The sequence below is a fragment of the Taudactylus pleione genome, unplaced genomic scaffold, assembly GCF_031769625.1.
Source record: "Taudactylus pleione unplaced genomic scaffold, aTauple2 ptg000203l, whole genome shotgun sequence".
In the NCBI taxonomy this organism is placed as follows: domain Eukaryota; kingdom Metazoa; phylum Chordata; class Amphibia; order Anura; family Myobatrachidae; genus Taudactylus; species Taudactylus pleione.
The window spans coordinates 5,133,908-5,278,086 of NW_028284605.1; the positions used below are offsets into that span (position 1 = coordinate 5,133,908).

The 144,179-nt window shown below is 44.0% G+C and overlaps 1 protein-coding gene across 1 annotated transcript; it reads left to right on the forward strand.

Annotated features, from left to right (window-relative positions):
* Positions 1-10,452: 10,452 nt before the first annotated feature.
* CPD (carboxypeptidase D) lies at positions 10,453-107,719 on the forward strand. Its single transcript, XM_088477776.1, has 21 exons — positions 10,453-11,218; positions 17,558-17,805; positions 54,049-54,191; positions 65,863-66,032; positions 66,915-67,270; positions 67,757-67,948; positions 68,901-69,068; positions 70,250-70,359; positions 72,345-72,447; positions 74,892-75,034; positions 75,109-75,278; positions 76,280-76,600; positions 77,231-77,426; positions 85,465-85,600; positions 86,984-87,133; positions 87,529-87,624; positions 87,712-87,776; positions 89,104-89,235; positions 93,294-93,479; positions 103,664-103,763; positions 105,643-107,719. Exons 1-21 carry the CDS (start codon positions 10,599-10,601, stop codon positions 105,867-105,869), a joined length of 4,032 nt encoding a protein of 1,343 aa, XP_088333902.1. The 5' UTR covers positions 10,453-10,598; the 3' UTR covers positions 105,870-107,719.
* The last annotated feature ends 36,460 nt before the right edge of the window (positions 107,720-144,179 follow it).

The following is a 144,179-nucleotide window of genomic DNA, read 5'->3' on the forward strand; positions in this document are numbered from 1 at the left end:
GACATAGAAATTCGACAAAAATTATATGTACCACTAAGTCCTCTGAATTGACATATGATCTTTTGGTCCTTGCTCCCTCTGATATTTTGTCAAATTCCCTCCGTGGTAGGAAACATAAAAGAGAAAATAAACAAACAAAAAAATGTCTAATGGGTATATCTGTATATTAAAATTAAGTAGGTGAGATAAATCTACATATCCCCCACTATAAGTTCATGAAGAGATAACAAAGGTTCTTCAAATTGATGAACGGTCTTTATGTGTATAGATATATACTGTTTGAACCCTCTCTTCAAATCTCCCACCAACGGTATCAATAAGCTGTAGGGGACGTACCCCACTCACTTTGCAATGAAAGTGTAGAGGTATATCTAGGTATCTTTGATCTTCATGCGTACCGTACTCACATGTATTTCAAGCGTTGTACTCTTATCTGGATATCTTTAGTGGGAGCCAGCATATCCTCTGTACCTTGGTGGAGGAAGAATGGATGTCCACCCGGATAAAGACCTATAAGGTCGAAACGCGTCGGTGTGTGTTGTTTTTTAGATTGATTTTATGTTTTGGTGGGCATTTTAGTATCCAGCTTTAGCAGGTATATATTGTGTCACTCATCCGGAGAGTTGAATTTACACATGTATCATCTGTACATCTGCTTTTATCTGGACCCAGTAGCCTGCATTTTGGGTAATTAAAAGTTTTGAATCTTTAACCACTTATCCGGGTGGACATCCATTCTTCCTCCACCAAGGTACAGAGGATATGCTGGCTCCCACTAAAGATACCCAGATGAGAGTACAACGCTTGAAATATACGTGAGTACGGTACGCATGGTGATCAAAGATACCTAGATATATCTCTACACTTTCACTGCAAAGTGAGTGGGGTATGTCCCCTACAGCTTATTGATACCGTTGGTGGGAGATTTGAAGAGAGGGTTCAAACAGTATATATCTATACACATAAAGACCGTTCATCAATTTGAAGAACCTTTGTTATCTCTTCATGAACTTATAGTGGGGGATATGTAGATTTATCTCACCTACTTCATTTTAATATACAGATATACCCATTGGACATTTTTTTTGTTTGTTTATTTTCTCTTTTATGTTTCCTACCACGGAGGGAATTTGACAAAATATCAGAGGGAGCAAGGACCAAAAGATCATATGTCAATTCAGAGGACTTAGAGGTACATATAATTTTTGTCGAATTTCTATGTCTATTTGTTCCTTTTGACCAACTGCTTTTTATTTTGACTTCCTCCTAGTGCTGAAGCTGCTGCCACTAGTCATGACATAGACGATAACATGCCATCAACGTCGTCTGCCAAGGCCGATGCCCAATGTCATAGTAGAGGGCATATACAATCAAAGTTTAGGAAAATGACCTTAAAAAAACATTTAAATCATCTGAGGAGAAACGTAAACCTGCCAATATGCCATTTACGACACGGAGTGGCAAGGAACGGCTAAGGTCTTTCCCTATGTTCATGACTAGTGGTTCAGCTTCACATGACGATGGAAGCCCTCATCCCGCTAAAAAAATCAAACGAGTTAAGCTGGCAAAAGCACAGCATAAAACTGTGCGTTCTAAGAAGATATCACAAATCCCCAAGGAGAGTCCAAGTGTGGTGGCGGTTGCGATGCCTGACCTTCCCAGCACTGGACGGGAAGAGGTGGCTATTTCCACCATTTGCATGCCCTCTGCAAGAGCTCAAAGGAGCACCCACAGTCCACTTGCTGATATGCAAATTGAAGATGTCACTGTTGAAGTACAACAGGATGAGGATACTGGTGTAGCTGGCGCTGAGGAGGAAGTTGGCGTGGAGGATTCTGATGGTGATGTGGTTTGTTTAAATCAGGCTCTGGGGGAGATAGTTGTTGTCCGTGGGATGAAAAAGCCCATCACGGTCATGCCTGGGCAGAAAACCAAACATTCCACCTCTTTGGTCTGGCAATATTTCTATCCAAATCCGGACAACAACTGTCTTGCCATATGTACCATATGTAAAGGTGAAATAAGTAGGGGTAGGGACGATAACAACCTAGGAACATCCTCCCTTATATGTCACCTGCAGCGCGTTCATAAAAAGTTACTGTCAAGTTCAGAAACTTTGGCTAAGACCGTAAGCAGTCCAGGGACACCTAAATCCCTTTGTCCTGTTGTATCAAAACGCCTGCAAACCACACCGTCAACTCCCTCCTCGTCAATTTCCTCCTTAGTCAGGATCGGAAGTAGTCCTGCAGGCCATGTCACTGACATGACTGACTCTCCTATCCGGGATTCCTCCGGAGGATCCTGCATTGCTACGCCTACTGCTGCTGTTGCTGCTGGGAGTCGTTCATCATCCCAGAGAGGAAGTACGAACACCACTACTTTTACTAAACAATTGACCCTCCAACAGTCCTTAGCGAGGAGGATGAAGTACCACAGCAGTCATCCTGAAGCAAAACGTATAACTGAGGCCTTGACTGCTATGTTGGTGTTAGACGTGCGTCCGGTATCCGCCATTAGTGCAGTGGGATTTAGACAATTGATGGAGGTAGTGTGTCCCCGGTTCCAAAGCCCGTCTAGATTCCACTTCACTAGGCAGGCGATACCGAGACTGTACAGAAACGTCAGAAAAAGTGTCCTCAGTGTCCTGAAAAATGCGGTTGTACCCAATGTCCACTTAACCACGGACATGTGGACAAGTGGAACAGGGCAGACTAAGGACTATATGACTGTGACAGCCCACTGGGTAGATGTATCACCTTACGCAGCAACAACAGCAGTGTCACCAGTAGCAGCAGCTCAGAAACGCCAGCTCGTTCCAAGGCAGGCTATGCTGTGTATCACTGGTTTCAGTAAGAGGCACACAACCGACAACCTCTTAGAGAAACTGAGGAAAATCATCGCCCAGTGGCTTACCCCACTTAGACTCTCCTGGGGATTTGTGATATCTGACAACGCCACCAATATTGTGCGGGCATTACATCTGGGCAAATTCCAGCACATCCCATGTTTTGCTCACACAATAAACTTGGTGGTGAAGAATTTTCTGTAAAGCGACAGGGGCGTGCAGGAGACGCTTTGGGTGGCCCGAAAAGTTTCTAGCCACTTTCGCCATTCAGCGACTGCGTTCTGAAGACTAGAGCGCCAGCAAACACTCTTGAACCTGCCCCGCCATCACCTGAAGCAAGAGGTTGTGACGCGGTGGAACTCAACCCTCTATATGCTTCAGAGGATGGAGGAGCAGCAAAAGGCCATTCAAGCCTATACATCCACCTATGACATAGGCAAAGGAGGAGGTATGCACCTGACTCAAGCGCAGTGGAGAATGATTTCCGTGTTGTGCAAGGTTCTCCAGCCCTTCGAACTTGCCACACGGGAAGTCAGTTCAGAAACTGCCAGCTTGAGTCAGGTCATTCCCCTCACCAGGCTTTTGCAGAAGCAGCTGGAGAAAGTGAAGGAGGAGCTAAGACAGAGCAATTCCGCTCGGCATGTGGGACTTGTGGATGAAGCCCTTCATTCGCTTTACCAGGTTTCCAGGGTGGTCAATCTGTTGAAATCAGACCACTACATTTTGGCCGCCATGCTCGATCCTAGGTTTAAAGCCTATGTGGTGTCTATCTTTTCGGCCGACACAAGCCTGCAGAGGTGCAAAGACCTGCTGGTGAAAACACTGTCAGCTGAAGCGGAACGTGACACGTCAACAGCTCCTTCATTTTCTCCCGCAACTGGGGTTGCCAGGAAAAAACTTAGGTATCCTAAGCAACCCACTGGCGTTGATGCAGGGCAGACAGGACCAAGTTTGGACTTCTGGTCCGGACTGAAGGACCTGGCAACAATTTCTGACATGTCTACTGTCACTGCATATGATACTGTCACCATTGACAGAATGGTGTTGGATTACATCGGTGACAGCATCCAAGTAGGCATGTCAGACAGTCTGTATCTGTACTGGCAGTAAAAAGAGGCAATTTGGCGGCCCCTGTACAAACTGGCTCTATTTTACCTGAGTTGCCCCCCCTCCAGTGTGTACTCCGAAAGAGTGTTTACTGCAGCCGGGAACCTTGTCAGCGAAAGGCGTAGGAGGTTGCTTCCACAAAATGTGGAGAAGATGATGTTCATAAAAATTAATTATCAACTCTTCCAGGGAGACCAACCTCCAGAACATACAGAGGGACCTGTGGTGGTGGATTCCAGCGGGGACGAATTAATACTCTGAGGATGAGGATGTACACAACACTGAAGAGGGTGAGGAATCTGTGGATGAGGAGGATGAGGACGACATCTTGCCTCCGTAGAGCCAGTTTGTGCAGGGACAGATTAATTGCCAGCTTGTTTTGTGGGGGCCCAAACGAACCAATCATTTCAGCCACAGTCGTGTGGCAGACCCTGGCGCTGAAATGATTGGTTTGTTAAAGTGTGCATGTCCTGTTTATACAACATAAGGGTGGGTGGGATGGCCCAAGGACAATTTAATCTTGCACCTCTTTTTTTTTCTTTGAATTATGTACTGTTTGGGGCCTAGTTTTTCAAACTGCCATCCTGTCTGCCACTGCAGTGTCACTCCTAGATGGGCCACGTGTTTGTGCTGCCCACTTGTGTCGCTTAGCATAGTCATCCAGCTACCTCGGTGCAACCTTTTGGACATAAAAACACTATTGTGAGGTGAGAGGTGTACAGAATAGCCTGGAAATGAGTGGAAATTAAGGTTATTGAGGTTAATAATAGCATAGGAGCAGAAAAACCCACAAATTCTGTGATTTTAGCTGTTTTTATGCTTTTTTTTCAAAAAAATACTGTTCCAAAACACAAAACCCAAAACATAGAAGGGTGGTTTTGGCAAAACCAATCCAGATCCAAAACACGAAGAAAGATCTAGATCCAAAACCAAAACACAAAAAGTTACCGGTGCACACCCCTAATATAAATATATATATATATAGAAATCACAGGGGCTCTGCACTCACCATAATAACTAATAATAATAAACATAATAAACAGTGGGGTTTTGGTTCATGAATTGATCAATGCATTTAAGCTTGCAGCCCATCGTCACGGGACCCCACCATACTTGCCTACTTTTGAAAATGACTTTGAGGGAGATTGTAGATGGCTGCAGAATGCGACGCGCCTTTGTGGGGGTGTGGTCTGCTCCACCCAAAGGGCGTGTCTAACTCCACTTATGGGCGTATATATTCCTATAAGCTGACACCCTAGCTCCCCCATTGACATTAATACATCTCTACCCTGCCATATTGACATTAATAGATTCCCCCCAGACACACACACATTCATTTATATGAATAGATTCACACACACACACAGTCTCATACACATCCCATGAATAGATTCATACACAGTCACACACACACAGTCTCATACACAGTCACACACATCACATGAATAGATTCATACACACAGTCTCATACACAGTCACACACAGACAGTCTCAGCACATCCAATGAATAGCTTCACACACACAGTCTCTCACACACAGACACCCAGTCAGTCACACACATCATATGAAGATTTCACCTCCCCACACACATACATCACATTAGTACACACACACACATACATCACATTACTACACACACATCACATTGCTACACATACATCACATTACTACACCCACACATACTGTACTACACATACATCACATTACTACACACACATCACATTGCTACACATACATCACATTACTACACCCACACATACTGTACTACACATACATCACATTACTACACCCACACATACATCACATTACTACACACACACACACATACATCACTGTACTACACATACATCACATTACTACACCCACACATACTGTACTACACATACATCACATTACTACACATACATACATCACATTACTACACCCACACATACATCACATTACTACACACACACACACACACACATACATCACATTACTACACCCACACATACTGTACTACACATACATCACATTACTACACCCACACATACTGTACTACACATACATCACATTACTACACACACACACCCACACATACATCACATTACTACACCCACACATACATCACATTACTACACACACACACATACATCACATTACTACACCCACACATACTGTACTACACATACATCACATTACTACACCCACACATACATCACATTACTACACACACACACACACATACATCACATTACTACACCCACACATACTGTACTACACATACATCACATTACTACACCCACACATACTGTACTACACATACATCACATTACTACACACACACACACATACAATTACACAGTAATAGATCTCCCTCCCTCGGCACTGACATGAGTTATACATGTGGCAGGAGCTGCAGTGAGCTCTAACACTCACAGTCTCAGGCAGCTCATCTGTCTTCAGTGTCCTCCGGCGTCAGCTCCTCCCCCCTCTGTCATCACAGGCTGGCCAGGGAATGCTGGGAGCATCAGTCTGTGAGCAGGGGAAGGCGTGCCCAGGAGACCTCACAGCAGCCACACTCCTGCCTCCCTGCACCCGGTGAGTGCGCCCCTGCGTCTTAAGCTCGGGCCCCGCCCCCTTTACCTCCGGACTCGCGCATGCGCATTCCGGATTTTTAGACAGGGCAGAGGGAATGCGGGGGATTCAACCTACTTTACGGGGTAGCGGGAGCTCCCACCTGTATTCGGGAGACTCCCGCGAAAATCGGGAGGGTAGGCAACTCTGGACCCCACTTTACTGCAAGTCCTTACTCTATTGCTCAGAATTATAACATGGACATAGCCATCACAATAGTGTTAAACTCAGGGTATGCTATCAAGGTTTAAAGCTAACAGCAACTTTGCTTTTAAATGTGAGACAGTCACCAAGCATACCTGTTCCAAAGCACCTAGGAAAACAGCTGACACAAGTTAGATAACTAGTTAAAAGGTGTGCATGATAAAATGTGATCACAAAAATGATTAATTATAAAAATTAATCATAATAAATAAAAAGCACTAATCCACGGCACTCACCATTCCTAGTTTTGGGGTGAAACATGGTATGTGACCATATTGTTTAAATAGAAATCACAGGGGCTCTGCACTCACCATAATAACTAATAATAATAATAATAAACATAATAAACAGTGGGGTTTTGGTTCATGAATTGATCAATGCATTTAAGCTTGCAGCCCATCGTCACGGGACCCCACTTTACTGCAAGTCCCTACTCTATTAAACTCAGGGTATGCTATCAAGGTTTAAAGCTCACAGCAACTTTGCTTTTAAATTGTTAAACAATGTGGTCACATACCATGTTGCACCATCAATTCATGAACCAAAACCCCACTGTTTATTATGTTTATTATTAGTTATTATGGTGAGTGCAGAGCCCCTGTGATTTATATTTAAACAATGGGGTCACTTACCATGTTGCACCCCAAAACTAGGAATGGTGAGTGCCGTGGATTAGTGCTTTTTGTTTTTATATATATATATAAAGAACAGAATCCCGGCACTCATCAGCGTATCAGAAACGGTCGTCGGATTAAACTTTGCTTACATTACCAGTCGTGGAGTGCCACCATTTGTTATATATACATATATACACACACGTGTAGAAAGTCTCACATGACTTTTATCAAGAACACTTTTATCAGTGTTATTGATAAAAGTCATGTGAGACTGAAACGTTGAACAAGGCAGACACAGTTGTCAAGCTTGATTCTTTAATTTCATCAGACCTGTGAGTGCCGCCTTTACCTTTCTACATATGTAAGTGGGTGTTCAATTGAACTTACAGGAAGGCACCAAGGCAAGTAATTTATTTTGCATTTATGTGGAGTGCCAGCCATTTGACATATATATATATATATATATATATATAAGTCCAAGATAACCGGCACTCCTAAATAGCCTGCAACCACTCCGATGCCTTTCCAAAAAAATTATTTACATGCAGATATATACGGGGGGCACTCATGAGGTTAAACAACTTCAAATAAAGACCATGACACTGGTCGTAATGGAAATCGACGTTTCAGGGACAACTCCCTTTTATCAAGTCAAAAGGGAGTTGTCCCTGAAACGTCGATTTCCATTACGACCAGTGTCATGGTCTTTATTTGAAGTTGTTTAACCTCATGAGTGCCGCCCGTATATATCTGCATGTGTGTGTGTATATATATATATATATATATATATATATATATATATATATATATTTTCCTTGTTAGGTTACTGGGAAAGTTAGATGTGGTGTGGTATAAAGATTGACAATACAAAGGTTGACAGTCAATAGATCGACACCACATGGTCGACATGCAGTAGGTCGACAGTGACAAATGGACGACAGATACAAAGGGTTGACTGACAGAAGGTCGACAGTGCAAAAAGTTGACAGGGTTAAAAGGTCGACATGTTCAAATGGTCCACATTTAAAAATGTTCGACACAAAAAGCAGTCAACACATTTTTGTAATTTAACCCTAATCCCCACCCTATCCCTCCCCCTAGTGCCTAACCCTATCCCTCCTCCTAGTGCCTAAACCTAATCCTCTTCCTACTGCCTAACCCTCCTCCTAGTTCCTAAACTTAACCCTCCCCTTAGTGTCTAACCCTAACCTTCTCCTCAGGCAGCCTAACCCTCCCCTAGGTGCCTATCCCAGAGGTTCCCAAATGTTGTCCTCAAGGCACGCTAACAGTTCAGGTTTTAGAGATATCCGTGGTTGAGCACAAGTGGTTAAATCAAATTGACTGAGGTACTAATTGAGTCACCTGTGGTCAAGCATTGATAGCCTTAAAACTAGGACTGTTAGGGTGCCTTGAGGACCGAGTTTGGGAACCTCTGGCCTAACCATAACCTTAGATTTAAAAAAAAAACAACATAAAAATATGTATAATTTTTTTTTGTCAACCAGTCGAACCTGTCACTCTTTTGCATTGTCGAACTTTTGTCAGTCAACCTATTGTACCTGTCGACCTATTGCATGTCGACCATCTGGTGTCCACCTATTGACTGTTGACCTATTAATAATTCGATCTTCTATCCAGATACCAGTTAGATGATATGAGTATTGGGAATCAGGATATATAGATATGCTGCCCTGCTAAAGTGTATGGATAATGGTGTGAGACAAAATGTGTTTACCTGTAAGCTGCCACCTCAGCTGCCATCTGCAGAATCATCTGAATGACTAGATGTTAGATTCACAGAGTGGGTCATCACTCTGCGGCTTCCATCTCAGGGGCACTTTCCTTGGTCAAAGGCAAGTAAGCGTTAACATGTTACTGACTGTAGTTTCCATACTGAATCCTGAAGGTATCACTGATAGGGGGTAGAGAACTTTCAGAGGATGATTATGCTACTGGCATTTAGTTGCAGTTACTGTTTTCACTTGCTTACTCTGTATAATATATAAAATAATGGTATAATTGTACCTGCACTATTATATATTTCCTGTGCGATCTGGGGACTCACAAGGAACAGGGACACAGTGCTCACTATAAACAGCCACCTTTGTCAAGGTGGTAAAGCACACACATAAACCAGGTATTCTCACAACTTGTGTTGTTCTTCACAATGTAACACTAAAAAAGCATGAATTGTTTGATGCATTTTGACTAGATTTCAATCTGATTATAACAGTTTGTATCCATAAATAATATGGAGCAGTCAACATACTCTGCTGCAGTCAGTTTGTTGACATTTAGGTGTGTATTTACTAAAGTGCGTTTTTTTTTAGAAGTGGAGTTGTTGCCCATAGCAACCAGATTCTAGCTATTAACGTCTACAAGGTGCTAGATAAATGTTAAGTAGAATGTAATTGGTTACTATGGCATACCTCCCAACATTTCAATGTTGGAAGGACGGACAGGTCGCATGCGGCCGAAAAGGGGGCGTGGCCTAACTTAAAAGGGACGGGCCTATAAAATAGGGCTGAGCCTTGCGGCTTCCCCCTTTTTCGTCACTTTGGGGGCGTGCCCGCAGCCCCCACGCAGTCCGTTCACACGAGAACAGATGCCGTGTGCTCTCCAACTTCTCCAGCACCGTGGGACACTGCGGCCCGTAGGTGGGACAGTCCCAGAAACACAGGACTGTCCCGCTGAATGCAGGACAGTTGGTAGGTATGCTATGGGCAACATCTCCACTTCTAAAAACCCGCACTTTAGTAACTATACCCCTTGAGAGGACAAAACATTAGAATGCTGCAAACCAGAAAATACGGGAAAGAAAAAAAACACACAGCTGCTGAAGCAAAAAACAAAAGTGTCACAAAACCCTGCACCGGCCACTTTTCGTGGAAACACTGTCCCGGAAAGCCTATTGGTCCCCTACATAGCGTGGGCGTGTTTTCCAGCCTCAGCGTTATCCTGTGTTGTCTATGTGATACGTCAGAGGAGAGGCGGTTCTCAAATCCTGGTCAGTCACACGCACACAGCTCAGAGAGGACGGAAATGGGGCAAACAGATCCATAACTCACAGCATGGAAAGCAACTTGCGCCGGAAGTGGGGACAGTAACCGGAAGTGAGTGTTTCTAAGTTGGTAGGACGGTTGCTATGTGCCGCAGACAGGAAGTGGGCAGGTGGGGGTGACGGAGCCAGTCAGGCTGACTGAGACAGAATGGCGAGTCTCGGCCGGTGTCTCCCGTTTCTCGCGGCCATTCTTGTCTCATTTGTGTCGCTCCCGTCAGTCCTCGCAGCCCATGTGAAGAAGGAGATGGAGGAGAGCGTGGAGACGTACAGCCACTACTACAGCCACAAGGAGCTCAGCGATCGGCTCCACTCCCTCGCCCAGGCGCACCCGGAGCTCGCCCGGCTCTCCAGCATCGGCATGTCGGTGCAGGGGCGGGAGCTGTGGGTGATGAGGCTGACCGCTGACCCCGATGCTGCTCCCCCGGACCGGCCGCAGTTCAAGTACGTGGGCAACATGCACGGAGACGAGGCGGTGTCCCGCCAGGTGCTGGTCTATGTCACCCAGTATCTCCTGGAGAACTACGGCCGGGACCCTCGCGTCACCCGGCTCCTGAACACCACCGACATCTACGTTCTGCCCAGCCTCAACCCGGACGGTTTCGAGGCGGCTAAGGAGGGAGACTGCAGGGGAGACAAAGGCGGCAGGGAGAACGCCAAGCACAAGGATCTGAACCGCAACTTCCCGGACCAGTTCTCCAAGCAGCCGCCGCCCGATCCCCAGCAGCTGCCCGAGGTGGTGGCGATGATGGAATGGATCCAGGGCAACAGGTGAGCGGAGCCCGGGGCTGGTATGAATGTGTGTGTGAGAGCCGCGCAGGTTGTGGTCCCTGTCACAGCATGTGTGTGTGTGTGAGCAGCGCAGGTTGTGGTCCCTGTCACAGCATGTGTGTGTGTGTGAGCAGCGCAGGTTGTGGTCCCTGTCACAGCATGTGTGTGTGTGTGAGCAGCGCCGGTTGTGGTACCTGTCACAGCGTGTGTGTGTGAGCAGCGCAGGTTGTGGTCCCTGTCACAGCATGTGTGTGTGTGTGTGAGCAGCGCAGGTTGTGGACCCCTGTCACAGCATGTGTGTGTGTGTGTGAGCAGCGCAGGTTGTGGACCCCTGTCACAGCATGTGTGTGTGTGTGTGAGCAGCGCAGGTTGTGGACCCCTGTCACAGCATGTGTGTGTGTGTGTGAGCAGCGCAGGTTGTGGACCCCTGTCACAGCATGTGTGTGTGTGTGTGAGCAGCGCAGGTTGTGGACCCCTGTCACAGCATGTGTGTGTGAGCAGCGCAGGTTGTGGTCCCTGTCACAGCATGTGTGTGAGCAGCGCAGGTTGTGGTCCCCTGTCACAGCATGTGTGTGTGTGAGCAGCGCAGGTTGTGGTCCCTGTCACAGCATGTGTGAGCAGCGCAGGTTGTGGTCCCTGTCACAGCATGTGTGTGTGTGTGCAGCGCCGGTTGTGGTCCCTGTCACAGCGTGTGTGTGTGTGCAGCGCAGGTTGTGCTCCCCTGTCACAGCGTGTGTGTGTGTGTGTGAGCAGCGCAGGTTGTGCTCCCCTGTCACAGCATGTGTGTGTGTGTGTGAGCAGCGCAGGTTGTGGTCCCTGTCACAGCATGTGTGTGTGTGTGAGCAGCGCAGGTTGTGGTCCCTGTCACAGCATGTGTGTGTGTTTGAGCAGCGCAGGTTGTGGTCCCTGTCACAGCATGAGTGTGTGAGCAGCGCAGGTTGTGGTCCCTGTCACAGCATGTGTGTGTGTGAGCAGCGCAGGTTGTGGACCCCTGTCACAGCATGTGTGTTGTTTTGTGAGCAGCGCAGGTTGTGGTCCCTGTCACAGCATGTGTGTGTGTGTGAGCAGCGCAGGTTGTGGTCCCCTGTCACAGCATGTGTGTGTGTGAGCAGCGCAGGTTGTGGTCCCTGTCACAGCATGTGTGAGCAGCGCAGGTTGTGGTCCCTGTCACAGCATGTGTGTGTGTGTGTGAGCAGCGCAGGTTGTGGTCCCTGTCACAGCATGTGTGTGTGTGTGTGAGCAGCGCCGGTTGTGGTCCCTGTCACAGCATGTGTGTGTTTGTGAGCAGAGCAGGTTGTGGTCCCTGTCACAGCATGTGTGTGTGTGTGAGCAGCGCCGGTTGTGGTACCTGTCACAGCGTGTGTGTGTGAGCAGCGCAGGTTGTGGTCCCTGTCACAGCATGTGTGTGTGTGTGTGAGCAGCGCAGGTTGTGGACCCCTGTCACAGCATGTGTGTGTGTGTGTGAGCAGCGCAGGTTGTGGTCCCTGTCACAGCATGTGTGTGAGCAGCGCAGGTTGTGGTCCCCTGTCACAGCATGTGTGTGTGTGAGCAGCGCAGGTTGTGGTCCCTGTCACAGCATGTGTGAGCAGCGCAGGTTGTGGTCCCTGTCACAGCATGTGTGTGTGTGTGAGCAGCGCCGGTTGTGGTCCCTGTCACAGCGTGTGTGTGTGTGTGTGAGCAGCGCAGGTTGTGCTCCCCTGTCACAGCGTGTGTGTGTGTGAGCGAGCAGCGCAGGTTGTGGTCCCTGTCACAGCATGTGTGTGTGAGCAGCGCAGGTTGTGGTCCCTGTCACAGCATGTGTGTGTGTTTGAGCAGCGCAGGTTGTGGTCCCTGTCACAGCATGTGTGTGTGAGCAGCGCAGGTTGTGGTCCCTGTCACAGCATGTGTGTGTGTGAGCAGCGCAGGTTGTGGACCCCTGTCACAGCATGTGTGTTGTTTTGTGAGCAGCGCAGGTTGTGGTCCCTGTCACAGCATGTGTGTGTGTGTGAGCAGCGCAGGTTGTGGTCCCCTGTCACAGCATGTGTGTGTGTGTGAGCAGCGCAGGTTGTGGTCCCTGTCACAGCATGTGTGAGCAGCGCAGGTTGTGGTCCCTGTCACAGCATGTGTGTGTGTGTGTGAGCAGCGCAGATTGTGGTCCCCTGTCAAAGCTTGTGTGTGTGTGTGTGTGAGCAGCGCAGGTTGTGGTCCCTGTCACAGCGTGTGTGTGTGAGCAGCGCAGGTTGTGGTCCCCTGTCACAGCATGTGTGTGTGTGAGCAGCGCAGGTTGTGGTCCCCTGTCACAGCATGTGTGTGTGTGTGAGCAGCGCAGGTTGTGGTCCCTGTCACAGCGTGTGTGTGTGTGAGAGCAGCGCAGGTTGTGGTCCCCTGTCACAGCATGTGTGTGTGTGAGCAGCGCAGGTTGTGGTCCCTGTCACAGCATGTGTGAGCAGCGCAGGTTGTGGTCCCCTGTCACAGCATGTGTGTGTGTGTGTGAGCAGCGCAGGTTGTGGTCCCCTGTCACAGCATGTGTGTGTGTGTGACAGCAGCGCAGGTTGTGGCCCCACTGTGTGTGTGAGCAGCACAAGTGGTGGTCCCTTTCACAGTGTGTGTGTCTGTGAGAGCAGCGTAGGTTGTGGCTCCTGTCAGTGTATGTGTGTGTGATACCAGCACAGGTTGTGGCCTCTGACAGTGTGTGTCAGCATTGAAGGTTGTAGCCTCTGTCATAGCATGTGTGTGTTTGAGCAGTGCAGGTTGTGGTCCCTGTCACAGCGTATGTGCAAGAGCAGCGCAGGTTGTGGCCACTGTCACAGTGCGTTTGGGAGCAGCGCAGGTTGTAGCCCCTGACAGTGTGTGTCGGAGCAGCGCAGGTTGTAGCCCCTGACAGTGTGTATGGGAGCAGTGCAGGTTGTGGCCTCTGTCACAGTGTATGTCTCTGTGAGAGCAGAGCAGGTTGTGGCTACTGTCAGTGTGTGTGTGATAGCAGCACAGGTTGTGACCTCTGAGAGTGTGTGTAAGCAGTGCAGGTTGTAGCCCCTGTCACAGCATGTGTGTGTTTGAGCAGCGCAGGTTGTGGCCCCTGACAGTGTGTTTGAGAGCAGCACAGGTTGTGGTCCCCTCACAGTGTGTGTGAGAACAGCTTTTACTGTAGGACAAAATAAAGACTGGCTCAGTTTATTTTGTCCACGCAAACGTCTAGTGTTCTAAAATTGTTAAATACAGCACAATGCTAATTATTTGATCCCTGTACATGGGGCATTAGTGCCCCAGGACATTCTACTGGCAAAATACTATATAAATGGAGAACCACCACACTCAACCCTCTGGCAGTGAATCCTGGACACAGAAAAATTTGTGTTAAAATGCAGACTCTGCATTTTAACGCGCAGGAAAACCCATAGATTCCAGCACTTTTCTCTGAATCTGTGGGTTAACACACACAAACCCATGGTTGATTGTGTTGGAAAATGATGATTAAATGAATAGCTCCGGAAGTGAATCCCATATTTATTCCCCGCACGGCAAACTCTGTGTCTAATTGATTCCCCCCCAATGACTGTAATTGTCTCTTGCTATGGGTTTATTTTATTCACAATTAATTAAATAGGCCAGAGGTTCCCAAACTCTGCCATTACAGTCCAAGTTTTAAGTATATGAGCACAGGTGACTTAATTAGTACCTCAGTCAATTTGATTTAGGCATCTGGACTCAAGCATGGATATCACTAAAATCTGGACTGTAATGGCGGCGTTTGGTAACCTCTGAAATAGGCCATTTAACTGCTATAAGTAATTAACAGCATAAACATATTGCCAAATGTGGTCTAGTAAATATTTTTGATTGACTTTGACACAACTTTAATAAACTGCTAATACTGGGGGCAATTCAATTAATCAGGAGTTGAATAGCGCGGGGAAGGAGTTCCTGTCGCTATTAAATTCAGCGCGCTGTTAGGTCGATTGATTTTTAGGGTGCGAGAAGTAATCCGACTAAAGTGCTGGCCGCAAGGCTGTTTTGCGGCTTCATCCGATTTCCAAAGAACACAAAAAAATAAAGGGCCTGATTCAGACCCACTCGAGAGCGGCTGACCGCTCGCAAGTGGGTCGATGGTGTGCACTGCGCATGCGCACGACGGAGGGAGCTCCGTCATGCGCATGCGCGAGACGCGACGAGCGAAGGACTTTCCTTCGCTCGTTGTGTCTGATCAAAGGGGGCGTGCTGTCGATGTTGATTGACAGCACGCCCACTTTGGTGGGCGTGCCGGGGGCGTGCCTCCCTAGTGATGTCAGTGGGAGTGATTTTGGCTCTGATAGAGCCAAAATCATTCCGGGCCTTGCGGTTGAGAAACTCAACCGCAGGCTCCGGCTCGCAGTGGCGATGGTCAAGACCATCGCGACCATCAACCTGCACGCTCGTATAGGCTGTGGGTGGTGACCCACAGCTATACGAGCGTCCAGGAGGACGCTCCATAATTATGGAGGTGGGCCCTGATTCAGAGCGAGCGCTCTGGTCAGAGCGTCCGGCTCTGAATCAGGGCCAAAGTTTTTACAGTATGCAAAAGTTGCTAAACCAGCTGATTCAGTTTCGCCTTTTCAGAAGAAATTATTAAGAAATGTCACTTTTTCCACTCTGCATTATTGTAACCTATTTTGACTAAATGTCCCTGTTGTATGAAGACTGATTGTTCTTGACGTACAGGCATGGCTTGTGTGGCATGGAGTGATCTCCATGTGGGATATTGTTAATTACCAAACACATTTATTTTAGCTTTGGCTCTAAACATTTAGTTAAATGCTTTACTCATGTATATTGATTTTTTACTAGTATTAAGCAGTCTGTTGCATTTCTTTTCATATAAAGAGATGTACAATACCAGTGTGGAAGCTTCTACCGTGGATAGACTTGGTGGTAAAAATGTCTGTATAGAGTATTTCCCTGTAGTCTTGGTTACTGGATATGTCCTCATTTATTTTAATTTCCCTGTAGGTCTGATTGACTGCACAAAGCGCTCTGAGTTCAATAATGTTATCCAAATAATAACATACAGTAGACGTTTGCCACTGTCTTTTCCATACATGAAAACCCTTGATCAGTACAATCGTCAAATACATGTTTTTGGCTTTCATTGCTGTGAGGCCAGTTAAACTAATTTGTTGAAAGTTTCATAACCTGATCAAACGATGACCCAGTGCTCCATTAATCAGACATCCTTTTACTATTAAACGGGACATTTAAGTGGATATGTTCGAGAGATACTCCCTCAATCAGTTTCATTATTATTTCCCTCACTCATTTATTATTTTTAATGAAGCCTAAAGCAAAACGGGGGGAATTCAACTAAATGCGATGTCGAATAGCTCCGGGAATGAGTTCCCGGAGCTATTCAATTGGCTGCGCTTTTTACCCCAACTAGAGGATTTTCTGCTCGTACCCTCCGACTAAACTAGTGCCGCGATGATGGTTTCGGGCTTAGCGTGTGCACTAACAGCATCACGGCTGGCACATAATGTGGAGAATTCCGTGACTAAACACCTGGAATAAGGCGCTGTAACGTGCATAAGTGCAGGGCACGATGTGGACAATTGAATAGCTCTGGGAACTCATTCCCGGTGCTATTTAATGTTGCCCCCAAAGTGATGTCTTTTATGTCAAACAATTACTATTGATCTTAAGAAATATGTATATGGAATGTTCTGTGATTTGACAATAGATTGTTGTATAGGATGTAGCTGGACAGTCTCTGTAGTGGTCTCTAATCACTGCACTGCTCTTTATCTTCCCCTGTCAAAGGGGCCTATCCATTAGGCGACCTGAAAAACTGAACGACTAGCGTTCAGTCCTTCAGGTCGCCTAGGTGCGGTGCCCTCACTGAACATCATTCAGTGCAGGAGACCGACCTCTTATCTAAGAACACGTGGGGCCTGACGATCGTCGTCAGGATGATGGGCATGTTCCACAGATAGTCTGCTCCGGCAAGGACCCAGCGTGCACGCGCATCGCTGGTTCTTGCCGGCTATCCATTAGACTACTTTCTGAACGTTCCAACCAAAGCATCATTCAGAAAGTCGTCTAGTGGATAGACACCTTTAACTTTCAGTATGCGGTCGCCTGCTTGCCTCCATTCTCCACTGTACCACAGGAAACTGTATTGATTTGACAGCTACTGGTTGTTCGATCTCTGCCTACATCTAAAAAATGTACAAACATGTCCAAAGCCCTTGTAGTTTTTAAACATGCTGGAAGACAGAAAACAGTAGTGTCTGCCTTCATCATAATCTCTTCACATAAATGTTCATCTTTGGTAAACTGAAATATGCATTGGTTTTCTTAACAAACTCATTCTCTAACTGCATTACTTTTCAGATTTGTGCTCTCTGGGAATCTGCATGGTGGTTCTGTGGTAGCAAGTTATCCTTATGATGACTCAAGTAGTCACACGGATACTGGCTTCTACAGCCGATCTTCAGATGACAAAGTGTTCCAATACTTGGCAAAGGCATACGCTTCAAACCACCCAATAATGAAGACTGGTCACCCGGGTTGTAAGGGTGAGGAAAACGAGTATTTCTCTGATGGGATCACCAATGGGGCCCACTGGTATGATGTTCAAGGTATGTAACCATGTAACTGAATGTACATTTACTTAAAGTATTGCCCCCTGTTAAGTGTTATAGGCTGATGCTTTGTGTTCACTTGAATGTATTTATGGAATTAGTATGAGCCGTGGTCTTGGTGAAAGTCACGTGATCGGAGCAGCCACTTTCTCTTCCACATAATTGCATGAGAGGAAGAGGGTGTGCAGTCCAATTGCCACCATGTGCTTTTCCTCCATGGGAAAGACCGTGATTCCTAATGCTATGCATTCATGACTTAATTATCTAGCCAATCCACAGATTATCGGCAGATTGGGACGCTAATTGCATAGTGTGTGGCCGCGACCGATAGGCAATTATCGGATGGTCGGGCAAGAAAAATCTTACAACATGTACAATGTAAAAAAAAAGAATAAAATAGTATCCCCTCATTTAATGCAGTAGGCATTCTACTTTATTATTCCTACACATTGTAATAGTTTTTTTTACTGAGATTAAGCATTGCTATTTCTTATTTTGTTTGTTGTTTGGCTTGCTTCTATGTTTTACTATATGTTTCTATATTTTCTTGTTCTATTGGCAAAGTTTTAGAAAATGTGGAAATTGTCAGCTGTCTTATCAATCTTGAGAACTTCTGCTTGTAATCTTCCTTTGTTTTTGTAACAATTACTTCCTGTTGTTCTCTTGATACGTCTGTGACTATTGTCATGATCTTAAATGCCACAATAAAGATATTTTTTGGGAAAAAACTGACCCTCACTCCCTGCCTACAAGAGGAGGCACTCTGTTTAAATATAAACAATACAGAGCAGGATAGATCCGACATCTCAGTGTATTGTCGCATTGTCTTCAGTGATGCAAAATAGTAACAAAGAAACGGCTCACCTTATTGCCCTCAGAACATCATGTGTAGAAGCCGGCATTCAGACGACCTGAGATGCACAAACACGCCTGTCACCATGGATACCAAAGATAAGCCAAATTAAGACCCACCAGTAAAAGCTTACAAAATGATAAATATACACTAGTAGACACATATGATACTGATAGAAAATCATCCTTCATAAGAAAAAACTTAAAAAAATATTAACACTACAAATGTCACAATCATTACGTCGATGCAGCATGCCAGCCCCATCTGGAAAGATGGTGACAACCCATGCTGCATCTACAGTAAATGACACGGTCACTATAATAGTACTATAAAAGCTCAAAAGTAATGCAAAATCAACAATGATCAGGATCTACATAAAAATATTAGAAATCCTAATGATAGCACCATTCTACAGAAAACAGTGTAAACCCATAGTATAATTTAGACCTCTTGTGGACAATGTACACATTTTTGAAAATCCATCGGTCCTCACACTGCAGTCATTTTCTAGATCTTTGTCACCTCTAATGGGAGCAGGCACATGTTCTATAATCATATTCCGTAAAGTAGGCATTGTGCGGATTTCAATTGTTTCCAGCCCCCATCGTGTCCGACGGAGCTATTCAATTGTTGCTCCTGTCGGGCGTGATCAGCTGCTAGCGCTCCATTTCAGCTTGCAGCCCTAGAGGGGTGCGAATTGAAATCGCCCTGTTTGGGCTCCCAAACGGCACTATTCGCGATCGCGCCCAGCACTTTGGTCGGGGTTAGCCGATTTACGCGGCTAAACCCGACCACTTTGGGCGCGATCAGCGCGAAAAGCTTTCACAATTGAATAGCGGCCTGCGATCTCCCGTCACTTTAGACGGGAGATCCGGGCCGCAAAAACAATTGAATTCTGCCCATTATGTTGTGCCTGCAAGAAATGGTGTGCCACGGTCGCTATGGCCCTTAGCAATTGCAGAACAAATGGCCGATGTGGTGAAGGTCCATCCGTTCCTTAAACTGCCTGTCTGTCTTACTGCCGTATCGAAGACCACACAGACAAGTATTTAAGTGCACTACAAATTTCCAAGTGCATCTTAAATAGGGATGTGCAGGCTCGGATAGGTTCGAGTTTGCACGTGGAGTTCGGATTTTTCCCTCCAAAAAAACGGAACTCAGAACGAGGCAAAACGTCATCTTACATGGACGAACATCATCATTCCTGGTCTTTTGTCCAGGAATGATGATGTTCGTCCATGTAAGATGACGTTTTGCCTCGTTCTGAGTTCCGTTTTTTTGGAGGGAAAAATCCGAACTCCACGTGCAAACTCGAACCTATCCGAGCCTGCACATCCCTAATCTTAAATAATGAATAATATAAAGTTTCCTATGTTGCAGGCATAGAAATCTCTGGTTATTGATACCCGTTTCATTTATACTTTGCCTTACTCTACATCACGTGTTGCATCAGTGGATTGAATGTGTAGCCATGATGATGGGCACTGAGTGATGATGTCATCTGTTTGTGCATCTCGGGAGGTCTGGATGCCTGCTTCTACACTTGGTGTTCCAAGGGCTATAAGGCCAGCTGCTTCTTTGTTACAGTTTTGTTTGTATGTCTGAAGACAATGTGATATAATACATTTAAAATTCAGAACTATCCTGCTTTTTATTGTTTTTTTTGACCCACCTCTTGTATGCAGTATCTGTGGTCTCTCACAGAGGACTCTCCCTGGAAGGCACTGGGTGCAGCTATATATCTCAGTTGAACTTACTATAATTTCTTGATAAAAACATTTTGGGCCATTTTGGATACATTTTATTTGATGTGTTAAAATCCTTTGCAGGGAAGGAGCTGATCTAAAAAAGAAAACAATTTTATTCTACATAGAAATCTAGAAAGGAAAAACACTTGTAACCCATTAATTATTATAGCATTTATTTCAATGGACTAGGTGTGACTACTTAGGACCTGATTCAGTGATGGACGCAATCCCGATGTTTATGAAGTTGAGCAATTATCGGTGAACAGCGCATGCGTCAAGTTTCAGTACCCGTGTCACTTGCTGTGAGAATTTATCTGCAAAGTGACTGACAGGTAGGGACCGTTTGTGGGCAGCAGCAAGGGGATGGCAACTCAAACACAGGCGTGCCACTACCGTTTTCAGGGTGTGTCTTAGACTGCGACTCAGCAAAGTAAAAATGGCTCCAACGTCTCTGTTCTGGTGGCCATGCTGAATAACAATAAAATTACTGAAATCTCTGATCGACTAATCTGCGACCAATGCTGCGTCTTTGTATGCTGTCATTTGAATTTGTAATGCTGCTGGTGGCCATCTCAGTACAAATCCCGGCGGCTGCGACATTTGCATATTTTCACACAGCTGCGTACAACAGCGGTGGCATTAACGTGCATCTTTGAATCCGGCCTCAGTACATTGTCTAGCAGTTTAGTTTGTTTGGTCAATAAGGTGTTCCAGGCAAATCACAGACTGTCACACTTAAGCTGCATACACACGTAAAGATTTTCTGTCCAACCATCCAACTAGTTGATTGGTTGGAATGAAAATCTGGTAACATATGGGAGTAACTGATGATCAGCAATTTGCTCCTAAATGCCACAAAACAGATGAAAATGGCCGTCAGACAAGTTTGTTAAATGTTTGATCTAAACAATTTGTTCAAACAGTTTTTGTCCATTTTCCAGCGTTTGGGAGCAAATTGCTGATTGTCACTTGCTGTCATACCTTACCAGATTTTCATTCCAACCAATCAACTGGTTGGATGGTTGGACAGAAAATCTTTACGTGTGTACCCAGCTATACACATGTGGGCGTACAGCAGCAAATCCTACTACTGCTACCTTCAAAATGACTAGTACTGATCAGTTACATGCAGCTTATCCTTTCAGTGTGATCTAGGAAATACACTTTGATGATCAAATTAATGGCATTAGTCAGATTGTGATATTGCCTCTGTCACATTTGCACTTTAATGCTATTGGCACACACTGACCAATATTTGGCAATTGGTTGTGTCTCAGCATTTGTTAACTAAAATTAACGTAAAACGTAAGAGAATCATTTAAAATAGTTTAATGTAGATAATGTAAATCAAGTGCTATTGATTCAGTTAGCCGCAAAGAGGACGAGGTGCTTTGCCGTGGAACTGCCGGTAATGGCTCCCCACCTTGCGGTCCGTTCACTCTCCAGATTATGGGGTTTTAAACAAAAATCAAGTCCTGAGGTACCGTATGTGCGGCATACAGCCGCACGGTCTCGCAGGGCGAGTTAAATTGAATCTAACCCAATGTTTCCAAAATTCAGATAATGAATGTGATGTAAGAACTCTAGTATTGCCAGCAGTGCTGTGTTTATGGCAATATTTTGATTGGCAGATTTTCCATGAAAACCATTTGCCACAGTCCTTCCTCAGTGGAGCCCTTAATGGTAGGTTTAGGCTGTTAGACTTTGGACACCTGTATAAAATGATCAACTATAATTAGTGTGACTCAAATGTCTGAACCAGGATATCCTGGAAGAATGGGTGGCCCATCTTATGTAAGCGATTGGTTCACTTCCCTGAATGCATAGTGTGTGTATGTGAGATCATCACAGACATGTCTCTTCACAGGCAATCGGCAACATGTAACAAACCTAAACTATACACTGCCAAGTACAGTTATGTATACTGCTAGACTTTGTCAGCATGGCTTCAATGTACCTCACTAGCAAGTTCTCAACGTTCTGATCAAGGTGTTATTTACTAATATGTACAAGTTCATTATTTTGTTTTCCTGTCACATTGGGGCGATTCAATTCAGTGGGAGTTGAATAGCGTTGGGAGAGAGCTCCCGAAGCTATTCAATACACAGCGCTGTTTCGTCCAACTAATTATTTCTTCTCGCACCCTCCTGAGGCTGTGAGGAGAAATCCAACTAAAGTGCCGGCTGCGAGGCTGTTTTCAGCTTAGAGATTGGAGAATTCCTGTTCTCGCGACTAAACACCCAAATTAAGTAGCGAGAGCCGCCATTCTCTGACTTAACAGCTTCTAGCTGGACTAAACACTAAACATTGCACTAAATTAAATGGCTCCAGGAGCTCCCTCCCGGTGCTATTCCACTCCTGCTGAATTGAATCGCCCCCATTGTTTGGTAGAATTACATTGCTTGCACTTATCATCAGTGATCAGTCACTTGTAGCTCTTTTCACAAGCTATTAGCGATCAGCACAATAACCTATCATCTCGGTTCTGGCAGCTATTCTGAGTGACCATAGGATTATTCATATCTCTGATCGACTAATCTGCTGCCGATGCTGCGTCTTTGTACCCAGTTGTTTGGCTTTGCGAATCCACCGGTGGTCACAAACTTTATGTACTGTTTTTTTGCACATAAGTGATTTTAAAGCTCTATTTATTTATTTTTGCTAATTAAAGGTAACCTTGTTTGCCTTTTTTATATATGTTCTAGTGCGCTGTGACCAGCACTACATTAAATTATCAAACTCACTCCTGAAATCACTCAATTCATTCGAACAGTCAGAGAGGGCTGAATATATTGTAGACACACGTCCAGGTCTATATGTCGTTCAGCCTGAATCAACATGTTTAGTGTCTGCATTTTATCCATAGGGTTCAGTGCTCTATATCATCAGTGCTACAGTTCTGAGCGAATTGACCACAGGTGCAGGGAGCACACCTGTGCATAAGACCAGCCTTTTGCATTAGTTTTTGACACTGGATACATATTACAGAGCGATCGCAATGATGATTACATATATCATAACCTGTGTTAATTTGTGGTGTGCTCTAGTTTAGACCACATTTTCTAACAGGCCATTTGAATTTATTTATGTTTTAATTAAGGATAATTACCTCGGTTTTACTGAAATTATTGTTGTCACCAAGGTAGAAATGATGCCTTAAAGCAGGGGTCTTCAACCTTTGAGACAGTGTGGGCCACATTAAAAAATTCAACGAAGCCCGAAGCCACTAACCTATACTATGGTATTTAGACTTTAGACCCTGCTCCCTCCTCACATAATTGTCCCATAAATGCCCCTCCTACAATTTGAATTTAGGATCCAGGAAGGCCCCCCCTCCTCCCACAATTATAATTATGCCCCATAACTGTCCCTCTTCCTCCATTAATTATGTCAAATAGTTGCCCCCATCCTCAAACAATTATGTCCCATAACTGCCCCCAGTAGTAGTCCCCCCTCCAATACAGTGGCCCCAGTAGTGGTCCCTTTTATGCAGTTCCCCCAGTAGTGGTCCCCCCTATGCATTGCCCCCCCAGTAGTAGCAACCTCTCCACCCCACCCCTATGCAGTGTCCCTTACATATGTTAGACACAGACACACACACTAAAAAAAACCATACCTGAAACCCCGCTCCTGCCGCTGTCTGCTCCTTCGTCCGGTGTCCACCCGGCCCGCTCTACACTATGGGAGAGACGTCATGACGTCTCTCCCATCACCCACTGAATGAGCTCCAGCCTGGCTCCTGCAGTGGGCGCAGCAGCCAGTGAGAGTCTGTCTGACTGTCATTGGCTGCCAAAACAAACACACTGCCTCCAGCAGCACTATCCATCGGCGGGACACGGGAACGGCTCTGCGGGCCGCAGGTTGAAGACCCATGCCTTAAAGTGTCCTGGAACTGGATGAGGAATGCAAATACGTTTTTATAGTGCAATACATTCTAAAAACATGCATATAAAGGAATTGGTGCAGAGATGTCTGGTGTAAAGCTGGCCATACATCTAAAGATTATCTGTCCAACCAGCCAACTAGTTGATTGGTTGGAATGAAAACCTGGTAAGGTATGAAAGCAAATGTCAATCAGCAATTTGCTCCCAAACGCCGGAAAATGGCCAAAAACTGTTGTTTGAACAAATTGTTTACATCAAACATTTAGCAAACTTGTCTGAACGACCATTTTCATCTGTTTTCTGGCATTTAGGAGAAAATTTCTGATCATTATTTACTCCCATACGTTACCAGATTTTCATTCCAACCAATCAACTAGTTGGCTGGTTGGGCAGATAATCTTTAGATGTGTGGCCAGCTTAAATCACAGTAACTAATTGGAGGCATGTTTTTGCTCTGGGTTGCAGCATTGCTTTGCAGGTGCATTCTTTTTTTTTCCGAAAATGTGCTTTCAAAATACTTTCTTAGATGTGTTTTTTTTTTTTTTTTTTTCCCCCCATAAGTTATCTACTCATATGTAAGCGTTAACAAAGGAATGGTTTCCTGTTTCATATCATAGCCTGTAATTAAAAATACAATGACCTATTCATCAAGCAAATATCTTTGCCCCAGAGATTTACTATAGGGCACAAACTTGAGTAGAAACTTAATTAAAAGTTTAGTCAGGGTATTCAATTTGTACTAATTTGGGAACATTATACGTCCGTGGTCCGTCTGTGAAAGGTTAGGAGATCTAGTTAACAAATTGCCTTGATACACACGTGTGTGAGTGTGTGTGTCTCACTCTCCATCTCTGTCATAATCCCACACTACACACACAATGATGCTGAAACATTCTGACTTCAACAAACCTACTCGCATATCAGACATTGACTACAACAGGAGCGCAGGATGATGAACAGTAATCTTATCTGCAAATATGTCACATTAATTCAGTTTCCTATTTACTGTGTAAGCCATCTCTCTATGTTCCTTTGGCAGTGAGTGGAGAGCAGCGTTCTAGTGTGCCTGTATGACTGTGAATAACGATCCATGCTATACTGGTGCAGGGCAGCTGTCAATGATATTGTTATCTTTGTCGCTCTCTTTAATAATTGCTGAAAATAAGGGTATATTTCACAGCTAAGGAGTAGGTGTATTACATTGCAGAGTGTTACCCATTAGATAGGAGTTCTGTGACCTTATAAAAGCATAAGTTTCCAACTTTCAAAAAAAAAAGTTTGAGAATTTTTCAGAGGTTTGCTGAGTTCACTATAAAGTGATTATATACATTTCATTATAAAACACAAAATTAGTCATGTGACACAAAGGATATCAATTCTCTCTGTGTATAGGACTATATTTTTTTTATCTGTATATTCACGTCTCACCAACAATCAGGATTAATCACTCTACATAGAACATTAGGTAGAATGCCGACCATTAGCGTCTGTGAGGTCATTGGCTGATCTGCAAGGGATTGGTGACTTTCTTGGTTTGTGATCTGGATTTTTGGCCAGACGCCTGAGTGAACTTGGGGTTTATTTAAATGAGCTCTGATTAGTAAAAAAATGTTAAACCCTATTGCAATTATTTCTGAAAATCTGATGTGGCCAAATTACAGCTAGTTAAATAAGCTCTTTGTGTGTAATTTAGCAACATACTTGTCAGCGCGCTAAGAGCCAGCTTAAAAGTTTAGCGGTTGAACGGTTTATAGACCACCATACGTGCCCCTTTAATGGTCATTAGAGCACTTCACATGCCCATATCTGGTCCCCAATTCAAAATATGCCATGCAGTAATGCCTTCAATTCATAGTATGTCACACAGTAGTGTCCAAGTTAATATTATGCCACACGGTAGGAACCACATTCATAGTATGTAAGACACTACAGCTTCAGTTCAACTTTCATCCTGGTAAATCTCCATCAGATCCTGAAAGCGAGTGGCATCCTGAGGTCTTTAAAAAATGGTGATGCTAAGCTACTCAAGTAGTGAGAAGCCTCCTCTAAAGCCAAAATTAAAGAATAACCAGACCAAGCAATCAGCAAATCTGGTACTGCCAGCTATGAGACTAGAGCTGGAGCAACATGGGTGTCATCCCCTTCTTTGAAAGTAAAAACTGAAAACCCCAGTACCATCCCAGGCTCTTTTCCTGTTCCCAATAAGCCTGGTGTAGCAGCTGGTGGGACACACTATGTATGTAGGTATGGGCATCTCTGGCAATACTCCCACAGGCTACTGAGATCATTAGCAAGATATCTGATCTATTACACATCCATTTGAAACGAAGGCAAGCAATTACCTCAACTGTCTTTTCAGGGACACCAGCACCCAAGGGTGCTACATGTTTTGACAGTGAAATCACCTATAACAATATCGGAAAGTATTATGTGCACACAACATGGGGGATACATGTCAGATAAGAGCTGTTGCTCCTGGACCTCTAAGCTCCAAGTTGTTGTTCAGACTACAACCCCACCTCAAGGAGAAGTTACAGAACAGAGTAGTACCCCAGCCATGGCAATAAAACTAGTGGAGAATGTCCGCTTAGAAAACTAAGCAGCTGGGTGTAGTGAAAACGGCGAAGGCGGCTAGACAATAGAGGACCCAGTTGAGGATCCAACACGCACTGTGTGAAGTTTGCAGCATCTGTTTCAGCAGACATGATACTTATGTAGTACACAAATGTTATTACTATGCATCTCGTCTTGACCCACCTTTGTGGGATTAAAAGAAGTGTGTAGCTGTGAACGTAGGTTACACTCCTCCTTCATTGTGCCGGTATTGCTGCAGTGGCAAGGAGAAGGACCGGACTCCAGTCATAGAGGAGGCGAAGCCACACTGAAAGTTACAGGCATACACACTTCCTCATGTGACAGTGCAACATCCTGCCCACTCCTGTAATCCTTTTTTACTGAGAATTACCTTTATTAGTATGTGGGTCTTGTAAAACCTAGTCACTATAACTATAATCTTTGTCGCCATGGCGAGCGGCATTCGTCAAGGCCTTATACCTGTATCTCAAAATGTCTCCAGATATATTAGCAGTATAGCTCCGAGACTATATTGCATATTTTGTGGGTGACTTAAGTTTAATATTGTTTTGTCAGTGTGACTTAAAGATGCTTTTTAGGAAATGTTTCAGATTCTCCAATCTAGCTGAAATGGTAAAATCAAGCAGTCTGTCAAATTACATTTTTCTTTCTGACTTTCTGTACCTAAATACTCACTGTGATTAGACACTATATTAGTTTATCGAATGGTTTCAGCTTATATGGGAATAGAATAACATCCATAATGAATCTTCCATTTTTCTCAATTTACTGACTTTCGCTATCATTTGAAATCTGAACATGTTACCCTCAGAATACTAGAAAGACATGGGGGATTGCTGATGGGGAATTTGTCAGCCTTACCAGAAGCAAAAGCTTTGCTCAGTTTCCTGATGCGCCAGATAGAGATCGATAGAGATCTAATAACTGCTTTGCCATGGAGTAGAGTACGACTGAATGCATTTATTTTAAATCTGACCACTTCCATTAATATATTTTACCTTAACTAAAGATATCTAGCCTGTTCAGCATTGCTGAATGTCGGCGTTGAAGCTTATCAACTAGTCACGTTAATTGGGGAGACTTGTGATTTAAACTCATTTCACCAGTTGTATAAAATTTAAACCACATGAACTTAATGAGAATGCTCAGTTGTGCTAAACATTATAGGAAACCGTACAAACCTATGGATGCCAAGTTTTATCATCCATTAACTATTATCCATCCATTGTTTAATCATATTTTATTGTTTAACTGCTTCCTTAAATTAATATTAATAATGTATATTATTATTATCCTTTATGGCACCACAAGGGTTCCACAGCACCTAACAAAGTACATAGATAAGCAAAAACAAGAAAACCGTGACTTACAGTACAAGACAATGCAGGAAAAGGTCCTGGTTTATAAACATTGCTGCATTAGTGGTCGTAACACTCAAATAAGCAGCACGGTGGCAGAAACCAAGGGATAGGTACCGCCGTAGGGAGTATGGAGCATATGATAGTAATAAGTGAGAGTAAGAAAATCACATGAGGACAGAGGACCCTGCTTGTGACAGATTACATTATTAAGGGAAGGGGCAGACATTAAGCATGTGGGAGTGGGTTAAGATGAGAGCAGGTTGGATTTGGTGAAGAAGTGGGTTTTGTGAGCCCGTTTGAAGTTTTGTAGAGAGATGGAGAGTCTGAGAGGGAGAGAGAATTCCAGAGGTAGGGAGCGGCACAGGCAAAAATCTTGGCGGCAGGAGTGGGAGGAAGTAATCAGTTGGCAGGAGAGGTGACATTCATTCAAGGAGCGAAGAGGGTGGGCTGGAGGGTGAAGGGATTTAAGGTCAGAGATGTAAATGGGAGAGGATTGGGTGAGAGCTTTGTAAATGAGTATTAAATGGACCTTAATCCAGCTATAGGCTACATTCTTACCCCAAATGTGTATAAAACACATCTTCAAAGATAGTTTTGTGTACACTGTTTTGCACCCAAATTCAAAATGTTAAAGATTGCTGTAAATTGTGAAATTAACTTGACAAGATTGAGTTTCTGCATCGCATCTTGGAATCTTACTGGGGCTGTCATCTTTTGGGCTAACAACAATGCTGTGGGCTATCCAAACCTAACATTCCTCACCAAAATATGTACTGCTAAGTCTTCTGTTTTTTCTGTACACTAGTTTGCAAACACAGCAATTTTTTTTTGTTACTTTTAAATTGCCTTTTGCAAATGTCAAAATTTGTCAACTGGATATTGAAGATATCGTCATCTCTACTAAGGGTTCCGACTTGAACCTTGACCTCCTCGACTTCAGTGCCTTCCTAAATAGCAATGCAGTTCTCGCACAATAATCTGCACCCACCATTTTCACCTGCAAGAAATAATAGTGTAGAGATGTAAAACACGCTGCAGTTCCCAGAAATAAGTAATAAAGACACAGATCAGGCCAAGACAGCCTGATGATATCCTGATGTTGTGAAACTACAAGTCCCAGCACCCGCTGCAGTTTTCTGGCAAAGCATGCTGGGGCTTATAGTTTCATAAATTCTGGAGATCCACAGGTTTTTCAGGTCTGACACAGATTGGAGATACTGTATGTTCATATCTTCCAACTACATACATCTTCTATGTAACACACATTTTTAGTTTTTGCTGAATGCACAACTTTTTCAGGCTGCACCCACTCCTTCCTTTGAACAATAAGCATCCCCCTAGCCCTCAAATATTGCTTGACAATTCACCAGGTTATCATATTTCCAAAACCATATTCTTAACATCCCTAAGCGATTCTACCACCTCTGTTTATGCAAAACATGCATATATTTTTATGCATAAACAGCAATCTGAAATCCCCAAACCAATATTGCTGAGTTTCTGTATCCTTAGTGCAATCTGTCTGGGCCAGTATGAAGTCTTATGGCATTTAACCTCATGGATCGGATTCCCATTTTCCTATAGATTTTAAGCTGTGAACAGAGGCTTCTTTTTTTTTTTTTTTTATTACAGTGTTTATGATATGATTTATAAAGTACTGCAAAGTATTTGTGATATATTGATAAATGTTAATAATTTTTTTTTTTTTTTAAGTTTATCTGTTTTATTGAAGCATTTGCATCAAAACAAGTTATATTAGCAAGAAATAGAATGCATACAATATTGAGAAAAAGTATTACAGATATGATATGGTGTGCGTCTCAGTGTCCAACAACTAACATGAGGCACAATATGCTACATATATAAGATATTCGTATAGACTACATAAGGGGAAAATCAAACGTTAAACAAACATTTGTCACAGATTAATATAATGATACAATGCTTCTATCACTCCATTTTTCAAATTTTTCAACCACAAAAGGAACAGGAGCTACAACCGCAGCCCGTGTCCTGAGAACAGACTACATACTACTAAAATATATCATGTGAAAATAAATACAGGCTGTATAAAATATAAATGATATAAATTGAACACTGAAAAATACTACAAAGGTAATTTGAGCAAAATCTAGTATTGCAGGAAATAACTGGAAAACCTTTTAATAAGTAATTGCCAAATTCAAAATAGTATAGATCCATCCACATGCCATTGAGGTGGAGAATGTGTAATGTGCATTAATGAAACTCCAATCCCACTATGTAAGTCCTGAGTTGCAAAGAGGTGAGTAGCAGGGTTCCCCTCTAATACCCCTTTTACACCAAACAAATAACCCGGGTTATTGCCAGGTCGGTCTGGGTTGAGGCTCTGTGTGAACGGCTCCCAAAAAAATAACCCGGGTCGATTTACCGGGCAATCTTACTCTAGTTGAGAGCAGGGTTGAAAACGGGTTGTTCCCGGATCATGCGGCAGTGTGACAGTGTGTGGCAGTGATCATGCGGTGCTACCCGGATTATTTGACCCGGCTACATTCCACTATTTTTTGATTGGAGCTTCTGGGGTCTGGCAGATGATGTCATTTGTCAGTGCCCTGCAGAGAGACGCACACGCAGCCATCACTTGCCTGCCTAACCTCCTGCACACAGCCTGCCACAGTCAGAACTGCAGTCTGCACCACAGCTACACATGTGCTCCATCTGCCATCATTGCTGCAATGCTGTAAGCAGTCCCCAGCCCTTTTTTTTGTTGCCTTTTGTGACCTCATCTTTGTCAGCCCTTAATAAAGATCATTTTTAATGACATCTATAGGGAAAAGCAGGGATTACCCGGGTTCAGTGTAAACGGGGCAAACCCGGGAATAACACGAGTCGAGTTGCAGTGTAAACGGGGTCTGAAGCAGAGTTCGACCAGTGTTCAAATTCCAGGGTCGGACCCGGGATTTTGGTGTGAAAGGGGTATTAATTAGGAAAAGCAACATATTGAGAAGGTGACCTGGTAAAATAGGTGACAGCATTCTTCAGAGTTGAAATGTTAATAATTTATATATGTTTATAACGTGTGTTGAAGTTTCTGGACAATACAAAACACTCAATACAGCATATGTAGCAATACTCCATGGAGAATGTAAAGCATTGGATAAGGAGAATGCATTTGGCACATTTTATGGGTTTTTGAACATATGTGACAAGAAGACGTTATTCTGCACTAACAAGGCAAAAATCCAGGACAAATCATTAAGGCTACAGCTTCTTATTGGTCCTCCGACTCCACCTCCCCCTCCCCCTCCTCTGTAGCCTTTCTAAATTGGCTATTAAAAAAGATTGTGGTCCCATACTAGTGAAATGGAGAATCCCCTCCTTCATCATGCAGTGACCGGGATTCTATTAGGAGAAGCGACAGGTCCGTGTAAATTGATTAATTGGCTATGCTAATGACCAATATAAATATAGCTAAATATTGTGCGGCCCATACTTCTCTGGGGGTAAGTTAAGTATACGGTGTCCCCACTTTTTTATTTACTTTTGTTTATGCTGTCAACAAAAGTTCTGTTCTGCCGCATTTTGTTGATAATTCTACTATCTAGATTGAAGCTCTTATTCTGAAATCTTTGTGAACTTGGTAAATAGCAATGTAGCAAGGTTTTGTTTAACCACAATAAAACCATGAAGTATTACAGAGCCAGGTGTTAACGGGTGTTCATCATACGTGGAATTGTTTAAAGGTCTAAAGGTCACCTTTCTATTTTGTTTGATTATGCAAATACTTCCTTGCATATATTTGTTTATCTTGGAAATTGTTTGCTTAACTCAGTATATACCAGACAACCATTACATTTCTTATGTTCAGACTTCATACCCCAGCCTATTGTCAGGATGAACATATCATTATATCATTATAAGATCACTACTAATCTCCTAGTAACATTCACAGACTTTTCCAGGCTAAAGCTATGCCATGTTCAGGTTGTGACAGTGGGGAAGTGTTGCAACTGCACCCCAGACTTCATCTGTGAAAGCTGGGGTAACACTAGTAGCTTAAGGGACAAGTTTAACCTGTTTCCCTCATGATCCTGGAGTATGGCTGCCACACTGGAGGACTTGTCTGTACGCCCATCACACTCTGGTTAGCTGTTGCCATGTGGCTGTCATTGTACCATGCAGGACACTAGTTCTTGCTTACCGCAGCATGCTTTCTGTTCTGAAAGCTGGAGGAGGGGTGGACATTTTTACCTGCTTTACAAGGGAAGGGAATGGTCAGCTGCCCAACCTAACTTACAAGAACCTCCAATGGGTAAAAAGGGTGTTCAGTATTGTGTACTTTGTACAATGCACTAATATCCAGTTGCTCTGTTGATATAGCCACACTTCCAGTTTGCAGAGGAGATATGTTCAGCATCCCAACACAGGGGATGGCGGCGCTTGGAATCCCGGCTCCGGAACCCCGACGCCTGTCAGAATCCAGGCGCCAGCATCCCGGAGGTAAGTAGCAGGGTTGGGGGAGGGCTAGGCACTAGGGGGGGAGGGTTAGGGTGCGGGGAGGTTAGGTTTAAGCACTAGGAGGGAGGTCAGGTTCAGGCACAGCGCAGGGAGGGGTAGGGAGAGGTAGAGGTATCCTAACCCTGTTGGTATGTTGGCGTCTGGATTTTGACCGCTGGGAACCCAAATGCTGGCATCCCATACCCATCCTTTGCAGAGACCTCTTCCAAGCCTGGATGGTAGATCTGTACCTTATTGTGGACCATCCTGGCACATCAGATATTACAGAGAACATGGGTTTAGGTAGTACATCTGTAGTTTATGTAATGCTTTTGCCTATTGCAATACATTTTTATTTTTTTTAAGATTTGATGATGTTTATAGTTGACTTGTGGTCAGCCTACATGAATACAGTGTTGTTGTGATCAGTAAAACACTGTTAATATGATTCAGGAAGAATAGAAAATGTGCTAGTTAAATCATTTTGTATTGAGCTGTGAAAATGTTTCCAGTTTTTTTTTTTTTTCTCCACATTTTTATTGACAAGAATTACATTACAAATTGAACAACAATATTAATCACATATAAGTTTTACAACTTCTAATATAACTGGAAGGAGGAAATAGAAAACAAAACAGGAGAGGGGGGGTTTTAGGGAAACAATCGTACACTGAAGTGCAGAAAGTAATGGAATAGATGCCTAGTAATGTGTAGGACACTTTTTAGCCTGGCAGAGTGCATCAACTCAATATAGCGTCAATTCTACAAGTGGACGATAGAGATCTTGACCTATGCCATCTGGATAGCTTCCACAGCTTCCTGATCTTTATAGGTGCAGGATCTTGGGTGCCAATGGACCTCTCCACTACGCCCCATAAATGCTCAATTGGGTTCATGTTTGGTTGAATGTGGTGGCCACACTCTTTGTTGGAACTCTCCAGAATGCTTCTAGAACCAATTCTGGATAACTTTGAACCGATAACATGGTGCGTTATCCTGCTGGAATATTTCATTGTTGTGGGGGTACATAAAGTCCATGAAGGGCTGCAAATGGTCATCAAGCAATGCAACATAGTGGTTACTGGGTAATGACCTGCTCAGGGGGACCAGCAGACCCAACCCATGCCACTTGAACACACCCCATGCCATTAAGGAACCACCACTAGCCTGCATGGTGCCTTGTTGACAACTGGGGTCCATGGCCTCATGGGATCTGCACCACACCCGAACCCTGCCATCCACCCGATACAACTGGAACCGTGACTCATCGGACCACGCCAAATGTCCAGGGTCCAATTCGATAATTCACGTAACCTAGCCATGAGCAGCCTAGCCGATGTTCACACTGATTCACGAAATGTCAGAAAACAACTAATGCAGGTGTGGGCATTTCCAAGACATCTCAGTATGGTGATGCTACCTTTTACATACTGCTGTCCCATGACTTTTGGCACTTCAGTGTATACAATACAGAATCAAAGAAACGCACACAGTACAGGGAGGAAAAATTGTGCTCAACAACTCCATATACATAATTAACACATTTATAAATTGGCAGTTTTTTAGGTTTTGCTTCAGATAAAATAAAGTTACTTCTGTATACTCTGTCCAAGTCAGTTTGGTTATATTTCCACGGCTGCCATGTTGTGAATGCATGGCATTGACAGATCTGGAGAGGGCATGTTGGATTTGGTCATGCCTTAATTTTCTGCAGGCATCATTATTTCCCTCTTCATTTATAGTCGTTGAAGACTAACTCAAATTTATGACTTTTGATAGCAAAACTGCTTTGCTTGTAAATGCTTAGTAACCCCAAATGAAGAGTTTTCTATTAATCCAATGTATGCACTTTAAGCTGTGATTATTGACGCTTTGGCAGGGGTGCCCATAAAGAGGATGCTTAAGCTGGGTAAACACTATAGCCAATCCACTGTCCTATCTGGTGAGGGTGTATGCACTTACCAATCGTCAATCGGTCCGATGTGTCGTGACTGACGCCACGACTGGGCGGGCATTTACATGTGCCCTTCCTGCTTCTGCAGGCAAGTGTACGGGTGGTAAGCTGACTACCAGTACACACAGCACAATAACTATCTGCAATATGTCTGTGAATAACGTTTTTCAGTCATATCATCTGTACACACTGGCTGATGCGCACACGATATATCGGCTAGTGTGTACCAAACATTAGGTAAGATGTAAGCGCTGTTCCCACTTGTTTGGCCTGAACAAGATAACCACTTCATGTTTTATCAGATGCATATTAAAACATGCTTCCAGCTGATCTTCACCTCCTCGTCTATGGTTCCAGCGGCTTATGAAGCCAAACCCCAACAGCTCTATTAGTTGGCATGGTATAGGTTACAGACGTGCCTAGTAAAACCCGTCCTGCAACATTTAAGAACAATTGCAATGGCATAATGTTAAAACATACATAACATTTAGCAATGATATACAGTATATAATAACATACCAGCAAAAGGATATCCCAGGCGGTCTTAAGCTTTGTTGTGAGTTAGCTTGGTACTCTGCTTTTGCAGTGCAAACTCTAGTGTGTAAGTCGCTGTGGGACTTTTATAATTACATAAGTATTAATTAAAATGCAGTGTTGACATTTTCCAAGGTATTTGTCAGGGATGTTTCTTTGACAAAGATGGAGAGTTTGTCCAATAATGTGATTTTTAAATGTTGTATGCTGAGTGGTGATTTCAAGAATGTTCCACTTTTTGTGTTGCAGTAATTAAATTAGCAAGTTTATTATGTTTTTTTTTTGGTTACTTTTAGTCCCTTGGCTCTAAGGAAAGGTGCAACATCCCTAAAGTGTGCTGATTATTGTGTGACTGTCCCAAGTATTGGCAGTAGGCTGGTTGTTTGTGTATGTATGTGTGACATCTTCCAGCAAATTATGAGAGTAGTATTCTGTTATTAAGAAGTTAATAAATCCGGCCATGTGTCAGTGAGCCTGGATATTCCAGAACTGCAGCTGTCCTCTTTAGACTGGAGTTTTCACCATACCTGATAATGATTCCCTAGGTAAGTGGTTCTCAACCTCAATCAAGTTTTTTTCTGCAGGTTGTGTTTTGAGGAATTATGTGGAATAAGTACTGACCCAGCAAAATAGATTAACTCACCTGTGCATGATTAAAGACATCCACAAAACAATGGTGGTAATAGAGGACTGGAGTTTTATTTACAGTATTTATTAACAGTTTATATAGCGCACACATATTCCGCAGCGCTTTACAGAGAATATTTGGCCATTCACATCCGTCCCTGCCCCAGTGGAGCTTACAATCGATATTCCCCCTACCACATGCACTCTAGGGGTCATTTTGTTGGGAGACAATTAACTTATCAGTATATTTTTGGATTGTGGGAGGAAACCGGAGCACCCGGAGGAAACCCAAACAAGTACACAGAGAGTATACAAACTCCACACAGGTAGTTGAGAACAATCGTCCTAGATTTTGAGATGTCAAGGATTGTGGGTGTATTTTTTTTTTTTTTTAATGCCAGCCCACACCCAATGGATATCAGGTCAGTTGCCCAATACCTACAAATGCATATTCAGATTGGACATTGTTGGAGACTAATGACCATGTTGCAATATCGGGTTTTTGCTCAGGTCATGCAATTACTATTAAATGTTTTTGTTTTTTCACCCTGCATGATAAGTTCTTTTATTGAAGTACCAAAGCTAAGCACTTCTCAGGTACCCCCCACCCTGAGCTCCAGTGCTTCACTAGACCACAGGTTCTCAAACTCGGTCCTCAGGACCCCAAACAGTGCATGTTTTCCATGTCTCCTCACAGAATCACAAGTGAAATAATTAGCTCCATATGTGGATATTTTAAAATGTGTCAGTGAGTAATGAATACACGTGCGCCTGCTGGGTGACCTGGAAAATGTCACCTGTGTGGGGTCCTGATGACCAAGTTTGAGAACTACTGCATTATACCAATGTTACAACGGGTATGGTTAAATGGGTCTACATTGTCTAGATAGACAGGGACTGAAGGACGACACACTAAAGGTCGACAGGCAGTAGGTCGACACTCATATAGGCGACCAGTATCATGTCGGCTGTGTCGACCGTTTGCATGTCGGCTATATTAGTGTCGACCTGATGACTCTGTCGACCTTCAGTCCCTGTCGATCTTCTGCATGTCGACCTTCATACCTGTCGACCTTTAGTGTGTCGACCTTCTGACCATGTCGACCTATTGCCTATCGACCTTCAGTACCTGTTGACCTATTGCCTGTCGACCTTGTCACCAGTCGACCTTTAGTGTGTCGACCTTCAGTCCCTGTCTATCTATTGCCTGTCTATCTTCCATTGTCTACCTAAACACTGTCTATCTAGACAGTGTAGACCTAAAGACCGGATGCCTGTTACAGCTGGGGTTACTCTGTCTTCGGAAAACCCTAAAAGTGCAGATTTTCCAGATAGCCTGGTGGTTGCACAGGAGTATCTGTTTTTGGCTGACACAATTTATTTATTTCACTTGTGATACCTAGGAGATCTGTAAGAGATGTACAGTTAACCACGTAACTGACCATTTTTTATCCACAAAAACTGCTCTGAAATTGTACATCAAAAACTGCTCTGAAATTGTACATTTTTATGATTGAATTATTTCATCTATTTAATTTTTATATATATATATATATATATATATATATATATATATATATATATATAATTTTTTTTTTAAATAAAATGATGTTGGATATTTTAAAAATTTTTTTACATTAACACAGATTTCTACTTCAGGGTCCATAGGGTATCCACAGGATACCTTGGGGTATAGGTGTGACGTCAGTCGCAGGGCACCAAAGAGTTAAGCTTTCAGCCTCCCAGGATGCACTAGGTCCCCCTCCTATACCCCGCCCCCGGGCCAAGGCACCTCAGTTTAGTTTGGTGCCCGGCCGGAGTCGGGTGCACCTGTTGGAGTGGGGGCTAGAAGAGCCCCTGAAGCTTATTCTTCATGCAGCTGTGGCTGCACATCTGGATGAACAGCATGGACAGTCAGTCCTGACGTCCATGCTGTCTTCCCTACACCCCGCCGGTACCAGAACGCCGGTACTGATCCGGGGATGCTGGTGGGCGTCTGGGGTCACAGCTAGCGGTGACCCCAGATGCTCCGGACCATGGCCGGATTCAAGGGGGACAGAGGTAAGCAGCGGGGTCCCGCGGTGGGTCCCCGCTGATCACATGGTCCTAAGTCCCCAGGCAGGGGGCTCCCTGGGGACTGGCTGCAGCGTGGAGCCAGGCGACCAACCTGCGCTTCCACTACCCCCTGGGACAGCGGACCGCAGCAGAGCGGTAGCGCTGCGGCGTCCCAGGGGTTAAATGCATGCCAGGGGAGCGCGCCTTCCCTGTCTCACAGCCGGCGCCTCCCCCGCTGCACACAGCCCTCTCTGCATGCTGCCGACTGGTCCTGTGGCAGCGCTCCTCCCCCAGGCCAGCCTCCTCTCTGCTCCTCGGCGGCCATCTTCTCCAGAACGCATGGTGAACGCTGCTGGAAGCGCTGGACGGAAGCATCGTGGTCTGGGTCCCCCCGCATACCTCTCCTCCGCTGTGGTCAGGTCTGTGTATGCAGCGCTGTGTCCTACCAGGCCCTGTGTCTGTGTAGTTGAGTGATCAGCGCTGTTAGTGCAGGAATTGTTATTTCTCTGCATTGTATGTGACTGTGCTAGCGCTGCTGCCTGTAACTTTTCTTCTCTAAACTGTCAGCTTTATTACTGTCCCTGTTCTTCTGCTAAAGCCCTTGCGGTGCGGTGCTGCAGGGTGGTCTCTCGCCTATTTAATACTTAATTGGTGAGAGAGGTCACATACGTGGTGCCATCATGTCTGAAAGTGATTTTCCCCTCCGGCTACAGTGTACCACGTGCAAAGTACCGTTAGCGGAGGGGGAGGGTAGCGCGGAGGGCCTTTGCCGGCAGTGTTTGTCCATGGCGCGGCCTATTACGGTTACAGCACCGGTACAGGAGCCGCCCTGGGCTTGTTTCGCTCAGGCGTTAACAGCTTTAGTGGGCCAGTTAGCTCCGCAGCCCGCGTTTACTCCGATGGGGTTGTCCCAGCAGTCTGTGGTGTCGTCACCCATGCAGGGGTTCCCACGACAATTGGTGGTACCCCACAGTCTCCCTATTTCCCCGCTCCCGGGTTCTCAGGAGCCAGCGTGGGTTAACTCCCTGACGAGTTCTGTACAGCACTTGTCGGATGTGTTGCAAGGGGAGTCTGTGATGCGGCCTCATAAAAGGCCGGTGGCGTCTCTGTCCGCTCCTTATGAGGATGACGAAGGGACGTCTGATGATGGGGAGATTCTTGATCCTTACGATCAGGAACCTCTCCATACTAAGGACGCTGATGCTAAGTCCAAAGTATATATTCCTGGACTTATTCGGGCGGTCCGCACAGCCTTGGTGATTGAGGACGAAGTTCCCCCAGCGGCTAAATCTAAGTATGCCTTTTTCAAAGATGTGAAGGGCGATGCCACAGTCTTTCCTCTTTCGGGTCAGTTGGTGGACCATTTAGAGGAGGCGTGGAAACAACCTGGCAAAAGATACCAGCCGCAGAGACGCCTGGCGGTGGCTTATCCGTTCGCGGATAATTATTTTGCTAAGTGGGAATCCCCTCCACAGGTGGATTCTCACGTGACCCGTCTTGTCCGTAGTGCCACATTGCCGATGCCATCCATGTCCTCCCTTAAGGATGCTACGGACCGCAAGGTAGAAATCTGCCTGAAGTCCGCTTATTCCCTTGCAGGGGGGGCAGCACGGCCGGCTATGGCCATTTGCTGGGTTGCCAGAGCGATGGAGCGCTGGGCGGATTCATTAGAGGCTTCTTTTGAATCCGACTGTCCGGCCGATCAGGCGGAGTTGATTGGCAATCTCCGTGATTCGGCCACCTACATCAACGAGGCGGCTCTAGACATTAGTACTCTGGTGTCTAGAATTTCTTCAGCAGCGGTAGCTGCTCGTCGCACCTTGTGGCTGCGATCCTGGAAGGCGGACGCAGATTCCAAGAAAGGTCTGGAGGCGTTGCCGTTTACCGGAGAAGTTCTCTTCGGTCCGGATCTGGATAAGATTGTGGCCACGCTGGCGGCAGCCAAATCTGCTTGTCTCCCGTCGGCCGCTGCTCCTTCTGGTTCGGGACCATCGTCCTTTCGGTCATCTAGGGCCCAGGGCAGGCCCAAACCACAGTCGTTTCCTCGACAGGCTGGCCCTAAGAAATCGGTCAAGCCCCGGAAGCAGGCATGGAGTACCAGACGTCCGGCCCCCAAGCCAGATGATAAGCCTGCGGCCTGACGGTCCGGGCCTCCCTTTGGGGGATCCCAGGGTGGGAGGCCGCCTGCTACAGTTCGCCCAGTGTTGGTCGACCACTACGACAGACACTTGGGTTCTGGAGGTGGTTTCCCACGGATACGCCCTCTCCTTCCGGCACAGACCCCCGGCTCGCTTCTTCACCACGGGTCTCCCATCAGACCGGAACAAGGCTACGGAGCTGCGGAAGGTATTGCACACTATGCTCCAGGCTGGAGTTATAGTGGCGGTTCCATTCTCCCAGAGGGGCCAGGGTTTCTATTCAAATCTATTTTTGGTACAGAAACCCAATGGGTCATATCGTCCGATTCTCAACCTCAAAGCACTCAACAAGTCTTTGCGGGTCCCGAAGTTTCGGATGGAGACCCTACGGTCCATCATTCTGGCGCTGGAACCTGGGGACTACATGGTGTCATTGGACATACAGGACGCTTACCTGCATGTCCCTATTCTTTGGCGCCATCAACAGTTCCTCAGGTTTGCAATCCGCAGCGACCACTTCCAATTTTCGGGCGTTACCTTTTGGCCTGGCAACAGCACCACGTGTTTTCACCAAGGTGATGGCGGTCATGGCGGCTTCTCTGCGGCTGCAGGGAGTCCGCATGTTGCCGTATTTGGACGACCTGTTATTGGTGGCAGGATCTCCAGAGCTCCTGTTACGCCACTTGGACCTGACCATTGCACTGCTGCAACGGCACGGCTGGCTAATCAACTGGCAGAAGTCCACTCTAATCCCGTCTCGGAGGATTCTGCATCTTGGAGCCTTATTGGACTCGGGACAGCAAAGGATCTTCATGACGGAGGACAAGATCTCTGCTTTACAGTCAAGGGTGCGCAGTTGCCTGCACAACCGCCGGGTGTCCTTACACTCGGCGATGAGGTTACTGGGCTCCATGGTGTCGGTGTTCGACATGGTGGAATACGCCCAGTTTCACTCCAGACCTCTGCAGCACCTGATCCTGTCCAAGTGGAACGGGCTGACTCAGTCTTTGAAGTCCCAGACGATTGTGCTCACCCAGGAGGTTCGCCTGTCCCTTGCGTGGTGGTTACAGACGACCCACCTCAACAAGGGACGTCCGTTCTGGGTTCCAAATTGGGTCCTGTTGACAACGGACGCCAGTCTTCGGGGCTGGGGAGCAGTTTCGGGTCCACACTTGTTCCAGGGCAGGTGGACGCCGACAGAAGCGGAGCTTCCAATAAATATCTTGGAACTCCGTGCGGTCTTCAATGCTCTCCAGCAGGCACAGCGGTTTCTCCAGGGTCGCCCGGTGCAGGTCCAGTCGGACAACGCTACCACCGTGGCCTACATAAACAGGCAAGGAGGAACTCGCAGTCGGGCGGCTCTCGTAGAGGTCTCTCGGATCCTGGTTTGGACGGAGCGCAATCTTCCGGCCATATCAGCGGTCTTCATCCCGGGAGTGCTAAATTGGGAGGCGGACTTTCTAAGTCGCCAGGACGTTCATCCGGGGGAATGGTCCCTGCACCCGGACGTTTTTCAACTACTGGTGGACAGGTGGGGTCTTCCAGAAATCGACCTCATGGCGTCCCGGCACAACAACAAGTTGCCGGTGTACGGGTCTCGCACAAGAGACGAAGGGGCGTCTCTGGTGGATGCTCTGTCCGTCCGGTGGACGTTCCGGTTCGCATACCTGTTCCCTCCGGTCTCCCTTCTTCCACGGGTAATCCGGAAATTCAAACAGGAAGGAGGGACGCTCCTGTTGATAGCTCCCGCGTGGCCCAGACGGCACTGGTTCTCAGACCTTCAGGGTCTGTCCGTGGACATTACTCTGCGGTTGCCGCTACGACCGGACCTTCTGTCTCAGGGTCCTTGCCTTCACCCGGACCTGACTCGGCTGTCTTTGACGGCGTGGCTGTTGAGACGGCCATGCTGAGGTCCCGGGGGTTTTCCAGCTCTGTGGTGCGTACCATGTTACGAGCTCGGAAACCGTCTTCCGCGAGGATATACCATCGCGTGTGGCATACGTTCTTCCAGTGGTGTCGACCGAGAGGTTATGCACCGCGGGAGTTTCGTCTGTCTCGGATTCTCGCCTTCCTGCAAGCGGGACTAGATCATGGGCTTCGCCTTGCTTCTTTGAAGGTACAGGTTTCGGCCCTATCTGTCTGGTTTCACCGTAGGATTGCTACAATCCCGGATGTGCGCACCTTTATGCAGGGTGTTCTCCGCATTCAGCCGCCCTTTGTTCCACCTGTGGCGCCTTGGGATTTGGCTGTGGTCCTGAGGGCTCTCCAAGGACCGCCGTTTGAACCACTGGGCTCAGTGGATCTTAAATGGCTAACAGCTAAGACTGTTTTCCTTCTGGCCATTGCTTCGGCCAGACGTGTTTCTGAGTTAGGGGCTCTTTCTTGTAGACCCCCTTTCTTGGTTTTTTATGGGAACAGGGCAGTGCTCCGCACTCGGCCTGAGTTTCTTCCCAAAGTTGTTTCCCAGTTTCATGTTAACGAGGAAATAGTTGTTCCGGCCTTTAACTCACCGGGTCTTTCCGTGGGTGAGGCCTCTTTGGATGTTGTGCGGGCCTTAAGGACTTATGTTGACCGCACTTCTTCGTTTAGGAAGTCGGACGCTTTGTTTGTCCTCTATGGCTTCCGTAAAAAGGGTTGGCCTGCTTCAAAGCAAACTTTGGCAGCCTGGATCCGTATGGCTATTTCTGAAGCTTATCTTCATGAAGGCCTACCGGTCCCTCCTTCTCTGAAGGCTCATTCCACTAGGTCTGTGGGTCCTTCGTGGGCAGCTCGACGTGGTGCCTCGGCAGTTCAGATCTGCAAGGCTGCTACGTGGTCTTCTGTCCATACCTTCGTGAGGTATTACAGGTTTGACACCTTCGCCTCTCAGGATGCTTCCTTCGGGCGGCGGATTCTCCTTTCTGCACAGGAGCGTCCCCACCCTTAAAGGATACTGCTTTGGGACATCCCCAAGGTATCCTGTGGATACCCTATGGACCCTGAAGTAGAAAATATGAGATATGGTAAGAACTTACCCTTGTTATCTCTATTTCTACGAAGTCCATAGGGTTCCACAGGACTCCCGCCCTGTCGCACCTGTGCTGCAGATGGGCTTTGCTCTGGTCACCGGTTTTCCGTCTCCCTCTGGTGAGAATGTGATTCTTGTATGTGTCCAGATCTTTGTTCTCTCTCTTCCTTCTCCTCCTCCGGCCTATGGCTTGGTAACTAACTGAGGTGCCTTGGCCCGGGGGCGGGGTATAGGAGGGGGACCTAGTGCATCCTGGGAGGCTGAAAGCTTAACTCTTTGGTGCCCTGCGACTGACGTCACACCTATACCCCAAGGTATCCTGTGGAACCCTATGGACTTCGTAGAAATAGAGATAACAAGGGTAAGTTCTTACCATATCTCATATTTTTTAATATATCAGACTATCTGTGTTTGGAACATCACGACCATTGTGACTTTGATTTCCCTAGCAGCTGCCCCTCTGAGCAGCCGCCAGGTACACACTGGGGGGCAGAGGGGTGTTAATTTACATTTCCCCAGTGGCTGTTCCTCTCTGCACCCCCCGGATTGGGGGTCCTGTCGTGCTGACCAATCAGCTCTGCAGTACGGCAGACACTACGGGAGGGTGCAGAGGGGCCAGGAGGTCCGAACGATGCGACCACGCCAGGGAGTGGTTGAGGGTTCCTGAATACTGTATTGCGAAACACTGCTGTAGAAGATTGTGTCTGACACACCACACACGTTGTGGATTTGTATGCAGCATCATTCATTCTGCCAATATTCCAATAACCTTAAAACGCACCTAATGGAGCCCAGTATACTGGCATCTGAATATGGCACAAGAATTGCAAACCATGTCACATTGTCCTTAGACCTTAGGGGAACGAGAGACGTTTTAGCTGTTGGACCTTTTGTTGTATTAGCCTACACATAAAAGATCCTGTCACATGAGACAGTGTTCATATTGTGTATTGACGACTGCATGACCTGGCATTTACCCTAATTATTTGCTGCGTATCCTGGACTGACATATGCAGGCACAGAAAATACCTGCATGTTTGTAGCCTGCATGGTAAATGCAGCTTTTCCTGTACAGCTACTATTACAAGGACAGAACAAGTTTTCAAAAATGTAATTAAATATTAGGCCTAAAGCTGGCTACCTTACTGTTATAGTATTTATCTTTGCCTTTTTATCCTCTAATTGTCCCATGCATTTCTTGTTCTGTAACCTTACCTCATTTCCCAGCTAATGTTGTGCTTGCAGACCAGCCCTGCCCTGGATAATGATCACATAAAGTGTACACTTTGGTTACCCTTGTCTTTGTTTTGCAGAACAATGCAGACATTAATTTCTGAAGAGAAAACACTATTTTCCATTTGCTGTGGCATGTTTGTCGCCCCCAGTATTCAGTTTACAATACAAGACTGATTGAGGACTAAGCCATCACTTGTTGTCATAGGCATTGTCACAGTGAATCAGTGTCCCAGTAACACAGATGGATATTTGTCCCTCCATTAATATTAAAATGTTTACTATGCCCTTTTTTTCATTTGTGCAGTTGTGTGATGCTATAACAATACAATGCTGTCTAGATACTGAACATCTGTGTACTGTACAAAGCACAGTGCGCGGTACGGTTACTCTTTATCGGGCACTGAAATAATGTTGAGGGTTTCTTCTAAAAAAAAAACAGTGGAGCAACTATAATACAGCTACTTTTTAAATGTAGCTTCCTTTATACCAGGGTTTGTTTTCACTGAATGCGTTCCCGGAGCTATTCAATTCACTGCGCTGTCAGTACAACTAAAGGATTTCTTCTCGCAGCCTCCTGAGGGTGCAAGCAGAAATGTGACTAAAGTGTTGGCTGTGATACTGTTTGTCAACATCGCGGCCGGCACTTAAGTCATAAAATCACGGTTCACGCGCCTAAACACCGGGCTTAAGGAGCGCTAACTGGCATCTCCCGACTAAGTGTAGGGCGTGGGAAAAACAATTAAACAGCTCCTTCCCAGCACTTTTACGTCTAATTAAATTTTTTCAGTAAAACAGAGAGAGACATCCTGTATATATTACCTGACAACTCTCAAATTGTAATGTATACTGTATCAAGGAAAACAAAGGAAAGATGAGCAACTTGGAAATGTTCCGGCATAAAGGGCTTCCTGGCAATCCTGTACCAATACATGTATCCATTACTCCAAACAATGTGCAAGTTATAAACCGCATAATTCATTAAGCTAATAATGTATTCCATCGAGGCTCTTGGTATTATGCTGTATTGCACATGTAGGATGATTGGGAGAATTGATGGGTTTGTTAGGTAATAGGATGTAGATTCAGTCTTCCGCGTTATATTCAGGTACTCCCACTTTCTTTTGAGATTTGTAATATTCTAAGATAGACAAGTCTCTGGTAAGTGTACAGATATATATAAAAAAAAGTCCCCTTGAGAATTGCTGAGGGTTATGTAGTTTGAAAGGCACAAGTTGTCTAGAAACTCTCTGGAATTTATTAGACCAGATAAGTGGTGTATTTGGAGGAATTGTAAATAAAATGAAGTGTCCTATAATGAATATTTCAGACTAATAGATGATGTATTTTAATTCCCACTCCCACCAATGGAGAATACATTTTTTTTCATGACTCTGAAGAGAACAAGGATTTGTGTGTGAGGAGGAATATTCTGGTAAACGGAGACTCCCATTCACTGTTGTGGTGGTCTTTAGATTGGCAGATAGTCTCCGTCTTTTTGGGAGTAGGGGGGAATTCCCAAGGCACCTGTTGAAAGTGAATATATTTCTATTTTTTTATCCACGAGGCTTGTAGGCAATAGCCAACTGTAAATATGGCAGTACAGAGGATTCAGACGCTATAAAGAAGTATACAATAAAGTATAGTGCTTCTCAATATACTTAAACTTCAGTGACCAGAGGGAATGTGTAATACACTTCTATAGTAAACAACAAATGGACCTGCTCTATATTGATGGCCTATAAGTACCTTGTGAGTCAGCAGTAAAGAGCGAATCCTAACCACACCAATCATAGATTAAATAAACAATGGCTTTAATGACGCTATACATTAGTAACACATTCAGAATGATAACCTGTGCATTACTGTCCACCAGACCTGTGGAGTCAAACCTCTGACTCTTCTATTTTACTACTATCCCACTGCTTCATAAATGGCATTTGTATATTTTACATACATTCTATTAATACTACATTTTGGATCTTATGGGGACTATGGGCCTGATTCAGACCCGCATGCAAGCGCATTGCGCTTGCAAGCGGGTCGATGGTGGGCCAATGCGAATGCGCAGCGTGCGCAAGCCCCATAGCGAGTGAGAAATCACTTGCTCCAGGGCTCGCAAAAAAAAAACGGGCGGCTGTCGATGTTGATTGACAGCTCGCCCCTTTTTGTAGGCGGGGAGGCTGAACAAACGGAGGCGTTCCCGAAGGGAGGACTGCCGTTTGTGGGCTGCCCTACTGACATCATTCATGTTCACTCGGGCTTGCGGGAACAGAGACCCGACCACAAGGGTCTCGTCGCAAGCCCGCTCGCAAAAGCTTGGGTGGTCACTCACAGTGAGCGGCCTGGAGGCGGATTTTTAATTTTTTTTAAATCCACCGTGATTCAGAGCGAGTGCTCTCAAATAGCGAGCACCTCTGAATCGGGCCCTATATCTACAATTGCTGATTTCATTAAGGTTCAAGTGGTTGTTTTGCTTGATTAGATAATAGAAGAATATATGTAAACTATGACAGCAGAATGGGTTCATTATATTGAAGTGTAATGTGTGATGGCTGCTTGTGGTATCTGGTAATTATCATAGTGTAGTGGGTGACGACAACATTGGGCATTATTGCAGTTTAGTCATGGCTACGGCGTCCACATGCAGTAATATAAGGTCATTCCATGTCAGTGGAACAAGGGTCCCCACCTGACCATCTCCAATTTTGATAACATTTTACATGAAAGTTGGCATATATGTCAGACTAACTTTGAGAAGAATTTAGTTCACAATATGCAATACAGGTTGGGTCTCCCATATCCAAATATTCCGAAATGCAGAATTTTTTGAGCGTGACGAAGATATTGACACCTTTTTGCTTTCTGATGGTTCAATGTAAAAAAAAAAAACTTTGTTTAATGCACATAAATTTTTAAAATATTGTATAAAATCATCTTCAGGCTGGGTGGATAGTGTACGAAACATAAATAAATTTTGTGTATGCACATAAACTTTGATGCACAAATTTCTTAAAAATATTGTATAACATTACCTTCAGGCTATGTGTATGAGGTGTATATGAAACAAAAAAGCATTCTGTGTTAAGATTTGGGTCCCATTCCCATGGTATGCAAATATTCCAAAATACGGAAAATGCTGCTGAATGCAAATGTCACTGACTCCACTGAGCACAATCAGCAGGTAGGGACGATCTTCAAAATTGGTCCACTTGACATGGAATGAGCCTATATTATTTTGCCATGCTCTTCTTTCAACGGAAATAGGCCTTAAATGATAGAAGAATAATTCAATTGTTCCAAAAGTGATCGCCTCTGCCAGCAAGTAATTCATTGATTACTTAATAGAGTATATTTATAGCGTATATAAAATTAGTGTAATTAAATACGCAACACATAATTTCACGGTCATGTATTCTCCAGTAACTAATGCACAATGCTGCTAATCCTCACCCCTTTTTGCCCAATATTGGTTTAGTACTCTTCACATTTCCCTAGCTTGGTACCACTCTACTGCCAAAATTATTAGTCTCATGTTATTCTGTTTTACTACTCAAACACAGATCAGTCTGGACAAGGGAACTTCAATTTTACTTCACTATGCAACTATTATTTTTTTCAGTTTTCAACAAAACTTTTTTGTTTTCAGAGCAGAGAACAAACACTATTGTTCTTGTTTTTTCATTTCTTTTTTAGCCTTAATAAAAAACTCTCTTTTGGCTTTCTCTTCCTGCCGTTTTAGTGTTTCTTTTCTGGAAAATAATAATCAGGCCAATATAAACGTCCCAAATGATTAATGTAGTAGCTGATCCACTAGTATATATAGGAATCCGGGACACAGTGTCCCCCGGGCATGGTTACAGAAGTTCTGAGCTTACACTGTAGTGGGCGTTGCTGAGTATTCACTTATCAGCAGATATTATTGCACTTGTACTTCTCACTCGTGAGGTGAGAGGTAACGTAGGATTAGGTGGTCACCTATATAAGATGGAACATGGGGAAAACTGCTTGCTGATGGTATGTGTTTTGATTGTGGCGTTATTTTTTTTATTAGTATTATTTGTTTCTATATTTAAATAAACTATTCTTTGGGCCCAGAGTACAAGCAGGGAAACATGTATAGCTGACTCTCCCCCAGCTTCCATTGCTTCAAACGCTCCCTCAAAACTCAGTGGTTCGCTTTAGCCTACCAGACCTCTGCCTGATACCTTCCCTCCAACCCACTTAAATCTTTCCAATAACTCCACTGCTTCCCCTCACCCCAGAATGTAAGCTCTCACGTTCAGGTCACCCTCCTCCTTGTTTTATCCCCACGCTCACATAATTAAGCCGATTGGTATATGCATATAATTATGCTTGGTGTGTGTCTCGGTGTCATTGGAAATGACATGCCTACATGTATACAGATCGCCATGTTATTTTGATGCTCTGATTACCCTGTTTTGTATCATGGCTCTGTGTGACGAGCAGAACTTTGTGGTGCCCTATAAATAAATGCTAGTAATAATTTCCTTGTAACGCTTCACTAATCCTCTAAAGGACAACAGACCAATAACCAAGTAGAGAGCACAAACTCTCATTTACCACATTTTTTTTTTTTTTACTGTATTTTATGTAATCTGGAAATTGAGACGTAGATGAATCATTTTGTTCAATTCTGTCCTGACCAGAAGGATTAAGAAGCAATAATTCCTTTAGTACCACTAATAACATAATCTAACGCGTATAATATGCAGTTGCACAATTAGCCGCAAGCTTTATACTTTATATACCTTTAGGCAGATTTGTTTTTGCTATGCAATGAAATGCAGACATATAGCAACTCTGCCTAATTATATAAAACTATGGCTGAAATGGTCAGACTAAAGATAACAAGATAAAGCAATGAGTTTCTTATGAGCTGCAACACATCACATTACAAGGCAATATATTCGTATAAAATTGGTAGTAAGCCTTTACAACAAGCAGGTCTAAGTAAATATATTTGTCTAGTGTCTTTGTCATTGGAAATAAGTTTTTCTTTTTTTTTTTTTTTAGGTTGAGTTTATTTTGAAGGAATTTTTTTTCAGATTTTATACATCAACAAAAGAAGAATAAACAATTAGACATGTGCTAGATGTCACATATAGAAAAATCTTAGGGGTCAATCCAATTAGCCGCGAAGGGTGTGAGTTGCCGTTGCCATGGTCGTTAAAACACCAGCAATGGCACCTCATCTGGCGGCCTGCTCTTTTGAGCGAGTTAGGGCTGCCGTAAAGTGCGGCTGTTGCCACGATGACTTTCCCCCGCGAGTACATCACAGTTAATTTGACTGACCCCTTAGCATGATAAATGGTCTTGTACATGGTTAAAGCATTGTGTTATAAACCATTATAATGATAGATCACGATCAATAGCATAGCTAAGACACTTAAAGTCAGAATTGTGTAATTAAACATTGGCAGCTCATTGGCAGTCAAGCCACTGAGGCCAATTGGCATTGATGTGGGTACCTACAACTTTCTTGTCCAAACATGGTCACATTTACGAATAGCATTCCTACTAGTATAAACTTCTCATTACTCCGTTTCTTTGATCAGGAACACCCAGTCAGTAAAGAGATGGCCCAAATGGTGCCATACAAGGCTGTACTACACACAGTTTGGCCAACATTGAAGTGTTAAAATCGAATTGACTAGTATACCGGTCTAGATGGTCTTAATTCAAAATGTCAAGAAGACACAACCGCGGGGCTAGTAATGGGAGAGAGAACTCTTTCCCGGAGATTGCTCTTGTAACCCTAAGACAGAACCATAGAAGATACCAAAATGTGCCACCAATTCCAAAGGCACTTAGGACAATTGAATTTAGTCTTTCCTCCAAATTTACAAGTGTGGTCATGGGTGAGGATATAAAAATTGATCTGTTAGAATCAAGCCGAAAAGGTAAAGTCCCCTCATTCCTTATTCTGTTGTAGCCCCATTTCACCAACTACTTTTGAGATGAGGCAAGGCATCCGTATGAAACTCGCTTAGAAGGTAAGAGTAAATAAGAGACTAATTTCCGAGGAACTAAAGTCAGGGGAGTCTTGCAGTCCAGGAGATGAGCCTGTAAATTGAGTTTGCAAGGCATAGCTAATCTGCAAGTAATAATTAAATTACCCATTCAGGACTCTGAATTGAGGATTTAGCTAAGCAAAAAAAAAAACCCAGTTGTATCAGGCAGATTTCCTTTATTTCTGGCAACCAATTGGACTCCCACAGATGCTCAAGGCCCGAGTCCCGATGCATCTTGCTAGCGAGGTTGCATGTTTTGACAGTGTGGCGCTGATGTGAAGCCTAAACCCAACCAGGCATGTAGGGAAGAGTGACCATTGCCAATTTGTTTGACCATAAGACTAGCAATATCCCAATTCTCTCTGTCCCACATCTACACCCTCAGATTGGCCAGTTGGGATGCATGGTAGCATAAACAAAAGTGTGCCAGTGCCAATCCCACTGATGGTCTGGGTCTAATGAAAGTCCTGGTAAGGAATCCTACTACAACTAACAATTAAAACCACTAAATGTTGCACCGAAACCCTATTTGCATCCTGAAACAGGAAGCACCCAAAAGGCTCAGCTACCACCCAGGCCACCACCAGGGCAGCCATATATTGTATCTAAATATAGGTTCCAGGAAGCAAAGACTGGGGCTACAAAAAAAATAGGTGACAGGGACAACAAACAAACTATGGAACCCATCCTGTATTCCAACACTAGCATACTTCAACCCCAAAGAATCAATTCCTCAACCCAAAACTATAAAAAACAAAATCACCCCTCCTTTCCTATTCTCATTCTGTACAGTAAAGGAAAAATAATCACATTTCTATATGAGAGTCAAAATACATGTGCAGGCTGGTGGGTTCAATGTTGGTAAGATGCCCAGGTGAGGTACCTACTGAGCTATGCTCATAGCCAACTGCAACCAGTGTGAAGTTGAAATTGTAAAGCAACTGCACCCATAACCTTCAGGGAAAAATCATTGCATAGGGCAGCTGCAGCACTCCCAAAAACCTCTTAACCACATGCCTGGCATCGTCGAATCAAAGGCGACCACGCCAGGCTGGTCTTTCCTTGACATGGTCACCAGTCATAGACGCCCAGTGCATTCTTCTGCATTCTTGCACCCTCCCCCAGTGTCTGCCGTGCAGCCAATCACAGCTGATCGTGCAGCCCAGTAGCACCTCCCACCCTGTAGCTGCAGAGAGGAGCAGCTGCCGGCAATTTTCAGTTTAATAACCCTCAAAATCGTGTTGGATAAGTTTTTTTTTAAATAGATGTTATTGACCTAATTCAATCATAAAAAATTAAAATTTCTGAGCTTTTTTTTTTTTTGTCAAAAATATTAGCCAGTTAATGGGGACAGATTTGACTTGGCTTTATGCACATCTAAGTTGAAATCTAGGATTACCGAAATCCTCTTTGTAGTTTAGAGGACCTTTTATGCAGACAAGCTGTAATATGTCATATCTGTCTCTGTAATGAAGTAGCTTCGCTATGAGGGTCAGTAGAGTGGCCCCTGGTGGTAAAGGATGGGTAGAGATGCATTGGGCCCGTTCCACAGCAAAAATGCTTAGCAAATGATCAAGGCCATATATCTTGACAAACCACTGTGCCAAGAAGACCTCAAGCAGGCTGAATAAATATAATGGTTTTGTAGAAGAGTTTTCAATATCCAACAACTTCTGCTTAACTGTGACAATTTCAGCCTCCAAACCAGTGACCTGTTCTTTAATCTGGGATTGAACATCCTCAAGTGTATATGTCTTACTCCCCCACACACTCTCATATTTTACATGTCATGGGGCAGGAGTTATAGGTCAGACTTCAACTCCCCAATTTTCTCAGCGACCTGTTTTTCACATGTGCTCATGATCGCCTACAACACCTGGTGTGTGCGCATATGTCTGCTATGAACAGGATGGCAGATCAAGCTCATGTATTGCCCGTGGCTTTTCTCCAGCAAGCTGGATAGGGGTACCATGCAGTGCATGCGGGAAATGAGTCCCTCGGGCGGACCAGGCCCCAGATCTCCTGAAGGCTGTCCCACGACTCCATTGATCTGACTGCAAACAAATGCAGAGTGGTTAGTAATGTTCCAGCCACTGAGTGAGATAATAAACCAACTGCAAATACTGAGACAGGATAGCTAGTGTGATAATAGAGCTAGCAATCATGTGTGCTACTCTCGGCTGTGCTGGCCACACCACCACTTACTTTACCTTATTTTAATTATCAACATTAAAAAAAAAAAAAAAAAAAATTTATGTTTCTAGTGTACTGGAATTAAACATTTTTTTTTATGGTTTTCACTTTTTCAGTTTAAAAAAAAAAAAAAAAAATTCTCTCTAACTCACTGGTATATTTGTGTCTTCCCTTCTACCAGCAGTAAAGGATTCTGTGTAAAACTAGGTCTGTTAGCACTATGAAATGCATGAAAACTGTATCTTGTAGAAGCAGATCTACCAGGCAAGTCTGATAGTTGTCTCCTGCACTGCCTGGGGTACTGATCTCTGCACAACACTGTGACGTCTCCTCCAGACCATGGAAGCAGCATATCGCATTGACTTTTACTCATGTGTGGTACTAAGGGTTCACGAAAATTTGAAGCTGGTAGAGGAGGGGGTATGCAGTCGGGATGCCGACGGTCTAAATGCTGACCGTCTGCATCCCGACTGTCTAATCCCAGCAAGGGTCTATTGACAGGCGTCGACATCCTGACGGCTGTAATTTTACCTTCGCCGGGAGCCTGACGTCCGACATCCCGATCGAAGGTAAGCCTGGCGCGGACAGCCGCTGGGGGGGAGGGTTAGGTTAGTGGCTACCGGGGGGGAACTTAGGGTTAGGCACTTGGGGGGGGGGGGGGGGGGGGAGGTTAGTGTTAGGCACCCCCTAAGGGAAGGTTAGGGGGGGGGGGAGTGGGGAGGTTAGGTTAGTTAGTACTTTCCTTAGCTGCTGTCGGGATCTTCACTGGTGCCGATCATACCGATCCCGAGGAGGGCATGTGACAGTGTTGCTGGGAATAAGGCACAAATGCAGTATGCTCAGGGGAGATTATCTCATGCTCGGACCTTTGAAGCCATAAGAGGCTTCTACTGAAACAAAATATTGGGTGACCAGTTAGATGTACAGTTTTCCTATTTTATTTCCTGTCTTAGTCCTGGTGTATGGAAGTAATGCATTAATTAATGGTTATGTGCTTGTAAATGCAGTGTCAAATTTGTCATTGTCAATTAAAATATATATGTTTACAGATTTGTTATACAGTTTTTAGAGTACATTTTATGTTCTTTAAGCAAATGAACAAAAAAGTTTTTAGTTTCCTTATGTCATCGATGGCGAAAAAGACAACACTTGGGGTCGATGTAGATTCTTGAATCTCCTGTTGATTTAATGAATTCACTCATGCCTTTATAGATAACACAATTATCTCCATAATTGTGAATGTATATACAAGTTAAGATATTATGTCTAATAATGCAAAACACTTGGTTAATGGAAAAGATGTTAGAACAATGAAAGCTCTGAGATACTGGCCAATTAGTGCAGTAATTCCATTTATATTTTCCTATGCACTTTTGGCATTATAGTAAAATGGTGACTTATGATCTTTCAAATATACTCAATAATTTCACTTGTAAATGAATAATGTTAAACTGTTATGTTACTTGCTTAACTGTTCATCCTGATATGAATATCTTTTTTGTTTTGTTGGTATTTTGTACTGAAAGTCTGATTTGTGCCCTATGTAGGTGGGATGCAGGATTACAACTATCTATGGGGAAATTGCTTGGAAGTGACGTTTGAGCTGTCTTGCTGCAAGTACCCACCTGCTTCTGCGTTGGCTGAGGAGTGGGAGAACAACAGGGAATCTCTACTTAAGTTTATGGAAATGGTAACATTCTACATTTATATAATGTGGGTCTGTCTTTGTTTTTGTCTAGATAACTGATTTTTAGCCTAGAGTTATGACCTAAATAAATGGGTCCTCATAATCGGTATCTTAGATTACCAGGATGCTCCCTGCATAACTGTTATATACTGCAGTCTAATTTTTCATTATATATATATATATATTTCTTATGTGGTGTAGCATAATTCATTTTAACATCTACTTGAAGCCAACAGTAAGGTAATTCAAATAAAAAGCAAACATTACTTTATTAATCCAAACTGAAATGATGTCTTTTATGACTCCAGCGTAATAGAAATTTCCAGACAACTAAACTGATGGTAATGTACTGCAAACTGTCCATTGGTCTCCCTGGTATGGTGCAAGAAAATGGTCACTTGATTGAAGGTGTAACATTTTTCCATCAATTTAGCAGAGCATGGTGCAAATTCAAAAAATAAATGTAAACCAAAAATTCCCAAAAATAAATTGTAAACCGAAATTTTGATTGTGACTTGCCAGTGCATAAATCATTAGAGATGTCTAGAATTTTGGCACCAAATCAGAAATTCTAATGACCATTTAATAATTATGTAGGGGTGTAACTATTTTTTCCCCCTCATAAAGCAGGTTACTGTCAAACACTCCTAACAGTTTAAAGTTTTCGTACATTTATCCCTTTTTTTTTTCTTTATATCTACTTTGTATGTCTCTGTTCTCCTTACTGTCTGGTGCTACAGAGTATCCCTGGCACCTTAAACACATAAATGACAATAGAGAGAGATTCCATGCCATTGTCACTGCAGGACTCTGGTTACCAGCAAATGTTCACAATGGAAATTTGTATGGCAGTAATATGTTACCACAGAACATGAGTACACACGATACCTTTTATGTGATGAGGGCTGTCAGAAAATACTGAGATTTACAAACCTAAGCTGCTTGCATCTTTTTTTATTAGAATTTTTATTTTCTGATCTGTAATTAATACTCAGATGTTGCAGTATAAAAACTGACGTATACACATAGTTTGAACTCTCATAAACCTGGAAGTGTCAAGTTATGTATATTCAATATCCTATAAAGCCAGTATTTTCAACTTGTACTTTATTATTTAAGCATATTGTTTTGGTGGTTACTATGTTGAAAGTACTAATTTACTAAGATTAAAAGTGCTTCATGTTCACAATCACTTCTCAGAGTTCCAGATGGGATAAACAAAGGCACTTCTGTAGTATTTTGCTGTCATTTTAGGTTTCTGGGATTGTGATTGAGTACTGAGTTGTTTTTTCCCCTGCATTTCTGTCATTTGCTTGGCATTATCTGTGACTGAGTTAACCGGCGTACTGAAATAAAGCTGACAAGCCAGAACAAACTCTGATCTGCAAGACATTTCATAGACATTTCATTATACCTTCCTAGAATGCTTCCCTGACAACCTCACGATACTTACATTTGGCCTATTTTTATATTTCTTATCAGGCATACTTTAGTGAGCTGCATGTATGGTATACATGTTTGTTTGCATGTTGCATAGTATTATAAAATACATGATCATTCCTAGGGTTCAGACAGACCGGGCTCTCATACAAACCTTTTGTAGGTCATTTATATACATTCATGTTAGGGTGTGGGTACTAATAGAACACTGCTATAGGCTCTTTTCCTGACACCAAGCATGACAGGGTAGGGACTACTCTGTTTCCTTACCTCCCTTCATGACCACAGGGGAAAGTATGGGAATTACTATGTTATGTGCCCCTGCCAACTGCGGTTATTCCAAAAAGTGGTGCTCCATGCTGTTAATATAGAGCATGGCACTCTGATATTAACAGCAGCTGTCACCTCTAGCTCTTGGTGTATGTACTCTCTCCATGCTCTGAAGACCTAAGTTTAGAGAAGTATAAATTCTAAAACCTTTTTCTTTGTGGGGGTAAGCCTGATTCAAAACTGCCTTTAAGTTGTCATTGAGCTCTGTCTGTAACGTCCTGTGTTTTCTGCATTACTTTCTTCTAAATACCCCTTAAGAAATCCTAGATCCTACCTAAGTCTTTTCAGGAACATAGGACAGTGTTGGCCGCTGGTGCAGTCTCTAACCTTGTCCAATTTCCCTGCTGTGTCTAATGGAACCTGTTGAGGTGCCCTCTACAGCTTTTTCTTCTGTCTCACTAGTTGATCTCAGAGTCTTCAAAGAGAAAAAATGCCCTTTTGGTAGTACAAGAAACAATAATGAGCTTTACAGCTTGTCCTGACAGGATGCTGCTTTTTGGTAGAACTGCTTTTTTGCGTTTTATCAGAATCCCTTTTGATACAGGTTAATGGCTGTGATTTTTAGGGCCATATTCAATATGGGGCGAAAAGTCCGTTATCAGCGATAATTTATCGCCGATGACATTTCTTTCGCCAATTTCAATTATCCCCATATTCAATTTTAAAGACTTTTCGCCAGTGCGAAAAGTCTTTGTTAAAAAACAGGAGTCATTTTTCTCCATGTAATACATGGCGAAAAAAAGTGCAGAATTGGGATTTAGGGGTGCTGGCTTAAAAAAAAAAAATAGCCTGCAGCCCTGGGAGTGTCCCCTAAAAGTAATGTGTCAAAAATTTTTTTAAAAAAAGTCCTCAGGAAACCCCAAAAAATGTATTTCATTTTGGGGGCTGTGACACAGTTAGGTTAGGGGGTCCCTCTCCTGGGTAGAGGACTCCTTCCTTTCACACACAGCAGCTGGAAAACAGTACGCCAGACTGCAAGTACAAGCTGGTCGGCGCCAGTCTTTATTGTACAATGACAGAAACAACATAAAGAAAACATAAACATAAATCCTAGCCCTGTCGGGGCAGTAACTTCACAGGTAGTTCCCTCACTACCAGAACCTGGCAGGGCCTAATGCCCTCACCAGCAACAAAAGCACAGCACAACACTTACAGTTAGGTTTTCAAGTGTCTCTGATCAAACTCCCTGTCTGCTCTCCCAGGTGAGACAATCAGCCCTCAACACACTAGGCTTATATTGGCCACTCTCAGGTGGAAACCTTAACAAGCCTGTTACCAGGCTAAGAGAACCAAAACCTGGAGTGGCCGTGGGTGGAGCCCTCCCTCTCACCCACAACCCCCAGGTCCCAAACCGGCTTTTCAAAAAGCCGAGACTCAAGCCTGCTACACTGCAGACTTTCTCCTGGAGGTTTAAAACACATAAGACAGGAATCTGGGACAAATGTACCTGCCACAGACCACTTTACCAATGATCCTATCACATATCCCCCCCCTTTGTTTTGACCTGTGGGGCGGAACAACTGAAGCCCCCAAACAATGAACGCGTGACAACGCGTCAGCATTGGCTAGCTGGCTTCCTGGCCTGTGTTCCACTGAAAATTTAAAAGTTTGTAACGCCAAGAACCATCTCGTAATTCTCGCATTACTGTCTTTATTTTCGGACATCCACTTCAAAGGGGCATGGTCAGTGATCAATTTGAACTTTCTTCCAACCAAGTAGTACCTGAGAGCCTCTAACGCCCACTTTATGGCCAACGCCTCCTTCTCCACTGTGGCATAGTTTCTCTCATGTACATTCAACTTTCTGCTTAGATAGAAAATAGGGTGTTCCTCACCCTCCTTGTTCTGGGACAGGACCGCTCCTATACCTACTTCTGATGCATCGGTTTGTACTATGAATTCCCTGTCAAAATTAGGAGTCATCATGACTGATTGGGAACACAACGCTACTTTCAACTCCTGAAAAGCTTTCTCCGCCTCAGGACTCCATTCTACCATGACTTTTTGTTTGCCTTTGGTCAGGTCAGTCAGTGGGACTGCCATGGTGGCAAAGTTGGGTATAAACCTCCTGTAGTACCCCGTAATTCCCAAGAAGGCTCTCACCTGCTTCTTATTCAGAGGCCGTGGCCAGTTTTGTATGGCATCAACTTTATTGAGCTGAGGCTTTATCAGGCCTCTGCCAATGGTGTATCCCAGCTATTTTACTTCCTCCATGCCTAGACAACACTTTTTTGGGTTGGCTGTCAAACCTGCCTTATAGATGGAGTCCAACACTGCTTGTACCCTGGGTAAGTGAGACTGCCATTCAGTACTATGAATGACCACGTCATCCAGATAAGCAGCCGCATACCGTCTATGGGGCCTTAGTTTCCTGTCCATCATTCTTTGGAAGGTAGCAGGTGCCCCATGTAGCCCGAAGGGCAACATCTTGTACTGAAACAAGCCCTCTGGCGCTGAAAAAGCTGTCTTTTGTTTGGCGCTCTCGGTTAACGGTACTTGCCAATACCCTTTGGTTAGGTCAAGAGTGGTTAAATACCTTGCCGTCCCTAGTCTCTCAATCAATTCATCCACTCTTGGCATCGGGTAGGCATCGAATTTTGAAACACTGTTCAACTTTCGGAAGTCATTGCAGAAACGCACACTCCCGTCGGGCTTTGGAATCAACACAATGGGACTTGACCATTCAGTATGTGATTCTTCAATAACCCCTAACTCTAGCATATTTTTAATTTCTTTCGACACCGATTCTCTTTGTGCTTCTGGCAACCTATAGGGCTTTAGATTAACTTTAACCCCTGGGTCAGTGATGATGTCATGTTTAATGACCGAGGTTTTCCCAGGTACGTCAGAGAACAGCACCCTATTTCTGATCAGAAACTCCTTGACCTCTTATTGTTGAATTGCCGACAGGGTTTTTGCCACTGTCACTTTGGGAACTAAGGGCCCTGGATTTACTGGAGGGGCTCGGACGGCCGACAGTGCCGTTCTATCTTTCCAGGGCTTTAACAGATTTATATGGTATATCTGTTCCGGCTTTCTTTTCCCCGGCTGGTAAACTTTGTAATTGACCTGCCCCACTCTTTCTAAGATTTCAAAGGGCCCTTGCCATTTAGCCAAAAGTTTATTTTCCACAGTGGGAACCAATACTAACACTCTGTCCCCAGGAGCAAAGCTGCTAACCGAGCATTGCGGTTGTATACCCTCTGCCGTGCCTGTTGAGCCTGTTCCAGGTGCTCTCTCACTATCGGCACTACCGCAGCAATTCTCTCCTGCATTTGAGAAACATACTCAATCACGGTTTTGTAAGGACTAGACTGCCCCTCCCATGTCTCTTTGGCAATGTCTAGTTACCCCCTTGGGTGTCTCCCATACAACAAGTCGAAGGGTGAAAACCCGGTGGAGGACTGGGGAACTTCTCTTATGGCCAACAATAAATACGGCAATAAGTAATCCCAATCCCTACCATCCTTGTCGACCACTTTCCTAAGCATGTGTTTTAACGTCTTGTTAAACCTCTCGACCAGCCCATCGGTTTGGGGGTGATAAACCGAAGTTCTTAACTGTTCAATTTTGAACAGGCGACATAACTCTTTCATGACTTTTGACATAAACGGTGTACCCTGGTCAGTTAGTATCTCCTTGGGTATACCCAGCCTGCTAAAGACATGAACTAGCTCTCTGGCAATGGTCTTGGTTGACTTATTGCGCAACGGGATCGCTTCCGGGTACCTGGTAGCGTAATCCATTATGACCAGAATATACTGGTGTCCCCTGGCAGACTTCATTAAGGGTCCAACCAAATCCATCGCTATTCTTTCAAACGGCACCTCTATAATAGGCAATGGGACTAGTGGACCCTTAAAATGTGGCCTGGGAGCATGATACTGACACTCAGGGCAGGATGCGCAAAAGTCAGACACCTCTTTATGAAGCCCGGGCCAGAAAAACCTCTGCATTATTCGCTCAGTGGTTTTCTCTACCCCTAGATGGCCTGCCGTTATATGACCATGGGCCAGATCCAACACTGTTCTCCTGTAGGCTTTGGGAACTATTAGTTGTTCCACAATATCTTACCCCTTCTTAGTCACCTGATATAACAAATCCTGACACATTGCCATGTGGGGATAGGACAAAGTATTATCGGGGTCTACGGGTTTACCATCAACTACTTTTACATTCTCCCTGGCTTTTACCAAAGTAGGGTCATTCAACTGCTCCACGGCAAAGACCTCTCTTCTGACCTCTAAATCAGGCAGACGATCACTTGGCCCAACAACACTTCCCACCTCAATGGGAGGCACATCAGTTGGCGGGGCACCGTCACGTTCCGCATTCTCTAGTTCGCCAACCATAGTAGAAAAAGGGAATAACTCTGACTCAGAAGAAACTCCCTCCTCCACTACATCGACAACCTTCTCAAATGGATCGGGGTTGTTCACCTCTGGAACAAAACGGCTTTCCCACAACTTCCAGAAGTGAGCAAAGTCTCTCCCCAATATTGCATCGTACACCAGACCATGCACCAAACCCACAGAAACTATAGCAGAGCCACATGGTGTCTCGATGTTCACCTCGGCCGTAACATAATATCGAGTATCCCCATGTATGCAGGTCACACCAACAGTTTTCCCTGTATGCCTCAAGGGGTTCACCAGCTCAGCTTTTATAAGTGTCACCAAGCTACCAGAGTCTAACAGTGCCTCTACTCGGTTGCCATCTACAGTGAGTACACACATGTGCTTATCAGTCTCAGCCTGCCGGTCAGCCGTACAGGCTGTCTGTGCAAAGAAAGACCCCCTGAGGTAGACATGAGCAGTATCACATTGCATAGGTTCAGTTGTAAGTGAACAATTAGCGGCAATATGGCCGAAGCCACCACATCGGAAACACTGAGTCATATTAATGTCTAGTCGTTTACGGGGCAAGAACCTTCCTGGCCTGGCAGGCCTGTCTCCAGGTTCTACACCCTCAGTCTTAGGTACATTCCACCGCCCAGCACCCTTCTCCCCTGGAGCAGTCTTACCAGTGTCTGTGGGAGTTCGCCGGTGCGCCATCGGGGCTCGGTGGGGCATACTCATCAGCTCCTCAGCCGCCACGTACCTCTCCACCAGCTCGACCAACTGGTCCGCGGACTTAGGGTCTGCATGGCTCACCCACTTGCGCAGAGTCACAGGTAATGATCGCAGGTACCGGTCCATCACGACCCTTTCCACGATCTGTGGTCCCGTCAGCGTCTCGGGCTGTAGCCATTTTGAGGACAGATGGACGAGGTCATGCATCTGTGAACGTGGAGGCTTGTCCCTATGGAACTCCCAGCGGTGGACCCGTTGGGCATGAACAAAGGTGGTGACTCCCAAGCGAGTTAGGATCTCCTGTTTTAGTTTTTTATTGTCCTTGGCATCAGCCAGGCATAAGTCGAAATATGCTTTTTGTGGCTCCCCAGACAAAAAAGGTGCCACCAGACTTGCCCACTGCTCCTTGGGCCAACTCTCCCTTTCGGCCGTTCTTTCAAATGCGGCGAGATAGGCCTCCACATCATCGCCCGAAGTCATCTTTTGAAGGAAGTGACTGGCTCGTACGGAGTGAGTGGGGGTGGGAGGACCAGTAGCAACATCTCTGGGCCGGGCGACCAGGTGCTTTACCACCTCTCTTATGGCCTGGCTGTTTTCCGCTAAGGCCTGGCGGGTTTCCTCAATGGAGACCTGTTGAAGTCTGTTAGTCTCCTGCTGAGCTGCTGTAGCTTCCTGCTGAGCCCTGGTAGATTCCTGCTGAGCTGTTGTAGCTTGGAGCAAGGCCTTAATAATGTCCTCCATTTTGTCCTGGGGTGTAGGTTGGAAGCTGAACCTTGCCTCTCTGAGCATTGGCTGACGCCTCCTCTATGGGACTCCAAGGACAGTGTTATTTCCACACTCACAAATTGGGTGTCTGTCCCTTTAATTTTTAAATGGAAAGTTTTCCTCTTGCTGCAACTTTAGTGTGTGTGGTTGCCCGCATTCTCCACCATATTGTGACACAGTTAGGTTAGGGGGTCCCTCTCCTGGGTAGAGGACTCCTTCCTTTCACACACAGCAGCTGGAAAACAGTACGCCAGACTGGATGCAAGTACAAGCTGGCCGGCGCCAATCTTTATTGTACAATGACAGAAACAACATAAAGAAAACATAAACATAAATCCTAGCCCTGTCGGGGCACTAACTTCACAGGTAGTTCCCTCACTACCAGAACCTGGCAGGGCCTAATGCCCTCACCAGCAACAAAAGCACAGCACAACACTTACAGTTAGGTTTTCAAGTGTCTCTGAGCAAACTCCCTGTCTGCTCTCCCAGGTGAGACAATCAGCCCTCAACACACTAGGCTTATATTGGCCACTCTCAGGTGGAAACCCTAACAAGCCTGTTACCAGGCTAAGAGAACCAAAACCTGGAGTGGCCGTGGGTGGAGCCCTTCCTCTCCTCTCACCCACAACCCCCAGGTCCCAAACCGGCTTTTCAAAAAGCCGAGACTCAAGCCTGCTACACTGCAGACTTTCTCCTGGAGGTTTAAAACACATAAGACAGGAATCTGGGACAAATGTACCTGCCACAGACCACTTTACCAATGATCCTATCACAGGGCGTAAAAAAAAATATTGGTGAACAAAGTTTTAAACAAGCAAAATTAATTCAGGGGGGGTTCCCATATATGCGGCAGGTGTTTTCTAGAATGCGGGTAGTAGCGGCAGATGCATTTTTGTAGAATTTTTAAAAAAAAAGACTGTAGGGACTTAAAAATATGCTTGCACCCATTTTCATGTACCCCAAATTTGATGGGCATAGTTATTTTTTGTACAAAAAAAGCTAAGTGCTATTCTTCACCCCTCCTTCACAGGCGCATTTATGCACCTGCCGTGGCTATTTAAAAACCCGACTTTACTTCAGCAGGCGAAAACAGGGGGTACCCATAGTGACCCCCCATGTCAGACCATTAGGGGGGTGCCAGGATGATTTCCTGAAAATTGACAGGACTTTTCGCTACTTACCTTTCGGCCGGGTCCTGTTTTTGCCGGATCCAAATTGAATACGGGGATAATCGGGCACGCGCCCGATACTTTATCTCCAGAAAACCTCCAATGATGGTGAAAAGTCAGAGCTCAGACCTTGTCTCTAATTGAATGTGGCCTTTAGTCAGTAGGTTTACTGATCGATATTGTTAGCCCATGTACAACCGTGCTTTGTTTCCTATCCCAGTATAGCCTCACATACATATTTTACGTCATTCTGGAACCCTAGGGCTTCCAAACTGCATCTTTACAAGGAACTCTATGACAGCCATCCACAAATGAGTTAAAACTTAAGCAGCTGGGAGAAATGACCTTGAATGTATATAAGGCGAATCCTCCTTACCTCCGGTGTCTTTATTTAATTTCTTAGCTGAGTCAGGCAAGTATTGTGAGGTTAGGCACACTGGTATGAAGGATTATATATTCAAGGTTAGTAATATAAAACAAGTGTCTCAGCTTCTTAGCTGTAAAGGTATTCCAACCTTACAATTCAGATACAAGAACAAAAGTATACTAGTGCTTGGAGAACACAAGTAAATTTTTTCTCAATCTCTAAAGCTGCGCACACACTAAATGATTGTGTACCCAGCGATGCGATCCACGATCCCAGCGCCGACGAGCCGACATATTGGGTGGTCCGTACACACTGGGCGATGCGGTGCCCGAAATGCTGGCCCCTGCCGCATAGCGCTGCATAGAATCGTCAGCGTGATCTTCCTGCATGTAGTGGGCGCTCACGGGAGCGCCCACTACAGAATGTAGTTCATACTCTGCACAAATATGAAGAGTTGTTATACCGATGCGTCGGATTAGGCCAAATAGTTATCAATATTGTGGAGTCTGTAGGGGCCATTAGTCCCCAGTTTAGGGTTCGGTTTGTTCGTTAAGGCTAATATCTTGAATCTCAGGACTGGACTAGTGAAGCAAGTGACAGAAAAAAAATCTTGCACCAAGTTGCTGTATAGGAGCTGGCCAGGGTGCTGAAACTGCAAGAGGATATCTGAAACGGAGGTTTGGAATGAAGCAAGTCACAGAAAATACTTGTGCTGTGTGAGTAACTGACTACTGCTGCAGGCTGAGGGCTGGTCTCTGATTGGCTCTCTGAGACAGTGAGAGCCAATTAGCAGCAACACATCTGAGGCAGACAATGAAGATGCCCTGATGCAGACACAAGAGCCAGGGGACACATTCGAATTGGAACAAAAACATTGCAATGTCCATCTCTATGCTGACCCTACAGGCGGACTCCGGCTACCACTCCTCCACCGTGAAGTGCTCCCTCTCCAGCATGGTGTTCCCACTCAGCCACACGCCCTCGGTGAACAGTAGGCACCGCCCATGGAAGTCAATGCTGTTCTCGGACAGGGACACCATGGCGAAGCCCAGGAAATACAGGTTACATTGTGCAAAAAGGACATTGCTCATCGCCATGTTTGGCAGCCAGGAAGGGGTGAGCATGGAGGCTGCAAGAAATATCTATAGGTGTCCCAGCCCCGGGGGCATGCTGTTGATAATGCTTACGGTAGCTGCAATACAAACTGTCATCCATGATCGTCCAGCCTATCCCAGTGGCTGGGCCCCAGCAGCGGGGGATGGGGTTGTGATGACACTGGTGAGATGCAGAGGGCTGTGTTAAGAAGCAGGAGTGAGAATAAAGGGGCTGTGGAAAAATATAGGATGCTGTGGTGAAATGTACGGGGCAGTAGTGAGAAGCAGGAGGCTGTTGTGAGATGCACGGGACAGTAGTGAGAAGCAGGAGGCTGTGAGATGCAGGGGGCAGGAGTAAGAAGCAGGAGGCTGTTGTGAGATGCAGGGGACTGTGGTGAGAAGCAGGAGGCTGTTGTGAGATGCATGGGGCAGTAGTGCGAAGCAGGAGGCTGTTGTGAGAAGCAGGGGGCTGTTCTATGAGCGATTTGAATGATAATATCGTTATCGATCAATCGCTCATGAATTGGGCACAATGTCGGAAACGACCAGCGATGCGTTTCTGATATCAAGCAACGGCCGAACATGCTGGACAACATGACTATAGCGTCAGGTTGAGCATGGTAGGGGACGATTGATGTGCCTACAATGAACGAGCAGACTGTGAAACGACTGCACGATTACAATGTCGTAATCGTGCAGTAGTTTTTTGTTCTGCTAGTAAATGCGTGCCCTTAGGGCCATATTCAGTTAGCGGCTAAGCCCATATTCAATTTGGAGCGAAAAGCCACATGTGCAGAATGGGTCTGCGAGTACATTTGCAAGCAATTGACAGTCTGCCGTTTGGGGGAGGGGGCAGGGATAGCCTCCTTTACCCGAAACGGAGGCGTGTCACCGCCGTTGGGGAGGGAAGAGGTCAGGATCTCTGTTCGGTGACAGATATTTCCTGGCCTCTTCCTGTAAACTGCGGTGGCCGGCTGGAGGACCCTATGGGGTGACCACAGCCGGCCGATGGTACAAAGATTAATCGATGCTGCGTTAGACAACGCAGCTCGGTTAAGTAATGCACAGGGGGCGTGATGCCTCCTGTGCATTACCATATCTGCAAGGATCGCAACTGCAAAGCTGTAGCCTGAGTGCAGATTTGCAATTTCGATCCTTGCTGAATCAGGCCCTATGTGCATACCCTCCTTACTTTACAAGGAACCATTTAGAATTTGTTTCAAATCCAGTTTCAAAAAAATCATTCTGTTCTGTTATGGGGAAATGCAAGTATACAATCTACATACTAAATCAAAAGTGGACTTTGCTGACACTTCCACTTTTTGACATAGATGTAAAAGGTTGTATGTATGGCTAGTAGTTGAATGGCTATAAAATGGTGATGTTGCTTAAGAATTTTGTGTAATACTAATTTATGTTCCCTCTGTTTGTATACAGGTGCACATAGGTGCCAAAGGGTTTGTAAGGGACTCTGTCACTAATAAAGGTATAGAGAATGCCATCATCTCTGTGTCAGGAATCGATCATAACATCACTACTGGGAAGCTGGGAAACTTCCAGAGATTGCTAGCTCCTGGGACATATGACATCACAGCGTCCGTTATTGGGTGAGTGATCATTTGTTCTGCGGAGAGCCTTAACGACAGGGATTTTAATATGGATTACCGGTTTTGGGTAATTTTTCTAATAAAGAACTATGACATATTGCTTGCCTAATATAACATTTACCAGTCAGCCGGTGTGCACCGTTTTGAATATGGAAGATGTAAATAATACACTATAATGAGAGATTTATGTGATTAGAATTGTGTGTTTGAGTTCACCAAAAGTCAGCATGGTGGGCACTAAAATTATATTTTCTTTTTCAACATAAAGAAAGAGAATGGGTTTTATATTTAAATTCAGAAGTAGCATGCGGCGTTGGGGTTTATCATGTCGCAGAGCTACAAGGTTTTTGTGGAAAGGGATGCTTTCATCTTTTATTCTACAACGTTATACAGAAAAACTTTATTAATGTCCTTGATCTTTTTCGATTTGTGTTTTCTTATGTTAATTGCTCATCATTTCCTGCGTAGTGAAGTACAGCGAGCATTCTTCCTGGTATCATTCAATTTGGCAATGTAAACGCTCTCCTCCAATAGGTTATAATGGATTGTACCATGTCAGTGTTACCTATACGTCACACTGTGGCACAAATCACTTGAGATTCTTGTTGAAGCTGCAGAGCGTGAATCTCCCTACAAATCTATTCCTATGTATCAGCCAATCATTTCTGTAGCTTTTCCCTATGTACGAGTTATCAGAACAGAAAAATATCAGAAACGGAAGATTAGCTATGTCATATGAACAGTACACCTGTTGGCATACCTTCCTGTTAGCTTTGTATTTGCTGTTACATGTAGATGTGGAATATAACATGCTTCTGCATTTTCCTGTACTGGAATTGTGTGAATGTTGGTGACCTTTCTCCCCTTGTCTACTCTTCCCAGTTATCTGCCACAAACTATCATAAATGTGGAAGTAAAGGAAGGGCCGGCTACTGTGCTCGACTTCCAGCTCAATCCTACAGTATCCGTGCCTGATAATACCCCAGACAGCACTATTGCCCCATTACCTGCTACCGAACCTCCAGTCACTGTAAAAGCTGAAAACCTCCCACCTCTTCACAAGCCAATCCAGCCCCAAGACTTCCGCCATCACCACTATTCTGACATGGAGATATTCCTCAGGAAGTACAACAGTGAATATGCCAGCATCACTTACCTGTACTCCGTTGGCAAATCAGTGGAATTACGAGAGCTCTATGTCATGGCAATATCCGATAACCCACATGTTCATGAGCCAGGTAACCAGTCTCAGTACTGTCAGATATCAAGTGTTCTGTCATAGTCATAGGGGCAATGTGTACATACAACAGATTATTTACATGTGGGCTTTTCTTTCTGCTCATATGGCGGATTACAAATATAAGTGTTGAAAGTATTAAACATTACTAAAAATCTTAGTTCATTGTTTGGATACTTGTCATAAAAGACATTAGGCAATATGATGGCTTCTTAATTAAAAAAAGAAAAGCAAACAGACAGTGGGATATTGATTACGGAGGTCAGGTAAGACTGGGACAGCAGAACATGGGAAAGTTTTCTCCTTGGTTAGTGGCAGTGATGCTACTTTTCATTGAGACCATAATGATTAAATGTGCTAGTGTCCCCATGCCAGTAAATAATGTATTTGCACTGTCACATGTCTTGTCTTGCAAACTATTATTATTATATTATTTTATGAATTTTAAGAAAGAACATTGCTCCAAATTTTATTATTCATATTCCAGGTGAACCGGAGTTTAAGTACATTGGTAACATGCACGGTAATGAGGTGGTAGGACGAGAGCTGCTGCTAAACCTGATTGAGTATCTTTGCAAGAACTATGGCACTGACCCTGAGGTCACACAACTACTTCGTACCACCAGAATCCATATCATGCCATCCATGAACCCTGATGGATATGAGACGGCACAAGAAGGTAATGCATTTATTTTAGTTGTTCTGAAATGTGTACAGCTTTATAAAAGCTTTATATCAGTGAATTAGTTGGGGTGGGATCTTGGTATAAATATGTTTCAGTAAAAGTCAGATGTGGAGATGTGGACATGCCATTGTGTTACCTTTGCAGCAATAAGGTTTCAGTTGAGTAGTAGTATTGTTAAAGCGGTTACTGTAGGTATTACCACCCACATTTCCGCTTTGATACCCACACTGAGCCACCTCTCTAGCCGCTCTGGTAACAGAGAGGAGAGAGTACTGTAACTGTAGGCGGTCTGAACCCATCCAAATTATTTAAGCTGCTGGGTTAGGTTAGTCCAGTGTTTGTGGAACCATACTGGCTTGGTAGTTGTTCTTGTACTGCATACACTACTTCCAGTGTTGGGAAGTCTGAGTGGTTGGTTTATCCATGCTCTAGGGCTAGTCTGGCTGCTCATTGCTGTTAAGCAGGCTATGTAGTGACTGAGGGAGGGTAGTATAGGGACTACCTAACTATTATGTTATCCAGAATTGGACTACCCTTTTTAATGGTTAACTAGGTCATTGACTGATACAACTGTTTAAATGACTGCTTTTACTTGGGTTAATAAATTAAAGTGTGCAGATAAATGTGTGAGAGCCACCTTCCAAATTTGGTTTATGTTCCCCTAATGTGCTGGGGAGTGATGGAGATTGTGTGTGCTGGTTTCATTACTAAAACTTGATTGTTTTCTTTTGTCCCTGTCTCTTCTGTCCCTGTCTCTTCTGTCCCTGTCTCTTCTGTCCCTGGTACTTCTGTCACTTTCTAAAACTGTTCAAGTAGACAAGTGACAGGTAGTTTTTTTTTTTCTGGTTCAGTTTTATATACCAATTGCAGTGGGTTCCCTGTAATCGCATTCCCAAATTACAGCAGAGTACAAACTACCATTGTTCACCAGCTTCTTTCTGTGCAGGAGACCGTGACGGAGTTGTCGGAAGGAACAACAGCAACAATTATGATCTTAATCGTAATTTCCCCGACCAGTTCTTCCAGATCACGGAGCCTCCACAACTTGAGACATTGGCAGTAATGAGTTGGCTGAAGAGTTACCCATTTGTTCTCTCTGCTAATCTCCATGGAGGTATGTTGTTTATTAGTTTTCTCTAGTAGCACAATGTCTTGTTTCTCCAGTCTCTGAGAATAAGTAATAGCACTAATATAAAGAATCACAGTTGTCATTTACTAGTCCATGGTTGAAATATTTTGAAGATTATTAAGAACTTTGTGCTTTGACCTCCAATATCGCATCTTCTTCTTTTCCATTCTAGCACTGCCATAATCTCTAACACTTTATTTCCCATAGTATGTGATACACAGATGATAATATCCCTAGTTATACAGTGTAATTGTCCAATTATTAATGTTTACAGGTATTCCACACGTAGGACATAATCACCCATCCCTTTGCCTCTCTATATGTATTATTCTCACATGAAATTTATATTACCAATAGTTAGTACGCCTCCTTTATAGGCCTTGTTGGCAGAATTATTTCACATTTCTTTTAGTGCTGCATATATCATGTAGTTACATGGTCCGTAATCTGCAGTATGTGCATGTTGTATTCAGTGTACAACACCATAGTGCAGTGATTCCCAAACTGTGTGCCTTGGCACCCTTGGTGCCTCGAGACACTTGCAGGGGGTGCCTCAGGTTGGTGGTCCAGCACCAAATCAAATTATTTATGGTCCATGTAATGTAAATATGTGGGCAAACCGAAGGGCAAACCTGTCTACTACCACATAACTGACCCTAAGGATGACAGGTAAGCACAATTTACTTCACTTTACTACTTCACTACATTTTTTATGAATTTGTCAATAACAAACTTAACCTACGGGTCCCGTGAAAACAATGCTGATACTCTAGGGCGCCATGATTCAAAAAGTTTGGGAACCACTGCCATAGTGTATCCTAGACTACTTCTGTAAGGGCACTGACACCGCTAAATGCTCACATACCTCATTACTCCTTCTCTGTGCTGCCTGGGTGTTCCTACCTTATTATATTAATGTTGTGTTTCCTAAAGGTGGGCATAGCTTGTTAAACCCATGACATCTTTTCGACAAAACAACTCTGCTAATTTTCCTGTGTTGTACTTTAATTAAACTATTTTTATTGTGATCCTGTTATCGTGCCTTTTGGAAAAACAAAAAGTGACCTCTTTGACGGTATCTTATGTTATGTTTTATTTTTGTATACATCTAAATTGACTTTTTTGCATATTTGCAGTATATTCTAAATCATGTTTTTTATCTGCAGGTTCCCTTGTGGTTAATTATCCGTATGATGATGATGAAGAAGGTATGTCTATGTACAGTAAATCCCCAGATGATGCTCTGTTCCAGCAATTGGCTCTCTCCTATTCCAAGGTGAGGCTTAGAGAAACAAAGCACAATGTGGACCGCTGCCAGCACCTGGGGAACCGATGTGTCTCTGCGAATACTTACCTGTATTTTTTCATATATGAACCATGAAGGACAAGTTCTCAATTACATTTCTTTATCAACTCAGATTAACCTAGTCATACCTTGTATTTACTCTTACACAATCAGCCTCACCTACTTTTACTGGAAGGCTGATGTTATTTTTTTTTTTCAAGGCTTCAACCCTTTTATTTAAAGCAACCTCTGTAACCTTGTAATATAAGATCTGTTTTTCCTTCCTTCTCTATTAAAGCACAAAATATGTTGATAGCTTCTGACCTTTAAAAGGTAGCAACAGCTAAAGTAGAATTTAGTCTTGTATGAAAGTCAGACTACTATGACTGTCCCTCTCCAGGGACTGAACTTGGTGGTTAAGGTACAGGTACCAAAAGCTGCCTCTGATCTCTGCGTTACTACAGCTATGACAGGTGGCCATCAGAAATAGGAATCTTGCAGATAATAAGCTGGGAAACACTGAACACCTAGAATAGGAGCGCTTGTGTTGTAGAAATGTTTCCTGCAGCCTTTCCACAGTGGAAGCTATGCATTGTGGCAGCTATGACGTGGATTCCCATGATTATTATATAGTAAAATAATATCTGGTCACTGGGATGCAGGCACAGAGTACAAACTATTTATCTACATACCATACACATATAGCTGTACTGAAGGATAACACAGGGAAAGTCCAAGGGGAAATATTCCTATTAAGGGCAAACGTAATGTACATATTTGTGTTTTTGAATGGCTTACAATAACTAATAAATACTTATTTGTCTGGTGTGAGACATTAGTCCAGATTTTGAATGGACAAGTTATGTCATCTGGTTTTACTGATCAAGCTGCATTATCCTGCTGTCCTGCACATGGGGTGATTTAGGTTGGTGGCTTCATACAACTGACTTTCTGGGTGGGGTGAAGTTTTTATTATTCCTTATACAATGCTTTCTTGAGTGTCTAAAACCAGAAGCTGAACTTTTTTTGTTGTATTATTGAAAGAAGACTTCAAGGGGGAAGGAAATCTCTGTACTCCCCGTAACCCTTACTCAGATGCAGACTGAGGACAGGACAGCTGGGAGACACAGACAGGAGTCTCCTGACCCTTTAAGGCCCCACTCATTAACTCTCCTATAGGAGATTTATCAAACTTGGAGATAAAGTACCAACCAATCAGCTCCTGTCATTTTTTTCAAACACACACAAAGTGACAGAAGTCTCCCTCCTAGAATCCAGAATGCAGTGATCTGAACGAATCACAGCAAAGCTACAGTCAGTGGCTAACCATAGCAGAGTATCTGCAAATAAAAAAAAAAAAATGGAGGCACAGTAGACCCTGAATTTTGATTTGCTGTGAGCATTGTACTCTGGTTGTCTTTCTGATCTCCTCTCTAGTGTGTTGTAGATGCTGTTTTCTGATTGGCCATCTGCAACCTATAGCTGCAATGTACCACTTACATTAGAACAGAGGGGAAACAGCACAGTGGGCATGGTCAAAAAAGTCCAGATTTAACTTTCCATTGAGCCTTTGTTTTCCCCATCCAGATTTTGCTGGTCACCTGAAAACCCTCTCCGTCCATAATTATTATTTTTTACAGTTCATAAAGAATTTTGAGTAAAACTGATAGAACTTGTGCCAGATTGTTACAGCACCACCATGTGTCAGAGTGAAAGTACACTGTCTGTTTATTTTCAACTTGACAGCATATGATAATCAGAAATGGAAACATCCTTTTGGTAAAGTGTCACCAAGTTTTATTTAAAACCAAGGTCATATAAAACACGAGCAGTGTGGAAGCCCTGTATTTGGTACTATGTTGCAGAGGCTCTGGAAATGCTGACGTTTTTACATTTATAATATTTTTTGTTATGCTTTCAAAGCCAACAAATAACAGGTTTGGCCTCTTTCTTTCTTTTAATTTTTTTTGTTTTAGGAAAACAATGAGATGTTCCTGGGTAGTCCATGTAAGGAGATCTATCCCAATGAAAACTTTCCTCAAGGAATCACCAATGGAGCAAAGTGGTATAATGTTCCAGGTAAACAAAGTACCTACTGTATACTGTGATGCCGGTGATGCTCCTTGGTCTGGAGTTAAATCGTGCACACCTGAGTGATTTATGCATTTGGCTTTGTACATAACAGACATTTATACAACTGTTTATCCCATGGTGTACATGCTGCTAGGTGCCCATGCTTGCATAGTAGTTCCACTTGTCTCTAAATACAGTGAATGGTCAACAAATGTATTGCTCTGCTACTACTGTATTTTGAGTTAGGAATTTATTAGTCAGGTGCATAAATATTGGGACATTGACAGAATTTTCATATTTTGGCCTCTATTCACCACCACAATGGCTTTGAAATGAAACAAACAAGATGTGCTTTAACTGCAGACTTTCAGATTTAATTTGAGGGTAATTACATCCAAATCAGGTAAACGGTGTAGGAATTACAACGGTTTCTATATGTGCCTCCCACTTTTTAAGGGACCAAAAGTAATGGGACAAACTAAACAATCCTAAATCTAACTTTCACTTTTTAATACTTTGTTGCAAATCCTTTGCAGGCAATTACAGCCTGAAGTCTGGAACGCATAGACATCACCAGACGCTGGGTTTCATCCCTGGTGATGCTCTGCCAGGCCTCTACTGCAAATGTCTTCAGTTCCTGCTTGTTCTTAGGGCATTTTCCCTTCAGTTTTGTCTTCATTAAGTGAAATGCATGCTCCATCGGATTCAGGTCAGGGGATTGACTTGGCCATTGCATAACATTCCACTTTTTAGCCTTAAAAAACTCTTTGGTTGCTTTTGCAGTATGCTTCGGGTCATTGTCCATCTGCACTGTGAAGCGCTGTCCAATGAGTTCTGAAGCATTTGACTGAATATGAGCATATAATATTGCCCGAAACGCTTCCGAATTAATTCTGCTGCTTTTCTCAGCAGTCATATCGTCAATAAATACAAGGAACCAGTACCATTGGCAGCCATACATGCCCACGCCATAACACTACCAACAAACACAATGCTTCACTGATGAGGTGGTATGTTTTGGATCATAAGCAGTTCCTTTCCTTCTCCATACTCTTCTCTTCCCATCATTCTGGTACAAGTTGACCTTTGTCTCATCTGTCCATAGGAGGATGTTCCAGAACTGTAATGGCTTTTTTAGATGTTGTTTGGCATACTCTACTCTGGTCTTCCTGTTTTTGTGGCTCACCAATGGTTTACATCTTGTGGTGAACCCTCTATATTCACTCTTGTGAAGTCTTCTCTTGATTGTTGACTCTTACACATATACACCTACCTCCTGGAGAGTGTTCTTGATTTGGCCAACTGTTTTGAAGGGGTTTTTCTTCACCATGGAAATAATTCTTCTGTCATCCACCACAGTTGTTTTCCGTGGTCTTCCGGGTCTTATGGTGTTGCTGAGCTCTCTGGGGCGTTCTTTCTTTTTAAAAATGTTCCAAACAGTTGATTTGGCCACACCTAATGATTTTGCTATCTCTCTGATGGGTTTGTTTTGATTTTTCAGCCTAATGATGGCTTGCTTCACTGATAGTGACAGCTCTTTGGATCTCATATTGAGAGTCGACAGCAACTGATTCCAAATGCAAATGTCACACCTAGAATCAACTCCAGATCTTTTACCTGCTTAATTTATAATGAAATAACGAGGGAATAGCCCAAACCTGTCCATGAAATAGCTTTTGAGTTGATAGTCCCATTACTTTTGGCCCCTTAAAAAGTGGGAGGCACATATAGAAAGCGTTGTAATTCCTACACCGTTCACCTGATTTGGATGTAATTACCCTCAAATTAAATCTGAAAGTCTACAGTTAAAGCACATCTTGTTTGTTTCATTTCAAAGCCATTGTGGTGGTGAATAGAGGCCAAAATATGAAAATTCTGTCAATGTCCCAATATTTATGCACCTCACTGTATACTGCATGTGGCACTAATATAATGATATATCTGTAGGTGCACGACTATGTAATTGTATCTTTTCAATTTGCCCATTCAAACAGCATTATCACGTGTAGTTTCATGGTGAGGGAAATGCTGGAAAGGGATCAGGCAAAGCCTGTTTGGAGGTGATCGTGTCAGGTGGTGCTTGTCCCATGTGTCTTCAGGCAGTAAGAGTACGGTGTGTGGGTGTGTTTCTGTATATCTTACAAACCTGTGCTGGGCACGCTTTAACAATAGCAGATCAGGTCATTCAACCAAATCACCTACCAACCAACTTGATTTATGGCAGACCAGAATATAGAGTCTCATGCAGTGGGAGAGGTTAGTTTCTCCATAGACATGCTGCTGTCATTGTAAGGAGATCAGCCCAAAAGTTCCTTGGTTCTTATCAACATCTCTGCAACTTAATTTTCCTATAAATTGATTAGTTCCCATTTAATTGAAATGGATATTTGATTGCTTTGTGCACAGTTACTTATGTGTGCAAGAGTGTAACGTGCATATTAAATCCCTAGGTGGCATGCAGGACTGGAACTATCTGAACACAAACTGTTTTGAAGTGACCATTGAGTTGGGCTGTGTGAAATATCCCATGGCCGTGGAACTCCCTATGTACTGGGAAAGTAATCATCGGTCTTTACTGCAGTTCATACAACAGGTGAGTAGATGCTTTTAGGCTTGTTCTCCATTAACATGTCATGTCTGAACCACTAACTTCTATTCCTTGTTCAGGTGCACAAGGGAATCAAAGGATTTGTGCTGGATGCTACAGATGGAAGAAGCATTTTCAATGCAACAGTTAGCGTGGCAGACATTAATCATCCTGTAACCACTGACAAGGCTGGGGATTATTGGAGATTGCTGGTGCCTGGTACATATAAAGTCACAGCCTCTGCGAGAGGGTAGGTATTGCTTTTCACACCTGCCCCTGTGAATGCTTATTATACACTAGAATCAGGTCTGTTTTATGTACTATATGCATAGGCTTTTGTTTTTGATGTTGTGACAATCTGCCAGTTCCTACAGTAGAAAGAGTTAGGAAAGGAGGGTAGATTTACTAAAGCTTCTAAAAAAGAAAAGTGGTGTTGCCCATAGCAACCACTTAGATTTCAGTTATTTCTCTACTGCATCCTAGAAAATGATAGACATAATCTGATGTCAATTTGGGTAGCTTTTTGTGGTAGCACTTCCACCTTGCCTTATACTCCTTCAAAATATGTATATTTCCTGCAAAATGCTTGAAATGGCATCATGGAAGGAAGGGGTTAATTTTGTCTTTTTTTTTCACTTTTTATTACATGTAAAAATTATTTGTCAGTACCCCCACACTTTTGCTAGGCCCCATGCAGTAGAGGTACTTAATAATAAATCTCCCCTGCATACTATCACAATTTGATCTTGTGCTATCTAGACCTAATGGCTGCTTGATAAATCAGTTGTGCTGGGAGGGACAGCGATTTAGTTCATGTCCCTGGGACCAATAGTGTACAAATACGTATTGGTCTACAAATAGAGCAACTGGCCCTCATCGAATCTTATGCTGCCAGTGGAAAGTGGGTTAGATGGGCGCAAAAAACGTTATTGTCTACCTCAACCCATGGACTTTCAAATCTTCTTTTAGATATATATTAGAGACTCCATTAGTAATCTTAGAGCTTATAGGTCTCTCTCTGTAACATAGCACACAAATGTCATTTAGGCATCTACATGGTACATTCCTAGTTGCACCTGGTATAGTGGTGCTGTTCCTTGTCACTTGGGGAGTTCCTGAAAAACACACTTATGTATTGATGAATACCACCTGTTTCAGGTTTTTTCTATCACATACACCATTGATTAAAGAGTGGTACTATAGGAAAATTATACTTCATATCTCACCCTCACTAGCTTTCTTTCCTCTTAGGTATGTTCCTGTAGTGAAAACAGTGAACGTCACAGATGGAGAAGCAGTGGTTACAAATTTCACCCTTGTCCGTTCCGGTGCAGATATCCACAAAGAAGATAAAGGGAAAATATCAGTGGTAGAGCCAGAAACACCAGATCCTAACACAAAGGAATTTGAGACCCTAATCAAGGACCTTTCAGCTGAGAATGGCCTAGAGCATCTCCTGCTATCCACTTCTTCCAGTGATGTAGATCTTTATCGGTATAGACCATATCACGACCTTTCAGAGTCCCTACGTGGACTAAATCTGAACTACCCAAGCATTACTAAACTAACCAGGTAATATTTGTTGGCTTGTTTTGTTTCTCGACATAAGGCAAATTAAGGGCATTCCAAACCTGATTTTAAATGTATCCATAGCATGTTTTTTTCCTTTGTGAGTAATGCAGTTTGGTATTGGTTGCTGCTATTTCCAAGTTGGAGAAAGGACCTCTGTGACGTAGACACCATGTGACCGCTGCAGGAGGCTGGACAGCTCCTGCGTTACCATCCACTAGGCCATAGAGGGAGAGTAAATATTTGTGGCGAGCGCAGCGAGCCACCGTGCCCGAAGCGTGGCGAGCCCGCGAGGTGGACACTTTTGGTCCCCCGTTAGCATCCCCGCCCCTCCCCCTTTCAGGCCGTCACGTGGGTGTGACGTCACAGGGCCGTCAGCCCTGTATTGTCTAGACCTAACCGTTTGGTATTGAGATAATAAAAGATGTCCACCCATGTGCAGGTCTGGGTTTCTCCACCCTTACACTTTTTAATTGTGAGGAATATAGAATTTAAACCACATCTGTCTAATGCTTAGTGAATCTACTTATGAATGATTTGATGTAAGCACCTTCTCATTTATAAAACATCTTGTGTGACAGTGTAGCATCTTGTTATATGATAGTTGTTTTTTTTGTGCCATATGTGATTTAGATTGGGTCAAAGTGTTGAATATCGCTACATTTGGTCTCTGGAAATCTCCAACAAACCAAATGTTTCTGAACCAGAGGAGCCGAAAATCAGATTTGTTGCCGGAGTTCATGGGAACGCACCAGTCGGCACAGAACTGCTCTTGACATTTGCAGAATACCTCTGCTTGAATTATAAGAAGAACAATGCAATTACAAAGGTGAGCCACCTGTTTGTTTATTTGACTATGTTGCATGGGCCTATTGGAATACCTATGAAGGGCAGAGAACTAATGGGGCAATTGGCCAGTAATTCGGACAGTCCAGTCAAAATTAATTATTTTCAGGGGGTTCGGCTGTCGACTTGTGTATGCGGTTGCTTTGTGACCTTACCAGCAGGAACCTGTGATACCTGTACACTAACTCTGCCACTCTGCACCGAGTGGCGAGATTGGCCTGCATGTGGTCACCAATACAAGTAAAACTTTTATTGCGGACAAATTACACAAAGGCTCATTGCCTCAACCTGTTGAAAAGCATTGGTTGGGAATAGCAGTTTAGAAGTTGTAGTCTGACTTCCAGATGGCGGAGCATCGTGCATGGCCGCTTTTTACTGAAGCTCCCTAAGCTTGCCGAGAATTTTGTATGATCCACCCTCACAATCTATATCTATTTGGATTATATCCAAGGAATCTGTCACCTAAATGCTTTAGATTACTGAGGGATCACAATTTATGGCGGGAGCTCTTTGCATTCCCCGGATTTCAGCCTCCAACGGAGAGGCGTTCATGACCGCCTAAGAAATTGGCGCGAACTCCAGGCTAACTTCTATCCCTTAAGAAGCCTGAGTCTGACTCTCCTTCCCCGCCTCACCTACCTTCTCCTCGGATCCTTGGTGCTGGCTGTTCCTATTCCCCGGTATCTCCTTTGACGCTGCTACGCGGTGTGCCATACCTGTGGTGGTGTCTTGGGAGTGGGCCGGCCGGGGGGGGAAGATCCACCTTCCGGCTGAGCCCCGACGGTGCTGCCTTTCTGTGCTGACCTGGGCGGCTGACCGGAGATTTGTGTCTACATTTGTGTGATGCCTGCTACTGTTGGCGGTCCCGCCAGTATTCCAGAGATGCTGTGACCCATAGCTCTGGCTGCCTGTTCCCCTGCTGACAACATATCTCCTGGTGACACTGACGGAGGCTGACTCCATTCCCACGGCTGTAGTGACTCGCCTACTTCGCGGCTGTAGGAAGTGATCCTCTGCTTCTGGACCCGACACTCCATTTGATTCCAGTCTGACCGGATCACTGCTGGAGTGTTCCCTCTCTGGAGCCTACAAGCAGCCACAAAGTTGGTCTCCTGATACTCTGCTTGGGTGCCTCGGAGGTGCGGCGTCTCCTCACCCTAAATACCTTCCAGCTTCTGTTTGATGTTCTGCGGAGGCTGGGTCTCACCTGCCTGCAATTGATCCCATCTGATCACCAGAGGATTACTTTTTCCGAAGGCTCGCGGTGGAGGACGGTGGTGACACTGCAGTGGCTGATGAGTCCTGACACTACCGAATAAATAGCCCCATCTCCCAGTGACAGTACTGACAGAAGGCTTCACTTCAAAACAGACGAATAAATCTGGCTCCTACTTCCCGATAACGCTACCGACGCTACTGGACTTGGAGTAACACACAACTCCTCTAAGTTTGGTGATACCTCCAACTATTCCCTATTTACTTGTTCCTTTATATTCCCTATCTGCCCTTTCCCTTCATTCCTAATACCATCTAAGTCTATTTGATTTTCTATATATAGACTATTAATTTCAATGTTATGTCATTTAATGATAAATAGGTTAATATACATACATCTCTATGTATTTCTGCTACACTAGCTAAAAGGTAATTCAATACAGGTTGAGTTTCTCATATCCAAATATTCCGAAATACGGAATATTTTTAGCATGACTGAGATAATGAAACCTTTGCTTTTTGATGGTTCAATGTACACAAACTTTATTTTTTATAATTTTGTGCCTTAAACAAAGTATAAAATTACCTACAGGCTGTGTGTATATGAAACATAAATGAATTTCATGAATGTACGCAAACTTTGAGACACAAAATTATTGAAAATATGGTATAAAGCTTACATGCAGGCTGTGTGTATAAGGTGTATATAATACGTAAATTTATTCTGTGTTTAGATTTAGGCCCTATTCATAAGACATTTCAATATGGTATGCAATTATTCCAAAATACGGAATATTCCGATATCCAAAATACCCCTGGTCCCAAACATTTTGGATATGGGAGACTCAACCTGTATTACATCACGCTATTCATTCTATTTACTCAGACTGGAATTTATGGTCTCAGTCTGCCATCTAGTGTCCTTTCCGGTCTATTAATGTTACGTATTATGATTAACAGACAAGGTTTGGACATCAAAGTTGAGAAATAGCTAGATATTGACACTTCATGATACCTCTCATTCAGTGGTTTTTGTGGTTGATTGGATGTGTTATTTCTGAAACTGCAGACAAAGTTTAGAATTTATATCTAGAATCTGCTAAAATTTTTATATTTTTCTAGTCATTATACAAAACTGTCTCTGAAATTAGTAGTATTGACAATTTTTGAACTGTATGGTACATATTACAATTAAGTCTCATTGCTGTTTTCCCATTACTCAATACTTCTGCTATTGAAAGTAAAATATATTGATAATGTAATAATTCTATAGATACACACCAAAGGTGCTATCGAGTCTCTAGCTGGTTTATTGGTCCATAGTATGGACAGATTCGTAGATAAAATTCCTACTGATAAAATGGACAAGACCAAAGTTCCACAAACTAAAACTCCCTCTGTAAAGAGGCAAAAAACTCTTGTCCTCAAAACTACAAACAACCCTAAATACAGTACTTTCCCACTTAGAAACTCACACTAAACGACTGGTTGAAGCTGAACAGCGTATCAGCACAGCTGAAGACATGATTCTATCCTTGCAAAACTCTGATGACTCACATTCTTAACAGATTATGTTCTTCAAAAATTGATGATCTCGAAAATAGAGCAATAATCTCAGATTCATAGGCATCCCCGAATCTATTGCAGGTGCGATCTCTTAGATCTTATCAGTGTAGACATAATCCAGATTCTTAATGTTCCTACTAATTCAGGAACAGTATTAATTGAAAGAGCTCATCGCCTTGGCCCAGATCGAGGTCCTCACTATACCCAATCACATCCTCGCCCAGTTATCGCTAGATTCCTTAATTTCCGTGATGAAGAAAATATACTAATAGCATACAGGAAGAAACGTGCTCTTGAGGTATGTAACTTTAAATTGTTAATATTTCAGGATTTCTCTGCTCATGTGTATTGAAAAGAAAGGAATTCACCCCAATTTGCAACTATTTTTTCCATGGGAATATTAAATTTGCCCTTCTCTACCCTGCTAAATTGAGAGTATTCATAGAGGGAAAGCTTATGATGTTTGAAACGCCTGACCTGGCTCGAGCTCATTTTAATATTCCAGCACACTATTCTTCTACGAATCCACCTCCAAATGGTTGAAACTATGTTGTGTTTTCTTATTTGTTTTTGCTGTATTATGAGATTGCTGGTTTCTCAAAATTGTACTCCTTTATGTTGGAGTGGGACTCCAGTAACTCATACCAATTGTTCAAATGATTGCTGTATTAATGTTGCCACTTCTGGACAACACTATTTGTTTCTATCTAAAACCTATAAATTTCTGTACTTCTGGTCGTCTTTTTTTTTTTTTTTTTTTTTTTTACTTCCCTTTTTTTTTACTTTTCGGATCTGTCTGTGGCCCTTTTCCCTCTCCTCGCTGCAGCTAAGACTGCAAATATGTTGAGCTTGTCCTGATTGTTGGGACGGGACGAGCTTGCAATTAATTGGATGACCTACAAATTTTCCATTTTTAGAGTTGGAATAGGATGACGACCCATCCTAGGTACGCAAGAATAGTTGCTCAGGAGGCTTCCTCCTCTATCAAATTTCTATCATGGAATGTGGAAGGTTTGAACATTGCAGTCAAAAGACGTAAGGTTTTATCACACATTAAACAATACACCCCTGACATAGTTTTGTTACAGGAAACACATTGGTTAAGAGGACCACAAGCTACACTTAAAAGTGCCTGGATTCAGGAGTGTGCTTCTGCCTCTTTTGATAAAAAAAAGCGTGGAGTAGCCATATTATTCAGCAAACACCTTCAATACACGATTGATAAGGTGGTGGCATATAGGGAGGGCCGATTTCTTCTGATTACTCTAACGGTCCATGGTGAGAAAGTTAGTAGTATTAATCTTTACGCGCCTAATGCCCCAAATTTGACTTTCTTTAAGAAAATTTTAAATTTATTAATGAAAAATGATACTACAAATTTAATAATAGGGGGTGACTTTAACTGTCTCCATAACCCTTCTTTAGATCATTCGGCTGGTATATCAACCACATCTCAAAGCCATGTGAATGGTGTAAACTTCCTAAATACGTGACACAACATGGTTGGTTTGTGGAGACTGCATAATCCCTCTGGCAGAGATTTCTCATTCCACTCTCGAGTACACAACGTATTTACAAGAATTTATTATTTTCTAATCGCAGATTCTATATTCTCCAGAGTTAAAGATGCAACTATAGACTCTATCCTCATTTCTGATCACGCCCCTATACTTTTTAATTTGTCCTGCAATGACATCACATACTCATCACATATTTGGCGATTCCCCTCTTTTCTATCTCAAAACCATGATTTACAAGACTTTTTAAAAAACAAATGGAGAGAGTATGTAGATAACAATATAGAACACTGGGACGAGCCGGTCCTTTTTTGGGAGACCTCAAAGGCGGTGATGAGAGGTCATATAATCTCATATGTAGCTAGAAGTAATCGTGCACGCAGGGGAAAATTACAATCTTTGCGGAATAGCTTAAAAGAGGCCTACCATCAGTATCTCCAATTTACGACTGCTGGTAATAAAAGTCTATATCTTAAACATAAACAGGTTTTGGAGACTTTTTTGTTATAAGAAGCTCAAACTAGATTAGACTATACTAAAAATACTTATTTCCGTCAGGGTGGTAAATCCGGTAAAATCTTAGCATATATGGTAAAGCAACAAATTAAAAAGCAGTTCATAACAAAATTATTAGACACAGGAACCAATGTTAATGTAACCAACACAACTAATATATCTCGAATCTTCCATTCTTATTTTATGTCTATATATGCTGAGTCCCCTATAGATCCAATATTCTCAAACTCCTTTCTCAAAGAAGCAAAACTTCCTGAACTATCTGAAAAGCAAAGAGAGATTCTTAATGCCGAGATAGATGAGGATGTAATTCTACTTGCTATTAATAGCTTACAAATTAATAAATCACCGGGTCCAGATGGATTTAATGGAAACTTCTATAACATTTTAAAAGAAGTAATTATCCCCTCTCAAGAATATTTTTCAACAGATTCAAAAAGGAACAGTTCAATATCCTATGTTCAATTACGCATATACAATCTTGATATTAAAACCCAATAAAGACCCGACATCCGTTTCCTCTTACAAACCTTTTACCCTCCTCAATCAAGATTACAAGATATTAGCAAAAATTTTTGCAAGCCGCCTACAATCTATGCTTCCCTCTCTTCTATTGCCACATCAGACTGGCTTCACACATGGTAGACATATAGTCCAAAATGTCCGTTTAGCGGTGGCGGCCTTATACTCTTCAATTCACCGTCACTCACCAAATGTAATGTTAAGTTTAGATACCGAAAAGGCGTTTGATAAAGTTCTATGGCCTTGTCTATATATAATTTTACAGACTAGACAATTCGGTTCCTCCTTTATACACATGATCAAATATTTCTACATTTTCTCCTCATACAAAACTTTTGATTAATTGTTTGCTGGGAGATTCTATTGAAATGTATAGAGGAACGCGTCACCATTGTCCCCTATGCTGTTTAACTTGGCATTGGATCCACTGTTGCGAGTGTTACAGTTTTGGCCCCTTCTTAAAGGTATTCCTTTGGGACAAACAGAAGTCAAAGTTTCAGCTTTTGCTGATGATATGTTTTTTTTATTTCAAATCCATGTGACGGTTTGTTTCCCCTTCACTCAAAATTAGACTATTTTGGCAAATTTTCTGGTTTTACCATTAATTACTCTAAATCCACAATAATGGCCTTAAACAATTCCGTTACCAAAAATAGCTTAGATTTTGGCAGATTACAATGGACAGATACTGATATCCCATTCTTGGGTATTAGACTACCCAAAAATATTTACAATCTATATTCTCTCAATATCAAATATATTATAGACAAAGCTATTAAAGAATTGGAAGAATGGCAATACCTACAATTATCTTATCTAGGTACGGCAAACTTTATAAAAATGTTTACTTTCCCCAAATTATTATATCCTATACAGGTACTACCAATAGTATTTACTAAAGCGGATATTAAACGGATTGATGCGGCTTTTAGACAGTTTATATGGAAAAATAAGAGACCTCGCATGAGTCTACAATTCCTACAACGAGATAAATCGGAGGGGGGAATTAATTTTCCTAACATGGAAATATACAATGAAGCAGCGGTTTGTAGACAAATAAAAGACTGGATATCACACTCCAGTTTGTATTCTAATTACTCAATGGATAGATATTTTCTTGAAAATACTGAACTAATTAGTTTCTTACTCTAAAGAAGTATTAAATAATCCTCTTCTAATGTCGGTGTGGTCGGTTTGGCATACTGTTCGCAACAAGTGGAAACTAAATGCCTCTTACTCTTTGTTTCTTCCGCTACTGGGAATTGTAAACGTTCAGAATGGAATGGCTTCCTCTCCTTTTAATTTATGGGATTCTAACGGTTTAAATAAAATTTGCCACTTTACAAATCCAGATACATATCGAGTGCTTCCTTTTTCTCAAGCACATATTAAATTTACTTTTATACAAATTCATAATCTAGCCTTCATGCAGGCACAACATTATATATCTAAAGTAATTTCTTTTTTTATCTCCCATGGACTGGACAAATCTGTTAGACACGGCTCTTCAAACCCCAGAAAACTCCAAGGGAGCCATATCCTTAATTTATAAAATATTGAAAACTCCTTATTACTGCGGTTATTATGAAACTGGTATTACTCGCTGGCAGAAACACTTCCCGGATCTTAGCGAATCAAAAATTCTAAAGGCACTTCTATATTATAACATAATTCTTACAGCGATCACATACCAAGAAATGTTTTTTAAATTATTTTACAAGGGCTATGTATCACCATCTCGTAGGCATTTAATTGGTCTTTCTTCTTCTTCCAATTGCCCAAAATGCACTAGCACTGAAGCTTCTCCCTATCACTGTCTATGGGATTGTATTTCTATTAAAAGATTCCGGTACCAAATAAAACAATTTGCAATTTCAGAGTTAATAAATTATCTATCATTGGCCCCTGAATGGGCTATTTTTAGAATTTTAACAGATTCTAGGATTTCATAAGGGTGCCGAAAACTGCTCTTGATAATCTCGGCTGTAGCGAGGAAATGCATACTCCAGCAGTGGATACATTCTTTCCCCCCCCCCCCCCAAACCATACAAATGTTCAAAGAAAAACTTTTTAACACTTTTAAAATGGATTGGATGGAAACATCATTACACAAAGAACAACGAATAGAAAAATTCTTTGAAATTTGGGAATCCTTTATTGACTATTTGAGTATAACAATTAAACAACAAATTCATAACTGTTTCCGAAAAACTTGGTATGAAACTAGAGTGTTTTAAACCCCCTATTCAATATTGATTGCGAATTGTGGGGGAGGGCTGCCGATGATCCTTCCCCCTCCCCTTCCTCTCTTTCTTTACTTTCCTCTTTACTCTCTTTTCTTCTTTTTGTTCCCTTTTTCTATATTATTTAATTTAATCGCTGTTGATTAACAATAAATGACCTAAATATGTAATATTTCTCAAATACTATATGTTATGTATTTTATATGTCAACAAATGTTCTTGTATTAATATTCTAATGTTCTAACATGTATAACTAAAATGTTTGAAAACCCAAATAAAATCATATAAAAAAAAAAAAAGTTTTAGACTGAGAACAGCTTTAGAGTCAAAGATTGTCTAACTTCCAGTCCTGTCTTTATTATTTTTTATTATTATTGTTTTCTATTATTCTTGATATTTGATAGTTTAGGCATTTTTTTTTTACTTGGCTTTTATTTTTTAGCTAATTGACAGAACAAGAATCGTTATTGTGCCTTTGGTTAACCCAGATGGTCGAGAGAAAGCAACGGAGAAAGATTGTAACTCAAAGATGGGGCAAACCAATGCCAATGGCAAGGATCTGGACACCGACTTCATAAGTAAGAAGTTAATACAACTTTATTTATTTATTTCAAGCCTGGACCCTGACATATGATCTTCTGTTTTTGTTTCTTATGACTGGTGATCTCTCTCAGGAACTCCTTCTTTATGCACACAAACTTGAGCCTGTTAAGCATTGTGCACACTAAAGTATGTAATATTCAATACTTTTACAAGTCATTTTTTGATACTACACCTTAAGATGTTCTTGAAATATCGCCAAGCTTAAGATATCTGAAAAAGTTTTCCAAGGGTATGAGAAATAAACCTATTCACGTTTATACCCCTTTCAGAAATAAACCCTGGCTTTAACCTGGCTCGGACCCTGGACACCGAGCAAGGGTTGAAGCCGGGGTTTCAGTACTTACCCCCTTTCACACCAGGGTGATGGACCCTGGTTATTCCCAAGTCATTACCCTTCACACTGGACCCAGGTCTTCCAGTGACGCGGGTCTTCTGTCTAACAGTGGATTAAGCCCTTTAAGGCATGACCCAGGTCATGCCTATCAGACATAAGCCGAGGAACGGATACGGGTTGCAAGTACCGGGAATAACCCTGGTCGGTTGCAGGCCCGGAACTGTCAACCTATGTTACACCCTTTCAGACATAAGTAGGACCCGGGCCGTCTTGCTGTGCCCAGGCAAATTTCCGTGTTTTTGCTTACGCCTGAAAGGGGTATTCGTTTAGAATGAGTACTATTGGGGTGCTTTGTAGTGCATAATTGCATCTATAGGGTCTGATACAGAGTTGCAGAGTACATTGCTCAGGAGAGCATGCACGGAAATAAAAAAGTGACAGTTCACTCATATGTAGAGCTTGCACGCATCTTACTATGCGACTACATCTGTGTGTGTAGCCTATACACCTGGTCTGCTACTAGTCATCATCATCGGTGCGCACTTGCACCTGCCCTGTACTAGATTTAAACGATACATCTCCAAAGAGACTTATTTTCTCTTACACACCAGTCTGCTTGGGATCATTTTACATGAATGCTCTTGCTGAACCTTTCCTATGCGGGTGTGCCAATCTCATCCCAGCTCCGCCTCTATGGTTGTAACTTTTAGATGAGATTGAAATGCTTTTGACTCTGCAAAGTCCTTCTTTGCGTAGTAGGCTCATTCCCTGAGCGTGCTCTATCTGAATTCAAGCGAGATAAGGCTCTGCAAGCAGGCATACATGCACCCATACATCAGTCCCATAGTTAGTGAGACCTCTGTAAATAAACGTGACAGGCACTGTATGACTATAGACCCTCTCTACATCACTTATTATGTATGCAATGGTTATGTGGGGATGTTAGATATAAATGTAGCTCACATTCATTTACATCTATGATGGACTATAAGAGTCAATTACTGTTTTCTTGTTATTTTAATAGGTAACTCTTCTGGACCTGTTGGAGAGAGGGAGGAAGAGACTAATGTTATTATTAATGGTTTAATCTTAAAACAAGATTTCACACTTTCCGTAGTTTTAGACGGTGGTTCTCTGCTTGTCACGTACCCATATGATAACCCAGTGCACACAGGTGAGCGTGGTACGTGTATGTTGCCATAATGTGGATGATGCACACTTGATAATGGCATTCATTGTGATTTGTATTACTTTTTCATGACCTTATACGTCATTTTACAGCAAATTAATAGATTTTAAATCTGGTATATTTATATAAATGTTACCACATAGATTACCATTAGGTGACGAGCTTTAAATTCTCTTGACCATTCTTGAAATCCTTGTTTTTTAACTTTCCCATTTAGTAGTTTTACATCTTGGTTTTGTTATGGAGTTTAGACCACTTGTTCTCAAATGGTTTCTCAGTTTCACCTATTAGAGCTGATCTATAGAGCAGAACACTATTTTATAATAATAGCTAGTAATCTATAAAATGTGATGACCACTAATACATTTATCATTCCACAGTGGAGAACAAAGACACTCTGAAACACTTGGCCTCTGTCTATGCAAATAACCATCCCACAATTCATCTGGGACACCCAGGATGCCCAAACAAGTCAGGTCAGTGTAAATGAGGGCTGTGTTGAACGCTTGCTGGCATCGGCACTATGACACTGTGATACAAGTGTAATCTGTTTATCCCACTAGATGAGAATATTTCAGGAGGAGTGATCTGTGGTGCTGAGTGGAGAGGGCATCAAGGCAGCATGAAGGTAATTTTCTGCACCGTGCTTCAACGGTTCATGAATTGGGTGTGTGTGTGTGTGTGTGTGTGTGTGTGTGTGTGTGTGTGTGTGATTACTCAGCTCAATCTTATGCTGGCTCATACAGTGTGAGGGGAAGGAGAGAGTGGATAAAAAGCTCTTTTTATATAGTTAACAAACTTTTAGCTATAAAGCACTGCCATTACACAGCACTGTACATTGATGTGATTGTGACACAAATGTAATACCGTAAAGCAAATATAAGAATCCTAGGTAAAAGCTATGGGGAATCCTTGTTAAGGGTAAGGTAGCCAAATGACCATTTCCACTGGTAACTACTTGCATGTGTACAGGTGGTATGGTTGGATTAAAGAGGGACTGAGTGAGGCAGTGACACACCTTAGCTAGTCATTGTAGAGCTCTGGCAACCATAACTATTTTCATCATTTATCTTCACTGAACCTCCTCTCATGTCTTTTCCTAGAGAAGCTGTCTGTCGTGCTACACATGCACTCTTGTGGCTATCTGCCAGTCTGGAGTAGTCTCAGCTGCCCCCTCCCATACTGTTATGCTTACACTAACCCCCCACCACCATTTCTCTTCTGTCCCGCCATCTCATCTGTGTGCGCTGTGGGAGCTGGGGCGCGCTCCGTGCATGTTAAGTGTGATATATACACATTGTTGCCAATTAGGTCATCACGCAAATGTGATGACCTCATTTTTTCTTTTATCAGGATACAATTTTATAATTATAGATTTGTTAGGATGGAACCTCTATATTGTATTACTCTCTTGCAATGAAGAAACCTTCATCTGATAGGCTTGCAGTTTTCCAGATAACAAATGCTTTGTAACGGTTACACATTGGTTGAACCACTTTCAGCACCGTTATTAATGATGTTACAATGAGTAAAGTGGACAGACTATCCTTTGCCATTCAAAGTTTTGAAAAGCTGTGGAATGTATTGCTGTTTGCGATTGAGGGAGAGGTAATGCTCCTCCAACTGTCACTCTTCAACATCTTTACCGGGGTAGGATGAGGGAAGAGTGAACTATTAATAATGCAAATCTGAGCAATGTCTGTCTATTCTGCCAGAGGTGATTGCGAGCTGAGGAGAGAGAGGTGACCTAGTCCTGTCAGGCTTATCCGCACAGCGTAATATACAAGTCTGGTGATTGCAAGCTTAGGTTGCTGGCCTTGTGACTGAAGAGTCTTAGATGCTTAGTAGAGAAAAGGTTAATACTTCATATATAACTATTTAATTTTGTGCTTTCTGGCCTTTTGGGATTGGCAATAATAACTGGTGTTTTGGGTTTTTTCCCCCTTATTTTACAGGATTTCAGTGTAATTCATGGTCACTGCCCAGAGATAACAGTCTACACTAGTTGCTGCTTCTTCCCCAGTGCTGGGCAGCTAAAGTCCCTCTGGACTGACAACAAAAAGCCACTTCTGGCCATGCTGGTAGAGGTAAGGATGGGGAGCTGAACCTAAAGCCGTGCATTCATAGATTTCATCTCACAGGCTCATTACTGTGTTTGAAAATGAAATCAGAATCTTAAATTAGTTATTTCTATGATTATTTTCATGCAGTTGGTTCTCCCACAAAAATGAGCACTAATCCTTGTAGTTTACTATACAGATCCACTTTATAGAGGTATTTACTTTATCGTCTTTATTTTATTAGTGTATTCCTAGTAATTCAACTCTCCTATAAGTGGGACCTTGCAACATTATTGTTAGGATACTTGTGCTTAAATCCCATATTTGCTTTACAGCATTCTATTGAATTCTGAGGTGTCCATGGGGCCAGGAACTGTTATTGGGGTTCCCAGCCTGAGTGCTCAGTCCCTGGTGCAAAAGACACACACTCCCGATGATGAGCAGCCGCTGCTGCTGTGTCTTGATCCCGCCCCTGATACTACACATTATTGAAATTTGAATGTTTTTCAACTTTGAATGCTTATAAAAACAGTTTAACTTCAGTGCAATGATTCATATATCAAATGAAAGGAAATGTAATGCACAATAAACAGAGGTCAAACATTTGCATTACAAGGGAAGTTATGCTACTTTCAGTCAGACTAAGAAGCACAGATGTGTGAGATTCAAGAAGCAGATTGTAGTAACCGCTACTACCAGCCAATCAGAATCGTCGTTCTGAGGACCAATGAGCTGTCGTTTATGAGCAGGTGCAAGGTCATGTTCAAAGGTGGGAAAGGTCAGTTTGGCTGTTTAATTTTGCAGAATAAAGTTGGTTACTGAAGTGCAATTACGGTTGGATGTTTATTATGAATTCATTTGCGTCAGGGACAGATGGGTGTCATCTGCGGCCATTAGCAGTGAACTGAGTGCAACTGGTGTTTTTGTCAGTGCGAGAACGGTACAGAGAAGACTGACGGAGGTTGGCCTAAAAAGGTAGGATTCCCTGAAAAAAGCCATTGCTGAATAAAAAGCAGCTGCAGAAACGAATACAGTGGGCAAAAGAACACATTGCATGGACAGAAGGTCAGTGGAAACAAGTGATATGGAGTGACGAAACTAAGATATCGATATTTGGTAGTGATGGGAGAAAATATGTGAGACGTCGCATCGGGGAAGAGGTACATCCAGATTTTATTCAAGCGACAACAAAGAATCCTACAAGTGTTATGATCTGGGCATGTATGACAGCAGATGCTTTAGGCCGCCTTTATGTCATAGATGGCACACTGAACAGCAGAAAGTACATTGACACCATCCTACAACCAAAACTTCTACCTTCTATCAGGGATCTTTTTCCAGATAATGCCCCATTTTTTCCAGCAGGATTCAGCTCCCTGCCACACTGCACGGATATGCAAACAGTGGTTCACGGAGAATGACATACAGGTGCTGGGATGGCCAGGAAATAGCCCAGACCTGAACCCCATAGAACATTTGTGGTTCAGTTTGGAAAAACTGGTACATCTGAGGCGTCCATCCAATAAAAGACAATTAATTGAGGCTATAATTGTCTCATGGCACCACATAATAAAGAAGGAAGAGCTCCAAACATTGGTTGGCTCAATGCCACGTCGCTGTGCTGCTGTCTTGAAAAATAAAGGATACCCAACGAAATACTGATAGGACAGTAACATCATAAGTACACTGGGATTTTCACCCTAAGTGTTGTTTTCACTGCATAACTTCACTTGTAATGCAAATATTTGACCTCTGTTAATTGTGTTGAATTCAGCATTAAATTTACTTTCATTTGATATATGAATCATTGCACTGTATGAAGTGTAACAGTTTTTCCAAGCATTTTAAGATGAAAAACATTCAAATTTCAAAAAGTGTCCACAATTTTGGCCACCACTGACTCTGAACTTGTATACATAGTGCCATTATGCAGCGGCCATATACATAGTGCCATTATGCAGCGGCCATATACATAGTGCCATTATGCAGCGGCCATATACATAGTGCCATTATGCAGCGGCCATATACATAGTGCCATTAGGCAGCGGCCATATACATAGTGCCATTAGGCAGCGGCCATATACATAGTGCCATTAGGCAGCGGCCATATACATAGTGCCATTAGGCAGCGGCCATATACATAGTGCCATTAGGCAGCGGCCATATACATAGTGCCATTAGGCAGCGGCCATATACATAGTGCCATTAGGCAGCGGCCATATACATAGTGCCATTAGGCAGCGGCCATATACATAGTGCCATTAGGCAGCGGCCATATACATAGTGCCATTAGGCAGCGGCCATATACATAGTGCCATTAGGCAGCGGCCGCGGCTTTTTTTCCAAGCTGCTTTGTATACAGACTTAGTCGCACACAAATATACAAGTATGCTTTTAGTATCTATTTGCATAATTTAATTTGTTCTTTGTTCTTTTTTTTTAAAAAGGGAAGACTGATGTTTTTTTTACTTTAACTTGATTAGTACAATATTTTTTTGAGTTCATATTTTAATTGTATTTTTAATAGCAAATGCGACTTTTGCATCTATTACCTGTCAAGCCACTGTTCTGTCGTACACCAAAGACATATATTTCTATTTTATTCTAAAATAAACTCGGCCCATATACAGATGTAGCGTTCACTCTAGGTGCAGGGTGCTGATCATTGAGGAGGGCATATTTACATTTTGAAGGACACAATTTTAGATGTGATTTATCGCTACTGTAGCTGAGTGAACACTACAGATGCGTCCTCAAACAACTAGCCTCAATACGCCATGCGGTGCAAGATGCCTGGTGCCAGTGAGCTTGTGCTGAGCATCTTGTTTGCTTGTTCACTGACACTGCATCTTAGTAAACAGTTGTGACACACCGCTTCATGAGACTGCACTGATTCATTAGATATGTGACACACCGCTTCATGAGACTGCACTGATTCATTAGATATGTGACACTTGTATATTTGTGTGCGACTAAGTCTGTATACGAAGCAGCTTGGAGAAAAAGCCGCGGCCGCTGCATAATGGCACTATGTATACAAGTTCAGAGTCAGTCACACACAGATATACAAGTGTCACACACATTAATCAGTGCAGTCAGGTGAAGCAGTTTGTTGCATCCGTTTACAAGTAACACACTTTTTCGGGGGGAAAAGACGCCAAAAAGGTGCTTGGTGTAAGCAGAGTCACACGGGACCTGGCTCCACTGATGCAATGATGTAAGGGGAACATCTGTGCTACTGCTCTATCCTGGTATACATTTGCTGCATATTTTACCCTTTCATAGCTGGACACATGTTAAGATGCATTCAGCATACTGGGCAAAATGTCTCCTTGTTTTCTACTTCTGGTGTACTATATATCTGCGTTTTTTGTTTGCTTGATTGTTTATGGGAAATGCATCCAACTCTACATGAGCCTCATTGGTGCTAAATCTAAATCACATGCCTCAGATATTTATTATATTAGTTTATTATTTAGTGCTATGGGTTAATTTACCAAAATCCAAGGGTGACCGGAGAAGAGAAATGGAACTAGAGCAGGCAGTCATTGGAAAATAGAACATGTAATAGTATAGGTGGATTTAGCCTTTCCATCAATAAGTGATAGGAACTGAATACAGCCAGATCTGCTTCTCTTCTCTTTGACAGTTGAGCTTTCTGCAGAAGTCTAAGCAGGCGAGTGTGTGTGGTCTCTGTATTATGTATCTGTTCTATATCCTATCATGCTACTCGTAATAGGGATGTTAGCTTGTCAGTTGTTTCTGATATATTATGGCATTTTCTTTCTTTTCTTCCTTTCTTTTCTTTCTTCCTTCCTTTCTTTTCTCAGCTGCATAGAATATTTCTCATTCTATATGCAGAATTGAATTCTCAGTTTCTGTTCATTTTTTTGTACTTAAAATGCAAAGCCTATCTAAACTAAAATAATATTGCGACGTGCTAACATAGATTAGCAGATATACAAAGCAACTAGCCTTACGGCATTGTTTCCTGGAGATTGTATTGTAATGCAGGCATCTTAGACAATATAGTGTTTAGCGATATAAAAAGTGTCTTTTGTGTCATAACACTTTTGTGGTTCTAGGTACATAAGGGCGTACATGGCATTGTAAAGGATGAGAAAGGAAAACCTGTTCCTAAAGCAACAATTATATTTAACGAAGGAGTAAAAGTCTACACCAAAGAGGGAGGATACTTCCATGTTCTGCTAGCACCAGGGTTCCATAACATTAATGCCATCGCAGAGGGATACCAGCAGCAGCATACCCAGGTATTGCTTTCTCTTTATTGGTAACTTTATCATGTGCTTAAAGGTTGCTCCTTGGGTCAGCCTGGGATGAAACACAAACCACTCCAACCCACATTCATGTTTGTCTCCAGAGTCATAACAGCATTTTCTTATTTAGTTGGCTCTATTATGCACCTGGCAGCTTGCAATTGTATCTAGCTAGATGTACTGCTGCAAACTAAGTACATTTGCAGGGAAGTTGTCTGGGGGGGAGTTGAGGATCACATTTGAGCAAAATGTTTGCTGGCTAGACCAATAAACATAGGGGTGAATTCAGTTAGGTGCAAGCTGGGTCCTGCAGGCTGTTTTTCATGGTGAACTCACACTGCAAATTACATTTGCAATTCAATTCCAAACTCACATTGATGTTTCAGAGGAAATTCATGTTTTTCTTGTGCACCCCCCTAAGCAGGAGAAAATGTAGGGAAAATTGTAATTTTAAGGTTATAAATGTCGGGGGACAGTGCAGAACATCTGTTACACCCCTCCCAATGAATAACCACCCACTTGAGAGGTTTAACTAGTGTAATTTGGCCTATAAATACATGTCTGTTATCTGGTGAATTTCTCTATAAAGCTTATTAATGGCTTAAATGATGGGAAAGGAGTTTACGTATTGGATATGAGAGGCAAAGTGTTTCTTCCAACTCTACAAACTTATATAAAAACACTGAAACATTGCTATATAGACATTTTCTCTATCCCAAAATGCTGGAAGGACTTTAATTTGATGTAAAACACATGCTTGCTATCATTTTGTTATCATTACTAAAAAGCGCACAAATCAGCCATTTGACACCTATTAAGGAACCTCCAGTACTCTCTTTATGGCCACTAACGGCCTTCTATGTGGTTCTCAAAGACATAACATCTAATGGTGAATATTGCTGCTTACTATATAGGAGGAAGTGCTAAATCCACTAAGCCATATAAGGAACATTAGAGGTGGATGTTTTTAAACATTATTTGAATTTTGTATTCATATGTCCTTTTTGCACAATATTATTTTGGGTTGAAATAGATCGCAATAAAAATACCTTTAATGACAACACCGTCTATATGAGATTATTTTTTTATATGTTTTCAGCCAGCGCTGGATCTTGTTTGTCTTTGTGATATTATAGAGGACTCACTATCCTCTTACCAGCTGCTGCTGACAGCGCACCTGAACCTACTCTGTACATACTTTCTATGTGGTTCTGCTGTTGTGGATTTTTTTGGGGGGTCCAGGGTGGTTTCCCCACTTTCTCTTGCACTTCTCCCAGGTTGCTTGTTGTAGAAAAGTCGCACACCCTCACCGAGAGTACAGTGTATTGACATTTCTAATTGAATCTCGCATTTCTCAGGTGCACACATTTGAGCAATTTATGTGAGTTTTATTAAATAAACTCCCTTTTACAAATTTGCTCCTAATTGAATAGACCCCATAGGCTCCTCTGGCCTGTGTCAGAGATGCTATCAAGCTGGACCTACTTAATCCTGTATGGGACAAAGAGAAAAACAATAGTGGTAAAAGCTGCCACACAATGATTCCAACATGTTTAAAATTGATGGTGGGGTTTGTAAATTGTGCTAATGACTTTTAGAAGTGGATGTTTTGTTGGCACCTCCTACCTTTTTCTGTGTACTGTTAGTGTGTCAGGCATACAAATAGATTATTTCTCCTTCATCCATACCAGAACACTAGAACCATTGGGTATAGAGATATGTGCAGGAGATTGTCAATGAAGTCAGAGTTCTTTCCCCCTTATTTCCCCTAGCCAGGAGAACATCATTTTCCTATAGGTTCCCTGGGAGTAGGGTGATTTTTAGTGATGCTGCCTATGGCAGCCATGCATTAATCATTTATTATTCTTTTTTTTTCTTTCATTCTTTTGAGCGTCTTATCCCTGCAGTAACAGCCTTGCGGCTGTCAGGCGCTGAGGTATCTCTTACTGGAGAGTATTAGACAAGTATGTCAAGGTTAAGCAATTGGTTCATCTTTGGAGTTGATTTTAGAATTCTGTACTGCTAAAGCTGGTCAAGCTTCATAGCTCTGCTCTGGTCCAGATATGAGTGGAATCTCTCTGACTTTTCCTTTCAGGTGAAATGTGAGGTAGCAGACAGTTCATACAGAACAATCTTCATTGTTTGAGGAAGAGTTCTACAAAAGACATGGAATTGATGGCATTGTGGGGGTTGGACATCAAACTGTCAGACACATGATTCTGTTTCCTAAAGTTCCTTTGTTTAAAAGTCAAATTAAAGGGCGTGTTTCTTTTCCTCCTTACCCTCAGATAAATTGCAAGGTTGTCAAATACAATAACCATAGGGTTTCTCAGAGGATCCAATGTGTGATCGAAGGTGCTTCTCTGTAATGCTGGCCATACACGTTAAGATTTTCTTTCCAACCATCCAACTAGTTGGTTGGTTGGAATGAAAATCTGGTAACGTATGGGAGTAACTGATGATCAGCAATTTGCTCCTAAATGCCATAAAATAGATTAAAATGGTCGTTCAGACAAGTTTGAACAAACTGTTTAGAGCAAACATTTAACAAACAACAGTTTTTGTCCATTTTCCTGCATTTGGGAGCAAATTGCTGATTGTCATTTGCTTTCATACGTTACCAGATTTTCATTCCAACCAACCAACTAGTTGGATGGTTGGACAGAAAATCTTACCATGTATGGCCAGCATAATACAAACAGTGGATCAGAGACGCCGCCGATTGGCGTCTGTTCAAATCCGGCATTTTAATATTTCTGCACCACTGAGTACAAAGTCGCGGCTACGACGGGATTAGCGTCCACCTCTGAATAAGGCCCATATGCCCTAGCAAAAGGTTTAGTGTTAATTGACCAAACCTATGTTTAGATTAATTATTCCAGGTGGTATGCAGCTTTCTAAGGATGTGTCAAGGAAAAAAGACTGTTATGTCTTAAATCCGATTGTGTTTAGATGGAAATGGTTTGGTTTGATTCCTCATGGCTAAATGCTCTGTGTGATGGGTGCTAGATATATCAAAGAAGGAATCCAGTTGACCAGTTCCTGTGATGTGTAAGTTGTATTTATATTTGGGAGACAGTTTCCTGATTTTTGTATTAGTCTTAGGGCCGTATTCAATTAGACGCGGAAAAGTATCACAGATGACGTCATTTCGCCAGGCAGAAACTTATCTTTGTATTCAATTCCAAAGACTTTTCGCGTAGGGGGAAAGTCAATGCAGTGTAATAGGCGGAAAAGATTCGCCTCTGAAAGCAGGCGGAAAAAAGTGCAGAAATGGAGTTTTGGGGTGCAAACATCGGAAAACCACTCTGTACCCTTGGGACATACCCCCAAAGGATAACTGTCAAAAAATCCCAACCAAAAAATTAAGGAACACCCAAAAAAATTACTTTGAAAATGGGGGCAAAAAAGTACAAAGTTGGGGTACAAATATAAAAAGTAGCGAAATAGACTTTTGGGGGGGTCTGCAAGTAGGGGTGAGGTGTTTTTTTTTTTATTGCAGATGCTTGCAACAGGTGGGTTTTTTCACGATTTTTTTTTTTTTAACTTCCCCTTAGAGACTTTAAAAAGTTCTATAAGTTCAATACTCATCAACTCCTTTCCATTGTGGCTGCTTTTCATTGTTGCACTCTCTCACAAGAGAAAATTGGAATTTCTCTTGCAGCAAGGCTGGGGAACACTGGACAATGGAATTGTAGGTTGGGGCTGGAGCTGGCACTTAATGACAATGTAGCTTTAAACACTAAGCTCCTCCTTCCTGCAATCCCACAATTCCAGTCATCTTTAAGTGCCTGAGGAGTAGGGCACGTTTTGGATGTGTAGGTAGAGTTTACTTTGAGGAACAGCTTGCCAATATGCAGCTGTAGCAGGGGGGTAGCGCGTCGGTGGGACACCCCACGGAGCACTCTGGTCTCTGAGAGACCGCATGGACTCGGGGACAGTGCGCGCTCGCACCATTTTAGAGGGTGCTGGGCGGCAGGGGTGTCCCGGATGGTGGCGCCATCTTGCAGGGTTGGATGAGGGCGACTCCATTACGGAAGTGCGCACCTCACAGGCAGCTCAGGCAGAGCATACCAAGTGCTTTCCCCAGGCAGGGGAGTAGCACTTGGGGCAGAGAGGGAGTGCAGCCATGGATCAGGGGGACGGAGCCTGTAGCTGCTGGCCTCCCCTGCACATACCAGCAGCAGTAACGACAGACTCTTGCTACAAAGAGGATGGCTGCTGTACTCCTGAGGGCCTATGGACCAGGCAGGTTGAGATCATGGCTGGTGCAGTCCTTTCCTCCCCTACTGAGGTACACACAGGGTTCCCTGTGATGCGCTGGCACCTGGGTTGGTGCATCCACTAGGGTCGGACCTGCGTGGGCTGGGGCTCTCAGCAGGTCAGTGTATGCCCTAGTAAAGCCATTCACGCTTCACAGGGAGACCAAGTTCGGGCTTGGTTATTCCCTCATCTCTGGCGTAGGCTTCTTTCCCTCTATAGGGTTATGTTCCCAGCCAAGGTTGTCCTTCTCTGGCTCTGTGCTTTGCAGCGGGCAGCATCATGAATTAAGTCAGGTTCCTAGTGCAGGTGCAGGAATCCTATGCTGTGCGAGGCGCAGGTAGAAGGTGGTCTTGGAGGCTTCGCCCATTAGACGTTTTGCACAGGACCTTGCTTGGTCCCAGAGGCTGAGGACCTCCTGTCCTTTTCAATTCATTCTCTCTAGGAGGTTTACATAAGGAGTCCCCAGCAGTGGCTGTCTGTACACGCATAGGTGAGGGAACATTACTACTTTCCCTTTGGGCAATCTCTCCGGTCTCCTCAAGAAGACTTAGGCGACGCAGGATTCAGAGAGCTCTGGTCCTGGTACATTAGCTTCCAGCGCATTGGGTGTCCAAGTGGAAGCACCTCCCACGGTAGTTACAGCGATAGCTGTTTAGATTGCCACACGCCCTGCCTGCGCAGGGCTCAGCGTCCGGTAGGAATTCTTTAGTGGGACTGTTGAGGATTGTCTCCGGTCTGTTTTGTTTGGTTCTAGGGTTATCTGGCCCTGGCGAACCGTGACTTGGGTGGCAAGAGATATGGTCACTTTTGCTGATGAATCCATCTAGGGGCTTCACAGGATTCGCCCTGGGATTCCCTGCTGAATTGGTGGGTCATTAGCGGCTGGCTCTGTGTGGAAGGCCAGGCAAGACACGGCACAGGTAGCTTCCAGGTTCAGCTACGGCTGGTTGGTTTGAAAGTCTTTTGGCTACGCATTCATTATCACTGTGTTCCTTACTCTATCTTCTGTTTGGTAAGGACGTTCTCTTTTAGCCACAACTGGATAATCTCCACCGGTCGGAAAAGCACTTTTCTGCCGGTGGCCGTCCCAACCGCGGGGTCCGAGTTTCCAAGGTTTCTCACCACCTTTGAGGTGGTAAGTCCTTGGAAGGTCAGTCTGACATGCGGCCTAACGTGGTGTGTGTCTCTCTTTTCCCCGTCCCCGTTCGCTTGAGACTGGTAGGGCGGTTGTTCTGGTTCATTGACCATTGAATGACTTAGTCAGACAGCTGGGTGCTTGGCATCTTTCGCTAGAGTTCCATCTGGGATCTCGGAGGTCCGCCACCACGGCGTTGTTTATTGTTTTTTCACACCGCTGTTCCCAAGGAAGCTGTGTACGTGGTGACATTGTGCAGTGCTATCATTCCACTCCTCTTGCTGCTTCAGTTCCATCCCAGATACGGAAATGGGGCTTCTATGTCCTTCCTGGCTCGAAAGCCAGAATGCTCATTCCGACCGCTGGGTCTCCTCATGCCTTGGGCACCAGGGGGTGGGTAGTTCAGTTGACATGAGCTCCCTCAGATCAGGGTTCCACTGCGGAAAACAAATCCTTGCTAGAGGTAGTTTTGGGCAGGTCATTATACTTCAGTGGATAATCGACTGAGTCTCCTGTCCATTCCGGGCCCAGGCTCCGTGTGTTTGCAACACAATACGGCTGGTGCTGCCGTGCAGAATGGATCACAATTCAGGTTCTGTTTGTGATGGATACCTCGGCTTCAAAGTTGAGGACCTTTCTTGGTCGCTTGTTTTCACATATGTTCGGATCAGTGCTGTATTTTCCGACTTGGCATGGTCTCCCGGGTTGTCTGGTCTGCGCCGTCAGTTCTGGGGGTGGTCTCTGACACCTCTTCAGCTGTATATTTCTTGCAGCGGACAAGGAATGGACCTTACTGACCTTGGTCCAAGGCTCGGTTGGCTCCTCGTCTGTCAAGCTGGTGGAACATTTGGTTGTCAGTCTCCATTTGGGAACCGCTCAGTGGTCCAGGTTCTACGCATTGGAGTCCCAGTGGATATTTCTCCATACTTGAAAGAGTTGCTTGGCATCCCTCTCTTCGTAGTTCCCGTCCTGCCCGACAGCACCCGTCACTCTCCATGGCTGGTGGGTTTCCGTTCTTTGCCTTCGGGTCCCATCCTTGGTCCTTCCGTATTGGTTCATTGTGACCTCTGTTTTGAGTCTCCTGGGCTGAGGTGCCATGAATTTGCTTTTCGGCTCGGGCCTTGGGCCACCGTCCGCGATGGCTTGACTATTCGATGGACTCGAGCTACAAGCCATCCTGTTGGCTCTATTGGAAGGCCCTGTCCGTCCTCACTGGCTGGCCGGTCGCAGTCGGTCGGACAAACAACCCGGCGATGGCATATGTACATCCTCCGGTATGCACGAGAATGTGGCGATGAGGCTGGGGTCTTTCTTGGGGTTCCTTTGTCTTGTCTCTCTCAGCAGTGGTCATTACCAGTAAGGGAAGATTGGACAGTGGACTTCCTCAGTTTTCTCCAGGGGCAGTGGGCTCTCCCACCAATGGTCTTCCTGCCATTTGAGTGTGATTCCTTTACAAACAATAGGAAGACCTCTCAGCACGTTTGCAAGGCTCCACAATTTGGTATGGGAGACTGATATCAGCTGGCTTCCACAAGTGGCTGCCTTGACTGTACTGAGGAATGTTTCCTCCAAAGCATTGGTTTCCGCCATCCACACTGTTCCCTCAGGTCTCCAGGGGCATTGAGGCTTCCCAAGTGAGGGTAATACTGGTGACTCCAGACTGGCTACACTAGTCATGGTACGCAGACATTCTTCCAAGGTCGGTAGGTCTGGGGTGGCATCTCCCACTTCGTCCAGACCTGCTGCGACTTGGCCCGATCCTACAAGGACACTTTCCTTGTTTAGTAGGTACTTCTGAGAAGGAGAAAGCTGCAGGTTTTTCTCTTGTGGTCTGTACTAGGCTGCGAGCCCTAACTCCGTGTCCAGCTCACTCTTGCTTCCGGGTTTGGAAACTCTACCTCTGATGGTGTACCCGTTACGTGTTGCACCTGTCGTATTTCTTGGCCTTCCTTCTGGAGGGTTTGGAGGCCGGTTGACGGCTTTGTTTTGGGACAATACAGGCTTTGGCCCTTTCCATTTCTTTCCAGCAGCGTTTGGCTCTGCTTCAGAGGGTCCAAACTGTTTTTACATGGTGTGCTGCGTATTTAACCACTGTTTCATCCGCAGGTGGAGCTGGGGAATCTTAATCTGGTCTTATCGGCTCTCACCCAGGCTCCATTGTCATCGTTGCAGTCAATGGCTCTTCGGTTAGTTACTTGGAAGCTTGTCTTCCCTAGGGCTATTGTCTTCCCTTGCCATAGTTCAGTGTTTGGGTTTGGCAAGCCACCTTTTCCTGTTCTTCCATGATGACTGTACGGTGGCTCCATACAGGTTTTACGTTCCCGCCGACACTTGCTTCGGCCTTGTACTTGCACAGGGTTTGTCCTCCTTCGGTGAATTCCCGGGACTAGGATTACCTGACTCTGCCAGTTGGGCTGAGCTCTGTGGATTTCCTTGGTAACGCCATCTTTGGTACAATGCAGTGTTCTATGCGGTTTCTTTTTTGACACGTGGGTACATAGTCGGCCGGCTACTCAGCAGATCCTTGTGCATTGGATCCGCTCGGGCATTACTTACTCAAGCCTATTCTAGTGTGGGGTGACTGCCACTAGACTGTGTGTCGGCGCCTTCCAGCGTGATGCGGAACTTAGGCAGCACTGGTTTCGTCTACCTAGTCCCCTGTCCGCACGTTTGCTCTTTTTTTTGTAACGTTTCAGGTTGTTTTGCCTCCGGCGGCACCCTCTTTGGACGTACAGTTCTCCGGTCAGGCAGTCTGAGCATTCCCTCCCTTGAGGGTGGTTTTGAATATCCCATATTCCAGTGTTCCCCAGCCTTGCTGCAAGAGAAAATAGGATTTTTAGTCAACTTACCGTTGAATCCTTTTCTCTTAAGCAGGCTGGGGAACACTGCGATCCCTCCCTCACACTCAGTCGTGCAAGGTTTTTTTGGGGGGTTCTTGACCGTCCTTTTTCCCTACTGATGTATTTGGTGGTTCTACAGTTTCACGGGGTTCCTGGTACTCCTCTCTTAACTCTTTTAAAGAAGTACTGGGATTGCAGGGGGGAGGAGCTTAGGGTTTAAAGCTACATTGTCATTAAGTGCCAGTTCCAGCCCCAACCTACAATCCATTGTCCAGTGTTCCCCAGCCTGCTTAAGAGAAAATAATTCAACGATAAGTTGACTAAAAATCCTATTTTTTGTTCTTGCATTTAAATCTTTTTTTCCATTGAGAGACGCTGGATGCCCACCCATTTACACTCTCTGGTATTAGTTCCCTATTTATTCATCACTTAGGGCCGGAGTCAATTAACCGTGAAAAGCTGCGGTTTGGCGAAGAATTTTCGCAGGTGCAAACTTTTTTTCAAATATCGTCAAACTGTTCACCATCTCAGTGCAGGTGAAAAGTTGTGCAAAATCCCTATTTTTGTTTACAAATGTTGGGATTTAGTTCAGAACCCTTTTGGACACTCCCCCCTAATGACAAATTAGGCAAAATTTTTTTTTTAATTTGGCCAAAAATGACGTGTCAATTTTGGGGTGAAAAAATTAAAAGTAGTGTAAAATGGAATTAAAGTTCTGGGCCTGGTATTTTGGGGGGCTGTATGGATGGGACATATATTTTAAACATTGCAGGTGTCTGCACCCGGTGTATTTCTTTTTTTTATATTGACTCACAAATATACTTTCATCCATTTTAATGTACCCCCATTTTAACTGCAGCATTTATTTGGTCCAACAAAAAATACTTTTTATAATTTTTCCACACTTATGCCAATATGCATATAACAGCCATGTGACACAATTCAAGAACCCCAAATACTTTTATCAGGGACACTAATACACTTCTATATTGATTTCAATGTCAGTTAGGGTTATTATAGGTTACAGACAGATTTCCCAAATTCACCTGTACTTTTCGCTGATTTCTCCAAGAACCGTTTACGTGCGAATGCGTTTTTGCGTCTTTTGTAATTGGATAGTGCGAAAAACGGCAGCACGCTTAGACAAAGGAGGCAAAAATATTGCACCAAAACACGCAAATTGTGCTCAAACTTCTGACTTAATTTTTTCATGGATAATTTAATTCCCTCCATCTTTTTCCCGACTGGGGTTGAGTTTGATAAATAGCTAATGTTCTCCTGGTTAGGGGATAGATACAGTAGAGGGAGGAGTGCTGACTTCTCTGCCGCAACTCTATATCCCGTAGATACAATGTCCCACAGAAAAGGATTTAACAAAAGTCTGTTTTCAACAAAGCCACTGAAGGGGTAAAATTCTGATAGGAAGCATGTACCTTACTTTGAAAAACTAATTAAAATGCAACTTCCTTTATTTTAGAGAGAACCTAATAAGATTAAATTCATATAGTCACTGAAGATATGAGATAAAATGGTCATCGCAGTTGAACCATTTTTTCCCTTGTGTATAACATACTTCCTGTTTGAAAGAAATTGCAGTCATCTGATCATCGCCTGAAGAGTTTGAAGAGCGAAAATAAACTATATTTGACCTGTCATATTTCAGTACTTAAGGGAATACAGGAAAATTTGACATACGTGGTTTTGTCACTATATGCTTTTTCGTTTTTGAGTAATATTGTGTTTAGGTTTTTGGCCTTTTAGTTACACATGTCATAGGCAAGTTGTAAGTAGATTGTGATGGAAGCTGTAAAACAACTTGGCATTCCAAGCTGTCACATACTATTGCACTTTCTACTATATTGGGCATGAGGAGTACAGATTCATATGTATAAAATATTCAGAATGATGTGACTTTGCTGTGTGTGTTTGTTTCCCCTCAGGTTCATGTTCGGCATGATGCAGCTAGCCTTGTAGAAATAATCTTTATAATGGATAACCGTATCTTTGGCCTGCCCAGGCAGTTGGTTGTAACCATTGCAGGTATGACACTATACTTGATTCTTTATAAATATATATATTGTATATTATATAGTGCTAGGAGCATAGTGTCGGTTACAGTAATCCAACTAAAGGCCCCAAAACATCTAAAGACAGGTCTCTCGACCCTGCGATTAGATCGCAAACACTGATCCGCCGGTGGCAAATGCTGACCCGCGGCCATAGATGTTTCGCAATCCGTTGGAGAATCTGTGAAATTATACATGTTAAATGTCACAAATTTGCATATCACGATCATATTTTGATCGTGATCGGCAAATCTGTGAAATCCAACTTGTTCCTCCGGCCCAACATCGCTGGATTGCGGTGATCCATCTCAGATGTATGGGGGGGGGCCTAAAGAATACAGGACAAAATCCAACAGTAAACAGAAAGCTGTGACCGCAATCAATAGAAGCAAGTACAAGGTGGGAATGGAAAATAAGGGACTGGGTAGCGTATGGGGAGTAGACCATGGAGACGGGGAGGTGGTATGAATAGAGCAGATGGTATTGCTGTAAGGTAAGACCACATAAAACCCACACGCATTCGGTATGTGATCCCGGCTGCCGCATGACCGGCAGTTCCATTCCCGGGTGCGGCAGCCCGACAAAACAGCAGAGCCTGGCAGCGGAAGCCCGACAGCGCTGGAAATCCTGATCGTCCCTAAGGTAAGTATAAACTAACCTAACAAACCCCCCCCTAACCCTCCTTAGGGGTGCCTAACCCAAACCTCCCCCCCAAGTGCCTAACCCTAATCCCCCCCCTTCCCTGCTGCCTAAACCCCCAGGGGGTTGCCTAACTCTAACCCTCCATCCCCCTAGCCTAACCCTAACTCTTCCGGGGGGTGGGGGTGCCTAACCCTAATTCCCCCCCGGGTGCCCAAAACCTAAGTCTCCCCCCCGACGGTCGGGATTGCGGCCGCCGGCTTCCTAAACATATCCCACACACACACACAAGACCAAGTTAAAGATTAAGAAGAGATTGGTTATGTAAGGAAATCTTAGGAGACAATAGTTGGAGGTAGTAGAGGTTCTTCCATTAAGTCGCTATTAGACAAGTCACAGGACATCCTATGTGTCAGAATACTTTATGAGCTTGTTTGGGAAGATCTGGGATAGGCAAGGGAAGCAGAATATATTTAGGGCCATGCAGGATCTGCAAACTAAGGACTTGAGATGTAAGAGAAACTTCTCTTCAGTACGATTGAAGTTTGGGCTAGCACCACCAGACATGCAGAAAAGGCCCCAATATATCGCAGTTCCTTCAAGCACCCAAGAAGATGCCACAGAGCCTGGTGGGGACAAAGTACCACCAATAGAGCAATATATAATCATTCTCCTTAATGGGGACATTGATGGAAGCCCAGGCCTCAACATTTTTTTGGCATAGAATATTCTCTGTAGCAGTGGTGGGAATGAGGGCATTATAGAGAATAGATGAGACCCGTGGAGGAGTGGCCAGTGAGGCAGAGGTACTCATCCGCGGAGATTGGTCCGCTAAAAAGGCTGGCACAACCAAGCCAAATAATTGCCCAATTTGCAGGTAGTGGTAGAACTGCTCTCTACAGAAACTGATATACGATTTTGATTTTATAGTGGCACATTGTAAAATGCGGATCTATACATAACCATTCATATTAACGCAATTATTTCTAGTGCAACAACCAATTCCTAGTGTGATATAGGATTTTATAGCTTGGGATTTTCAGTTTACTGGTGTTCACGAAGCACGGCCTTCGGCCTTCCGTGAGCCATAGTAAAAACGTTTCCTATTGATTTATTTTGCCTGGCAGGTGATAAAAGATTCCAGTGGAGCACATGTGGTGGTTTTCTGTATGTGTTAAAATGCAACCTTCATTTATTAATGTATTTGTTTTCAGGAGCCACTATGACAGCCTTGCTACTCACAGCCTGCATCATCTGGTGCGTATGCTCTATCAAGTCCAACAGACACAAAGATGGATTTCATCGGCTGCGACAGAACAATGATGACTATGAGGACGAAATACGTCTGATGTCTGCTGGATCTAAGAAATCCCTTCTAAATAATGAGTTCCAGGATGAAACAGACACAGAGGAAGAGACACTGTACACCAGCAAGCATTGAGAACACACCATAACCAGGACCAGTTGCACCAGCTAAGAGATCCAGATCTCTCCACTCTTGGGAACAATTTCTGGTTTGGCAACTTCCTACAATCCATAACTGCAGCTTTGCCATTGGTTTTCTCTTGAACTACTTTTGTGTTAAGTGCCCTTTATTTTTTTTTTTATATATTTTTGTGTGTGTGCGCGCCTGGATCCCATTGTCTGCTAACAACATAGCGTGAAAATGTAAGGATTTGAACAACAGTGGATTTCAGATACAGCCTTACCAGATGCACGTTTTCACCACACAGCGGCCATTGTGGGTGGTTAGGATTATTGCAATACTTGGCAAGGTGCCTCACTGAGCCTCTGTACTTATTTGTATATTATGTCTTCACATCAGAGGGTGAAGGCAGCATAATTTTTATCGTATTCGGTAAGTGATTGGAATGAAATCATGGGCAGTTTTTATTAAAGCTACAGGGAAAAATAAATATTTTTTTGCCTGAGAACACGTAACATCATAATAGTAGTTGTATGTTTAGGATCATGCCCTTGTAGGAAGTAGGATTACAGAACAAAGAATGTTCTCTCGGTTCTCTATCGGACACTACATTAACAGTAGGTACAACAGCGTGCCTTTATCCTAATAGCAAGTGTTCTATTTTGCGCTCTCTCTTCCATTTTTAGTAATGTGGCAAAAAGCTAATTTTCCAGATTTATATGATCATGCTTGCTATGGTATTTCTTATTCCTCCATACACATCAGTGAAAGGGAATATTTTGGAGTGATCCCTCTCTCCTTTTAATTTTTGAAGGCCAATATAAATAATGCACTACTATTCCTTTTCTTACAATACTGGGGGGGAGGGGAGCATTCTGCCTACATTCACATGCTATGCCCCATTCTTGTACAGTAGTTATCTGCGTTGTTTTGGCTCGCATTGCAGTTTTAATTACTATTTAAATAGTTTTCTTATGTAATGTATGTGATAAGGGTAAAAGTTGAACTGGTATTTAGTACTTTTACAGATAGCTGCCAAATCCACTGCCTTATAATGTTCTGCCTGTTCAGAACCCGCTGCGTTTCACCACTCCTGAAGCCACGCAGTAAACTGTACTTGCACTTTGTTCGCTGATTATACCTGAGATTTGGTATTGAGTATTGAGATTTTGTTTATGGCCAAGAGAACATTACAGGTAATGGTTCTGTCCCTCATTAGGGCATTATTTATTGTTGTGAATTTGCATTTCTTAACACATCTGTCAGTTAAAGCTATGGTACAAACATGTCACCCCTATTATAGAATGTTAGGTGTACTGTGCTGGCCTATGCTTTGCCATATATGGTTTCTATCTAGATGATGTCCAAACACAAACTTACAACCACGAAAATCCAGATTTCTGTATATTTAAGAGTATACACCTCAAGTCCATCCAGTATTACGTGTTTCTCAATAAGGCACTTTGGACCTTTATTTACATTTCCTTTGTGCTGTATAAATATGTGATAACTCCTGAAGTGCCTTGTTGCAGCAGCTGCAGCATTACAAAGACAATGGTATTGAGCATGACAATGCTGCAACACCTTCCCCTGGGGATTAATACCTTGATTTTGTTGAGGAAAAGTGTTTGATATGCTTTAAGAACCACCATTAAAATTTGTTGTAGTTTGCAATGAGACCTGGTTACTGTCATTAAACAAGTACAAATATTATAGTTTATAATGCACATGTGCCTGTAAACAGCAATACATTCTCCATGGCTTCTAAGTTTTCAATTAGTGAGTTGTGTTTTTTTATATATTTTTTTTTTAAGTTCTTCTCATCGTTTTATGGTAATAAATACAGGATGCATATTTGTGCCAAGGTTCCTGTACTTCATTATTTCAATTTGCATTTTCCTTGCTGCTGTATGATTTCATACCCCAGTATTGTGGCTATACATCTGATCTGGCTGTCCTTCAGAGCTGGTACATATGGGTCGGGAAAACACTAACCAGAGGGGGCACAAATTATCAAATTTATCTAAAACATAACTTATTACAGCAGTAACTATAGAATATCACTTACAAAACAAAAATGACACAGTAAACCAACAAATATGTGAAAGTACGTGCTGAAAAGTCAAGAAGTGTAATGAGGGATCACACAGCGAAAATAACCAAAGAAAAATACACACCTCATATAAATAACAAGATTAATTAATTAAAATGCACCAATTCACAATTAGGAGGTGTAATTCCTAAAATGATTGCTTTAGTATTTCATAAGGCATTTAACCACATTCAAATAATTTAAGAGGCTATATTTTTGTAAATAGGAGAGAACAATACAAGTCAGGTAGTGTAAGGTTGTGTTCCAAATTCTGCTGCTCATTGTGTGTCCTAAGACGGAGAACAAAGAGTGGGAAATTTGTACTGGCAACTACCTTGATAGGAAGATAAATGCCGTTAATATTTGCAGTTCTATTGTCAGCTGTTTGTCTCTAAGGCATAGCACAGCTGATGAGAGACTTATGCTGGGTACACACTTTGACAACGGATCTATCTGTCCTCATAACAGCCAATTGGTAAGCGATTTACACATACCAATTGGATGCTCGATTTGTCTAGGCTGATATCATAACTTGGGCAGGCATTTAAATTTGCCCACCCAGTTGAGATGTCTATATCGGCGGTCCCTGCAGCAATTGTACAGGCGGTCGGCCGTACAGGTGTGCAGATGCTTCAGCCTTGATAAATATTTCAGATATATTGGCATCGTCTGTGCTGCAGGGTTGACCTATGTCTGTGAACAACGTCCTTCAGGCATACACAATGCACTTGCGATACATATCGCTCGTTGATAGGACAAGCGATATATCGCCATGTGTGTACCCAGCATTACTCTGATGACTTCCACTGCAGTTAGATACAAAGTATACAGTGTTAATTAACCATGTTAATTGAAACCAGCAAATCTGCTATATGGAATCCATCATGCTTTGTTAATAACCTGCGTTATCTTGCAGATTAATCTGTAAACATTGATACCCAGAAATTGTCAGATATAGAAATAGATACATTTCCTCTATAAACATAGTTTGTCTGTAAAGTATTCTCTATGAGGGGTAAATTTACTAAAGTGAGAGTTTTTAGAAGTGAGTTTTAGAAGAGATGTTGCCCATAGCAACCAATCAGATTCTAGCTCTTCTAGAAGGTGTTAGTTAAATGTTAAGTAGAATCTGGTTGGTTGCTATGGGCAACATCTCTTCTAAAACTCACTTCTAAAAACTCTCACTTTAGTAGATTTAGCTGAGTCTCACAAAATGCAGTGTGATTCAAAACATTTCTTAATCCTTCTAGGAAGGTCCATATCATGATTTGTTATAGCATCTGGGCCTGTAGAATGGAGCACACAACAATCACAGTGTACTAACCACTATCCAAATTAGATGGCATTAAGCCCAATTATAGACAGTCATATAGCAGAAAAATAAGTTTTTAACAGCCTCTGATTAAATACTTTATTACACAGGTTCATCCAGCATACCCTGGGATTGGTGCAGGGGTGTCCTGCCTAGCGCTCTCGCATGCACCACTGTGGCTCCGATGTACGTTTCGCCCTCAGGCTTTGTCACGGAGGGAGGGGTCAGTTCAATCAGAGCTTTAGATAATGACCGCGGTCATGTTGCAGCTCTGAGGACTCGGTCAAACCAGCCTGCTTTTTTAATTCACTTTTCACACATTAATATACACCTGAAAAGCACATTAATATTAGGTCATAAGTCAGTGGTGCCTTTCCAGCCATTGAAACATTTGTTTAATTCGTATAGCAGTCCAACTGATCACTGATGTATTCCCATTTACCAACCCTAACATGAATGACAAGAAATGGGTGTCTTCCTAGCTCAGTACTGTGCAATAGAGATCCCTTCTGAACAGTCTTTTTTTATGTTTTCCTAGTGACTGATGCCGCAGAATAGTCATTGTAGCAGATCAGTCCATGAGTGAGAGCTCATCAGCATGACTTCTGAGCCTCAAGATAATGGAACGTGATTTCAGCTGTGTTCTGTACTGTGTAGGAAGCCTCTGTAGTTATGTTGTTGCAGGGAGGGAGGATTTTACACTTCACAAGCAAACTAAGGGCCTGGCTCAGAGAAGGACGCTAATGCGATCGCAGCTGGAAAAATATTCTAATAGCTCCAAAGGTCACACGAGCATAGGGGCGTCCACTGCTGCATACAATGGCGCTTACATGCGTAAATATCTGTAACATCGATGCACAATGAGCAGCCATATTGCCCTTGCGGTAGGTCTGACCAACCACAAACACTGCAGCTCTGCTGATACGCAGAGGGCTCTCATACTGCGTAGGAGATCACAAGGGCTAATTTATGCATGGCCATGTAACGACTTTTAAATGGTCCGACATGCCTGCCTTTTATTAACCACTCCTGGTCATCTCCCCCCAAACGCTGACAACCTGTCACTCACTCTGTGAATGTATCCTCTGCGTGCATAATCAAAGACCAATTGCAGCGCTTGCGCAGTGTGGCTTACACTCGAGCAATAACAATCGCTTGATCTGTGTAAAAATCGCATTAGCGTTCACTTCTGAATCAGCCCTAAGCTGAAAGCCTCTGCACATTACATCATGTACTATGTGACAGTGGTTGCAGTGGCAAACCGTGGTTAAATTGTTAATAAGCAGCATGAAGAAATAAAGCAAGTAACATGTTTTTTTTTTAACCAAGCAACTGCTTACTTATAGCCTGATAAATGTATTTGTTTTTGATTGATGCTTTTACTATTACAGGAAGATTTATTAGAGGAAAACCTAGTCAGCACAATAATGCACAATTGAAAGCTTTAGGGGGTCGTAGGAGGAGCTGAGTACTTTTTTTCCTTTTTATGATCGCAGATTATAAAGTAATGAGACTGATATTTTTATTCAGGATCAGATGACTCCACAGGATCTGAACATTTTTTCTTTTTGAAAGTAGCGTCCTTCACATTCAATACACTTTTTGCAGCGTTTCAACAACAATTCAGAGACTTGCAGTAGACTGTTTTGTGACATTACTTTTAGTGTTGCAGCTGTGACATTTTTCACCTCTACATCTGTTGAGAACTTATTTCCGCGCAGTTGTTTTTTCAGGGTTGGGAATGCCCAGAAATCACAGGGTGCTAAGTCCAGGCTATGTGAAGGGTGTTCCAGTGCTGTCCCATTAATTTCAGTCAGTGCTGCCAATGAAACAGCAGCAACATGTGGTCGGGCATTGTCTTGGAGCAAAGACCACTGTTTCTTCAGCAAATGTGGTCTTCTCTTCCTCATGGCTCCACGCTAATGGGTATTCAGGACGTTTGCATACTAGTAACCATTGTCTGTCCATGGGGAACCCAGTGCTGTAGGATCATACCGTGCGCATCAAATAACAGCAGAAACATGACTTTACACGCTGAAGGAATCACACACAACTTTTTGGGGCGGAGGTGAAATCGCTTTTTTCCATACACTGGACTGTTTGGATTCCGGATCATAATAACGAATCCACGTCACATATCACAATTAATGTCCGGAAACAAGGTATCCTCTCTGATATTCGAACGGTGTTCTTGCACGATTCAACTAGTTATCACACCTGCTCGTCTGTGAGATTTCTGGGTACCCGTCTGGTGCACACGAGATACATTTTCAGTTCCTTCGTCACAATATGCTGAACCCGTTCGAATGAGTTGCCAAGTGAAGCCGAAAGTTTGCGTAAAGTTAAACTTCTGTAATTTTGTAACATCTCCGCAGCTCTGGCAATGTTGACATCTGTAACCGCGGTGGATGGTCTCCCAGAACTCGCTTTGTCGGTCACTCGCATATTACTCTCTTTGAAGTGCTTCCACCACCGAAATACTGCAGCGCGGCTAATTGTTTCTCCACTATATGCTTTGCATAACATTTCATGGGTTTCATTTCCACTTTTTCCAAGTTTAATAGAAAATTCAATCACACATCTCTGACGTAACCTCAGACACGTCTTCCTCATCTGCCATGACGAAAGTTACGAAGATCTTCCACTCTCTGTGACCAAATAAAGAAGACACATTGTGTGAGCTTCACAATAACCAGCATAGCGTTGCCAAGTCTACCTATGGGGCAGAAAAGCAGGCAGTTTTCAATTAGCCATTGTATATACCTGTCTTTCTCTCCTTTCTGTTAGGGACATTGCACAAGAACCGTAAAAATGCTTTGCACATTAGAAGTAATCTGCTTGGTGGGAGGGACAGCAAATTTCTATTATCCTATTTATTTGTCACTAAGTGTAGCCCCATTGCGTTTTTGTTTTTTTACCATTTGCAGTCTTGTCAGATATTGGTTCTTTCTACGCATTAAAAATACTATTACCTGATCTTGACAGGAAAAGTACCAACCCCTATTCCCCTGGTGTATGACGCATTCACCAGTTTACTTGACTGAATAGAGATCCAGTTCAAATGCTTTTACTTCTAGCTATTGTGGGTTCTCTATGCTATGCTATTATATGCTTTCAACAATGTAAATGTAACATTGCAGTCTTATAGCCAGAAAATGTCCTCTTCATCTGCTTCTAGTATCTCATTGCTGGAGGCAACTTTATGTGTTAGAAAATATTTTGGCAAACGTGGGATCAAGGGCGCAGACCTCAGATTGCTGACAATGAAGTGTACAGCTGTTTCACTAAAGACTGGCCAGTCTCCTTCAGAAGTAAAATGTACAAAAAAGGATTTCTATAGCGCTAGTCCACTGGACAGGCCACTTCAGAATAGTCCAATGTTTTGTTCATATCCATTCTTGGGTGCTTGTAGCTGTGTGATTTGTGTCATTATCATGTTGATAGTCTTGAGATTTCTTTGTTCCATACAAGACGCAGCAAAGCCTCCTCCACGTTTCACAGTACATATAGTGTTCTTTAAACGCTTCATTTTTCATCTGTGAACATAACGCTGATGTGACTTGCCGAAAAGCTCCAGTTATGACTTATCTGGCCAAAGGACATTCTCCCACCAGCATTGTGGCTAGTCCATATGCATTTGAGCAAATTCAAGCCTGACTTTTTTTTTTTTTTTTTTTTTTTAATGCAAACTGTTTTTATTGAAAAAGAAAGTCGAGCATTTTAAATGGAATACAGCGGAAAAGGCACATAGATACAAGTATTGACAATTAGTATTTCCATTTCGAATAATACAATCATATTCATAATATAGTATAGATAGAACACATAGAAAATATACAGTAAATAAAATAAAACAGACATTAATCAATAAACAATAAAGAGAAAAAGAAATATAAACGGTATAGGGGGAAGTCCAAGGAAGGAAAGTCAGAGGCGAATGAGGGAGTTGAGCGGGAAATTAGAGTGATCAAGGGGAGCGATTTATCCTAGCCTCAAATAGGTTGTGTGAGAATCAAGAGGGAATAGATACAGATGCAGAGTTTGAACCATTAAACATAATATATTGTGTAGAGCCCTTGAACACCAGCCAAGGGGACCACATAGCAGTAAAATCGGTAGGTCTACCTTTAGAAAAAATATTATGTCTTCCATATCCATGTAATAATCTATCCTCTTAAACCAGTCTTTAATGGAGGGGGGGGGAGTTGGAGTTCCATAAAACAGGGATAACCGCTTTAGCAGCATTATTTAGCTGTCTCAGTAAAGAGTTCATGTAGGAAATCGCAGAAGATGAGGTCATATTTAAAAGCCAAAAACCAGGATCTCTAGGGACCTTTCGCCCAAGCATTATCTTAGAGCACTTAAAGACATTCAACCAGAAAGAGGCCAGGGAAGGGCAATCCCACCATATATGGAGAAAACTACCTGGGGCTGAGTTACATCTCCAGCAGATTTTTGGGACCTGTGGAAACATTTTATTTTAAAGTACTGGGTATCTATACCAAGGTGAAAACTCTTTACAAAGTTATATAAGAGTAGCTGTACATGAAGAATTTGCAAAAGTATTATTAAAAGCAATCTCCCAGTCAATGTACTGAACTTTATCCTGGAGTTCTTTCTCCCATACTTTAGTAAATTGAGGAGGTAGTTTAAACAAATTTCCAATAATTAATGAATATAATGTGGAAATAGTGTGAGATGGAGTTTGAGAGGTGGAACATAAGGATTCAAACAGAGTGAGTGTCCTAGTGAGATCAGAAAGCTTGCAAGAGGAGGTAATAAAATGCCGTACTTGGAGGTATTTCCAGAATTCGGATTGGGGAAAATGCCATGATTCCTGGAGATCTGTAAATGGACGCACCCCTGACGAGCAAACCATCTGACCAAGTCTAAAGTGGCCGTCACTCAACCAGTTTTTAAAGGACAGTGTGGAGAGCCCTGGGGGAAAGTCCAAATTTCTAAGAAAGGAAGTGAGAGGGGAGACAATAGATGAAATATGGGAGAAACATCGAAATTTCTGCCAAGAGCGCAATGTGGGTGTTATAGTGGGATGTCTAACAGTTGGTCGTTTAGGGAGCCATGGAACAATTTCTATAGGCTGGGTCAGGCTGCTTTCCTCTAACATGATCCACTGCCTGGAACCCCCTGCTCGGGTCCACTCAAGAATACGGTTAAGCATTATAGCATGATAATAACTAGTGATGTGAGGAAGCTGTAAACCTCCGTCTTGTTTACGGCGGTAAAGGATAGCATGTTTAAAACGTGGTTTGGAATTGTTCTATACAAACCTACGAACAAGACGCTCCATTTCCGTAAACCATGCTGGAGGGATGTGGATTGGAAGGGTTTGCATTAGGTATAAAATTTTGGGCAGGGAGTTCATTTTTATCACATTAATCCTGCCAATCCAGGATAAGCGAATGGTGCGCCATATAGTCAAATCAGTACGAATAGTTTGCAGTAGTGGCAAAAAATTATTTGAGTACAGTTGGGAAAGGTCTTTGGTCAGGAAAACTTCTAGATATTTAAGTCTAGTGGGGTGCCAGACAAAGGAGAAGGATTGTTTCAGTGAATTTACCACGGATGGGAGTGTAGTCAAGCTCTCATAGCCACAGATTTGGAGTAATTAATTTTAAAATTTGAAAACATGCCAAATTTTTTAAATTCTGAAGCAAGGTTCGGTAGGGAAGTAACTGGATTAGTAAGCAATGCAAGAAGGTCATCCGCAAAAAGTGCAAGTTTATATTCATGACCCCCTATGTGGATACCAGAAATATTCACATTACTACGTATGGCCCTAGCCAAAGCCTTCATACAAAGAACGAATAAAAGTGGGGAGAGTGGGCACCCCTGTCTTGTACCATTTGAAATAGCAAATGAGTCAGAGAGAGACCCGTTAATCCTAATTCTTGCTGTGGGAGAATCATATAAAGCCAAAATTCTCTGCAAACGTGTAGGCCCTAACCCCAAATGTCTTAAAAGACCTGACAACCCTGTCAAAAGACCCAGTCAACCCTGTCGAAAGCCTGACAACCCTGTCAAAAGACCCAGTCAACCCTGTCGAAAGCCTTCTCCGCGTCAGTCGATAAAATAATAGACTGAGCAGACGAGAAGGGAGGCTTGGTGTATTAAATTGATAACTTTAGTTGTGTTGTCTCTGGCCTCGCGACCTAAGACAAAACCAACCTGGTCATCATAGATCAAGTTGGGTAAGAGTGTCTTCAGCTGGTTAGCTAGGAGCTTAGCAAAAATTTTCAAGTCAGTGTTTAGGGGTGAGATAGGCCTATAACTAGGGCATAAGGTAGGGTATTTACCTTCCTTAGGTATGACGGTAATGTGTGCTTCCAGTGATTGTTTGGAGAAGCTAGTTTTATCTGAGATCGAATTAAAGGCGCGAGTCATAAGGGGTGCCAATTTATCCTTAAAAGCCTTGTAGTAGGCTGTAGAAAATCCATCTGGACCAGGACTCTTACCTGCTGGAGAGGAGGAAATTGCCTGATCCACCTCCTCAACAGTGAAAGGCGTCTCAAGAGCATCAACGTCTTCTGAAGAAAGCTGAGGATAATTAAGTGATCTTAAATAAGATGAAATTGCCTCTCGATGAGTGATAATATCCGAGTCCTGATCTGGATTTTTAAGATTATAAAGTTTAGCATAATAAGATCGGAAGGACTCAGCTATTCGTTTACTTTCATTATGGGTCTGACCATGTTCGTCCTTTATGGCCTGAATAAATGCAATAGCACGTTGTTCCCGCAACGCCCTAGCCAACATCTTACCCAGTTTATTTCCCCATTGGTAGAAGCGGCTACGGCATTTACGATAAGACAGTTTTATCCATGGAAAGTTTATGAAGGGCAGCTCTAGTTTCTTCCAGTTTAGAGTAATAATGTGGGGATAAGGAAGCTTTGTGGGAGGTTTCCAGAGATTTGATCTCAGCTAAAAGGGCATCCCTCCGCTGCGTTTTCTGTTTTTTTTTTTTAAATAGGAACCTAATTGTATGCAATTGCCCCGTAGAACACATGTGCCTCCCACACTGTTACCTTGGAAGTGTCATCCTGATCATTTTGTTCAATGTAAAAGTTTAAAGAGGACTCTATTTGGGATTTACAATATGCATGTTGTAAAAGGAGGTCGTTAAAACGCCATGACCAAGGGTTGACCGAGCGCTGTGGAAGGGAAAGTGTAAGGAAAACTGGAGCATGATCAGACCACGTGATAGGTCCTATTGAGTGTCTGATATGAGATGTAAATGACGGTGACTCAAAAAAAGATAATCTATTCTCGAGTAGGTGTGGTGGGGGCGAGAAAAGAAAGTGAATTTGGTGGTCGTGAATGGTGCGTCTTATTCGCCTAAACTCCTTCCCTGGTCTGTGGGATGTTTTATTGGAAGTGTCACGAAGAGGATCAAGGGGCCAATTTAGATGACCTCCTACAACCGTAATCCCTTCCAATAAAGTCTCAGCTTTATCTAAAACAGCAGCAATAAAAGAGGGTTGACCAGAATTAGCTGTGTACACATTCAAAAAGGAGAAACGTTGATGGTATAAAGTACATTTGACCAAAATGCATCTACCTTCTACAAGGTTATGTATGGAGACATCAGATATCGGTAAATGACGAGCAAACAATACAGCAACACCCAAGGTTTTACCCACTGAGTTATCACTAGAAAATGTTTGTGGGTAGTAGTAATTTTTTAAGGGGGAAGCATGCCCTTTCTTAAAGTGCGTTTCCTGCACCAAAGCTATGTCTACTTTGTCAGCACGAAAGGACCTTAACATTTGGGACCTCTTTTCAGGGATATTCAGTCCCTTAGCATTAATGGTGACAATCCGCAACACAGGTTTGCGACTGGACATAAATTCTAAATGTGAAGATAGCGTAACAATCTGCACCTCTTGATAAAGTGTGAGTTATCCCACTACATATGTCACCCTTGAGAGGTGGGAAGATTACGAAAAGGGGGAGGGGAAAAGAGAAAATAAAGAGAATAACATAATCGCAAATAATAAACATACAATTGAAATATTGAATGTAGGTAAAGACTGAAACATTGAAATGCTGCATCTGGATACTCAGGAGACAAAAATCAGCTCCATGTCCAGGATGTAAAGAAAAAAATGCAGCATTGAGGGGGTTGGGAGGGATGGCAATAACAACCACCCAAACATATAATTATAAGAGTAAGTTAAATTCTACTGAGGGAGTCTTGCAAATAACTTTGCATTATTAAATTTATAGACATATTATGATATAACGTCACAGATATTACTACAATAATTAGATATGGTGCACTAAAAGTGCAACAAAAAAGACGTTGGCAACAAAACATTTAGATATTTAAATATAGGATAAGACTGAAGTCCTTTGTAAATAGGAAAAAACTGGAACAGTCTCACAATTTTGTATATGAGATGAAATGGGCAGGTCTCTTCCGTGGTTGCTGGGAGAGACCGCCGTCTTGTCTTCCGCTTGGAGCTAGAGACCTGTTGCCAACTTTCTCCGTCAGGGGTTAGGGAAGGAATCACTAAAGGGCTGTGAAAGTTCTCCCAATCAGGAAGAGCCACTGGATCTATACCCAAGGCCGTGAAGAAGGAAGGAAGATAAGCGGGTGAATGAAGAACAACATTTTTCCCATTGTGAGTTACTTGAAGATTAAATGGAAAACCCCAGTGATATCTCAGAGAATGTTTGCAAAGTTGTTCCGTGAGTGGTCTCAGGGCCTTCCTTTGTTGCAAGGTATACCATGATAGGTCGGGAAAGAGTTGAATTTTGTCACCGTTAAAATCGACCTCTTCGAGTTGTCGAACCTTTTGCAAGATAGCTTCTTTTTGGGTATGATAATGAAGGCGGCATATAACATCTCGGGGTTTATCAGAAGGCAGGCCTCTCTGACGGAGAGCACGATGTGCCCTATCAAACATAATTTCACTATTGGGGTCTAGGCCAAGTATCTCACCAAATATCTTCGTGAGGGCATCTGTGAGATTGGGTTGTGTTACATCTTCAGGTAGACCGCGTATCCTGATATTGCGTCTGCCGCGATTGTCCAAGTCATCCATACGTGATTTAAGAGAACGGATCTCAGATTGTTGGTGAGAGAGTATATCTGTGAATTGGTGGAGAGCGTCCGCGGTTACCTCTTTGTAGTCTTCCAGACCGTCAATCCTGGTCGCCAACTCAGTCATGTCCGATTGAATAGTGGCCACTTCCTGACGAATAGTAGACTGAAGCCTGGTCTCCAGAGACTGAAAGTCCTGTTTCGTAGGCAGTGATCTAACGTGAGACAAAATTTCACTAATCTCGTCCCGGAAAGTAGATGCTGAAGGGCTGGAAGTATGGGTGGCCTCTGGAGACATTCTGTCTGAAGAAGAGGAGGCAGCAGGAGAGGTTGGTGCCAAGGTTTCATCTGCAGCAGTGGTACCAGCGGGCTTTAGAAACTGACGCATATCTTGATGGGATCTGCTATCCGATCTACTTCCAACTTCCGATCTGGATCTTTGTTTCTTATCCTTCCCCATTCTGAATTTAAAAAGCGTAAGTATGTGACATGAAAAATAATCTGTACACAGTTCCCATGCGTAGAGTCAGCTAGACATAAAATTTGGTCATCGCCAGGTACCGTTCTCCCAAAGACCTAGGCAGCCATCAGGATTATCGCCACATCATGACAGAGAACAAATCCGGTCGTGGTCTCATATCATCGGATAGAAACAAAACTCGTGTTGGATGTAGAGAAAGACAAAAACACTTGGAATAAAGTATGACAGACTTTAGAGGATATTGAGAGCCCTTTTATGATGAGTTTCAATAATTCTACCACAAGAGGGAGCCAAAGGAGTTGGTATTGTTGATGGATTTAGGATCAGTGTAGAATAATTATAGGAAACTTTTGTTTAATAATATAGATAGATATAGGGATTGATCCCAAGTAGACCACTTTGGAGAATGTATGTGTTATGATTGTCACCAACCTCTTAATGTTTACGTAGTGAGGTATAGGGAATTTGAAAGGTCTGTATGGAATGGATAGAGACACTGCGAGGTGATTGTTAATCCACAAGAGATGATCTCTATTCAGTCTAAACTCAGCACATTACAGGTAGGGGGAGACAGCTCAGGAGTCGCTAAGGGTGTAAGAGAACAGGGGGCTTTAAGCTAAAAAGCGGTAGGAGGATTGTAGAAAATGGTGCTGACCACCCTCCGCAGCGACCCCGGTTCACTCACCGCACCTCTGCTGGACTAACGACCCCAGACGCATCTACAGCCTCCAGGTGGTAGGGCACAACAGCCGTTAGCCGGACAGGGTCTGGGGATGTGATGCAGGGATCCCACACTCCGGTTCTCTTATTACCAGAGGATCCAAGATGGCGGACACTCCTCTTTCACAAGCGCATGTCCGCGCCAGCCACCAACAGAGAGCCGGTCGGCGGGCGTGTGGGTGAGTTCCTCAGATAGCTGTGTAGTCGCGCCAACGGATGGGAATCCAGCGGGGGCTGATAGAGGCTGACAGCGTCTCCGGCAGGTCCATGATCCAGCAGATCTGCAAACAGGCGCTGGAAATTTAGGTCCCGGCTTCTGGAAGGGGGGGTACGCCACAGCCTGCAGAAAGGTAGGAGGCCTTCCCCGGCTCCGTGGTTTCACCCCAGGGGTATCCACTGGTGCTGGGTATTATAAAGAGGCACACCAGGGGTGTTTAAGCTGGATACCGGCTGGAAAAGGTGATATTTAAGTCCACTAGTTTAGGAGCTAAACATATGAGAGACTTCTCCAAATGGCTGCCAAGCCACGCCCCCAAGCCTGGCTTTTTTTGTTGTTTTTTCAAAAGAAGAGTCGTCCTGCGTTGTCTTTCCTGGAGTTCACTATTGTTTAAAAAGCATTGGATAGTGTATTCAAACACTGACATACCTTGACGTTCAGCTTGTATCTCTTTGAGAGCATTTCCTTGGCTCATTTTCTACCATTACTCACTATCCTTATATTTAATATGGGGTTGATTTACCTCTTGCGGCTGCATTCAGTTAGGTTGGCAACAGTCCCATGGGCTTTAAACTTCTTAATATTTGCAACTGTAGTCACAGGAGCATCAAACTGTTGAGATGGTCTTATAGCCTTTATCAGTAACATGCTTGATTTATAATAATCTTTTTGATCTTCTCAGAGACCACTCTCCTTTGCTTTCGCTGGCCCATCTTCAGTGTAGTGCACATGATGATGGCTACTTTTCTTCATGTAAAGAGGCTGAATGTGTGATTAGAAGATTGAAGACATGTGTGATGCTAATTCAAGAAAGCAATTAGTTTGAAAAATCACTATAATCCTATTACTAGTAGCAAGAAAACTGTCCAGGTCTTTTTACACTATATCTGGAGAATAGGCAATAATTTTATCTTTCTACACATTTTCCTTGCTTTACTCTATGACCTGGCAAGGGCATGCATGGAATTGGCATGACATACTGCCGGACCTAAGTCCGGGGGATGAAATACCGATGCCGGAAGTCCGGCAGATGAAGATCCCGACGTCGCCTGGTAAGTATCCTAACCCCCGAACCCCCCACCCTAAACCCCTAACCTGAACCCTCCCTTAGGGGTGCCTAAACTTAACCCCCCCCCCCCCTCTCCACACCCTAAACCTAACCCTCCTGGGATGGTGCCTAACACTAACCTCCCAGCGGGGTGCCTGACCCCAACCCCCTGTTCCCCTAGCCTAATCCTAACCCTCTCAGGTGGGGTGTCTAACCCTAAGTCCCCCCCAGGAGTCCCTAAACCTAACTCCCTCCCCTTCCCACGGCTAACAGGTCCCGACACCCGGCTTACCTACGTTCGGTATGCCAGGCGTCGGGATTTCGGCGTGGGGCTGATGATAGGCATCTAAATACCAACGCCTATCATTATTCCCATGATGGGATTTCACAGTCTGAAAGCCGGCGGTCGGCATTTCGACTGCCGGCTTCCTGACTACATACCGGCATGTCTGTATATACAATCACTGGACATGCCAAAAAGAGCTGTATCTTGTAAATCTGAGGTACGGTTCAAGTTTGGTATAGAGCAGATGTCCTGAACTTTCTTTCCAAAATCCAAGTTCATATAAACAAAAAGTATCACGATTGTGTAATACTGATAACTGCCTGGAATGATATAGGTGTTCTAAATGGTTACACTCACTTCAATAGGTGAGACCGAGGTATTGAAAAATTTCTTTATGCTCATCCTTTTGAATCAAACAGAGGCTAAGAATGTGGTCAAAAGAAAGAAAGATTGCACCAATAGTGCATTACCACTGAACACATTTATTGATTGCAGAAAGCACCATATACATTGGTTTAGGATAATCCTCCTTTGTCAGTGTGATTTTGGTTGGAATGTAGGCAGTCCAATTGGTACCACTAGTACAAAAATACAAGTGGTCTTGGTGTTTTAGTCTGGATGATATACTGATAGTAGGAAGTTCCAAAACAAGACTCGCTTTCCTGACAAGACATGGATGGATCAACAGTTACAACACAAGCCAGTTGCTGCCATAACAACGCCATACACACAGAAACCAAGAGGGACAAACTGTCACTTTCAACAGAAAGAATCCAGAAAATTCATGCTGTAGCTTACAGAATACAATTTCGCAAAAGCTCATCTATAATGAAATGCTTAAGGCTCGTGGGGATGTTTCATCAGCCATCAGCATGTTACCCCAGGCAGTCTGCCACCTACAACTGCTAAAGGAACAAAATGCTAAGACTTTAGGACTACAACCCAAGTACTTTAAAACCTCTTGTGTGATTGACGAAAGGAACCCACAGGTGTCTAGTATGGTGGCAGCACATGCAAAGACAAATAGAAGGAGTGTCCCTATCAGAACCTCAGTGGTATGTACGGACAAAGGAATCAAGACTCAAAGATGGAGGAGTAGATCTAAGGGGCAAAATAGTTCAAGCTCAGTGGACTCTCAACAAAAGAACACTACACATAAATGTCTTAGAAGCAAGAGTCATATACCAAGCAATACAACCCACGATAGCAGGAAAACATAAAAAGATTCTCTGACAATCAGACTGTAGCGACTTTCTTGGACAAACAGAACAGCACAGTGAGCACAAGTATGATGAGAGATATACCACCAATCATGGCTTGGACTGAGAATAATTTAATATATTTTAAAGGCTCGGCAAACAGAATCATTTAGCAGACTTTCTCAGTTGTCACGAGTTACATCAAGATGAGTGGGAGCTAAACAATGAGTTTATCATCAGCTGACCAAGAAATTCAGAAAACTACAAATAAATTTAATAGCATCAAGCCATTACTCCCCCCACAAAGAACCAAAAGCAGAAGTAGCGGATGCAGTGTCAACCTCATAGACATTCGATCTGGTATAAATATGTATTCCAGCTATTTCCGTTGACTACCACACAGGTTCTCAAACTCAGGGCCTGATTCAGACCCGGTCGCAAGAGCTGAGCGCTCGCAACCGGGTCGATGGTGGCCCACAGCGCATGCGCGAGACCCGGCTAGCGACGGGCAATCCGTCACTCCGGGTCTCGCACCAAAGGGGGCGAGCTGTCGATGTTGAGTGACAGCTCGCCCCCTTTGGTGGGCGGGCCGGGGGGGGGTGTCTGCCCAAACGGAGGCGGTCCCATGAGAACGCCTACCGTTTGGGGGCGAGCTTCAGACTATGTTAGAACCGAAAGCTCCCTGGGGCTTGCGATGAACGAGACCCTACCACAAAGGTCTCGTCGCAAGCCCGATGGTCACGATGGTCTTGACCATCGCGACCATCATCACGGCCGCTCGCTATAGCTGTGGGTGGCCACCCACAGCTATGCGAGCGGCCAAGAGGCCGCTCCAAAAAAGCCCGGCCCTGATTCAGAGCGAGCAGCTCTGAATCAGGCCCTCGGTCCTCAGGACACCCCACAATGCATGTTTTCTAGGTCTCTTCACAGAATCACAAGTGAAATAATTAGCTCTACCTGTGGATCTTTTAAACTGTGAGTAATGAATGCACCTGTTGGGTGACCTGGAAAAAGTGAACTGTGTGGCGTCCTGAGGACAGAGTTTGAGAACCACTGGACTACCAGATTACTAAAGAAAATAATGAGGGAGAACATTATGGTGCTAGAAATACTGTACTCCCCTTTTAGCCTCAAAAACCGTGGTTCGAAGCAGCAAAACTAAAATTACAGGAGGAGCCATGGCCTCTACCTTATCAGCCAATTTAATACAGCAGGGACCTCTTCTTCATCCATGCCCAGAAGGACTTTCACTGATGGTGTGGTAGTTGAGAGGGTATTATTGAAAAAGAGAGGATTATGAATTAAAGTAGTGTATGTTCTTAAGCAAGCCAAAGAGAAGAATTCCTCCAAGGCCTATTATAAAATGTGCAGGACATTCAGATGATGAGGGGAATGGAAACCAAATTAAAGCTCCTGATGCCAGCATTTCCCAGGTGCAGGCTTCTGCTTTGACTGTGTTCCTGGAAAAGAAGTTGTTTTCAGAACTAACCAAAATGTTATTTCAGGCAGCAAAAGGAATTAATTCATAAAGAAGGTAATTGGTAGCATTAGTTTTAGAGGTATTAGTGAAGACCCCTTTGAACCTTCAAAGGACATTCCTTTAAAAATGCTGACCTTTAAAGTACTCGTTTTGGAGGCTACCACTTCATGCATTTTGGCACAATATGGATAGAGAATGAATCCTCAGTTTCTTCCCAAAGTGATATCAAAATTTCACCTACATCAGTACATTAAACTACCAGCCTTAAATCCTATGCCCACAAGTCCACAGGTAGAAAAGCTTCATGATCTGGCCAGGTCAATGTCCATTTATCTACAGAGAACTAGTAGAATTAGGACCACGGATTATTCTTACAGAAGGTCCTAGGAGGGGTCAAGCTCCCACAAAAAGCACTCTCTCAAGATGAATAAGAGAAATGGCTATATGGGCATATGAGAGGAAAGACCTTGAAGTCCACAAAGTATTGAGGGTGCACTAAACTAGGGCCATCGCAACGTCTTGGGCTCATAGATGGCAAACTTCAACAGAAGATTTGTAGTCTTCTATACATGCCTTCTCAAAAACATCTCTTGGACATGGCCAAGTCGCTAGATACACTGTCAAAAAAAAAAGTTTTACAAGTTATTGAACATCAAATTACTGAGAACTGAAAAACTGCATCATAATTTTAATCTGTCATAAAATCCCTCCCATGCCTGCTTTGGTACATCCCACTGATGAGGGCTGCCAAGGAGTCCGTCAAAGAAATAAGCAAATTAGGTTCTCACCTGATAATTTAGTTTATTTGAAGATCATAGCAGACCTATAAATCCCTCCTTTGTAGTTATTAAAAATTTAGTATACCTTCCAGTGCCTGCACATTTTGTTTTCCTATCGCAAAAGAAGAGGGTTTATCCCATTTGTCAGTGCTGCCATGGAATTCTTAAAAAAGAAATTATCAGGTGAGAACCTAATTTGCTATATTAAGACCGCAAAGAGAAGACAAATTCTATATGTACAAACATAGAACCATGGTCTGTGCATTAACTCTGCTTGGTCTCCCATCCACAGTTTAGCCCAGAAATACTCTGCTTAGCAATCTTTCTAGATCCTTGTGTTCACAGTTTACACCCTATAGCCTTATACTAAGAGGTAAATTTACTAAAGTGACAGTTTTTAGAAGTGGAGATGTTGCCCATAGCAACCAATCAGATTCTACTTAACATTTAACTAGCAACTTCTAGAAGATAATATCTAGGATCTGATTGGTTGCTATGGGCAACATCTCCACTTCTAAAAACTCTCACTTTAGTAAATTTACCCCTAACAAAAAACAAAGTGTCAGGACTGCGACTATTTCAGTACATAAAGATAGATTACTTTTTCCAAAGTTCCTTTGTGGTCGTTGGAGGAGCTCATGTTCCAGCTAAACTTCTGATGCCAGTTACCAGCTGCACTACAGAGCTCAGCATAGCCATTGCCTAAGTATTGCTTTCTGCTCCACTGCTGTGGTTTCACCTTTTCCTACACTATTTACTTTGCCTGTTGTCTCTTACTTCTGTGGACATCGAACCCATCTTCGTTACAGTTGTCAACTGCACCATTACAGTTATCACCGCATCGCGGGGCTCAACCCCGGCTCAACATTGGTCCGGGCCCCATAGCAGCCGCACCTCCTGCTCCTACAGTAGTTACGCCACTGCTCAACCCCTTCTATAGTAATAAAAGCAGGGTCTGACTTGTGATCCAATTTACAGTGTCTGCAGATACTATGTTTCTCATTCTTATATTCAAATTATGCTCCAGGAAACTAGAGGTTAAGGTCCTGGTTGTGTGACCTGCATACTGCAGGCAGCATTTGCATTCAATGAGACAGAACATTTTATGATCTGTCAGACACAAATTGTCATCTATCTTGAAAGTTTCTCCGGAAACAGAGGATTTAAAATCAACACCAGAGGTTCCCAAACTCTGCCACTACAGTCCAGGTTTTAAGGCTATCCATACTTGTGCCCAGATGGTTAAAGCAAATTGACTGTGGTACTAATTAAGTAACCTGTGCTCAAGCATGGATAGCCTTAAAACCTGGACTGTTATGGGGGGCATCCACTACAAGATCTGAAAACGACTGCACGATTACGACATTGTAATCGTGCAGTTGTTTGTCAGTCGTGTGATGTGCCTGCACTGAACGAGCAGACGTTCAGTGCAGGGTCATCCATCATCTGGAAACATGCTGAGCCTGACGATATCGTCAGGTTGACCAGCATGTTTGCACGATGATAGATGTCTAAAAGACCAAATTTTCAAACGATGATCGAACGATTTTATCGTTATCGTTCAACTTTATCGTCTAGTGGATACCCCCCTTTATGGCGGAGTTTGAGAAACTCTGATCTACACCCTTATTACAGATGGAGCTACAGGCCAGGCACCTGCTTCTATTACGTTTGTAACAGCCCTTTGGCTTCACAGACAGACAGTTTCTAGTTTTAAGTTTAAACTAGGGAACAATCTGATCTGTAAGGTTCTGCTTTTTATAAAAGTTGTAGTAGGACAATTGGTAAATAGAGGTCTCAATATCTTATCGCCCTTTCAAGATAGGCCAGATTAGAAAAGTTATTAAAAATGTCCCTGACTAGGTATTATTTATTGAGAGATCAAGGCCATGGACTTACATATAGAGCTGTGCAAAAGTTTTAGGCAGGTGTGGAAAAAATGCTGCAAAGTAAGAATACTTTAAAAAATAAATGTGTTAATAGTTTATTTTTATCAATTAACAAAATGAAAAGTGAAGGAAAAGAGGAGAAATCTAAATCAAATCAATATTTGGTGTGACCACCCTTTACCTTCAAAACAGCATCATTTCTTCTAGGTACACTTGCTCAAAGTCAGGGATTTTGTAGGAGTACAGTCAGGTGTATGATTAGCCAATCATACCAAACAGGTGATAATGATCATCATTTTCATATGTAGTGTAACAGGGTCGGGGAACTGGTACCATCTCCTGGGGTAGATGGCACTGGGCAGCAGCTGAGAAATCACACAAAGGCCCTCATTCAGAGCCGTACGCTCTGAGCAGAGCGCACGCTCTGAATGAGGGCCGCCCTCCATAAAAATGGAGCGTCCTCCTGGACGCTCGTATAGCTGTGGGTCACCACCCACAGCCTATACGAGCGTGCATTTTGATGGCCGCGATGGTCGTGACCATCGCGACAATCGAAACTGCGAGCCGGAGCCTGCGGTTGAGGTTTTCAACCGCAAGCTCCGGAGTGATTTTGGCTCTATCAGAGCCAAAATCACTCCCACTGACATCACTAGTGATGTCAGTGGGCCGGCTTCTGACGGGAGGCGTTCCCGTGGGAACGCCCCCGTCAGGGAGGCACGCCCCCGGCACGCCCACCAAAGGGGGCGTGCTGTCAATCAACATCGACAGCACGCCCCCTTTGATCAGACACAACGAGCGAAGGACTTTCCTTCGCTCGTCGCGTCTGGCGCATGCGCACGACGGAGCTCCCTCCATCGTGCGCATGCTCAGTGCAGAAAATCGACCCATTTGCGAGTGGACAGCCGCTCGCGAGTGGGTCTGAATCAGGGCCAAAGTCTGTTGATCTGATGCAGCTAGCCTCAGCCAGTTTTATTATTATGCAAAACAAAATAACAGAAATAAACACCTTGCTGTCTTGCACTAACTAAACAGAAGTGATCCTAGCTCACTAATAAACAAAGTACAATAAGTTTTTACCAGGCTTAGTTTACCTGGTTTCAGCAACCTGATTCTCTCACAGAGACACGAAAGACTCTCCTTTCCCCAGGCAGTGTCTCTAATGATCGGAGCAGACTCCGTCGTGCGCATGCGCGAGACCCAGCTAGTGACGGGCAATCCGTCGCTCCGGGTCTCGCACCAAAGGGGGCGAGCTGTCGATGTTGAGTGACAGCTCGCCCCCTTTGGTGGGCGGGCAGGGGAGGTAGCTGCCCAAACAGAGGCGTTCCCATGTGAACGCCTGCCATTTGGGGGCGGCCCCACTGACATCACGAGTGATGTAAGTGGAGAGATTCTGGGTCTGTTAGAGCCGAAATCTCTCTGGGGCTTGCGGCCACTAGACCCTACCACAAGGGTCTCGTCGCAAGCCCGATGGCCGCGATGGTCTTGACCATCACGACCATCAACCTGGCTGCTCGCTATAGCTGTGGGTGGTCATCCACAGCTATGCGAGTGGCCAGGAGGCCGCACAAAAAAAAACAAAAAAACGCCCTGATTCAGAGCAAGCGCTCTTTCAGAGCGTCCGGCTCTGAATCAGGGCCTCTGTCCCTAGGGGAAAATGTACATACCTGGGCATTCTGATTATACACTCTCTGTTGGGCTTGTTGGGCCTGCTCCATATGTTCTTTGACAATGGGCACAATAGCCGCAACCCTATTTTGCATCTGAGACACATGTTCAATTACACTTTTATAGGGTGTGGTGGTCCTTCCCATGTCTCTTAGCAACATCTAGCAACCCTCTGGGATGTCTTACATACAACAGATCAAAAGGAGAGAATCCTGTGGAAGACTGTGGTACTTCTCTAATAGACATCATCAAATACGGCAACAAATAATCCCAGTTTTTCAAATCCTGGTCAACAACCTTATTTAGCATACTTTTTAAAATTTTCTTGAATCTCTCTACTAATCCATCTGTTTGAGGATGGTTTACGGAGGTTCTCAAGTGAATAACTTTAAACAATTTGCACAACGCCTTCATAATTCTAGACATAAAGGGGGTACCTTGGTCAGTTAAAACTTCTTTTGGTATTCTCGCCCTGCTGAAAACATGCACCAGCTCTCTAGCTATACCCTTTGTTGACATATTACGCAAAGGGATTGCCTCAGGATATTGAGTAGCATAATCCACTATTAAGAGGATTTATTGATGTCCCCGTGTAGACCTTAACAAGGGCCCAACCAAATCCATGGCTATCTGTTCAAATGGGACCTCTATAATAGGCATGGACACTAGAGGACGCTTGAAATGGGGTCTAGGAGGAGGATACTGGCACTCAGGGCAGGAAGAACAGAATTCAGATACATCTTTATATACCTCAGGCCAAAAGAACTGCTGCAAAACCCTCTTAATTGTCTTTTCAGCCCCTAGTTGGGGTGTAGTAGGTATTACCGCCGGGCGCATGGGTGAAGATCCCGATCATCCCTAAGGTAAGCATTGCTAACCTAATTCCCTCCCCTAACCATCCCTTAGGGGTGCCTAACCCTAACTCCCCCCCCAAGTGCCTTACCCTAATCCCCCCTCTAAGTGCCTAAACCTAACCCCCCCTTCCCCGCAGCCTAAACCTAAGGCCCCCGGGGGGTGCCTAACCCTAACCTCCCCCAGGGGTGCCTAACCCTAACCCCCATTCCCCTAGCGGCTGTCCGCGCCCAGCTTACCTTTGGAATGCTGGGTTTCAGTCTTCCGGCGTATGGTTAATGACAGGCGTCGAGTTTTCGACGCCTGTCATTAGTACCACGCCGGGATTAGAAAGTCTGGAAGCCGGCGGTCGGCATTTAGACCGTCTGCTTCCAGACTACATCCCCCTAGGTGTCCTGCAGTGATGTGACCATGAGCAAGGTCCAATACAGTTATTCTATATGTCTGGGGAACAAGAAGCTGTTCTACCACATCCTCACCCCTTTTTGTCACTTGATACAAGAGCTCATTGTCGAGGACCATGTGTGGAAACGTAAGCCTGCTATCTGGGTCTAATGGGTTCTCATTAACAACTTTCACATTTCTCTGGCTCTTATCAAGGTGGAGTCCTTTAACTGTTCAGATGCAAACAAATCCTGTCTCACTTCAAGGGGAGGTATGCTTTCAGCCCTGTCTATCACCTCTGCCTCTCCTGGAGGGGGTACCTCACTTTTTTCCTCATCATCTACCACTTCCCCAGCCATACTAGCAACAGGGCAAGGGTCTGAGGGTTCCAGGGTCACACCTGTGGCCAGCTTATCACCAGAATGGTCTACTGGCTCTATACTGTTCGTCTCTGCGACCACACGGGACTTCCACAATTTCCAAAAATGGGGAAAGTATCTCCCTATTATAACATCATGTACTAAGGAAGGGACCATTCCCACACTAACCACAGCTGAACCACAAGGGGTCTCAACATTCACTTCAGCAGTATTATAATAACACGTGTCACCATGTATGCAAGTTACACCACCAGTTGTCCGCTGGCCCTTTAAAGCATTTACCAACCCATCTTTCACAAGGGTGATTACATTTACTGAGTCCAACAATGCCTTTACCCGGTTACCTTCCATAACAACCTCACACATTTGTTTTTCTGACTCAGATGAAGGTGTAACAGTACAGGCTAACCTGGCAAAGAAAGACATTCTGCGACGTTCAAAGACAGCATCACATTACATAGGTTCTTGAACAACTGGCAATTAGCAACAAATTGGCCTGGCATACCACATCTAAAAGATTTAATCACATAACTGTCAAGTCTTTTAGGCATGTGAGACCTTTCTGGCCACACTGACCCATCTTTGAACTGAGCACTCAGGGCCTGATTCAGAGCCGGACGCTCTTTCAGAGCACTCGCTCTGAATCAGTGCCTCCCTCTCTTTTTTTAGAGTGGCCTCCTGGCCGCTCGCATAACTGTGGGTGACCACCCACAGCTATAGTGAGTGGCCAAAAAGATGGTCGCGATGGTCAAGACCACCGTGACCATCGGGCTTCCGACAAGACCCTTGTGGCAGGGTCTCATCTGCCGCAAGCCCTGGAGTGCTTTTGGCTCTATCAGAGCCAAAAGCACTCCCACTGACATCATTTGTGATGTCAGTGGGGCCGGCCCCAGATGGTAGGCGTTCCCATGGGAACGCCTCCGTCTGGGCAGCAACGCCTCCGGCACGCCCACCGAAGGGGGCGTGCTGTCACTCAACATCAACAGCATGCCCACTTTAGCGAGACCCATAGCGACGGCTTGCCCGTCGCTATGCAGGTCTCGCGCATGCACACGACGGAGCCGGCTCCCTCGTGCGCATGCGCACTTGGCCAACATCGACCCACTTGCGAGCGCTCGCGAGCGGGTCTGAATCAGGCCCTCAGTCTCTTCAGTTTTAAGTTCCCTTAACCGCCCAGGACCATTTTCCCATGGAACAGTCTTACCAGGTTTCACTGAAGTGCGCTGTCATTGCTCTGGGGGCCGCTGAGGTAAAGCCAACAGTTCCTCTGCCGCCAGATACTTTTCGACCATCTCCACTATCTGGTCAGTAGTCTTAGGATCCCCGTGGCTTACCCACTTGCGTAAAGCCATGGGCAGGGACCTCAAGTAACGGTCCATGACAACTCTTTCAACCATCTGGGGTCCACTTAATGTCTTTTTTGGTTAGGTGGATTAGGTTGTGCATTTGTTAGCGGGGAGGTTTGTCCATGTAGTACACCCAGCGATGTACATGTTGCGCTCAGACCAACAATGTATCTCCCAGGCAAAATCAGAATTTCTGCTTTTAGGTTTTCATAGTCCAAAGCATCTGCCGTACTTAAGTCAAAGTATGCTTTTTGAGGCTCACCAGAGAGAAAGGGGGCCAGCAATCCAGCCCACTGATCGTTAGGTCAACTCTCCCACTCCGCAGTCCTCTCAAAGGTAGTTAAGTATGCCTCCACATCATCAGTCTATGTCAATTTTTGAAGGAAATGGCTTGCCCTTATGGAGCTGGAGCAGTTTTGAACATTCGGGGAAGCATTTTGAGGCCGTGCTGCAAAATGCTGCACTACCTCTTTTAGGACCTCACGGTCCTCATGCTGTTGCCGCTGTATCTCCTCAAACTCCAGTTGATGTTGCCTGGTAGCTTCTTGCTGCACTGCTGTTGCTTGTAGCAAGGCCTTGACAATAACCTCAGTGTTGGGCTTTTCCAGCAATTTTGTAGCCACTTTCACCCAGGACATGTATCAGTACTGGTTTCCAGCAAAAAGAAAGGTCAGGCCCTTCAACTGAACCAGATTCCACAACTGCAGACAAAGCACCACATGGACTTGCTTCTGTGTATGAGGCACCACAGCTCCCAGTATGTTACACTGTGCAAAAGCCTCTGCAGAGTATCGCATCTTCAATTTTACTCTGTGCCACATTTAATTTCAGTCCAGGCAGACACAGACCTGCTTTCTGCAGAACTCTCATAGCTGCTGCTGTCTTCACCTATGCGCATTCCATTGATGCCCAAATTCTCCACCACATGTAACAGGGTCGGGGAACTGGTACCATTTCCTGGGGTAGATGGCACTGCGCAACAGCAGAGAAATCACACAAAGTCTGTTGGTCTGATGCAACTGGCCTCAGCCAATTTTATTATTATGCAAAACAAAATAACAGAAATAAACACCTTGCCATCTGGCACTAACTACACAGAAGTGAACTTAGGGCCTGATTCAGACCCACTCGCGAGCGGCTGTCCGCTCGCGAGTGGGTCAATGGTCTGCACTGCGCATGCGCATGACGGAGGGAGCTCCGTCGTGCGCATGCGCGAGACGCGACGAGCGAAGGACTTTCCTTCACTCGTAGTGTCTGATCAAAGGAGGCGTGCTGTCGATGTTGATTGACAGCACGCCCCCTTTGGTGGGCGTGCCGGGGGTGTGCCTTCCAGACGGAGGCGTTCCTAAGGGAACGCCTACCGTCTGAAGCCGGCCCCACTGACATCACTAGTGATGTCAGTGGGAGTGATTTTGGCCAAAATCACTCCTGGCCTTGCGGTTGAGAAACTCAACCACAGGCTTCTGCACGCAGTGGCGATGGTCGCGATGGTCAAGACCATCGCGACCATCATCCTGCACGCTCGTATATGCTGTGGGTGGTCACCCACAGCTATTCGAGCGTCCAGGAGGACGCACCATATTTATGGAGGTGGGCCCTGATTCAGAGCGAGCGCTCTTGTCAGAGCGTCCGGCTCTGAATCAGGGCCTTAGCTCACTAATAAACAAAGTACAAGAAGTTTTTACCAGGCTTAGTTTACTTGGTTTCAGCAACCTGATTCTCTCACAGAGACACGAAAGACTCCATTCCCCAGGCAGTGTCTCTCTCTAATGATCAGCCTCACAGCCCTAAAAAACAGCCACACAGCTGAAAGCCCTAATTAGCCTCCAGTGAAGCTAATAGCCCAAAAAGCTCCTTACACAAAACACCTTCCTGAGGTTTCAAAAGACATGTCAGTAATCTATGGCAAATATACCTGCCTTCCATTATGATGCCAGTGACCTTGTCACAGTAGGTTGAAACACATTCATTAACTGAAACAGGAACAGCTGTGTAGGAGGCTTAAAACTGTGTGAGGAACAGCCAAACTGTGCTACAAATGTGAAATTGTGGAAGACAGTTTCATGTCACAGGTCATACACCATGTCAAGACTAAGCACAGCAACAAGACCTCTGCATGGGGATGATGGCTCTAGGTAAGTAACCCTAATCCTCCCCCTAACCCCGCTACTTACCTTTGATATCCCGGCGGTCCGGATGCCGGCACCGGTATTCTGATAAGTGTCAAGATTTTGGCATCTGCATTCTGAATACTGCAATGCCCGCTGTTGGGATAATGAGTAATTGTGGGTTCAGCAGGGCCATCCTAAGATAACCAGCCTTTGCATAATTAGTAGAGATGTGCGATTTGGTTTTGCTGAAAACCGAACACAACGGAATTTTGGTGTCCCGACTCTGGTCTAGTCTTGTAGCCATTCATGTACACTTAACTGTCCGGTATCTTCCTGCGGTAACTGGCCCCTCCACAATCTCTGGAAGCAGTGAGAAGACAGACATATTGGGAGCCCGATATGCTTCCCACTGTGCTTGCGTTGTCGTCTGAGAGCAACAGGTCACGTCAAACTTGCTGCAAAGGATGCTGGGCCAAAAGGAGGCGGAGCAAGCGCTGGATGGCGGGCTGAGAGCAGGAAAGTATTCAACTTTCCTGCTCTTTTTGTTTTGCAGCACAGAGCTACATAATCTGTATATTGCAGAGAAATGGAAAGCTGAGCTTTCATGAATTGCTCTCCCCATAGTAAAGTATGGTGATGCGATTCAGCCACAGAGCAGGGGTGCCACCGGAGAAGTAATGATTTTATCCACGGTAACCTGCTCTGTGAATAGCATCAAACAGAGAAAAGCCCTGTTTACCACAAAACAGGGCATTTCTCAGCTACATGAACCAGACCCCTTAAGCAGCACAACAAACAACCCCAATTTCTATATACATGATTCATTCCTCTAATAGAAAGCAGTCGCCACTTGAGAATTTTTGAGGAATTTACTGCTGTGCAGAAATCTGCTGACGCATAAATTAGATTATTGATCATTTAAATCAACTCTTGTCTTACCTATAATTTGTTTCACACTCTTATCTAGCACTAATGAGGACTAATGGTGCAGAGTGGCCATTTACCATGTATTCTAAATAGTGCTTGATGAGAAGTTAACGAGTATTTATTGTTCTGCGAACACTTGTCAGCTTTAACTGATTATATGTCTGAGTGTAATTTATCCATATTTCCAGAAATGTAAGAGGAACAAAAACCCATAGAGGGAGAAGCAGCACAGAGAAATAAATCTATATCTTATGTCTGATAAACTAGCCCCCTCATTTCAGACCTGTGATACTCGCTTGTGACTACACATGTAACAAGCAGCTGATTCTTTAACTCATGCCTGAACTGCACTTCCAGCACCCCACATTCAGTCAGAGGATGTCACAGCCTCTCATGTTTACCATTAGACTAGCTAACTGGATGGTTATAGTGTAAACTGTATGAATAATATGCGATATGGTAAGAACTTACCCTTGTTATCTCTATTTCTACGAAGTCCATAGGGTTCCACAGGATACCTTGGGGTATAGGTGATGATGTCCGCCATCGGGCACCACAGAGTTAAAGTTTTCAGCCTCCCAGGATGCACTGGGGTCCCTCTCCTATACTCCGCCCCCGAGCCTCAGGCACTAGGATACGTCACAAGCCATAGGCCGGAGGAGGAGAAATGAGAGAGAAGAAAGTCTGGAACACACAAGAAATCACATTCTTACCAGAAGGAGAACATAAGCTTCAGAAATAACCATGCGAATCCATCCTGCCAACCTTTCTTCCGGAAGCCATAAAGAACAAACAAAGAGTCAGACTTCCTAAAAGAAGCGGTGCGGTCAACATAAATTTTTAAGGCCCGCACCACATCCAAAGTGGCCTCACCAACTGAGAGGTCCGGTGAATTAAATGCTGGCACAATAATTTCCTCGTTGATGTGGAAACTAGATACCACCTTTGGAAGAAACCCAGAACGAGTGCGAAGCACAGCCCTGTTTCTATGAAAAATGAGAAATGGAGGCCGACATGAGAGAGCCCCCAATTCTGAGACCCTTCTGGCCGAAGCAATGGCCAGAAGGAATACAGTCTTAAATGTAAGCCATTTCAAATCCACTGAGCCTAGTGGTTCAAATGGCAGTCCTTGGAGAGCCCTAAGGACCACAGCCAGATCCCAAGGAGCCACCGGTGGAACAAAGGGAGGCTGAATATGGAGTACACCTTGCATAAAGGTGTGGACGTCAGGAAGAGAAGCAATCCTACGATGGAACCAAACTGACAGGGCAGAAACCTGCAAATTCAAGGAGAAGCAAAGTGAAGACCGTGATCTAAGCCCACCTGTAGGAAAGCCAACACTCTGGATATCCAGAAAACCCGAGGAGCACAGCCTCTAGGGTGACACCACTGAAAGAAAGTATGCCACACTCGATGGTAAATTCTTGCAGATGAAGGCTTTCAAGCTCTTAGCATGGTGTTAACCACAGAGCTGGAAAAACCCCTGGACCTTAAGAGGGCAGTCTCAACAGCCACGCCGTCAAAGACAGACGACCCAGGTCCGGGTGATGGCAAGGACCTTGAGACAACAGGTCCGGATGTTGAGGCAACAGCATCGGAGCGTCCACGGAGAGACTCTGAAGGTCAGAGTACCAGTGCCTTCTGGGACACACTGGAGCTATCAGCAGGAGCATGCCGCCTTCTTGCTTGAATTTGCGTATTACTCGAGGAAGAAGGGTGAATGGAGGAAGAGGTATGCAAACTGGAAGGACCACCTGACCGACAGCGCATCCACCAGAAGTGCCTCTGTGTCTCTTGTTATTGACCCGTACACAGGCAGTTTGTTGTTGTATTGGGAGGCCATGAGATCTATCTGTGGAAGGCCCCACTTGTTCACCAGTAGCTGAAACACCTCCTGGTGAAGAGACCACTCTCCTGGATGCATGTCTTGATGGCTGAGAAAGTCTGCTTCCCAGTTGAGGACTCCTGGTATGAACACTGCCAATATGGCGGGGAGACTGTCTACCGCCCAAGCTAGAATGCGAGACACCTCTGTCAGAGCCGCCTGACTGCGTGTCCCTCCTTGGCAGTTTATGTAAGCCACTGTAGTGGCATTGTCTGCCTGTACCTGCACAGGTCTTCCATGCAGGACATGTCTTGCTTGCTGGAGAGCTTTGAAAACTGCCCGAAGTTCCAAGATGTTTATTGGAAGAGATGATTCTGCTGGCATCCACCTTCCCTGGAAGAAGTGTGGATCCATCACTGCTCCCCAGCCTCGGAGACTGGCGTCCATTTTGAGAAGGACCCAGTCCGCAATCCAAAATGGGCACCCCCTGTTCAGGTGAGCAGACTGTAGCCACCAGGCCTTAGACCGACGTACCTCCGGGGAAAGCACCATAGTCTGTGTCTTTATCCGCTGGGGCAACCCATTCCATCTGGAGAGGATCAACTTCTGCAGAGGTCTGGAGTGGAACTGGGTGAACTCCACCATGTCGAACATCGACACCATTGAACCCAGTAACCTCATTGCCGAGTGAATAGACACGACACCCGGCGATTCTGCAGGCAAATGCGAACCTTTGCCTGTAACGCAGAGATCTTATCCTCTGTCACAAAGATCCTCTGATGATGGGAGTCCAACAGAGCTCCTAGATGGATCATCCTATGCGATGGCACCATGGAGGACTTCTTCCAATTTATCAGCCAACCGTGATTCTGTAACACAGAGACTGTCAGTTGCAGATGGCACTGAAGTTTCTCTGGAGACTCCGCCAACAACAGGAGGTCGTCCAGATAGGGTAACAAGCGAACCTCCTGCATCCGCAGGTGAGCTGCCATAACTGCCATAACTTTGGTAAACAGTTGAGGCACTGTGGCCAAACCAAAGGGCAGTGCCTGAAATTGGAAGTGGTCGTTGACCACTGCAAACCTGAGGAAACGCTGGTGTGCTGATACAATAGGGATATGCAGGTAAGCATCCTGAATATCCAGCGACACCATGAAATCCCCAGGCTCCATCGCTAAAATGGTGGTACGCAGTGTCTCCATCCTGAACCGAGGAACCCTCAAAAATTTTTTGAGGGATTTGAGATTGAGAATTGGCCAGTAGGACCCATTGGGTTTTTGTACCAGAAAAGGATTGGAGTAAAACCCCAATCCCCTCTGAGACAAAGGAACCGGCACTATGACCCAGCCTGGAGCATAGAGTGAAAAACCGTCTGTGAGGCCTCCGCCAGAAGGAGAGGGCGTACCCCTGAGAAACTACTTCTTTTACCCAAGTGTCTGGGGTGGTCAGATGCCAAGACTGGGCGAATTGAAGAAGTCAGCCTCCCACTTTGGGGTCCCCCAAAGAGAGACCCGTCCTGTCAGGCAGAAAGCTTGTTGTCAGACTTGGGAGTAGGACGTCTGGTACTCCAGGCCTGCTTCTTCGGCTTTGTAGGTTTCTTGGCACCTGCCCACCTCGGAAAGGACTGTACCCTGGACTTACCCTGAGTTCTATAGGGCTGAAAGGACGAAGCACCCAACCCTGATGGGACAGTAGCCAATGGCAGACACGCAGACTTAGCTGCTGCCAGAGTAGCCACAATTTTGTCCAGATCAGGGCCAAAGAGGACTTGTCCATTAAAGGGCAAACCTTCCAAACCCTTCTTGGAATCTGCATCCGCTTTCCAAGAACGCAACCACAAGGTGCGGTGAGCTGCCACTGCTGCCGAGGAGATCCTGGAAGCAAGGAGACCTATATCCAAGGCTGCCTCATTAATGTATGTGGCTGAGTCTCTGAGATTACCCACTAACTCTACCTGGTCAGGTGATGAGTCAGTGTCCATAGACGCCTCCAAGCTATCAGCCCAGCGCTCCATAGCCCTGGCCACCCAGCACACGGCCAAAGCCGGTCTGGACGCCCCCCAGGAAGGGAATTCATGGATTTTAGACATATTTCAGCCTTGCGATCTGTAGGATCCTTTAAGGAGGACATGGAGGGCATGGGCAATGTAGCACTCTTCACTAGACGTGTGACATGAGAATCTACCTGTGGAGGAGTTTCCCACTTTGAGAAATAATTATCCGCAAAAGGGTATGCCATGGCCAAATGCTTTTGAGGCTGGTAACGCTTACTCGGATACTTCCACGCCTCCACAAGATGATCCACTAGCTGACCAGATAGGGGAAATACAGTGGCATCACTCTTAATATCCTTAAAGAAGGCATATTTTGATCTGGCCACGGGGGGATCGTCATCCTCAATAACCAGTACCATACGGATTGCACGTATAAGGCCCGGTATATAGACCTTAGACTTAAACTCCGTCTCTTTTGTACGGAAAGACTCCTGGTCAGAAAGGTCAAAAATTTCACCGTCATCAGACAACACATCATCCTGATCATACTGATCAGTCTGAGACTGCAAAGGTCGCTTATGCGGCCGCAATGATGACTCCCCCTGTAACATGTCTGACAGGTGTTGCACCGTAGTGGACAGGGAACTAACCCATGCAGGCTCTTGTGCGACCTGAGGGGGCAACAGAGGGAGACTCTGAGGTACCACTAACTGTCTGGGGAACCCCTGTATGGGAGACAACACCAATAACTGCTGTGAAAACCCCATCTGGGGAAACGCAGGGGGCGTCGCTAGCCAGGGTTGTAAGTGCCTTAGTAAAACAAGCCCAGGGAGGTTCCTGCACAGGTGCAGAGACAGCAATAGGACGTGAGGGTAGAAAACATGCCTTACATAACCCCTCAGAGTGCCCATCACCCTCCACCAACAGTACATGACATATGATACATTTTGGATGTAGGGGAAATTCAGGTTCACTGTCAGACATGATGAATGACACAGTACTGTATGTGACACACCTCACATACAATACTTGTATAGTGGGGTAATAAACACCCTGCAACACCGCACCGCAAGGGCTTTAGCAGAGAAGAACAGGGATAGGTAAAATGGCTGACAGTCAGATATAAAGTACAGGCAGCAGCGCTAGCATGAAGTCGCATACAATGCAGAATAAACCCTGCACTACAGCGCTGAGCTCAACTACACAGGCACAGAGTCTGGTAGGAAACAGCGCCACATACTCTGACCTTGCACCGGAGGAGAGGTATGCAGGGGGGACCCGGACCACGATGCCAGCGTTTTCAGCATCCAGCAGAGCTTGCCACACTTGAAAAATATGGCCGCCGAGGAGCAGAGAGGAGGCGGGTCCGGGGGAGGAGCGGCTACACACATGGCTCACACCGCTGTGGAGAGGCCGTGTGCAGTGGGGGAGGTGCCGGTTGCTATGCAGGGTAGGCGCGCTCCCTGGCCTGCATTTAACCCCCAGGACGCTGGACGCGTCCGCACCACCGCAGCCCGCTGTCCCAGGGGGGTAGTTGAAGCGCAGGTTAGTACCTGGCTCCATGCTGCAGCCAGTCCCCAGGGAGCCACCTGCCTGGGAACTTAGGATTGTGTCCCCTGCGGGGACCCTCCGCGGGACCCCGCCGCTTACCATCTGTTCCGCATACATCCGGCCACAGTCCAGGTAACCGTGGTCACCACTAGCTGTGGCCCCAGTTACCTACCAGAATCCCGTGGATCGGTACCGGTGTTCTGGTACCAGCGGAGTGGAGGAGTGACAACATGGACGTCAGTACTGACTGTCCATGTTGTACACTCAAATGTGCAGCCACAGCTGCCAGAAACAACTTCAGGGGCCTTAACAGACCACCCTCTGTACAGGTGCATCCGACTCCGAGCCGGGCACCGATGAAAACTGAGTGCCCGAGGCTCAGGGGCGGGGTATAGGAAAGGGACCTCAGTGCATCCTGGGAGGCTGAAAACTTTAACTCTGTGGTGCCCGATGCCTGACGTCATTACCTATACCCCAAGGAATCCTGTGGAACCCTATGTACCCTGAAGTAGACATAACATTTATTAGTACAATCTCTGCAGGGGCGTTTATAGAGAGGAGGGGGCCCGCAGCGCACTGCCAGCACCGGAGTTATAGACTCTAGGCACTAAAGTGCGCCCAGAGTCTATAGAGGATGCGCTCTTCACCGGGAAAATGGCCGCAGCGGCCACTTTCCCTGTACTGCGCATGCGCAAACGACGGGAAAATGGCCGTGGCAGCCATTTTCCAGTCCTTTTTACAGCGCCGGACCCCCACGCCGACGTGGGACTCCAGTGAGGTAAGTAATTCTATGGGTGCAGGGTGTGCGGTGCGGGCCTCCCTGGACCCAGGGGCCCGTGTGCCCCTCACACCCTGCACCCATTATAGATACACCCCTGAATCTCTGATAAGTGCATTGCTGATTAAAGACACTTTTTCTCCCAGTAACATTTAAACACTCTAGTCTGTAGACAGCTACTAGTTTGCACCCCATCCTTCATCTGATCAACACACCCTGGCACATGCATATTCAGTGCACCCCCTCTGAGCATAATGATGGCTAAAACAAGTGCCGCTCTTAAGCTGCTACATCACCAAGACCAGTATAGAGTGCTGCCGAAACACCAGCTCTGCAAACAAACCACATCCTGAGTTTCCCGCACACCTCAACTCATCAACTCCACAATAAGCACTTCACTTACCAGGATAGAAACCACATACACCCAGAAAAGTTCCTATCATGCACCTATACACATGCATATATGCCACATCTCCCCCTCATCTTATGTGAGACCAAATTTATCCCCATCAATTGGGTAGTGTCGTCACACCATGTTGTAGTTTCAAGAGAGTTCCTTAATGCTTCTATGTGCTAGTACATTTTGACGTTGAATAGTAGAAGTATGTATTGTTGTCGGGTTGGGTATGGGATGCTGGTGCTCAGGATCCTGGCAGTCAGAATCCCGACAGAGTTACACTTGCAGGTAAGTATCCTAACCCTACCCCTAAACCTAACCCTCCCCCCAGCCTAACCCTAACATCCTCCCCGCAGCCTAAACCTAGCCTTCCCCCCCGAAGCCTAAACCTAACACTCTCCCTAGTGCCTAACCCTAACCCCTAACACTCCCCCTAACCCAAACACTTATGTCGGGATGCTGGCACCGGGATTCCGGCGCTGGCATACTGAGCGCCGGCATCCCGAGAGCCGGGATATACACTACATCCCAAACACTTATTGTGTGTCAACTTCTCTCTCTCTCTTAAACTATATACTTGCTGCCTTTAGATACATAGGCCCGTATGCAATTGCCGGCGAAAAGTCAGAATCCGCGAAAAAGTATCGCGGGTGACGTCATTTCACCAGGCGGAAAAGTATCACTGTATTCAATTGCAAAGACTTTTTGCCTACGCGGAAAGTCAATGCAATGTAATAGGCGAAAAAGTTTCACCTATGAATACCCAGTGGAAAAAAGTGCAGAATTGTGGTTTTGGGGTGCAAAGGTGCGGACACCACTCTGCACCCTTTGGACAGTCCCCCAAAGGATACCTGCATAAAAAAATGCAAAAAAAAAAGAGGAAGACCCCAAAAAAGCACTTTGAAAATGGGGGTGAAAAAGTACAAAGTGGGGGTACAAACTTAAAAACTAGCAAAATAGACTTTTGGAGGGTCTCTAAGTATGGGGAAGGTGTTTTTTTGAATGCAGGTGTTTGCTGAAGGTGCGTTTTTTGCGGCACTTAAAACGTCAGCGATTTTTAACTATGCTTGCACCCATTTCAAGTACCCCAAAGTTGATAGGACTACTTATTTTCACCAATAAATCCTGCTTAATGCTATTCTTCACCACTTGTGGAAAGCCGCTATTTTGGAGCTATTGACAGCACTAAAGTACCCCAAATAGCTTCAGTAGGGCTAATCGGGGACATCTAGATTGATCTACAATGTTAGTGCATCTTTTGGGGGGTGTCAGGCTGATTTCCCCAATTCTGCCAACACTTTGTGCCTGTTAGAGTTTCGCCGGGACACGTTTTCACGTCCTTTTTAATTGTGGGCCTGATTCAGACCCGCTCGCAAGTGCTTGAGCACTCGCGAGCGGGTCGATGGTGTGCTCTGTGCACGCGCAGCGGCCGCACTGCGCATGCACAAGCTCCGGAGCGAGAGAAATTCTCTCGCTCCGTGGCTCACTACAAAAGGAACGGCTGTCGATGTTGATCGACAGCTCGCCCCGTTTTGTAGGTGTGGTGGAGGGGTGGCTTCACAAACGTAGGCGATCCTATTCGAATGCCTGCCATTTGTGGGCGGCCCCATTGACATCACCAGTGATGTCAGTGGGAGAGCTTCCGGCTCTATTAGAGCCAGAAGCTCTCTGGGGCTTGCGACCACGAGACCCTACCATAAGGGTCTCTTTGCAAGCCCTGATGGTCGCGGTGGTCTTGACCATCGTGACCATCATCCTAGCCGCTCGCAATAGCTGTGGGTGGTCACCCACAGCTATGTGAGCGGCCGGGAGGCCGCACCAAAAAAAAAAAAAAAAAACGTCCTGATTCAGAGCAAGCGCTCTTTCAGAGCATCCGCCTCTGAATCAGGGCCTGTATACAGCGAATAGCGGGAGCACGCGCGATACTTTTTCGCATGCAAAACTGGCGATGTTGGCAAAAAGTCCGGCATGTGAATAAGTATCGCAGCTGCGAAAACAATTGAATATGGCCCATAGATGGCTGGGGAAGCACACATATAAAAACATAGCCTTTACAGTATATCAAAACTCTGGAGCATGACAGGGAGTATGATAGGAGAGGTTCTACCTCCCCTAACCGCACGTCATTGATAGAGATGTATACTGTACTTATCATTCTAACGTGTGCTTTACTCCATAGAGGAAGGCGAATTTGTCAACTATGTTTTCCTTCAAGTGATCAGTGTTGAATATCCTCTATATTGTTAGACTGCTCTGGAGTGATTGTGCTATAACAAAAAAAAGTGCTCCATAGTTTTTAAACACGATTTGTTCTTAGAATTTTTTTGTTCCTTTTCTTGCTCAAGTTGCATACGAGGCGTAACTATTGAGGTATTTTTTGTTATATAGAACAGATTTCAATAGAAAGTTTTTGTGGAAGCTATTTTCTGTTCACTTACTCTGAATTGACCCAATTCTGCATGTTTTGTTTTTAACCAACCAATTTCTTGTACTGCTTATGTTTTCCATCGCTCCCATTTCTGCAATCTTATGCTGACATCTGATATTGGATTCTCCATGCAGCCTTTTCGCTTCACTAATGGAGAATTTCTCTTGTTTTCAGTGCAGAGCTACTTGCACGTTCGTGATTGCAATCTCCATTTGCTGGCTGTAGACTGTTGCTTCATGTCATATTGTAACATTTTCATTTTGGACATGTAATTTATTTGCCTCAGCTCCAAGGAATTCTATATGGTGCTTGCTTCATTTTCATCTCTAGTGCCTTTTACTAGTCAGTCTGGAATAAGTGAGAAAGTCAGCAGCAGAACTGGCTCCCGTAATGTAACAGTGACAGTTTAGCCTCATCATTAGGTAGTAAAATGTCAGCAGGTAACTGATACATTTCTCCAACTACATGAGCTGTCGGGGTGTGGCTTGGCACAGTATGGAGTACTTGCTGTAGCTCCCATGGATGATCCGTTTTTTCATCCTGATCCCCTGGTGGTCTAGGGTTGGCACCTTACCTGTGGGTTTGGGAGTCCCTCCTGAAGCCTCTGGTGTCCTGTACAAGTGTGTCCAGTGTCTTGCTGCGGCTGCTCCTGTGCTGAGGCGTGTTGGGGCCTGCTGTGGCGTATGTTCCTCTCCTGGCTGTGGGCTCTTATCCTGTGCAGGTTGTGTGTGTCGCTGGACGGTGTTGGGGGTGCCTGCCGTCCGTTGCCATTCCTTCGCTGGGACCTTGGGAGGCTAATCCCTTATGCTGTGCTCCTTCATTACAGCTCTCCTGCTGAGCACTGCTCTTTAGCTGCACCTATTTACAGTGCACTATCCATTTACAGTGCTATTAACAACTGGTGTTTGTTGGAATATACCGCAGTTGCCTAATTAAGATTACCTGCTGGTCTCTTACTGACCTTTTTTTTTCTTTTCTACAAGTGTGTGGAGTATCCTCATAGTATATGTCTCGTCATGGGGAAAACTGGCCCTGCTACTGGAGCTGCCACCAGGCTAGGAAAATATGCTAGAAACTCTTAGGCACCTCAGTCATCTGGCCAGAATGCTGCTGATCCCCCT

Excerpts from the sequence above, each read along its gene's own strand:
- CPD (XM_088477776.1), top strand. The coding sequence starts at position 10,599 with ATGGCGAGTCTCGGCCGGTGTCTCCCGTTTCTCGCGGCCATTCTTGTC. Across the intron at positions 75,035-75,108 it reads TACTGCAGTTCATACAACAG|GTGCACAAGGGAATCAAAGG; the intron begins GTGAGTAGATGC and ends TTCCTTGTTCAG. Across the intron at positions 76,601-77,230 it reads AGCATTACTAAACTAACCAG|ATTGGGTCAAAGTGTTGAAT; the intron begins GTAATATTTGTT and ends TATGTGATTTAG.